This window comes from Adiantum capillus-veneris, chromosome 23 (genome assembly GCF_014529385.1).
Source record: "Adiantum capillus-veneris isolate H3 chromosome 23, ASM1452938v2, whole genome shotgun sequence".
NCBI lineage: Eukaryota > Viridiplantae > Streptophyta > Polypodiopsida > Polypodiales > Pteridaceae > Adiantum > Adiantum capillus-veneris.
The window spans coordinates 18,852,498-18,996,676 of NC_140953.1; the positions used below are offsets into that span (position 1 = coordinate 18,852,498).

At 44.3% G+C, this 144,179-nt stretch overlaps 1 protein-coding gene across 3 annotated transcripts; it reads right to left on the bottom strand.

Annotated features, from left to right (window-relative positions):
- Positions 1-24,038: 24,038 nt before the first annotated feature.
- LOC147427482 (immunoglobulin) lies at positions 24,039-110,727 on the bottom strand. Of its 3 annotated transcripts, none has more exons than XM_086497710.1 (11): positions 109,969-110,727; positions 74,446-74,523; positions 60,815-60,975; positions 60,650-60,734; positions 60,157-60,224; positions 26,107-26,362; positions 25,847-26,023; positions 25,654-25,757; positions 25,411-25,464; positions 25,248-25,331; positions 24,039-24,537 (listed from the first exon to the last, which is right to left on the bottom strand). In XM_086497710.1, exons 1-11 carry the CDS (start codon positions 110,282-110,284, stop codon positions 24,124-24,126), a joined length of 1,797 nt encoding a protein of 598 aa, XP_086353836.1. In that variant the 5' UTR covers positions 110,285-110,727; the 3' UTR covers positions 24,039-24,123. The 3 variants fall into 3 exon arrangements, with proteins under 3 accessions (XP_086353836.1, XP_086353837.1, XP_086353838.1); XM_086497711.1 differs by having other exon boundaries at positions 25,847-25,972; positions 109,969-110,725; XM_086497712.1 differs by having other exon boundaries at positions 60,815-61,000; positions 109,969-110,107.
- Positions 110,728-144,179: the final 33,452 nt, after the last annotated feature.

Consider the following 144,179-nt stretch of genomic DNA (forward strand, 5'->3'; position numbering starts at 1 on the left):
GTTTTAGAAGAGATATTACAATCACTTAAGATTACAATTGGAATTACAAGGATGATGAAGTGAACTGTGAAGTAAATTGGAATCCTTGTTGGAATCTTCCAACACTTGGTTTCCAATATTCTTTGGAATCACCTCTAAGCCCTCTTTCTCTCTCAAAAGCTTCTCTCTCCTAGTCTGTGATGCTCTTTGTGCAGGTTCTTCAGTGATAATTGGTGGTGGAGTCTCCAAGATTCTTTCTCCTACCTTCTCATTTCCTTTGATGGCTTTATGTATTTCTTCCTCAATTCCATATCAAGAGTACTCTCATCAGAGGATTGGTCTTCTTCAAGATCCTTCATTGGGCCTTCATTGCTTTCATTGTCTTCATCTTCATATGGTTGAACCAGCTTCCTCTTTGATCTTCTTGTGATGAGGGGTACTACATCTTGCTCCTCCTCCTTTTCCTCTTCATTTTTTATGTCGTCTATCAACCATGTACTTTGGTCAGGAGAAAGTGGTAAGTTGTCCGCCATCCCCACTACATGATAGGCTATTCTTGTCAGGACTTTTGGGGCTCTCAAATAGCTGAGACCACTAGAGTTCTTTGTGGTCTTTAGGGTGTTCATCACATAGGTGGCATGGTCTATAGGCATTGAAATTTTTTTCTTCAGATCCACGATAAATGCCGATGCTACTAAATGGTTCGGGAAAGAGTAGTGAGGTGGTCTCTTTGAAGAGAAATGGAAATGTTGGTAGAAGAGGTGGGTGGAGTCTTCAACTAGCTTGTGGATCATATCCTAAAATTTTACAACTATGATGTTTCAAGTAAAAATCCCCGTCCTCTTCTTCTCCTTGGACCTCATTGATTTTCCTTTTGTAGGAAAATCCAAAGCTTCTGCCACCATTTCTTTAGTGATGCTCACCTTTGTGGCTTGACTTGTTAAATCTAAGATTCTGGTCATTCAATCTTCCTAAATTGAGCTCAACAACTTATAGGCCCTCTACAGGTCTAATCCGCATGGCTCCATTTGATAAAATAGTAATAAGTCAAGCTTGCGGTGTGATTCTTGGACTTCTAGATATTGTTCTACATCATAGAGCACGCAGACATGGGGATTTCAAAATACCTTGATCAAATAGGGTGTCGTTTGCTTAATTTCCTCGTCCGAGCAATGAAACAACTCTCTATATTACGTAATTAATGGGAGGCAGGTTTTCATCAATCACGAGGTTAAGAAATCACGATTAAGGAGCAACTGCAGCTCTTTTTAAAGAAGATGGCTTGCAACTCTTTTTAAAGGAAGGGTAAATCTTGAAAGGCTACTTCCAAGATAAAGTTGGAAGGATAACATCTACAACTCCATTGCTTGGTTATATGCACTCTTGAAATGGCCATGGAATATGGCCACATGACGCCTCTCGAGTAGTGCCAGTAAAAGTCTTCTTAGCCTCCCGTATATCAACTCCTCTTCAAGCTTATATGCTAGTAGTTCTTGGAGCTTTTGCTTTATTGTCTTTTTCTTTGGTGTTGATGGCAAACTTTGCATTGATCCTAGAGTCAATATGCATGAAATTTTCATCAGGTACACTTCAAAATTAGGATTCCTTGTGAAGCCCCCTTTGCATTGATCCTAGAGTCAATATACAAGGATTTGTCATTAGGTAAACTTTAGAGTTGGAATTCCTTGTGAGGCCCCCTTTGAGATGTGATAGAACAAATTCAACTTTGAAGCCAAATAATTAGTACTACGAGCCATAAAAGCAAAATGTAATCACCAAAATACCATTTTGGCTAAAAATTTACATCTGAGATAATAAGCATGCTTATCATCTTGGGCATGATTTGGCATCAAATTTGGACTTTGACTGTGCACATGGGCTATAGGCATTGAAAATACGCGGGATTTGGCTCTGGGACATTTTGGATGCATTACTGCCAGGTTAGACTCATTTTCTCATTGGAGATCATCTGAAAATGACTAAGTGCTGGTGCAAATTCTTGGGATGTCAAAGTTGTCCTAGAATTTATGTGTAGCCTTATATAACGACATGATGTGATTGATGGTGACAAAATTTTGTAAAGTTGGGCTCATTCTAGCATCAAAGATAATAAGCGTGCTTATTACCTATGGTACCTTTTTCGCAACTTTTTTCTTTGTGGGGTGGTTGACCATCATGTCCCAAAGCTCTGATTGTGATTTTGCAAATTTTTGGGTTTGTGAGTGCTCCTTGGGCTAATTTTTGAAATATGGAAGCACATGTATTTTTTGATGGTGGTAACAAAGTGAAAGTTATTTTTGTGCTTTTTCTGTGTTAAGGGATGTGATGCAACATGTAAAAGAAATCTGTGATGAAAAACTGCAAATTGGGGTGAAATCTGGGCCTGGAGATAATAAGCATGTTTACTATCCACCCCTACAAATATTTGACCAAATTGACATTCAATGATACATACTTGTCCTACAGGCCTAGTAAGTAACTTTTAGCCCCTTTTTGATTTATTTTGACCCCCTTAAGTTGTTCTCGTGATGTGGTCCTCTAACTCCAACGGTTTTGTCATGGACACTTGGTGGTGATCATTTCTTCAATTCACACTTATGAATATGTCCCATAGGTTGTTGGGAGTTTCCCTATCAAGTTTTGTCTTTATCTGAGTAGATTTGTGGCCATGGATAAAAAATGACAATGTGTAGCTCTCTAAGCCAATTTCTAATGCCATATGTCCCAAATGGTATTTTCTTTGGTGTAATGCCTAAGGTGGATAGACCAACAAAGCATTCATCATAGTGAGAGCTTCATAACAATGCAAATATATGAGAGAATGTGCTCAATGAAAATGGAAGTGGACTTGCTCGATTGATTAGGATAAGACAGAAAATTTACAAGTTAAGCATGATGGCCTTATATAGGCTCAAAATGGAAGGTGGCATTAAATACTAAAAAATGATATGCATCACATCTGGAAAAAGGTAAGTAGCATGTGGGCTACACCAAATAGCATGTGACTTTAATTGTGTATCATGTGTGCATAAGAAAGAATCATATGTTAGGGAAATCTATGTAGTAGGATGCATGCATGCACATAAGGGTGCATGCTTAGTAGGCTTGGCTTTAGGGGTTGGTCACGTATTGAGAGTAAGCTAAAGGCTTACTCCAACAGACACCCCCATAAGTTGAAGCTTGTACAAAATTCATGGACTCTAATCAAGGAGTCTAATATGGGTTACTTAGGATAATTGCACATGGCTCATAAGATAAATATAATGCTACAGGGTAGGTCTTACTACCAAACTTTGGGTTTGGGGCATTTTCTAAATCTATTATAGTACATCCTCATAATAGATAGTGTTGACATCCCCTTTCTTCTTCTTCTTTGTCAACAATATGTAATTTTCCATTGAAATATCTAAGATTCTTTTGGTTCTTAGCATTATCTTTGAAGAAACACTGATTGGATGCATGTCCCTTCTTGTTGCAATGAGGGCACACCTTAATGCGGAAGCAATCTTGTGATTTGTGGTTACTTTTGCCACAATGTAAGTAACCTTTATCGTTTACAAAAAATGCATTATTTTGAGGCCTTGTATATGCGTCAATTTGTTTTTCTTCCTCTAGAAATGAATTGATTATATCTTCAAATTTAGGGATGGGATCTTTCTTTTTTAGCACAATTACAATGTTATCAAAACTGCTTGGTAGGGATTTGATAAGGATGCCTTTTTTATCCTCATTTGACTTGTTCCTTGGCATAAAGCTGGGTCAAGATGCTCTTAAGTTTGTTGACAAAGCTAGCAACATCATCTTGCTCTTGCATGGTGAGACCACACAGTTTAATTTTGAGGCTCATTTTGGAATGCTTGCCTCAAGCACACAAAATATGCTCTAGGGTTTTCCAAGTGTGAAGCGAGGATATAGCATCATCAATGTGATAGATAAAGTCATTTTTAACAACCATGACGATGATTTCAAGTGATTTCTCATCTTTGGCTTGTTTTTTAGCAACAAGGTTCGTGTTGAGGATTCCCCCAAACTAGATGGCAGTTTTACAATCCTCCAAAGAATTTTCTTCATGAGCATTGTATTGACTTTTGTCTACTAGGTGTGAAATTTGATGTCGTTGAACTCGTCAATGTTTTTGGTGGACATTGTGTGTAGGGTGGTCTCACAGCTCAAGAAAGTGTATTAAAAAGCATTGGTTTGACTTCTTTGACACCTTTTCAAAGGGTACACACACATGTTCAAATGGCACGCACGCGTGCACACACACACACACACACACACACACACACACACACACACACATACACACAAACACACTTAATGAGCACAATGAGCAAAGAATGGGTGCCTAGGATCTTCAATTGTTGACAAACTTAATCAAGCCATTTCTTTCTCATGCATAATCCAAACATGGCATAGGAGGACTAGATTAAAAGCTCTTGTGATGGGCTACACAAGAATTTGTGTGTAGATTGAGAAGCTGCAATGAATCCAAAGCTGCAAGTTCAACAAAGTTATCCCAAAAACAAGAGGATTGTTGGAGCAATCTTCAAGCTGCAATCAAGCAAGTCAAGGTGATTGTGTGTAAACACACATTTATTGAACCTAAGAAATTGGCACATAATCTAGTGCTCAATCCTAATTATCTCTAATCATTTGGTTAGGGAAGTGGCCATGTAGACGTACACATTTATTGAACCTGAGAAATTGGCACATAATCTAGTGCTCAATCCTAATTATCTCTAATCATTTGGTTAGGGAAGTGGCCATGTAGACGTACCCAAATACAAGGAGAGAGATAATTAGGATTGAGCTTATTTAGCCTACTCCTAAAGAGTTATGAATTGATGTAGTGCTGAGAGAGAGAGAGAGAGAGAGAGAGAGAGAGCACTAATTAGCCTAATCCTAAAGAGCTATGAATTGATTGAGTGCTTAGAGAGAGAGAGAGCACTAAATCTAGCGTATGGATCTAACTAATGTAATCAAGACATACTAATTACTTACAAGCTCTAATACCACATGTAATGCCTAAGATGGATGCATTCATCATAGTGAGATCTTAAATTAGGAGAAAATAGATTAGAGAGAATGTACTCAATGAAAATGGAAATGGAGTTTCTTGATTGATTATGATAAGAGAGAAAAATTACAAGTTAAGCATGATGGTCTTAGGTGGCATTAAATGTTGAAAAGTGATATACATCACATATGGAAAAAGGTCAAGTAGCATGTGGGCTACACCAAATAGTATGTGACTATGATTGTGTAGCATGTGGGCTACACCAAATAGCATGTGACTATAATTTTGTAGCATGTGTGCATAGTAAAGAAGCATGTGTTAGAAAAATCTATGTAGTAGGATGAATGCATGCACATAAGGGTGCATTCTTAGTATGCTTGGCTTTAGGGGTGGAATGAGCTGAATGGACGCTTATTCCAAGTTGGTAGGTAGAGTTAGTTCAATTCCAATTGAAAGACTTGAGATCAAACTTCAGAATACTGAAAAATAAAATTGGAATTGGAAATATGAAAGTCACTCGAAACGACAACTCGAACTGGAATTGTATTACTCAGATTAGACAAGTGCACAATTGGAATCAGTATTGAATGAGTGTTCAACTAAATGAGAGTACGAAGTACATTAGCCAATGGCTCAAGATACAAATATGGGGCTTGGGGTTACGGATTGGATCTCACATTAAAGAAAACTATTGTTGCGGGGAGGAGAAGATAAGTTCTTTGAATTTTCCAATCAGCATCAATGATGACAACAAAGATATCAAAAAAGAAGGGAATATAAACTAGAAAAGAATGCAAGACGTGCCAAAAATTGAGGGCAAGATGCAAATTTTTGATGATGGTTGACGTAGAGGATTGTATTAAAGACAAAATCACTAGTAGATATCCCATCTCAAAAAAGGGAAAGATCACAAAATGACAAATCAAATGAAATGGAAATCACAAAAATTCAAGAAAACAAAAAAAAGAGAACCATTGATGACAAAAATGGAGCAAAAAGACAAATACAAGTAACTAAAAAGAACCTTGAAAGAGGTATGGACCACTGATGAAATGGAGTCCAACAATGGAAAACAAGGGGCTATCAGTGTTGCATCACACTACAAAAAGTATACTCTGCAAAAATGAAGGATCATTGTAGAGCAACCCATAAGACAACCTAGAGAATCGAGGAAATCCTACGAAGGTCCAAAAAATTCCAAAAAGATTGACCTAGCATGTCCTAGGAAGAATCAAAACTAGCTTACAAGTGACACATTTGTCTCTAAAAGAGGAGGAAATCCTCATCAAAACTTTAAAGAAATATAGGGATTTTTTTTCATGGTCTTATAAAGATCTCAAGGGAGTAGATCTTGAAATTTGTCAGCATTCTATCCCTATGAGAGATGATGAAAAACCAAGCAAACAAAGATCCTATACCTATGATGAGACATTTGTCAAAAAGATCAAGGAGGAGATTAAAAAAATCCAAGAAAATAAACATTCAAGAAAAGGTTCTTGTATGTAATTGGCTTCGTTTACATCCTAATCCAAGATGCAATATTCGTCATAAACTATCGTTCTTTGAAGACTGAAGTCCCAACACATCCAGATAAGAGTGTCTTTGCTCAACCATTATGATAATTTAGTTTCAGTTGATGCATTGTAAATCAAGCTCTTGGCTAGGTGTTTTTAGGACGTCCTTATAAGAGTGATCTTTCAGGTTCATATGTGTAATTGATCCAATTTGTTTCAAGTATAGATAATTTTTTCCCCAATCTTGAATCAATTGTATCTGTCTCATAAAAGGTTGTCCCAAAATTATCTCGTAGTTCAATTGTTTCCCAAAATCTCCAATGGCAAATGTATATTGGTAGTCAATTCCACATGAACTGACTATCACATTTTCTAATAATCCCATTGGTCAGTCGATGTGCCCATCCGCCAATTGCAATTTCATTCTTGTTTGTCTAATTGCTGGTCTACCCCTGGATTTCTAGTACAACCATGGTTTTCACATCATTATACTCTACTGAAAGAGTTTAGTCTCCTTGATCGCCCTCACAGTAATCTCTCACTTTGCTCATTGGAATGGATTGAAAAAGTTTATTGTGGGATTCTTCTAAGTGCAACTCTTTAACTTTATCTTTTGTTAATATTTTTATTCCCACTGACGCTCTAGAGTGCTTTTTAGATCTTTCCATAGATGTGGTTTGATATTCAACAACTCACCCAATGCTATTGGTGCATTAAATAGGTGTTGAAATGATTGATTACACGTTATCCACATCTAATTTTTGCTTTGCTTGATTTAGTTTCATGGTCTAGTATATCAATGGTGTTTCCTTGTTATCTCCCAAGTTCGAGGGTAAAGTGTTTCTAAGCTTTTGAAAAGCTTGACCACTCTGATCCCCAATCTCCATATAGAGACTGTCCATCTAGCTCCATGGGTGGTTGGTCTAGCCAAAGTTCTTTGATTGGAGCTGATTTCAAAGCTACGCTTCCATCATTTACCACTAGAACTCAATCCCACAAGTGATCCGATTAATCTGCATCCACTAAGGTGATTCCTTCTAGCCCATCCTCATTGTGTAGGTTGTGATTTTTTTCCTAAAGAATCCCTCAGTTCTTTAATGTCTTTGGTTTCCACTAGTTCTGGTTTTGTTTCATCCTTTTCTAGATTCCCAATGGTTTTCATTTTTTGTTTGTGTGCTTTCAGCAGCATCAACTACGTGATTTGCACTAGAATTTTGTAAGCTTCTAGCTTTGCTACTTCCATATCAGGTGTTGGGTAGTTTTTCCATTTTGTCTCCATTGTCTAAACCACTTTCAAGCCTGCTGGAGAAGCTTCTAGGGCTGCATTGATGGGTTCATAGATTTTCTCTACCAACATTGATCCTCTTGAATTTGGTTTTGGTTCTTTGAACTCTGCCGACATTGACTTCATTCTTTCCTCAAACATCTTTTGGGATTTCTCTTCAATGTCCCTTCATTGTTGTTGTCTTCTAAGCTTGTGGCATTGGTATCTCTCTTTCTTGGAGTCTTTAGAAGACTTCTTACTGCTATCAAACTCACTAGCACTATTTTGTTTATTTTTATTTGCATGTGTCCTTGTCACTACCTTGACTGGAACCATAGGTTTGTTGTCTGAGGAGCTGGATTGGCATAAAGCCTCATTTATAGGGCGTGATGAGTACTATGGCCTGGTCTTCCACTTGTCCTTTAGGATTAATGTACTTGATTGGCATAGCTTTGTTTCTTGGCAGAGGTGGTTACTGACCTAGAATTGGTTGTGGTCTCCCCATAGCCATGGGTGGCTTTTGCACTTGTCCCATGTCAGGTGGATACCTATACATAGGTTGTCCCTGTTGTCTCGTAGGTACATATTGAACATTTCCATCGTATTTTGGTCAATAATAGCACTCATTGGTCTCATGGTTTGTCCATTTACTCTTAATGGCACATCATTTAGATAGACTTGCTTGTCCCATGGGTTACCCTTGTGGTGGACCTTGTCATGGTCCCCTCCCTAGCATCCTCTTCATATTTCTCATCATGTCATTCACGCGTTTGATCATATCCTCTATGGCATTCATTGGAGTTTTCATAGTGGGTCCGACTTGTGCTAGCATAGTAGATGTGGTTCACTCACTCTATGTATCTTTAATAGTGCTCTCTTTACTAAAGATTTTTTAGTTGTCCCCCAAGTCTATAGCCTCTAAGTTGCATGCCTCTAGGATATGTTTCTTTCTATACAAAATAGTGCACAACTCTTTGTTGCGTAAGCCTTCTAAGAATAATGAGACGAACCTCTCCTTGATTGGAATTTCCAACTCTAGACATCTATCAATCTACGGCCTCATTCTACTCTCACGGTCTCTCATAGACTCCCCTTGTTTTTGTTTGAAGCTATAGAATTGAGCTATTGTTCTATGCTTGATTCCTATCTTTGAACAAGTAGCAACAAGTATTTTTGTCAATGTCTGCAGATTTGTGATAGACCCAGGAGGTATGATCTGTAACCATGTCAAACCCTTACCTTCAAGGGTCATTCCAAATCCTCTTATATAATTTTCACCTTTGAAAGAACTTTATCAAATGATCAATATGATTCCCTCTTAGTGAAGAATGAACACAAAAGTCATCCATGAGCGCATAAGTCATCCATGTATACTTTCAAGAATATTCATAAATACTCTTTGAATGCATGACTAATTAGTCTTTGAAAGTTTGTTGGAGCATTGGTCAATCCAAAATGCATGACTTTGTAAGGAAATATGCACCATTTTATAGAAAAGACTGTTTTATGTTGATACTTAGGGTGTATAGCTAGTTGATTGTACCCAAAAATCCATCCAAGAAGTTGTATGCATATTTGCCTATTACCCTTTTTAAGACATGTTTTGTGATTGAAAGAGGATAGTCATCTCTTATAGTAGCTGCATTTACTTTTTTGAGATTTTCACAAAATCTCAAAAATCTATTTTCTTGGGTGCTATCACAATTGGAGACACAAATCAATGTGCTTGATCTCATAGATAAACTCATCTTATGTAAGTTTTTCTATCTCCTCCTTAATCTTCTTTGAAAAGTTATCACTATATGCATACGACTTTTATCGCATAGTCTAACATCATCCCTCATAGTAATCATACATTGAAAAATATTTGAATTTACACCTTTCAAGTCCTTGTGGGACCAAGTGAACACAACTCTATATTCATTTGGGGTTCTGATCAAAATCTCTTCCTCTTTAGCGAGACAAGCATGTGGCAAAGTATGCAAGTTTTGGATCTTCACTTGGTAATGTGAGATCTATCTTCTTTGCATCTTCTAGTCTATCATAACACTTTCATGATTTGTTGTACCACTATTTTCCTATCCTAAAGTATATACTTCTTATAATGGGATGGATGCCTTAAAGCATCACTTTGTCCACACCCGGGTTCAACTCCATTTCAGTATTCCAAACTTTTACAAAAATTTCCTTTATCATTATTTGCTTCTTGTTCAGTCTTCATTTGTTTTGATCATTTCTCAAGCTCATGTCTCTTGGTTTATTGAACTATGTTTTTGTGATTTTTCTCTTCCATTGCTGAGATCCTTTTACTTGTGACAAATAACACCCTGTTATTTTGTCTTTGACACAATCTTGTGCATTTTTTAGCATAACATAATCGGTGACCTGCTGAATCCGGCTCTACCCAGCCCTTTCTTGTTTTCCATTCAGATGCACCCAAGGGCAAATTTCCAAATCCGCTTTTCCCACAAGGCCCCCAAAGAGCACAATTCTAGCATTTTTGGCACCTAGTGCCAGTTTCAGCCAAGCAGTCTTTCACACCTAAACTCCCATAGTAATGCACAGGGTGAGACAAAGCATGAAGCAAAGCCAATGTGTGATCCCAATATATGAAATTTATGTATCTCCTGTAGAGATGATTTTTTATATTTACATCAACGGTATAGACACTGCCATGTTGGTAAGACCCTCTTGCACAAGAGAATCATATGTATGAGATCTATGATCTCACATGAAATGTATGTTATGTTGTTTAAGCATTTGCACAAAGCTACACACATAAAAACACCTCAAGTTCCTTGGCACTTTGAGCAAGGAGAGGCATCAACAAGCATCAAAAAACATTGATGATAAATCCAATCAAAGAAAGAGATAACACAACGACCAACACAAAGTTTTTTGTTGACATGAAGTCAAAGCAAAAATTTGATGACAACATACACAAGCAATCTGCAAATTTGAAGATGGCATCAACAACAATTTGACCTTTGACATCAAAGGAACTCTTTTGAAAGCACCATTTTGACCTACCACCTAGTTGACTACTACCCTCTAGGGGAGGTGTTTTGTTTAGTCTACTCCTATTGTTAAATTCTCTAGGAGAGACGTTTGATTCCTACCCTACTGTTAAATTCTCTAGGAGAGACGTTTGATTCCTACACCCTACTGTTAAATTCTCTAGGGGAGGACACTTTTTATTTGGGTGCTACATATGACACCCAAAGGGAAGCTTTTTAGGGTGTGTGAAATATTATGCACTACTTGTTGGGGTATAGGCGCCTGTGCCTTGCCCGGCCGCCCAGAGTCTGGGCGCCCACTGCCTTGTATACCTTATACATAGCATAAGTGTATAGGGGGTTGCTCACTCTTTTGGAGTCTCCCCACCCATATCTGTGTGTCCCGTGTCTCCTTCTCTCTCTCACTCTCCGTCTGTGGTGCTCCCCGAATCCCTTCAATTGGTATCAGAGCCTGGCAGTAGAGCTTGGCGACCTCGAATCGGGCGATTCGACGTGGTGGCGTTGCGGTGGAGTTCGATCGCGGAGTTTCACGGAGAGCGATTTTAGCTTGAGGCAGATTGTCTTTGGAGCTTAGGAGCTTGGTGTGGTCAAGCTTGGTCGAGGAGGCGGTTGCGGCTTCCTTGGTGAGAGGAGCTTTGAGCTCAGTGGAGCTCGATAGAGAAGTGCTCGGCGGAGGAGAGCTTGACATTCGAGTGGTTGGATGCTGTTGTGGCAGAGCTCTTGCATTGGAGCTTGCATTGAGAGGACATTGCATCATGCAGAGTGGAGCAGGAGCAGGTTCAAGACTGTGTGCAGCTCGTTTTTTGCCATTTTCAGGCTCTAAAACGCAGTTTTTTGCATAGCTCCGTCATACAGAATCAGATCTACATGATCCAAGAGTCTAGGTCAGGGTTTTGGCATGCTCCGGACGTGATGGCGATGTCTATTTGCTGAAATTCTGCTTTGAATTACAGCAGGTTTGTTTGTGCACTTTCGGGTCCCAAAAACACTGTTTTTGGTATATCTCACACACACGGAGTATTTTCTGCGGCAACCAGCAGATTCATAGGTGTACACAAGTTTTTGGATATGCATTTGTCCAGAGAGCCACTCATGTGAGAGTGAGCTATGTTGCCATGGTCTTGGTGGTTTATGTATGCCATATATGGATTTGTGTATTTGTTTATGGCTGCAATTATTTGAGATTTGTCTCAATTTATAGAAGAAACTCTGTTGGATTTTATCCAAGTTCTCACCATAGCCTCTACGTATCCGCAGGTTGCTCTTTGATAGTTTAGTGGTTGAGTTTACTCCCACTTTGACAAGTAATTTTCAGCCATCATTTGGTTGGAGTTTGGAGTCACTTGTGTATGCCCTTGTGTGCCGTATTTCGCATTGCGCATAGCGAAAGATCTTGCAAGGTTTTGTGAAATGTTTCTATAGTTATCTGGCAGACATTTGGTCATCGATTGAAAGGTATTTTGGCAGCAATCATCACTCACATGTATGTCATTTGAGGTGCCGTTCAGTGGTACTCCGGCAAGAGTGGTACTCCGACAAGAGCGGGTATGCTCATATGTATGACTTTGTAAGGTGATTCCGGTCGAGTTTATTTCCGGATTGGCCATTGTGGCATATATTATTCTCTATTTGAGGTTTACTGTTGAGATTTTGCTCCAGTTCCAAAGGAGACTCTGCCAAAATTTTGTCAGATATTTATGCGCGATTGAGTCATATTGACTTGTGATTTTGTGCAAGGTTTTGCACGGTTATTGGTGCAATTTTGCATTAGGTTTTGAAACATATTTGCAGACTTTTGTTGATGCGATTCGAGCCAGTTTAGGGCTGATTTGGTTGACATTTTCTACTCATTGTTGGTTGCTCTTTTGCGAGCATTATGGCTGATTTTTCATTTGACTTCTAGCGTTATAATCTCCATAGTTTGATGGTGCAGATTTTGTTGCTTGGAAGGAGCATATGCTTGTTGCATTAGCGGATTTGGGGCAGGGTAAACCCTTGCGTGGTTTATCGGCGAAGCCCAAGTCTATGTGTGATGATGATTGGCAGGATCTGATGAGTTAGCAATGTCTACGATTCGTTTGCATCTGGTTGAGTCTGTTTACTGGCAGGTCTCGAGGGAGACTACAACTCATGCTTTATGGCAGAGTTTACATGCTATGTACGCGACATCCATGTCTACAGGGGAGTCTAGTCCCACTTCTATGTCCATGGGAGAGATTGGTCCCACACGCAAGTCTCGACGGCATAGAGACTTGACATGTTGGCATTGTAGACATAGTGGGCACATTAGGCGTCGATGTTTCAGGCGTTTGAGACAACGAAGGCGACAGATGCGTGATGCAGATTTGGGCATGACATATGCTAGTGAGATCAGTACGGTGGTTACTGAGTATGCTTGTGACGGCGATGTCACATTTACATCTAGCTTGTCTTCAGACGATCTTATGTCTACGGATTGCATATCGGATTGCACATTGTCTTCACATTGGTTACTAGATTCAGCTGCTACTTTCCATGTCACGTTGCATCGTGAGTGGTTTAGCACGTATTCTAGTGGGAGACCTGGTTGTGTGCACATGGTTGATGGTGTTGTGTATGACATTGAGGGTGCAGGAGATGTATGTTTGTCCTTGCCCAGTGGTATGAGATTTACCCTGCGTCATGTGCGTTATGTGCCAGATCTGAGACGGGATTTGATCTTAGTCAGACAGTTACGAGATTGTGGATGCCATGTATGCTTGGAGAACAGTCATTTCGTATGCATTGGGGATCGCTAGTGATTGAGAGAGGTGCCAGGTGTGGCATTCTTTGTCCCTTGCATGTAGATCACGTGAGAGATGGTCGAGTCTCAATCTTGTTACAGCCATGCAGAGAGCGAGAGACCCGGACATTCTCTTTTGCTCATGGGTTGCAGGGTGCTTTGCATGGAGTGCAGAGTAGTGAGCTTGTTGTGCACACAGTTGGGGCACGACTTGAGCAGTCACACAGAGAGGTGACAGAGTCAGACATGCATGATTTGCTAGTGACTGAGCAAAGCAGAGAGTCAGTTGTGCGAGATACTCCTAAGCAGGATAGACAGGTAGAGCGGTCTTACTCTAGTGAGTCACGACAGGAGGACGTTGTGCAAGAGTCTATGCATAAGGAGTTAGAGCATGAGAGCTCTAGTGAGTCACCGCCATAGATTGAGTGGTCATGTTTACAGTGGATGATTGCAGAGGAGGCTGAGATGTCATCGATTATGTAGTCATTCCTTTCTATGCTCGACAGTGAGCATGGGGATATAGTTGTGCAGGATATGTCTTCCAGCAGACACCTAGAGTAGCTGGTTTGCTCTGAGGTTGCACGACAGGTTGATGCGTCTTTTGCGGACAGTCAGGAGATGCATGTGGCTGACACGCCTTGTCAGTCAGAGATGCCTATTTCTAGGGATATATATGTTGATGCATGCTCCGTAGAGCTAGCAAGGCCCGCTAGCATTGCATCGGCATTCGGTGGTCTCATGTATGAGATGCTGATCTTGAGACCGGATATCGCAGCTGCACTGGGAGCATTTGTAGTTGGGGTTGTCAGTCGTTTGTTGACTGATGATGGCATAGTGAACGAAGGAGATATGCAGGTATTGCGTACATACTTGCAGTACGTGTGCGGTACGTCTAGTGGTGTATGGACTTACACGGGAGCAAGACAGCCGGATGCACACGATCATAGCCAGCCAGTGGGCATCGGTTGAGAGCGATTTTCTCTCGCCTTTTGTAGTCTTTAGACTAGGTTCCCTTGCTTAAAGGCACAGTCGCCTTTAAGTGGGAGGTTGTTGGGGTATAGGCGTCGGTGCCTTGCCCGACTGCCCAGAGTCTGGGCGCCCACTGCCTTGTATACCTTATACATGGCATAAGTGTATAGGGGGCTGCTCACTCTTTTGGAGTCTCCCCACCCATATCTATGTGTCGTGTGTCTCCTTCTCTATCTCACTCTCCGTCTGTGGTGCTCCCCGAACCCCTTCACTACTTATGGAGCCCTTCCCTAGTAGTTATGCATACCCTATCCATAGAAGTTTCTAGGCCTAGTACACTTAAATATGAGTCCATTTGGAGGGTCAAAACAACCCCTAAGAAGGCGTATACGAGTTTTGCCCATAACTCTCTCCTTTGGGCTAATTTGAAGAACCTCTCACACCTCAAAGATGATGTAAGCAAGATACCTCCTCCTTCTCCTATATAAGGAGCTCATTTGTACTCATTTGATGATGAATTAAGAACCTACATTATGCACATTTTCAACTATAAATGGCTCTTTTTTTTTTTGCCATAACTCTACAGGACATCATTTGGATTGGGGATTATATCGTGTCCTTCTTTGCTGCAAGACTTAGTTGGAATTGACTCATTTACACATACATCCATCATTTCCAACATTTGAGTCCATTCAAAAGGTTCAAATAATTGCTCTAGAATGACTCATGAACGTACACTTTGTCCTCTACATCTCTTTCCAAGATGCAATTTTCTATTTGCAAACTTCCACTTTTTAAAGCTCCACGCATCCAAAGATGTTTTTTGTATTCAACCATGATGGAAATCTTGTACCAGCTCTAGATATTGATTCAAAATCTTCTATTGGGGTTTTCAACACATCTTGGTAATAATGGCCGTCCAAATTAATCCTTGTGATTGATCCAACTTGTCTGCGGTATAAGTAAATAAAGCCCCAGTCTTGAATCATCTACAATTGCCTCATAAAATTTCTTTCCAATACAATTTTATAGTTGAACCTCTTTCCAGACTCTACTATTGCAAATTATGTTGGCAATCAATACCATAAGTTTTGACCATTATTGCTTCAAGCAATCCCATTGGTCTTTCAACATGCCCATCAACAAGTTGAAGCTTCATTTTGTCTTTCATATTGTTGGTTTACCCTAGGACGCCCATAATTTTTCGGAGGCAATGGTATTTCTCATTCCACTATTTAGTATAGCTACAAATTTAATTCCAGCATACTTTACATGAAAAGTCATATTTTCCACTATAACAACTTTTACAGTTTTCACCAAAGAATGTTCTTGTTTCATCCCATCGTTATTCTCTTGCATTAAGTCTTTGATCCCCATTTTCTCTAATCTCTTTTATATATCATTCCATAGATTAGGTCTAAGCTTTAGCAATTCTCCCATCGTTGACGTGCATCTACTCGGTGTGGACATTATAGAGTGCAAATTGCCAACATCCAAGGGTTCTTTTGTTTTAGTCATGTTTGTATCTTACAACTAATGGTTGTTCCTCATGTTCACTCCAATGATGAAGCACGGGTTTTCAATGTATCAACTTTTGAGTCCTGGGATATTTCTAGTCTCCAATCTCCGTATAACAACTAGATATCCACCTCGAGCATCCAAAGGTGATTCTAGGCTAGTCTTCAAAAACAAGAAAAAATTTGTCGAAACCATCTGTTGTACTCGACAATAAAGAGATGGTTCTATTGTCGGTTCTGGGTCTTTTTAAATTTGTTTGCCCACGTTTTCACTTATGTTCAATTTCTTTTTCTTTTCCAACCAACATTGTTGGCCCTAGTTTCATTTTGAGAAGCTATTACAAATCTTCACTAGTTTCCAATATGCTTCAAGTTTTACAATTTCTAGCTTAGGTTCTCGGTAATGTTTCCATTTCTTCTCTACCTTTTTACCAGCTTGTAATTATACTTTATATGCTTTCAAGGTAGCATTTATTGGGTTCAATACTTTATCTACCAAGATAGATCCTCTTGACTTCACTAATGATGATTCTAGAGCAGCATGACTACCATGTAATGGAGGGTTTTGACATACAACTAGCTGAGGCCTTTCCAATCCCATTGCTAGCTTTGGAATTTGAGCCACATTAGGTGGATACCTATACATAGGTTATCCTTGTAGTCTCAATGTCACATATTGCACATTTTTGTCATACTTTGGCCTATAATCGCTCTCATGGGACTCATGATTTGTCCACTTTCCCTCAATATCACACCATTTTGGTTGTGTAGGCTTTAACATTGGTTGCCCTGTAGGTGGTCATTGTCCAACTACTCTCAATGGCATCTGAGTCTCTCTAGACTCATAATCATTGAATTCATCCTTTTTAGCATATCTTTATAATTTGTTATAAGAGGTGTTACTATAGGACCAACTTGTGTAGGTGTTGCAACTACCTTTGTATCAATTTTTCATTATTCTAAGTCTCTTCCTTGCTATAGATTTTGTAGTTATCACCCAAATCAATCACATCAAGTATACATGATTCCAGTGTTATGTATTTCATGTTATACAAACTCACTTGTAGTTTCTTGTTTAAATACCCTTCCAAACACCTTTGGGGTTTCTTGTTTAGAACATCTCACAACATATTGTACTATGAAACTAGTATAGTCTCTCATTGTCTTGCCCTGATTTTTCTTAAAACGGTAGAATAGTCCCATAATATTGTGCTAAATTTTAGACATTGAGAAGGTTGTTGCAAATCTTCTAGAGAGTCTGACAATCCGTGATATTTCCTACCCCTAGATTATGAGTTCAAGTTAGAGACTTACCCTCAAGGGTTAAATCCTTTGTATTGTGTATGGAAAACATAAACTTGTTCAAATCACAACACTTGGTTGAAGCTAACCAAATAATCATATGGATCTTTGTTTCTATTGGAAATCCATTGGCCTTACTCTCTTTGAGTGATCCACTGTTGATCTTCTAGGAATTACTCATCTTGGTCCCTAGTCTTGGAGTAAAATTTTATGCAATCGTGACTCTCTTGACCCTTTTTTGGCCAATTGTTACCTATTTTACTCAAATTGGAGTTTTTATTACCCCCGTTTATCGAGTCTTTTGAGGGTAAAATCCCCGTTCTTGTCCAATCTTCTTTGGTGTTGAGTAGATTCTTGCTCATTCTTCATACTACTAAATGATTGTTGACTTGGTTAAGGATCCATTTTGTGTTTGTTTGGCACCTAGTGTCTCACAGAAAAGCCCACATAGGTTGTATGTACAGTTTTTACCTTGGACATCATCTAGAACATGTTGTTGTACTTGTCTTGGAACCTATAATGAGACATTATGTTTGACTCATCCTATCTGAAGGAATAGATTATCTTATTGTCCTAGAATGTAAAACAGTTTAGCATTGTTAGTCCAATCGAATCTTCATTTTCCCAATAGTACATTTCTAGGTTATGATTATCAAACATGGTCCATGCTCCCAATTGTAATTGAGTTGACAAGGAAGCCGTATCTAAGCTAGAGTCTAAATAAGTGTTTGCAAATTTGTCAAGAATAGTGGAATCAGTCTCCTTGGTTTACATTCTCTTCCATAGATTCTTTAATCTCTCATTGATCCCCAACTTCCTAGCACTTATCCTGATCTCAGGTGTGTGCCAACAAGTGCACAACACAGCTCAGAAATGTATTTCAAAGGTGTAGAGTAGTGCTAAATAATGAAGAAGAAGGAAAAGGGCTAAATGGAATATTGAAGGTCCAAGGATAGCCACCAATTTTGCAATATTTCCCATGCAAGCCACCAAGTAGTTGTACATAGTATATTCCCATTTATTGAAGCCCCTTGTAATTTTAGATATGGGAAAACCCCCAATTATTGGTATCGAAACTCTTAGGAGTTGATTCTCCAAAAGCTTGGTGGTTTTTATTGTAATTACTTGATGCACAAATCCCAAAAGAGGTGGTTGCATGTCTACATCAGCTAGGGATTTCCCTAGAGAGAGAGTTTTTTTGCAAGAAGTAGGACTACATCACAAAAACAATTTTTTTCCTTCTTTTTTGCATTCTCAAATCCCAAAAGAGGTGGTTGAATGTCTACATCAACACTAGGGATTAGAAAGAAAGTATTTTTTGCAAAAAGTAGGACTACATCACAAAAATAACATTGTCTCTTACATTGTTTATGGGTCCTCTAATTATTTTGGATCCTCAATGAATTTTAGCACTATAAAAAATATAATTCAAGTTCAGGCCTCACAACCTTAGATACCATACTCGGGGTGGTATACTAGTTTTTCAGAGGGAAGGAAAGGAGGAAGGGCCAATTCTTTGTTTTTAAATAATTATCACCTATAGCTCAACCCCAACACCCTCAATGTAGAGCCCAACCACCTCCATATCCACTCAAACCATGGGATCTAAGGGGAGGATTTGAGTGGGAACCATAGGGAAAGAAGGGCCAGAAATCAAGACCATGTGTTGTTTGCTCTAATCCCACCAATTCTAGTACTGAATCCCATGGATTATCAACCCACTATGGGGGATACAAGTGAAATTTTCCATAAGCCATACATGTTCAAAGATAATCTAGATGTAGCTTATGCTAGGATGTGGGTCCGAGGAGGTACTGCAAAAGCTATGCAAATGCTATAACAAACCCATCGATCATCACGATCATGTAGTGCAATTTTTCCAAGTGATCCTCGCAAGGAAATTTCACTGCTATTCACACCATGGTCTAGTGATTCAGTCTTACTTTTGAAGGAAAATCTCTAGCCTAGTTCTAGAATCTACAAGTGTCCACTTTCTACAATTGTGAAGTTATAGTTAAGACATTTTTACACACAAGCACGAAAATCGAAATCAGGCACAATAGAGTAACTCAAATTCTAATTTTTAGGAAAGATCCTAAGGAGACCAGCAAGATGCAATCAATCTATTGAAGTGGTATATCTCACGGTGCCTTACTTGGGAAAGCCTTCGAAAGAATGACCTATTTCCTACCTCTTAAAATGGCTCAAGGAGGAGACCTTATAAAAAACACCTATTTGGTAAGCATCACTCCACTTTAAATGAATTTCATAGAGATGATTTATTATATGCAAATAATTGCAACTTAGAGGGAGTTGTAGAACTCCTATAGAAGTTGTTGACAATATCTCGAAAGTCTCTACTACTATCTCTTGCCACATTAACTTAGAAGCCACAATGGATGAAGTGCAATAGTTGATGTAGCAAGAAACTACACGACCAAGCTATTACATGTGGAACCAACCATCATACATGAGAGCCTATGTATGCGGAATTTGTGTAGGTAACCACCCCACAAGGAGTTTCCAAAAAGGTACGAACATAGCTCAATAGCTAGTGGAATGCTATGGTGTAATGTTTGCAAAAAAGGGCAATCATGACATGCAAGTTTTATTTTTAAGAGTGCATGCATTGAATAACCTTAGGAGAAGACAAGATCCACCACCTACCCAAGGGCAATGAGAACAGTCAATAGGGGGAAGCTTGACACATCCCACCCCGGATCATTGCTTCTGTGGAGCTACAGCTCTTAAGGTATGTGGATGTACTTTTTGATGAAAAGGTAGCAAACCTAGGGACCTAGTTCCATGGAAAATTTATTGTGAGGGGACTACTAGCCTAGGGATTATAGGGAGACTAGTAGCTACTATGAGTACTCCAACGATGGGCCTTTACCTCTCATGACTATGAGCCCCATGAGGGTTGGACCACATGCTCAAGAGACCCGAGCCTCTAGAGAAAGCAATGCCTATTTCTCAAGTGTGGGGGTACCCGCTGGAATAGATTTTACCCCTACAACAAGGAAAATGTCAAGTCCATTTTCAAAGCGAGGAATGTCATGTCCCTCATTTGAGCCAAAATTGTTAGCTAAATCCAAAGGATGAAAATCATCCCAAGGCTATCTTAAATTTGGTACAAGCTCTAGGTTCACCATCCTCCCCAAAAGTGGAAGAGAAGATATGGTCCCTCTAAGGGTATTAATGAGATCTCATACTAGTTCCCATTCCTCTAAAAAGAAAAGAACAAGGAAGATTTGTAGATCCAAAGCACCCATTACTCAATCACAAAATCCTCAAGGGGATTAACCGACTAGAAACAAAGTGAACCGCAAAGGGAATGCATAGAGAAAATCCAAGGAAGTGTTTAAATTTTGGAATGTTCTCTTAGGTAGTTTTTCCGTAATAGACAAGCTAGATGATGGCCTCAATGTTGTCCAAATTGCCATGGAGTCTTGAGTGGTGTTCACCAAGGATTTTCCAATCAAATTCATAGAGTAGCCCTATGATCTAGAGGAGGTTGTGCGTTTTTCTTGCAATAAAAAACATAAAGAGCTAACCCAAGATACTTTGGAGCCATTCCCAAAACCCTACTATAAGCTACCACAAATTGCAAAGAACATAGAAAAAAAATCCTCATAATGAGGCAAGCTGCTAACTTTGTGAGGCCTAGGGATTCCAAATTCTAAAGGACTTCAATTTAAAAAATAACACTCTAAAACCTTTCTAGAAACAAAAGAACCTAATGAGTAGTTGATCTTCCAACTCTGGGACAAAGTCCGTGAGAGGTGTCATGGAGAGGAAAAGGTCCCCCTTACTCTCTCAACTACATCACCTCCTAATGAGCAGGTGAGCTTTCAATTATGGGACAAATTCCGCAAGAAGTGTCATGGAGATGTAAAGTTCCCCTCTCCTCTCTCTCAACCATAGTACCTCCCAAGGAATGGGAAGAAGATTAAAAAATGGGAGCTTCCGCAAGGGAGTTATGGGAAAAACTCAATAATGAGCCCAATAGCCAAATAATTATCAGAACTTTGCATATCTATACATGGTAATTTGAGACCATATCAAAATTCATGCCTATCCCAACCTTGGCCTCACCTTCTCATCCCAATCTGAACTATGAGAAGGAACCTAACAATCTTCAAGCCATTATGTTGGCTCCCATCCCTTGCATAATTTCCTTGAGAGATTCACTTAAAATCCATCCTTTGTTGTGGAAGCACAAACAATTCCAGTGACATAGACTATTGTATGAAGCATAGGCTGGACAAAGAATTCCTTTAACCTACACGCCAAAAATACAAAAACCAGTGCATCCATAAAATCTCCTACAAAGGTGAAGAGGTAATATCACTCTGCCCATGGAGTAGAAAGGCCATGAATATTTTTAGTATTTTGGATATAGGGGCAAGAGTGAGTGTAGCTATTGAAACCACATGGGAAAAATGGGGGAGATTAGGTCTTAGGAAGATGAGGATGGTCTGCGAGCTAGCACTTGAAAGGATAGAAATATCAAAAGTCATGCCTATCAAACCTTGGCATCACCTTCTCATCCCAATTTGAACTATGAGAAGGAACCTAACAATCTCCAAGCCATTATGTTGGCTCCCATCCCTTGCATAATTTCCTTGAGAGATTCACTTAAAATCCATCCTTTGTTGTGGAAGCACAAAAAATTCCAATGACATAGACTATTGTATGAAGCATAGGCTGGACAAAGAATTCCTTAAACCTACACGCCAAAAAAACAAAAACCGGTGCATCCATAAAATCTCCTACAAAGGTGAAGAGGTAATATCACTCTGCCCATGGAGTAGAAAGGCCATAAACTTTTGAGTATTTTGGATATAGGGGCAAGAGTGAGTGTAGCTACTGAAACCACATGGGAAAAATGGGGGAGATTAGCTCTTAGGAAGATGAGGATGGTCTGCCAGCTAGCACTTGAAAGGCTAGAAATACCTATGGGACTGCTAGAAAACATCTAAGTCACGATTTACATGGTGCAATGCATGCATACCAAAACCCACTTTTGTGGCTACCATACAGTCCCAATAAGGATGGTGTCGTTTATAAAGGCCCTTGCAGAAATAGAAATGCAAGAGCACCAAAAACGTGAGTGAGAATATCCAAACTAGACAAAAGGAAAATGTCTTATAGTGGGTTTGAAAGCTCATCATACCTAGACAACTCTAACAAGGAGAGTAACACTGAGAGTGAAGTTGACCAAATGAAACACCTCTTTACTAAGGGTATCATACCAAATGAAGATAAATGCGTCAAGGAACGACGAACTTGCACATAGAAATGCATGCTCTCAAAAAGCAGTCAAATGACCAAGGGAGTTTTGAAACAAAAGGAAATAGCTTCTTCACATGGAAGCATACAACTACATAAAAAAGGAGACCCAATGGAAACAAGGGATGGGCTTCAAGACTACAATCTGGGAAGAATTGGCTCAGAGAACCACAAGTGAAGGAGAATAAAATCGTGATCTACCTGCTCATTTCAAGTGATATACTATGCAAGGTAGGAAACTTGTCATAGAGAAACCTAAACGAGAGCCGGTTAGTGGGGGAATCTTACAAAAGAGCGTGAAAATGCCAAACAGGAATCTAACAGGACTACAAGAACCACCAAAAATGGTATGGATAGCTATTGACCTAACTTTATGGTTTTTTTAATCTACAACCAGGTGAGAATAGCCCCACAAGACCAACACAAGATGGCATTTTTGACTGAGTGGGAAATCTTTGCTTATCGAGTCATGCCCTTTGAATTGACCAATGCTCCTACCACTTCTTAGCACAACTACCTTTAGGAAATACCTTTGGGATTTCTTGGAAGTGTTTATAAAAAATCTCTAAGCGCACTCCCAAGTGCAAAAGGAGCACAACAACCATCTGATATTGGTCTTATTCAATGTTACATCTATACAAACTGCGAGAAATGCAAGTTTATGGTATGACATAGCAGATTTCTCTGCCACATCATGTCAAAACCCTGGTTAAAACATGGAACTGCCATGTTGCCCTCAATATAATCTCTATCATTGTCAACTTGCACAAGCCCGCTAGCATATAGGATGTTGAAGTCTTCATGGGCCATTCCAACTATTATTAGAGAGAAGGTCCATTTGTAGCACGAAAGAGTGCCAACTCATGTGAATGTATTACCTGAGCTTTCAGCTTACTATGAGGGGGAGGGGATTCCAATGTATTACCTGAGCTTTCAGCTTACTATGAGGTGGGAGGGGATTCCATGGGAGGGGATTTCAGCTTACTATGAGGGGGAGGGGATTCAACTCATGTGAATGTATTACCTGAGCTTTCAGCTTACTATTCTGTGGAATGATAGATAAACTCAAGGAGACCTCTAAAGCTTGATAGCATAGGTTGTAGTCCCAATATTGCCACAGCTTTGCATGAAAAGGAGCCTTGCAAGCCTACTTTCTGGCTCAAAAGCATGTGCTTGTTGTGAATGACTGGACTGATATGCATGGCAAACTATCCTTCTCCAATGGACTTGGAAAATTAGGCCTATGCATGCATTATCATATTGCTCTTGTTGCATTACACAAAATCTGAGCTGTCCTATTTTTCAAGCACTTTCCCTTCACAATTCCCCCCCCCCCCCCCCCCCAAACACACACACACACGCGCGCGCACGCCGGGGGGGGGGGGGGGGGGTTAATACTATGCAGTGCGAAGGCAAAGCTGCTGCCATCATTTCTTTCTCTGAAAAATATCGTACAATTAGGTTTTTACAAGAATGAGTGACCACAGACTATATCGAATCAAAAGAGCTAGAAGCCAGTTGCTCTCTACATAATAGCTTATCATTCGAAGGGGGTAATGAAAGAGGCGGGATTTTACCAGCCACACCCGCTGCCTCACCCCATGAATCCCTCCTAGGAGATGATGGTCTCTCTCTTCTCACTTTGGCTTTCTGAGTCTTTGGCAAGGGAGCATGGACAAGAATGGGTATTGACCACTCACCTTTATCACGGTCGTCAATGAGTAATGGATGCTCATATTGTGACCAATCGATATCGCGAGCCGTGGTAACAAATTCAAACCTCAAAACCCACTGCAAGGAGACTTGAGATGTCGTGAAAGACGGAGGGCCATCGAATGGAATGGAGAAGACAAAATGTGTTTGAAGCATGTCCGCTACAGCTTCATGGAACTCTGCTTGAACCTACAATTCAAAAAAGAGCGCTACGGAGGATGACTTGCAAATATTCATTAAATGAAACCAGAAAACTATATACAAGTCCAAATTAGAACGAATGTTAAGACGCAACAGAAATATAGTATTTCAATTGAGGTGCTCTTCTTCACTATCTAATAAGCTTAGCTACCCTCTACCTTCTGTTCACTTCGTCATTTTTGTGTGCTTTCAACCCTTTTCTACTACACTATTATATAACCCTTAATACTGTCAGAATGATATGAACCTTCGCTCTAATGGAAAAGTCAGAGAAAGGCTAGAAGACTTCCACAAATTAAGATTTTAAGGGGAAAAGTCGCTGGTGCCAGTTGATTTAAATGTGCGTCACATTTTAATAAAAACTAAAAAAAAAAACTAAAATGCAACACGAGAAATGTATAAAATATATTAAAAAGGCTCCCTACAAGGAAATTGCTCTATTTTTATCCCCAAATTGTAAAAATTAACTTTTAGATCATCAACACCGAGGACATGAGACAAATTTCGAAGTCTCGATTCCTAAATTTCTAGCAAAGTTTCAACTTCTTGATTTCTAGAATAAAGGATCGACTAAATGGAGATACGTCGAACAAACTGAACTACGATACTCACGTCCATCACCTTGTTGTGCATGGCTTGGACAATAGCTACAGCTCTACGACATGCTTTGAACCATGCAGCAAAATAAGAAATGTTACCTTCGTTATTACTGGAGAATTTTTGCGAGAGGGATGAATGAAAGAAGGATTCAGCATTTCACGTGTCTCAAGCACCGCTGAGATCTGCAGCACATGGCTCATTACATACTTACAAGATATTGTGCTCAAAACATTATGATCATGCTGTCAAAACGTTCCACACCTCTAAGCACCGCCTAGAGCCTTCGTCGTGGAAAAAACTCAAAACTCCACCAACCTGCAAAACCATAGAAAAGGTCAATTAGCTAATGTAATTGAATTTTCAAAGAGCAGTGCAACCTTACAACCTGAAATAATGTCCGACTCATCAGCCTAAACTACAGACTAGAAAACGGTTTCACAGACAAAGTCTCCATAAATCTCAAAAAGTGGTTGTCAAAACAAGGCTTGAAAGCTTAAAGTTTACCACATCTCCAAAGTAATATGTTGAATCAGGATTTCTCGGAGAAAAACGTGCTAAGACTTGATCATCGAATCTAATATTGTAGGACCTGCCTCGTGCATAAGTTCCTGGGAGCATAAGGAGTACCCAAGGCCATCATGTTCTGCCATTCTAAGTATGAAATGAAGATGATTCACAAATTAAGAAGTTTATATACCAGATGGTGATCGGGGCAATGGGCCATTGAACTCATGCTCATGGTTTCTGTTAACATAATGGTCATGGGCATCATTCTCGGCCAGCCTGTGGTTGCTTCTTGGCAATTCATCCGAAAAACCCTTTCCTGTGCATGAGGCTCTATCATCAGAACTGACGCAATCGTGAGATAGGAAACCTGCTAATAGCAAGCATTTCTTGAAGGAGCCACCATGCATCTCTAATAATTGCACTCAACCTTAACGAACAAGAGTAATGTACCTTCTGCTCCATCTGCCGATGCAAATGAAGACACCCTCAGCATTGCCGGCTTCCTTGAAAAGCCAGATCCAGGAACAGCAGTCCGAAACGAAGAATCTTTGAAGACTGCTCGTGGAGTTGCTGCAGGTGATTGAAGCTGGATGCCCTTCTCAAAGGACATCATCAAGGTCCCTTTGTCTGGACTCTGGAACAAACTCTCCGTGCTCTGACTGGCATCCTCATCTTCAATTTCAGAAAGCACATCAGAAGCTCTTGCCTGCACAAGCACAGACTGCCATCAACTCTTTTACGCATAAAACCAAAATTTTATATTGGCTTTGCTGATACAATTAGGAAATGGCTTAATGTTGCATTGCATTTAACTGTATGATATTTTGAAACTTTGTTTATGCAGCCTCTAGGAAGCCTTCTTATTCTATTGCTCAGCAAACAACAGGGCTTTTCTAACAAACTTGAACCACCGTTCTACTGTCCAACACAACCTTAGACACAGACCAGCACTTGGGTCAAAGAAAGACAATCACATTTCCCTTCCCTGGTTCAAAAGACAGACTCAAAGGCACTCTGAGTAGAAGTAGAGAAAAGAGGAGTGCAGAGCAGCCAGAATCAATCACATCTTTGGAAACAAATTGCTACAAGAGAGCATGCAACCATTATGAGTGAGCCACGTTCACAGAAAAGATGGCTAATAAAGATAAACACCTAGCATTCATGACCTAAAGAAAGGAGACAATCCCAGATAGAATATACCTAGGTGAATCCAGGAAAAGCCCAAACTCCTTTCGAGGAAAATGTAAGTAAGAGACTTACAGAAATAGCACAACGAGAGAATGAAGCTTGACCTTAGACCTCTCACTGTGCACAGGCCTGTCAATGCTGTCAGAATGTTCAATAAAAAGATGAAGACACTGGCACAGGTAAGAAGACGAAGCACAAGACCATCTTCTCTATTAAGCAACGTTATACTTGGCAGCTGTTATGTCCCCATCACAGGGGATGGGTGTCCAATGTCTAGGACGTAGTGTGCACCCGGCCAGTTGGGCCAGTCACTTTTATAAAAGGAGGCCAAGGCCTCATATGTAGGGGACGACAACCAGTGGTAGAGTGCCAACGGTTAGCCGGAGAGCTAGGAGCGCGAGATCACCTCGAGGAGGCGAGGTCAAGTGGTAAGGGACTCTCGGTCTTACAAGCGCACACCTACGTCCTCAAGACACTGGCCTCTGCTAGGGGTTTCTGCCGGATGGTGGCTATAGTCAGATGGTTTGTCGGTCCAGGTAACCAGGAGATCCTCTTCTATTCGTTTCATGGTATCATAGCCAGCTTGGCTACACAGTGGACTTGGAGTCGAACAATGTTAATTTTCATGTACCTATTGATGAAAATAACTTCTTTAATGATTTTTCTTCTCATAAGTAATTGTGCGGGTGATAAATCTTGGATTTTTTTCTGAAATTCTGATGAAAATCAGATTTTTATCAAACGAAGAATTTCCAGTTGATGTGTTTCTTATTTTACAGAAACACCAAAAATTCTGTGAATCTCTCTGTTGATTTCCACCAAAATCCATAAATATAACATTCTTTTACTGATTCTTTACAGAAAATCGAAGAATTCTAATTTGCTTCTAGGGTTTAGGCCCCTCGTTCGGAATCTGCAGGTTGGCTGGCAGAAGAAGAAGAGTAAGTTTCTCACCAACTTAGAGATCCTCGCAGAGTGGCCCAGTAATCAAAAGTCTTCCAAACTTATGGTACCCCATCCGACCGGGCCTAAAGTAAAGCACACAAACCCACAAAATAGGGATTGTGCAAGCAGCTGATGACATGGCAGGCTGTACAAACTGTTTGCAGTTCGTGTTGGCGTGCTAACATGACAGTGAACGGACGACCGTAAGTTGCGCTGACAGGGTGCTGATGTGGCAGGTGTACAGATTTTCATATTTTGCGCTGGCTGTTTTTCAACGCCAGCTTTTGGAGACCAGATGCTTTTAGATTCCATGCTTTTCATGTGTACTACTTTTGATGGGCCTAGGGCCTTTATATATGAACTGTGAGCTCTCTCTTTGGCATTCTAGCAAGAGCAAATGCAGAGCAGAGCCACGGCCGGTCCTGTGTTGAAGCAATATAAAGAAATACCGAAAGGGGCACAACGGTTTGGGGCCAGTGCTCTCTTGGGGGTGGAACTCCGCCAATCGGTGTCTTGTGTGCCGTGCATCTCTTTCAGCTCAGTTGTTTTGAAGCGTCTTAAGTGCTCAATCTGTTCTTTGCCATTGGCACGTGGTGCCCTCCCGTTACAGTGGTATCGGAGCCTCGGTCGTGTGCTTCTTTGAAAGCATACCGGTCCTACCAAGAACAGACATAGCAAAATGGCGTTCTTGGATTCTATGGAGTATCTGCACTTTCTTCTTGAGAGCTTCGCGACATACTTTTGTAGCATCCTCAGCAGAATCTCCCGATGCCGCAAAGTTTTCAACAATTCCTAAACTACATGTTGCCCCCTATGATGCCCCAGGTGGTACCACCTCCTCCGGCACCAGAAAGTACAAGAGCTTTCAACCAACAATCTACTCACCCTTTTGTTCCACTTGGGGGAGTTTTCCTGAACATGGTACAGCCGTCTGACCTTGATCCAGCGCAACCGCCATTGCCACCACCACCGCCACCTGGATACAATGGCTGGAGCCCATACGGATATCCCTACTATCCACATCTAGGGTTTGACTTAATCAACAAAAGGATTTGATGGCGGGCCGGCAGTAGAAATTTTCACTTTTCTTGGAGTGAAAGATCGGAAGAAAGCCTTGCAGTTCCTCCAACAATTCGACAACATCCATGCTTTGGGAAATTATACAGAAGAATAAAAGATTTCTCGAGCCAAGGGATTTCTCAAGATAATGTTATGCAATGGTGGAGTTCAATTGCGACCCAACCGCATGCCCCGAGGACTTGGCAAGCTTTTGAGACTATTTTTACACGAAGTTATATGACCTCCTTGTTCGAAGTCCAAATTTTGTCCGAATGGGGAAACTTGAAAATGCTTGCCACGGAGACCATGGAAGACTACAACCAAAGGTTTCTCGACGTCTACCTTTCGATGTCTTTCTTCAAGTCAAGGACCAATGCAAGTGATATACTATTGGACTACCACAGGAATACTGTCTTTCTATACAAGTATCCACAATGCAAGAGCTTATGGACCATGTTGCGGTCGACTACAAGCTTATGAAAGGGACGCTAGAATTTACTACAGACGAAACTCCGGCAAGCAATTAGAACTCTCCGCAACAACGAAAAAACCCCTGGGACTCACGTGAAAATCAACCTCGAAGGCCTCGTTTAACACAGTGTCGACGAGAAACCCTATTATAAGAAGGCCGATGCTTTGAATTATTTCAGACAGAGCATACTTACAATTCATGTCCTCAAAGAACAGATACATCCTCAGAGCAATCTCCCGCTCCAAGAGCAGATAGACCCGCAGAACCCCTCCCGATAAGAAAGCTATACTTGCCATGGACTTGTGTCGAATATTTATGGCGTTAATCTCAAAAGTCCTAATGAATTATGCAGAGCTTATGGACAAATTAACAGGTTGAAGGCCCTAATCTTCTTTGACCCGAAAGCTACCGAAAATTTCATCCATCCCGACTTCCTCAAGCAGATGGATTTTGACTATGATTCTATGATTCACATGGTGGAGAACTTAAGGCCAAGCTAGCCACTGGGCAAACTCAAAAGGTGGTACCGCTCATTGGTGCTCTCGCGGTGACCATCCAGGGATACCAAGGAAAACCACATATTCACATCATGAAGTTGGGCAATTGCGACACTCTCTTGGGCATGCCTTGGCACGATAAGAATGATGCAACACTCCACATCCAGAACCAAACGATCACCTTGACACAGAAGGACGAGCCGATCGTCCTCAAAGTTTCACTGTCCGAACAACCCTGAATGAATTTTATAATTGCTTTGTATTTAGATATTTTTTGAACTTTGTTTGAGAAAGCACTATTTGGAATTTGTTTGAAATGGATTGTATCTATTCTAAACCTATCTTGGTGCCGACTTGACAAATGTCTGATTCTGGTTTTGATGCCGGTTTCAATGATTTGTAGTCCTGGGAGGAGTGTTTTTGATTGATGGAAAACCTCTGAACGACGCAGACTGGGTGTCTAGGGAGCGTTAGTTGTATGCTGGAAAACCTCTCAATGATGTAGACCGGGTGTCTAGCGAACATTCAGTTGTATGCTCGGAACCTCCACGCAATGCAGGCTGCAGCCTGGGGAGCGTTTGGTTGTATCAATCCACTAAGCTCATGGCTCGGACCTTTTCATGTTATATGTCGAGGGAGTAAGGAGGTAATCGTTGAGTAGCTTCATGCCTAAGACCATTTGTCTGAAGGGAGTGCTCAGCGGCGCTATTTGTTGTGTCTTGTAACATGCATATGTGAGCATTTGTGTTGCATTGTGATGTGTCAACCACTGAACATTTCTAATTGGGTGAGATTGCCCGGGTATATAATTTAAGTGCAACTGAACACCCGTTACAGATAAGTGCGGTGTTACAAGCTTGGACACTCCAAGCGCGAAATCAATAGCAACACGAACAAAAACTGCAAAATCACTAAACTTTAAGAGAGAGAGAGAGAGAGAGAGAGAGAGAGAGAGAGAGAGCACGGCAGAGTTCCGCGCCCACAAAGCACTGGCCTCAAAGATTGGCGCCCCTTTCGGTATTTCTTTATTATTGCTCATTACAAAGTACAACTCCCGAGGGTCCTCTGCTCTCATACTCTGCGGCCAGATACTCTGTAGAGTGAGGCCCCATGGGCTCTTATAAACATTATAAGGGATGCCCAAAAGCAGAGCCTCAAAAGTACTTTCCTCAAAAGCATTAACACCCAAAAGCTAGCGCTAAAGCTGCCAATGCGTTTTGCGGAAGTCCGTACGACCTGCCACATCAGTAGCATAAAACGCGGGTGTCCATACAATTGCCACGTCATCAACGCGATTCGCGAGCGTCCGTAAAGCTGCCACGCCATCAGCCTTCACACAAGTTCATTATATTCCTTGTGTCCCTTAGGCCCCATCAGATAGGGTCCCATAAGTTCATAGAAAACAGTATGTCCCTCAGAATGACTCTTGGATATTTTTGTGCAAACTTGAGTTGTTTTGTAGATACAATGTAATCGCAGATGATTACTCTTCTTTCAAGAAGGGGGGATGACACAAATTGCTAACGTGTCAAGCCACTGAAGACCTAATGGGTCCGGGCTCCAAGGAGCCCTAACCCTAGCCAACCTGCAGATTCCGACCGAAGGGCCTAAACCCTAGAAACAGCAGAAGGAGAGTAAGTTTCTCACCAACTTATAGATCCTCACCGAGTGGCCAGTAATTAAAAGTCTTCCAAACTTATGGTACCCCATCCAACGGGGCCTAAAGTAAAGCGCACACACCCATAAAATAGGAATTGTGTAGCGTGCTGATGATGTGGCAAGCCGTACGGACCTTCAATTCGCATTGACATGCTTACGTGGCAGTGTGCAGACGCCGGTAAATTGCGCTAACAAGGTGCTGACGTGGCAGATGTACTGATTTCCTTATTTTGCACTCGTTGATTTTCAACGCCAACTTTTGGAGACCAGATGCTTTTAGATTCAATGCTTCTCATGTGTATTCCTTTTGATGGGCCTAGGGCCTTTCTATATGAATTGTGGGCTCTCTCTTCGAGCATTCTAACGAGAGCAGATGCAGAGTAGAGACACAGCCGTTGTACTTGAACAAAGCATGAGGCCTTTTGAGTGCAGGTGATGGAGGCACGAGTTGCGCGCGCACGCGCGCGCGCACACACACACACAGAGAATGATGCGCAGGTTTTTGCGTGTGCTATTTGGCACACTTCTCAATGTTACGTTTTATTATTGTGAGGGTACAAATATAAGGGTCACTTAAGTGACCCTGGGGGTGGTTCACACCCAAAGAATAAGAATGTATAAAATATACAATAAAGGTGGCCATAGGACCTTTAGACCCAACAACCTCCCACTTAGACCCAATGTGGTACCTTTAAAGTTTAAGTAACTCCCACTAAGTGTAAGCAATGCTGATGTTGTTTCTTAGCAAGACACTTAGTGAGAACATCTGCAGGGTTATCATGTGTTCTGACCTTTGTCAGTGTGACAAGGCCATCATCCAATACCTGTCGTATCAAATGGTACCGCACATATATGTGTTGGGTACGAGAATGGAACATGGCATTCTTAGCCAGACATACAGCACTCTGATTATCACAACCAAGCACTAGAGCATGTACTAGAAAACCAAAAATCCTCACAAGACGGCCAAGCCAAATGGCTTCTTTGGAAGCCTCTGTGACTGAAATATATTCAGCCTTTGTAGTGCTCAATGCAACAACCTTCTGCAATCTTGAACACCAAGAAATAGCTCCCCCAGCCAATGTAAAGACATAACCACTGGTAGACTTCCAAGTGTCAAGATCTCCTGCCATGTCTAAATCACAAAATCCCCGCACTGAAAATGTATCCTTTCCGTAACATATGCATGTACCCTATGTACCTTTCAAGTACCTAAAAAAGCTCTTCACTGCTTCCCAATGTGGTTTGCCATGATTAAACACAAACCTGCTAACAACTCCCACTGCATAAGCAATGTCCGGTTGTGTAGCAACCATGGCATACATCAAAGGACCACAGTCTGATGCATAAGGAATACCTTTCATAGCATTGGCAACTGCATCATCTTTTGGGCAATCATGCTTGCTAAGATTTGTGTGTATGGTGGTAAAGGCACACCAAGAGGCTTAGCAGCAACCATAATAAATTTCTCAAGCACTTTCTTGATGTACTTGTCTTGGGAAAGGAATAAAAGACGCTTCTTTCTATCCCTTGCAATGCCCATACCCAACTTATGTTCAGCTGCACCCAAATCTTTTATAAAGAAAGCTGAATTTAGCTCCTTTTTCAAAGCATTCAAAGTTTCCTAATGCTTGCCTGCAATCAACATATCATCCATATATAGAACAAGCACAATAAGACTACCATCAGAGCCTTTTTAGTATAAAGGCAGTGATCAGCATGACTACGTTTGAACCCATGGTTAAGCATAAAAGTATCAAGCCTCTTGTACCACTGTTTAGGGACTTGTTTTAGCTTATACAAGCATCAACATATCATCCGTATATAGAACAAGCACAATAAGACTACCATCAGGAGCCTTTTTAGTATAAAGGCAGTGATCTGCATGACTACGTTTGAACCCATGGTTAAGCATAAAAGTATCAAGCCTCTTGTACCACTGTTTAGGGACTTGTTTTAGCTTATACAAGCTGCGTTTCAATGTGCATACCAAATGCTCTTTCCCTGAAATGACAAAGCCCTCAAGCTGCTGCATGTACAGCTCCTCATCCAAGTCACCATGTAAGAAAGCAGTGATTACATCCATTTGATCCAACTCCAAATCCAAGAGAGCACATAAAACAAACAAAATACGGAGCGTAGTCATCTCCACCACAAGTGACAAGATCTCTTGGAAGTCTACACCTTCCTTCTGTGCATAACCCTTCGCAACCAAACGCGCTTTGTACTTGGGTTTGTCATCTACACATTTCACCTTATAAACCCACTTATTAGAAATAGCTTTCCTACCTTTGGGCAAAGGCACAAGCTCCCATGTATTCTTTGCATACAGTGATTGCATCTCAGATTTCATAGCAAGCTCCCACTTACTTTTGTCTTCACAAGACTGGGCCTCTTTGAATGTAAGAGGCTCCCTCTCATCTGTCAACAAAATGCAATCCATAGATGGCTGGAACCTCTCTGGTTGCCTTCTAACACGTGTAGACCTTCTCACCCAATGATCTGCATTGACTAGCAATGGATCTACATCGTCTGGAATGTGCACACCATCAATTGGCGGCTGATTTTCAGCATTACCTCGCTGCTGTAATTCATTTTCAGCATGTTGGTCATGTGGTATAATCCCATTTTGCGCCTCTATTTGTTGTCCATTCTCTTCTGGCTATTGCACAATGGGTTGCTGCTCATTTTCAGCATTAAAAGGGATCAAATTTTCAGCCAAAGGTGGCTTTATGGCTGGCTGATTATGCTGAAACTTAACCTTCTTCTTGTCAATGTCTACATGTGCAGCATTTTTCAGCAACTTAACCTCATTAAAAACTACATCTCGGCTGCGTATTATCTTCCTGTACTGAGGTATCCAAACTCGGTAACCCATCTCCCTCATCTCCATATCCCATGAAGATGCCCTTGATAGATTTCATGTCAAGTTTGGTCCTCTGATCAGCAGGTACATGCACAAAAGCCTCGCAACCACAGACTTGCAAATGGTCATATGAAGCCGGTTTGCCAAACCAAACCTCTTCAAGGATGCCATTATCTAACGCACGATTCGGAGAGCGATTGTGTAAGGTGCAACGGAATGAATGTTGTACTTTCTCAAGATGAGTGATCCATATTTGCTCAAGGTTCCTTTTAGTTCTTATGGAAGGGAGAGCCTTCCGTTCTTAATGGAGAGTGCTATGATCACGAACAAGGTGAGTGGACACTGTGCGTGCAAGTGTATGAGACTGAGAGATAGAGAGAAGAGAGATACGACACCAGAGACATTGTAAAACCCTCCTCCGAAGGCCCCACTCTCGTCGGCGAGAGAGGTCTACTTATGATTGCACAAATGGGTACAATGATGATGCATGGACTGATGCAACTCGAGGCTATGTCGGTGACGACGACGGGAATGGCGACACTGACCTACGGGCTGAAATCTGCAAGCTTTTTACGGCCGTTCAAAAACGCTATCTGCTAAAAATTTGGGGCTGTTCGGGACAGCTGAAAAACGCAGATTTGGCTGCGTTTTTTGGGAGGCTGAAATTGCTTGTCAAAATGCTGATGTCTGCAGTGGTTTATGGCTGAAAACGCTGCTGAACTTGATGCTGAAAAACGCTGATTGGTCTGCTGCGAATGAACGCTGGGTAAATGCAGCCTCTGTTGATGATAAAAACGCTGGTTGCGGCAGCCTATAGCGATGGTGAAAAACGCTAGGTGTTGGGGAAGTAACGCGGTCCAGAAGCTTGCTGAAAACGCCAAGCAAGATGGGGGCCTGGCGATGAGCAAAACACCAGGGCTGATGGGGTCGCCAAGGAAAGCTTGGAGAGTCTGCTGCGAGAGGGGAGTACCTGTTGCCAAAGGCCTGTTGTGCTCCTTGCTCATCTGCCAAAGAGTGCTAACTTTGGTTTGCTTATATATTTTCTTACCCAAATTGCCCTACCTTCTTTTGTTGGAAAGTCACTTAAATTAATAAGTGAAAAATGTCAAAAATAGGGAAAATAGGCTAAAATCACTGGAAAAATCCCCTAATTGATTCTAATGGATTCTGATGGAAATACTGATGATCATGCTGTGTGCAACTAGAGGATATGCATCTATACTAAGTGACTGGGCATGCACGGTCTACGAATAGACTCACAAAATAACCAGATCACTTCTAATCTAGACTGACTGGACTTGTTGAACCTTGATCATGTTGTAGCTTGTCCACGGACACATAGGGTTGGATGTGTCACGTGACATCCCCTCCTTTTCAAAGTGAGGTATTGGTACCGAACTGTATGGCGCCGAGGGAGATCGCCAATAGCATCCGAAATCCCTGGAAGGGACTCTTCGCCGGCCCAGTCTAATGTGTGGGTCGTACGGTACTTGAACTTCATAAAGGTCTGCAATGCTTGCTTCTTTGGGCCGCGCCGAAAGCGACAAAGTCTTCTGTGGCTCCTTCGATGCTTCAACTTCGTCTAGAGTCGTGCTTCTTCCTTCTTCAAGAATCTCCATGGCTGAAAACCATTTCCAACACAAAAACATGAACATACCCATTCCATGTAAAGTGAGTGAAAAAATCTCGTCTTCTCTAAAGACTCTGCATGCAATGTAAATGAACCAATAGACGGAATGCCAAACCGTTCACCACTTACACGCAAACAATGAGATCGAATCTCTCTTTTGATCTAAAGCAAGCAACTGTGACAATTCACAACGGAAATGCCCATGCTTGGTGCTCATACTTTCATGTGCTCTTTCTACAAACGTGTCATGCCAAGGAAGAGACATGTAATGTGACGTCCTTGAATGCATACTTTTCAGCTTTTCATGAAAAATCCGCATACATTCGTGCTCATTCATGAGTGAAACATGCTCAACGTACAATATGTCATGCCTAGGAAAAGGGATCACATAAAGACGCTGACTAAAATACAGGAAACCATCACGAATGAAACACTCGAACAATGCGTGCATATCAATCATGCGAACACATAATACTTCCTGTAATGGTTCTTTGGACCTAGGCTCGAGATCCAAGATCGGTTCTTCAGGATCTATCGAATCTTCTTGTGGGGGATCTGTGGACCTCGACTAGAAAGCCAAGATTGATTCTTCGTGATTGATCGAATCTACAACAAGGTTAGCTTCGCTAGAAAAAGCATCCACTAACACATCATCCTTGTGAACAATCACATCATCTTCATGCAACTCATCATGCTTGTGAGAAATCACATCTTGATCAGGCAAATCATCATGCTCGTGAGAAATCACATCTTGATCATGCAAATGATCATGCTTGTCATTGTCATCCAAATCATCATGCTTAGCAATATCATTCAAATCATCATGATTATCTTTGTCATCCAAATCATCATGCTTGTTAGGAAAAAGCAAAGATGCCAAGAACCTGCGCTTGTTGCAGCTGCCCCCCTCGTTGCGCCATCGCTCCCACCCCCCCCCCAACGCTGCTCGCTATCCACACACCCGCTGCCTTGCCCCGCTGCCTCCTGCCCGCCATTGCCTTCCCTGTCCGCTCGCCCGCGTTGACTGCCCGCCGTTGCCGCCCCCGCCATTCCCTCACGCTGCTGCCAGCGCTAATGCTTTAGCGCCCCCCCCCCCCCCCCCCCCCCTCCCCCCGCCCGGTGTGTTTTTTTCTCCGCCAAGTGAGCTCCTTGCAATTTGGCCCCTCCAGCACTGCGTCAGTCATTGGGGCAATGCTTAGTGCGCCTCATTGCAGCATCCTCCCGTCGCCCTCTTCTCACGCCACAGCAGTAGACACAGATGGAGGCTCCAGCTTCGCCACAGAGGGACTCGTCAGAAGCCCCCTTGCCCGACCCCGCTGAGCCCACCATTCGACTTGCTCTCTCGCCGACAGAGCAAGTGAGCCTTGGCGCAAAGGTAGAGCGATTGCAGGCGACTTCGGTCATCTGCAAGATTCTCGGCACCCGACCTAGCAGAGGAGAGCTGTGAGACCTTCTCCAAGCCCACCTTCTCGCAGAGGTGGGCAAGATCTTGGATGTCCAGATTCTCGGACGGGGTTACTATCAGATCGAGTTTGAGACCTCCAAGATGGCGCCCAAGGTCATAGCTATGAGTCCACTGGCCATCCGAGCATCACGCGCCCACTTTCGACAATGGCGACATGGTTTTGACCCGGCTTCGGATGTTCTAGTAGAGGAGGCAGACATCCCCATCTCAGTCTGCTTTCCGGGTTTACGGAGAGAGTACTTACCACTTCTTTCTAGGATTGGCTCCGCCATTGGGACTGTCCTGGAGACACCTCGTACGGTAGCATCAGTAGCTGCCAAGGTGGCAGGCATCCCCTCAGTTCGAGTTTTGGTCAGAGATACCCACACGCTCCCGAAGGTTATCCTTCTGCCTCAGGTGAGTGGGGGTTGGTTTAGACAGAGTATGGAGTACTCGGGCCTCCCGAACCAGTGCTTCATCTGCCGACAGATGGGCCATCTAGCGAAGGCCTGTCCGCGGAGGAGGCCGCGACCTGCACCACAGCCTCAGCCCCAGCCTGCCAAGGCTAGCCCGCAACCACAGCCAGCAGCACAGTGCACACATGCAGAGCCACCCTCCGAGCCTGGGGCTCCAACGGAGGAGGGGTGGCAGCAGGCCCGTGGCCGACGACGCCAGGGGCCACAGCGTCAACCTGGCACTCTAGAGTGTCCCTCAGGTGCCTACTCAGCAGCAGTGGGTTCCCACGGGGAACCGCTTTGGTCCTCTTGAGCAGGAGGAGATCCCTGCGCCAGCCCCCCCCCCCCCCCCCCCCCCAGAGTTCCCTCCCTCTTCCTCATCCTCCCCGCCTTCTGCTCCCGTCGCCTCTCCACCTCGCCCCTCTACCTTTGTCGCCCAATCCCGCCCCTCTTCTCCTCCACTCCCCCCAGCTCCTTCTCCCCCCCCTCCTGCTCCAGTTTCACAGGCGACTCAGGAGACAGGTCCCTCTCCGGCGGCTAGGAGATCTCTTGGCAGCGCCTTTGCCACGAGTCGCCCAGCGAGAGAGGGTCAGCCCTTCTTGCGGTCCCCTTTGCAGATTCAGACATCTTCCCTTGCAGCTATCCCTCGTGGACTGACGAGCATTGACATCTGACGCCGCTGGGACTTCTTCGACTACGGGTTCACTCGTTTTCTCGGCGATTCCGCAGCAGACCATGAGGCAGCCTGCTTCAGGGTCCATGTTTTGTTCCTCGCCGCTAGGGGGACAGAGGCCTTGGACTCAGCAGTTGGTTTCTCCTTCCCCCTCTGTGGTAGGGCCGAGACAAAGTGGTCCCTCGACTCAGTGGTGGGATGGTTGCATACACAGGTCCTAGAGTTCTCTCACCACATGGGAGAACTTGGAGTTACAGATATGCTGGAGAATTGGGGCCATTGGCCAAGTTTGCGAATTGATCTCCTTATGCTTCAGCAGCACCATCTGTGTGAGAGCCGCATTCGGTGATGTGGTCAGATTTTGCATGGACGATATAATACCTTTTGGTCAGCTGCTTTTGGACCTGGAGGCATCCAGGGTGGGGTATGTATGACTATTGCGGACTCATTGCAGCAGGCCATTGTGGGCAGAGGGATTATTGTGTCAAGCAGGGCTCAGTGGATTACTATGCAGGTTCAGGGTGGCCTTGTGGGCTTCCTGAACATCTATGCGCCCAATGTGGCGAGTGCTCGTGCAGAGTTTTGGTCACAGATTGTTGAGTCTTTGCCGCAGGCGGATCATTGGTGTATAGGAGGGGACTTCAACATGTTGGAGGACCCTTCTCACAGGATTGGTGGCAGCCATGCTACTGTGCATGGAGTCGAGTTAGCAGCTTGGGAGAGGTTGTGTATGACTTTGAGGGTCTCGGATACATGGCAGCACTCTCGTTTTGTGAGGCCCCCAAACAGTCTTGCCTTCTCTAGATCGGACTGCAGAGTGGGAGGAGTGAATCTATCGCGGATAGATCGCTTCTACACTAGTGACCACTTCAGTGACTTGGGGGGATCAGTGGGCATCCTCGCAGGGACATCCTTCTTGGACCATGCACCAGTGATCCTCATAGTGGCAGACAGACAGAGGAGTGGGAGCACGATGCTTCACTTCCCAGAGAGGGTCTTGTTGGACTCAGCACTCAGAGAGAGGGTAGAGGCTCTCTGGACAGAGGGCATGGACAGTCAGGTTTCACCTGCAGACAGAGTGGCCTCAGGCCTAGCTCAGCTTAGCCACTTTTTTCTCCAGGAGTCTCTGGCTCGCCGGGCTGCAGCGAGAGAGGCGGAGCAGCGTCTCAGACGAGGCATTGCTTCATTCCAGAGGATGCAAGAGCAGCATCCAGACAGTCCATGGTTGGAGGAGCAGTTACAGCAGGTTCGACAGAAGCTTGCTAGCATAGAGGAGAGACGTCATGAGTTTGCCTTTCACCGACAGGCATCTGTCATAATAATCAATATCTAATTCTCCTAAATGATTTTCTCATATTAAACTGATCATTTAATGTGGGGAAGTGCCAGGGGAGAAAAAGCTAGAATATTGGTTAAGCTAGCAGACCGGCCACAGAAGGGATCCAAAGGAGGGAAAATAGGGATCCAAAGGGGGGACCATCTGCAAAAGAGCCATGTGCAACAATGGGCTAAAAAGACCCTAAGGTTCAGCCCATTAAGACTTCCAAAATGCTAAGGTTCCAAAATTCAAAGGTTGTGTCCAAAGGTCAAACCTAGGGGAAATTGGATGCTTTGTGTGTGTAAAAAAAGTCTTTGCATATCCCTACATGGGAGGGGGCGAGCCCTGAAGGTAGGGGATGAGAGAGAAAGTCACACACACACACACACACAGGCTCCCTTTACACAAAGGGAATGAGGGACACATGTCAACTCCCTAGGCCAGATGCCCACAAGGTGTGCCCAGTTTCTATTGGATGACCCTTGAAGTGGACCAATGAGAATTAAGCTAGAGTAAATCTAGTTTAATTAATTAAAAAACATTTAATAAAAGAAACCAATGAGAATTAAGTCTCCTAGAAGACTATTGGATAGTCTCCCAAGGGGTCCAATGAGCATTCAGGAGCCCAATGGCTTGCCTGATTCCTATTGGCCAGGAGGCAAAGGGGTCCAATGAGAGTTTAGTTTAATTATTTAATTACCTAAAGCTCTCACAAAAGGGGAAAGGGGGACACATGTCAGAAGGCTATCACTTATGCTGCTTAATGGTCATTGGCTTGACTTGGGGAGAGCCAATGAGGGCTCAGCAAGAGCAAATAGCAAGAGGGCTCGCCCAAGAGAGAGAGAGGGGGCTGATTTTTGCAAGGCATTAACACACACACACTCACACAATCTCATGTGTGAAGCAAAGAAGACTATCTCTTCCCAAGCTTTAATGGAGAGCTCATCACCTACTCCAAGTTTGTGAGATAGAAGCCTACATCAACACTCTCTTGGCATGTGGATGCAAATCCAACCAAGAGCCAAGCTTCAATGCATGCTCATCTCCTCTACCAAGCTAATTACTAAGCTAAGCTATGCTAATATGAGTGATTATGTGAGGAGATGTACATCTTTCTCGTAAGATACTCCTTCCTCTCAATCTACTCTCATACCCTGCTAGCTCTCACCATCTTCGAAGGTGTGTGAGGTCTTGGGTCTGAGAACGGGGATAATTCAAGTTGTGTTTGCTAAGTGTTTTGCTTAGTGCATGAAGCTTTCATCTTCATTGCACTAGCTAGTCTTGAAGGAACACAAAGAATTGTATTGTACAATGTCTCTCTTGATGGGAGAAACCATAATACAAAGCCTTTTGGAGGGGGGACCGGCTCCATGCAAATCCGGTCCTCAACTGTTGTCATTAGCTTAATTTCTCTCTTTTGAAAGTATTGTCGATGCTATCTAACTAGGTGTTATGCTTTTTGTTGCTCTCTCCACCCAAGCACTCTTGTAATTCTCATTAGGAATCTATTCTAATGAAATGCCCACTATGTTCATGCTCATTTCCGCTACACACAAGTTATTAGGCCATTAAATGTTACACATCTCAGTGGACTCAAGTGGGTGACAGAGTGACTCGTGCCTTTTTTGAGACAATGGGACCTCGGCACTCGCATGCCAAGGTTATTCAGTTGAGGAGGCCCGATGGGTGAGTTGCTTGTGAGCCCGAGGATATGCGTGCAGTTGCTACTGACTTTTACCGTGAGTTACTGTTGGCTGAGCCTCAGTCAGAGCGGCAGGATGCATGCAGGGAGCAGGTTTGGGCACAGATGACATGTCTTGTGACAGAGGAGATGCGCCAGAGGCTAGAGATGCCACTTCAGCTTGAGGAGCTGCACACAGCTCTTAGGGCCCTCCCCCATGGTAGCTGTCCAGGTGAGGATGGGTTGACTCCCAGCTTTTTCTTGGAGTACTGGGACCTGCTTGGCCCAGATCTTTATAGTGCTTTTCAGTACATTTTGCACACAGAAGTGATGCCTAACAGCATGAGTGAGGGCCTGATCTACCTCATTCCCAAGGAGGGTGGCTCCTTGGATGAGATTCGACAATGGCGCCCCATCATCATCCTCAACTCAGCCTACAAAATTCTTGCCAAGGCTCTGAGTTTGAGGATTCAGCCACTTTTAGAGAGCCTTATACATGGGACTCAGACAGGTTTTGTCAAGGAACGCAATATCCTTGACAACATCTTTACTTTCTGGGAGGCTTCTGCCCTGGCACGGCTCCGTGGTGAGGACCTTGTGATTCTTCTTCTCGACTTTGAGAAGGCATACGACCGAGTTGACTGGGACTTTCTAGAGGGCACTCTCCGCAGGATGGGCTTCTCAGATGCTTGGATCAGAGGGGTGTCAGCTTTGTACAGACACGCTCACAGTCGGTGCTTTTGGCAGGAGGGAAAGGTGAGCGCTTCATGCTCACACGCTCGATCAGACAAGGTTGTCCTCTTGCCCCCTTTCTCTTTGTGTTCTATGCGGAGGCGATGAGCAGATTTTTGGTGTCACAGCAGGTTGATCTTCAGGGCTTAGCACTCCCTATTCGGAGAGATGAGCTACTGGACGCTGAGTTTGCCGATGACTCAGCCTTGTACTTAGATGGCCAGGAGGCCAATCTTCACAAATGTGAGCAGGCTTTGGAGGCCTTCTGTTGTGCATCGGGCGCACTGATCAACTGGAGAAAGACAGTGGCTTTCTCGGTTGGTACTGCTCCAATGCCAGATTGGATGCCAGGAGAGGGTTTCAGGTGGATTCCCCCAAGGACTGCAGTTCGGTACTTGGGTTGTCAGGTTGGTTTGGACTTGTCTCCCGAGCAGCAGATTGCTCCTCTTCTCCTGTCCATCAGAAGAAAGCTGTTACATTGAAGCTTAGCACGACTTTCGTTGGCTGGTAGAGTAGTAGTTGCCAACCAGGTACTGTTGGCGACTATGTGGTACATCACTTCCTGCTGGATCTTCTCGAGTTCTTGTATCAGCCAGGTAGAGAGGCTGATCAAGAACTTCCTTTGGTCAGGACGTGACACTCAGATGGCCCGAGCCAAGGTGGCTTGGTCGGTCATCACGCTTCCTTGTTCTCAGGGAGGGCTTGGGATCATTGATCCAGCACACCAAAGCAGAGCCCTTCTTGGGAAGTTCATAGTCAGAGGACTTCTTCCAGGTGAGGAGCCCTAGAAGGAGTTCTTGCTACAGAGGCTTCGTGCCAGGGTGCCTCAATCAGGAGGCCCTTGGCAACCTTCGACTAGATGGATCTTTTCAGAGATGCGCAGAGTTGGCTTGAGCAGGAGACTGGAGGACCGCTTCGCTGTGAGTTTGCTTCGTTCTTGGGAGCTCTTACGGCGTGGACTGGAGCAGAAACAACCGATGTGCACGGAGGAGCGCCTAGGGCAGCCCCTCGTCTGGAACCCCATGGTTAGCACTCAGAGAGGCCACTTGGTTGGTAGTCGGCCTCGTGTTTCCTGGGGTCCCATGGCAGCAGGTCCAGCGCGCTCTCTAGGTGACTGGCTAGAGTTCACAGGTTTGTCAGAGGAGGTGCAGGGTTTCCAGCTACAGGGCATGAGAGGGGTGCAGAGCATGTGTTAGGACATCTCAGAGTCAGTTCCAGCTGAGTGGCTCACGCCTCTTGAGCCAGTAGCACCCCGGTGGATGGGAGCCTTCACACGACTGGAGGTTCTCATTTCAATCAGGGCCTGCTAAGAGACTGTCCCAGCCCTGTTCTTCGAGCTTCAAGGTGGGGGACGATTACAGCGAGTTGCAATAGAGGCCCCGCAGGTAGCAGAGTGCTGTTTCGAGAGGATCCGAGTTGTGGGCATCTGTGGGAGGACTTGCGTCATAGACCCTGACCCAACAGCTCTTGAGACTGGACACTGGAGGCTATGGGCTTGGGAGTGTTGTCCACTGGCACAAGTACAGTGGGATCCTCGTGAGTGGCTATGGAGGGACCCCTTCTCTTCTACAGACCACCCAGGAGTCCCCTTCTTTCAGTACATTGTTCGGCTTGGACGTCATATACTTGCAGCACAGAGAGAGGCTCGCCCCGCTGCAGCACGTCATTGGCAGGAGGAGGGCCTCACAGTCGAGTTCTTGGCAGCCTTTTGGCAGAGGCTGTGGGACTCCAGACAGCCGAGGCGCGTCACTTTGTTTCAGTGGCTGGTTGCACACAGGTACAGCAGTAGGGAGCTGGCTTGTGCATAGTGGTCTCTCGGCCGCATGTGCAGCCTGTGACCAGTTGGTGGAGAGTCAGCGTCATTGTCTTTGGGACTGTCCCTCGGCCCAGCAGGTGTGGCTACGAGTTCTTCGGCTGATGCCTACTCTCTCCACGGCTAGATAGTACACTTGGGGGGCAGCGGCTTGGTCCACTCTCACGGGCCCAACACTTCAGTTTGAGCTATCTTTCACCAGCAGGATGATAGTGATACGGGGGGACGACCTACACTCCAGCCCGCTACAAAGCTTACTCCACAGGAGTGGTGCAGTGAGAGAGAGGAGTGTTGGGAGCTCATCAGTGGCCTGACACTTTGGTTCATCTGGCGGGCCCGCTGTTTCCGCATTTTTGAGGCTCGCTCTATGCCACCAGTAGAGACTGTTCGTGACTTTTGGCTAGAGCTGATCCATACTCTCAGAGGACAGCTTGAGGGACTACAAGGCAGCTCCGACCGCATGCGGGAGCACCGCGAGGCTTTCCTTTGACTCTGGCGCCCTGGGCCTTTCTACACCATTGTCCAGGGTGTGCTCAGATGGCACTACCGACCACCTGTGTGGCTCTTCCCTCCTCCCATCCCTAAATTTGGCCTCATTGTATATATGTTGTTCTTTCATTGGGAGAGTCTCCCCATCATGTTTGTTGTAGCCCTCTCTTGCAGAGGTGGTTGTAGCCCTACGGGCAGCTTTCATTAACTAATAGAAGGATCTTTTTCTCGGAAAAAAAAAAATCATCATGCTTGTCATTCAAATCATCATGCTTATCATCATCATTCAAATCATCATGCTTCTCACAATCATGCATATCCTGTGTGTCATGCTTTGGAGAAGAAGAGACTGAGAGAGTCTCCTTTTCCCGAGTCTCTTGCATTTGTGTCTGAGCTTGAGACACGAGTCGCAAGAACTCTTGCGTGTGTTGATCGCTCATTCCTTTGACGGCAGCTGCAATTCTTTCTTGGTGTCTGCGCTCCATTTCTGCTCTTCTTTCTGCGTGTCTGCGTTCCATTTCTGCCATTCTTTCTGCATGTCTTGATTCGCGTTCTAACTTCCTTTCCAGAAATATATGGTCTAAAGCCTCAATAGGAGTTCGTGCAATCCTTGACGTAGATGGGGTAGGGTGAGGGTTGGAAAAACCTCCTGATGGGGAAAATTATTCTTCGCCTCTCTCATGCTCACCACCTCCAAGCGAAGTATCCATTCCGCTTCGAGTGATGACCATTCTGAAGTCCTGGGTTCTTGTGGGTTCGTGTGGGTTCTTGTGGTCTTGGGTTCTTAAGTTCACGAGGAACTTGGGTTCTTGCGGGTCTTGAGGTTCTTTGAGGTTCTTGAGGTTTTCTTTCGCTTGCAAACTGCGTTTGAGAAGGATCTTCTCTTCACCCGAGTTCTACTCCTTTCCGCGGGCGCACCCCTTGGCGGCCTTGCGCTCACACCAAGGTTGCTTTTTCCCACCTCACGTCGATTGGTCGGCCGCTAAGTGCACGGTCTGCTCTCAATGAGTGAAAAGAGACACAAGGGGAGGCTGGAATCCCTTCTTTCCTGGGATTCCTGTCACTCTTCAAAAACACGATTAGGAATCGACACACCCAAGCGAACTTGGGTTCGTGCGACCTCAACAAGCAAAAAAAGTTATGTGGTTCTTGTGGTTCTTTCCTTGAGTGATACAGAACACTGCCAAAGCTCTGATACCAATGTAAGGTGCAGCGGAATGAATGTTGTACTTTCTCGAGATGAGTGATCCATATTTGCTCAAGGTTCCTTTTAGTTCTTATGGAAGGGAGAGCCTTCCGTTCTTAATGGAGAGTGCTATGATCACAAACAGAGTGAGTGGACACTGTGCGTGCAAGTGTATGAGACTGAGAGATAGAGAGAAAAGAGATACGACACCAAAGACGTTGTAAAACCCTCCTCCGAAGGCCCCACTCTCGTCGGCAAGAGTGGTCTACTTATGATTGCACAAATGGGTACAATGATGATGCATGGACTGATGCAACTCGAGGCTATATCGATGACGACGACGAGAATGGCGACACTAACCTAAGGGCTGAAATCTGCAAGCCTTTTACGGCTGTCCAAAAACGCTATCTGCTGAAAATCTGGGGCTGTTTGGGACTGCTGAAAAACGCAGATTTGGCTGCGTTTTTTGGGAGGCTGAAATTGCTTGTCAAAATGCTGATGTCTGCAGTGGTTTATGGCTGAAAACGCTGCTGAACTTGATGCTGAAAAACGCTGATTGGTCTACTGCGAATGAAGGCTGAAAACACTGGGTAAATGCAGCCTCTGTTGATGATAAAAACGTTGGTTGCTGGCAGCCTGTAGCAATGGTGAAAAACGCTAGGTGTTGGGGAAGCAACGTGATCCAGAAGCTTGCTGAAACCGCCAAGCAAGATGGGCGGCTGGCGATGAGCAAAACGCTAGGGCTGATGGGGTGATGGGGTCGCCAAGGAAAGCTTGGCAAGTCTGCTGAGAGAGGGGAGTACCTGTTGCCAAAGGCCTGTTGTGCTCTTTGCTTATCTGCCAAAGAGTGCGAACTTTGGTTTGCTTATATATTTTCTTACCCAAATTGCCCTACCTACTTTTGTTGGAAAGTCACTTAAATTAATAAGTGAAAAATGTCAAAAATAAGGAAAATAGGCTAAAATCAATGGAAAAATCCCCTAGCTGATTCTAATGGATTCTGATGGAAATACTGATGATCATGCTGTGTGCAACCAGAGGATATTCATCTATACTAAGTGACTGGACATGCATGGTCTACGAATAGACTCACAAAAGTGCCAGATCACTTCTAATCTAGACTGACTGGACTTGCTGAACCCTGATCATGCTGTAGCTTGTCCACGGACACATAGGGTTGGATGTGTCACGTGATAGATTGTGCACATGAACTGTAGTTTTAAGAGTCTCTCCCCAAAACTCTTGTGGGAGAATAGTTGTGGACAACATGCATCTCTCACAAATTGTGCGATTATATCTTTTAGACACACCATTAGATGATGGATTATAAGGGGCTGTCAATTCCCGCTTAATGCCATGCATATCAAAAAAGTTGTTAAACTCACGTGATACATACTCTCCTCCATTATCCGTCCTGATAGCTTTTAGCTTACTCCGCGCACGGCAGCCTCAGTCGCTGCCAAGGCAGCAGGTATACCTACAGTATGCGTTCTGGTTCGAGACACCCCCACTCTCCCAAAGGTAGTCCTACCTAGGGTGAATGGCGGTTGGCTTAGCCAAAATGTGCAGTATTCGTGACTCCTGAACCAGTGGTTCATTTGCAGACAAATGGGCCATCCCCGCAAGAGATCTCGACCCGCGCCACACGGACCACGATCAGCCTCCTAAGGCTGATCAGTCACAGTAGAAAGGTACCAAGGGCACACAGGTTGTGTCTCTTCAGAGCCTGGGGACTAGACAGCAGATGGCTGGCAACAGGTTCACAGCCGCCGCCGACAGGGACGGGCTCGCCACACTACCCCCTGGTGGTCGACCCATCGTGGTCCACCAGTAGTAGGTTCCTACACGGAATCACTTTGACCCCTTACAACAGGATACCCTTGAGGAGCCCTAGTCCACCTCAGCCTCGCGCCGTCCGCACCCCCTTCTCCGCCTCCGCCCATCGACTTTTCTGCTCCGCCCCACCTCCCTCTCCCCCTCTTCTGCCCCTCCCTCCCACCCCCACCCCCCCTCTCCTGACCCTTCTCGTACTGCCCCTTAGGTACAAGGGACTAGACCCTCTTCCGTAGCTAGGCGCTCCCTTGGCTCGAGAGGGATAGCCACACCTACCTGGGGACACCACGGTTGATGCAGACCTCTCCTTTTGTGTCGGTCCCTCACGGGCTGACCAGTTTTGAGTCCTGACATTCGTCGACAATGGGACTTCTTCGACTATGGCTCTACCCGATTCCTCGGTGACCCATCTCCCGATCTCGAGGCAGCTTAATTCAGAGTACACGTTCTCTTTCTATCCGCTAGAGGCACTGAGGCTCTAAACACAGCCCTTGGCTTCTCCTTCCCACTGTGCGGCACAGATCACACGGAGCGGACTCTGCATACAGTCCTCTATTGGCTCTAGGTCCAAGCTCTAGAGTTTTCACATCACACAGGGGGCCTAGGTGTGACAGACTTGATTTAGACTCTTTGGCCGCTAGCCAAGTTCAATGTGACACCACGCTATTCTACAAGATGTAGACACATTGCGATATACTTCTTTGCAGACACACAGAGTGCCCCTTGCTATGTATTTGTACATGTGGACAGAGGATGTAGCCCTACGGACTACACGCTCTTCTTGGGCCTGGGTTGGACAATCACTACAGACATGCCTATCTCAAGGTCGCTCGAATGTGGATTACTCCCCATCCAAGCCGGCCTCGAAGGTTACAAGGTTGAGTGTTGTTGCAACATCATTATTTTCAAAGAGATGCCTTGTGGGTGGTATGATTGATATACTTATGCTTCAGGAGCATCATCTTTGTGAGGGCCGCATTTGGCGTTGTGGTCAGATTCTCTGTGGCCGATATGAGACCTTTTGGTCAACTGCTTTTGGGCCTAGAGGCATCCAAGGAGGTGTATGTATGACTATTGCAGACTCATGGCAGCGGGCCATTGTGGGCAGAGGTATCATTGTGCCAGGTAGGGTTACTATACAGGTTCACGGTAGCCTCATGGGCTTCCTGAACATTGTGGGCAGAGGTATCGTTGTGTAAGGTAGGGCCCAATGGGCTACTATGCACGTTCACGGTAGCCTCATGGGCTTCCTAAACATCTATGCGCCCAACCATGCGAGTGCCCGAGATGCGTTTTGGTCACACATTGTGGAGTCTTTGCCTCATGGAGAGCAATGGTGCATTGGGGGCAACTTCAACACGTCGGAGGACACCACAAACAAGATTGGAGACAGCCATGCTACTCTGCACGAGGCTGAGTTGCCAGGGAGCGTTTATGTATGACCTTGAGGATTTCAGATGTTTGGTAGCATGCAGTCTTTGTGCGACCCTCAGAGAGCCTATCTTTCTCTCGATCTGACCGCAGAGTAGGGGACATGAATCTATCTCGGATAGATCACTTCTACGCCACTGACCACATCTGTGACATGGGAGGATCTGTTCGCATTTTACCAGGGACTACCTTTTCAGATCATGCGCCAGTGATTCTTACTGTGGCAAACATACAGATGAGTGAGAGTGCCATGCTGCGTACTGAGCTTCGTCATTTATTCCACCAAGAGTCTGCACCTCTCTTGGCTGCAACCAAGGAGGAGGAGAAGCGGCTCTGACAAGGCAGTGCTTCTCTACAACGGATGCAGGAGCGCCACTCTGATAATCCTTGGATAAAGGAGCACATGCAGCAAGCTCGACAGGAGTTGATCACCATTGAGGAGTGGAGCCACGAGTTTGCCTTCCATCATCAGGCATCCCAATGGACCCAGGTGGGAGATAGAGTTACTGGTGAGTTCTTTGAGACTGTGAGTCCTTGCCATGCACGCACCACTGTTTGCCAGTTAAGGAGGTATGATGGATCAATTGCTACAGAGCCTAAGGATATGCATGCAGTTGCTACTGACTTTTGCCATGAGTTGTTTTCAGCTGAGTCACAGTAAAAGCGTCAGGATGCATGCAGAGAGCAGGTTTGGGTGTAGATGCATATGCCTAGTTACTGAGGAGAAGGAGATGCGTCAGAGACTAGAGATGCCTCTCCTAGTGGAGGAGCTCCATGAGACCCTCAGGGCACTTCGCCGGGGTAGCTGCCAAGGGGAGGATGGTTTGACTCCCAGCTTCTTCTTAGGTACTGAGAGCTGCTTGGTCGTTATCTTCATAGGGCACATCCTGTTCACTAGAGAGATGCCTGATAGCATGAGTGAGGGTCTGATATACCTTATCTCCAAGGACGGAGGCTCATTGGATGAGATTCGGCAGTGGTGGCCCATCACCATTCTCAACTCAGCCTACAAAATCTTAGCAAAAGCTCCGAGTCTAAGAATTCAACCGCTACTCTCGAGAGCATTATACATGAGACCCAAACAGGTTTTGTCAAGGAGCGCAGTATGCTTAAAATCATCTTCACCTTTTGGGAGGCGTCTGCCCTCGCACGTCTCCGAGGAGAAGATCTTGTGATACTCCTTGATTTTGAGAAGGCGTACGATGGGGTTTTCCGATATATGGATTAGAGGAGTACGCACAACCAGATGCTTTTGGCAGGGGGCAAAGGGGAACGCTTCATGCTCACACGTTCGGTTAGACAGGGCTACCCTCTTGCCCCCTTGCATATAGGCATATGCATTAGGAAAAATATGAACCCCAAAGGGGCCTTGTAAGAGCAACCAATCAGCTTTTAGTCAACATAGGACATAAAAGAGGGGGCCTGAATAGCCCATATCTACGTACCTCAAAACTATATCATGTAACATATCTATGGAAAGAGCTTGGCAATGCTATCCAAATGTACTATTGTCCAAAAAATTTGAAGTTAAAATGCTCAAGTTATGGACATTCAAAAAAATGCAAAAATTGGTGGGACCGTGGCCACAAGCCCATTCTCATTGGTGTGGAGAGTATATTCTATAAGCATCTTTGACCCTAAAGGGCCCTTTTGGGGTTCATATTTTCCTTAATGGAATAATCAATTAAGTCATTTATTAATAAGTGACTTTGACGTGACATTTATTAAAAGTAGGTAGGGCAAATGGCTAAAAGACCTATAAATGAAGCCCCTTGGGCGCTAGAGAAGGCTGAAAAGGCAGAAGAAGAAGTAGTATCGATACCACCACCCTCTTCTCAACGGTACCCAGTAGTACCAGCATTGTGGATCTCAACCCATCAGCGTTTTGGCATCCGGAGCCTCAGCGTTTTCAGCATACAGCCCTAGCCTCGTCGCGGTCGCGGTCTTCGCCGCAACTCCATCAGCGTTTTCAGTTTTCAGCCATCGCCATCCTTGGCGATAGCAGATTTGCCCACAGCCTCGTCGCCATCGCCATCAGTTCCTCCATCGCAGCAAATTTCAGCCTTCAGCCCATTAGCATCACCAGCGTTTCCAGTTTTCAGCCCATCACCATCCCCAGCGATAGCAGATCATCCCACAGCATTGTCGTCGTCGTCGTACCAAGCATCTCTAGCAATACCCATTAGCACCTCAGCAACACTGCGGTACAAGTATCCCTCGCCATCGTCGACGACGTAGTACCCCAGTATCTAGCACCCCTTGCGTTTTGGCTTGGCTCCTTCCTAGCTCAGCGTAGGGATCATCAGGACCTCCGTATCCTTAGCACCCAAGTACCTTCAGTACCAAGTACCCCGTAGTACCAAGCACCAAGTACCCACAGTACCCAGCACCTAGCCTCTCAAGTACCATGTACCCGCAGTACCTAGCACTTAGCCTCTCAAGTACCAAGTACCCGCAGTATCAAGCACTGAACTACTCATCAGTATCTCTGCAGTACCAAGCATCTGCGTCAATACCCATTAGCATCTCAACATTTAGCATCATTGTATCAGCATTTGTGCAAGTAATAAAGCAAGTACTTGCTCTGGCAACAAAGCAAGGAGGCCCTTGAGGGTGGTTGGGACCCAACATGTCACAAAGTGATGACGTGGCGGACAACAAAAACCCTAATTTCTGCCAAAAACCCTAAAAATTTCTGCAAACCCTAATTTCCGGAAATCGCGGAGGTGAAAAAAGGCCAAAAAAAAAAAAAAAAAACTTTATTTTTTTTGGGGATATTTTCGAGTGACGCTTTTGGCCAAAAAGGCATAATTGCTTTTTGTTGCTCTCATTGAGAGAGAGAGAGAGAGAGAGAGAGAGAGAGAGAGAATTTGCTTTTGCTTTCAGAAGCTCTCTGTGAGAGAGGGAAAAGAGCTTTTGCTTTCAAGCTTTTGGGGCTCTGCTTTTCGGCATCCCTTGTAACCTTTAAATAAGTGGTGAGGGTCTCACTTCTCAGAGCATCTGGACGCAGAGTCTGAGAGTGAAACCCTAACCGCTCTCTTGTACTTTGATGATTGATTAATACAAAAAGAAATACCGAAAGGGGCGCCAGTCTTTGGGGCCAATATCTCTAGGCACGGAACTCCGTCGGGCCAGTGTACATCTATTTGTGATCTGTGACTTGTTTTGAAGTGGTTATTTGGTGCTGTCGCGGTTGATTCTTGACTTGGAGTGTCCAAGTCTGTTACAGTGGTATCAGAGCACGGCCGATTTCTCTTCTACGGGAAATCCGATCCCGGATTTTTTTTTTTCCGCGGCACCTATGGCTTCAGGCAATGATCAGTCGACTCCCTCTGCATCTGGAGATGCGGGTTGGGATCACAACGAAGATTCAGACAAAGAGTATGGCCCGCCTAGGCCTACTCAGGCAGAGCAGCAAGAGATGGAGTGTCGTCAATTGATTGGCGATGCAACAAAGATGATGCTCAATTTTGCCAAGGACCCGAAGATGGCAAAAGATATGAACCAGACCTCTTTGCAAGAGGTACAGATGGAGTGGCAAAGAACCACAACACCACTCCCGAAACCCGCTGTCAAGAAACCTTCTGCCTCCAAGAAAATATACGGAGAAGGAACTAGAGAACGTGGTTGATGCACGGATTGCTCAGCTTTTCGACATGCAAAAGAAAGGCAAAAAGAACGGCAAAAAGCAGAAGAAAGGCACTGACTTCCCGGGATATTTGGGTCGTCGGTCGACATTTGACAAGGCAAAGAAACAGAAGAAGCGTGTTCGATTTGAAGGAGTACCCACTTGTTCTTCTTCTTCTTCTTCTGACAGTTCTTCTAGCTCTTCAGATTCGAGCGAAGAAGACAGAAAAGGTAAAAAGCGAAGCAAGAAACAAAGCTTCGGAAAGGGCAAGAAAGAAGGCTACATCTCGCCCAGAGACTGACAGTTCTACTGAGGACTTGTCTAACAGACAGCTCAGATTCTGATCATGGAAACTTTTATGCGAACAAGAAGAATTTTTACAAAGCCAACCAGTACGACTTTCTCGAAGATGAAAGCAAGAAAGTCCGAGAGTTTAAGGAAGGTGGCCACTCGATCAAGTTTGATACTTTTCAGGATACTCAGATGCTTCGAAGGCTTTGTCTTTTATACAACAGTTTGACATCGCTTTCCCGGGAGGACGCTATTCAGAGCACTCCAAGATTCGGAGAGCTACCTCTTACCTTAAGGGGAATGCTCGTACTTGGTGGTCCACGCTTCTTTTAAACAGGAGTGCGCCAGTTAAATGGCTGAAATTTGAAAAGCTTTTTGTTTCTTGTTGGTTGACGCAAGAATATGAACGAGATATACGAGCTGCTTGGAACCATCTTCGAATGACCAAGAAAGACACAATCAATGCTTATTGTGAAAGATTCTGGAGATCTTTTCTACCTGCCTCTTCATTCAAGAAGATCTTGTTCAGAGAACAGATTGAACGGTTTACCTTGGGTCTACCTACAGAGATCCGAGATCACTGCTTGGAATAGAAGTCAGCTTCTATTGAGGAGTTGATGAGTCATGCGAAGCGGGGCTTTGCCATTCACTCTGGCAGTTTGACCTACCCCACAAATAAGGCCATGACACAACGAGCCGAACAGACTTCTGGGAATGAAAGTAGAAAGAAAAAGAGCAACCCAGAGAAAAATGATGCACGACCCAAGCTTACTCCTGAGGAGAGAGCTCGCTTCATCAGAGAGGGGAAGTGCTTTGGATGCGGGGAACATGGACATATCTCCGTGAAGTGCCCTAGAAAGGCACAGAAAGAACAAAATGATAAAGACGACGACAGGCCTAAGAGTTCGAGAGCAGCTGAGGAATGTGGCAGAAAAGGCAGATAGAAAAGCAGAACTGGTACCACATGGCGTGGGACCTGCACCGAATCTAATGAATGAAAGTACAAACTTTGCCGCTTTTGGGGCAAACTGAAGGATCAGGAAGCTCTTTTGAAGGAGCCAAGGCCAACTTCTTTTCACTTGGAATTGGCGGCTCGATTTGGAATTACGCCCGACAGACTGACGCCACAGGCGGAGGTAGTTCGATTGGAACCCGGATGGGATGTTGCCATTACACCGAGCATTGGCAAACTTCGTTTGCAATGACAGGGGTGTTCAGGGCACGCGAGTGACGTTCTACTAAGAATCCTTTGGTACCACAAGAACTACGTCGTGGTTGACTACCGGGCCGAGAAAGCGACTTTGATAAATAAAGGGCTTAGAGATTGTACTTGATGAACTTCAGTTTCTTACTCATTCTTTTGGGAGAGAACTGAACGCTGGATAAAGGTTGAATATGTTTTGACCTGATCAAAAGAACGCCAAGATTTTTCTCCACACTCATGCCGATTGCTTTTCAGAGGGCTGAAGATCAAACCATTGATCTGATACCTGGAAGCACGCCACCGAATCGGCCACCTTACCGTGTGAGCCGAGTACAGAATGAAAAGATTATGAACCCAGTGAGAGACCTCTTGGAAAAGGGTCTTGTCCAGACTAGTACTTCACCGTATTGCTCTCCAGTATTGTTGGTTTTGAAGAAAGACGAATCTTGGAGAATGTGCATCGATTATAGCGCTCTCAACAAAATCACCATCAAGAACAGATTTCCGATTCCTAGGATCGATGATATACTCGACAGGTTACAAGGATCCTCGTGCTTTAGCAGGATTGACTTGAAGAGTGGATATCATCAGATCAGGATAGCGCCAGGAGATGTCTACAAGATAGCTTTTCGGACGACTTTTTGGTTATTTGAGTTTTTGGTGATGCCTTTTGGCTTAACCAATGCTCTTGCGACATTTAACCAAATGATGGACAGGATTTTTCGAGAGTACAGGCTATTTGTTGGCACTTTCTTTGACGACATCATTTTTTTCTCCAAGAATGAGGCAGAACACAGAGATCATCTGCTTCAAGTCTTTCAGGCATTACGAGATCACACGTTAGTGATTAATGCAAAGAAAAGTGAAGTTTTCCTACCAGAGATACACTTGTTGGGACACATTGTGTCAGCAGCAGCAGGAGTGCAAATGGACCCGGCCAAGATAGAGACTATCCGTGATTGGCCCGATTTGAGGAATGTCCATGAAGTTAGAAGCTTCTTGGGACTGTGTTCGTACTACAGGCGGTTCATACGAAAGTTTGCAGAGGTTGCTTCCCCTTTGCATATCTTGACACAGAAAGGAGTACCTTTCTCGTGGGGACCCACAGAGGTGACTGCCTTTCAGACATTGAAAGAGAAATTGACTACAAAACCAGATTTGACTTTGCCGGACTTGCAGAAGTCATTTGAAGTAATAGAGAGATATTTCTTTTGGCGGAGACTCAAGAAGGATGTGGAAGAGTTTGTGCGCAATTGCTTGGTATGCCAGAAGGTCAAGTTTGACAGGCATAAGGCACAGGGATTGTTACAGCCTTTACCCATACCCACCCACCCCTGGGAAAGTATTGCAATGGATTTCATTTTTTGATCTCCCGAGAACACAGAATGATCATGATGATTTTCTGATTACATGGCACGTCTGAGACGATTGTCTCCGATAGAGACCCCAGATTTATGAGTTTGTTTTGGAAGGCAATGTGGGAGAACATTGGCACGCAGTTGCAGTTCTCGTCATCGTTCCACTTGCAGACTGACGGGCAATTTGAGATTGCCAATTCAGTGATTTTAGATTTATTGAAGTCTTGTATCTCGGATCAGAAGACTCAATGGGAAAAGAACTTACTTTGGTGGAATTTGCCTACAATAACACAATACACTCTTCGACGAGGAAGACGCCATGTGAGATTGTTGAAAGTGCTGCGAAGGTTCCATCCTTTCTGAGCACGAAAGATTAGATATTTGAAGCGGATGAATATTCGCGAGATTTGGATACGGCTTTTGCCAAGGTTCGCGAGACTTTGCAGGAGTCTCAAGAACGACAGAAAAAGGCAGTGGATCGCCATCGTCGCGACTTGAAATTGAAGGAGGATGATTGGGTGCTCTTACTTTTGAGAAGGCACGCCTACGAAAGAAAAAGGGAAAGGAGAGGCTTTTTCCAAAGCTTAGTATGCGATACTACGGACCTTCCCAGATCACTGACAAGATAAATGATGTCTCCTTCCGATTGAAACTGCCAGATACTTGGAGGATTCATAATGCATTGCATGTGAGTCTCTTGAACCCTGTTAAGGGTGATGTGCCTGATGATGGGGAGCCTGATGAGCAACCCGAAGTGGAAGAAAACGAGGAGATCCTTGTTCCTGAACAGATTTTGGCACATAACGATACGAAGAAAGGTAAAGTCCGAAGGCAGTTCTTGGTTTAGTTCAAGAACTTTCCTGCATTTGATGCGAAGTGGATGGAGGAGGACCTAGCAGATACTCCTCGGATTGTGAAACTTTACCTCGATGTTTTGGTTTAGCATAGTCTACTCCAAACAGAACCCAGAATTCAGCTTGGCCGGAGATCTGGTGTAGTGGGATGCACAAGAGGGGAGTCACTCCGCTCCCTTGTCAACAGATGCCTCGATTTTGATACTAAAGTCACTGATGTCTCTTTGAGCTTCAGGGATACTGATAGCTGACAGTATTCTGCTGGATGACTTTATGAAATGGAATTCCTGATAATGATACTGATTTGTTCTTGACTTCTTGTGAGTGCGGGAACTGATAGCCGAAATGACTGCAGCATTTTGGTCTGATTGATCTCGAATAGACATGGTTGCAATAGGGGTTAGTCAATCGGACATCGATGAGGTCCCGATTGGACTTAGATGTGATTGCTAGCTACATTGCCGATAAATCATGGTCTAAGATCCGAATGAATGTTGAATGTCATGTGATGTCCTGTGATGTCTGGTGATGTCCTGTGATGTCGTGTGATGTGAGTGTCGATTTTGTACATGTGCTAGATGTGTGTTCCTAGTACGTAGGTACTAACAGTCAGTGTCTGCTAAGACGGTTTATGGCTTTTGTCGGTTTTGCAGGCGTAATCGCGGTCGATTACACTGCTTTCAAGAGGGGGGTATGTCACAAAGTGATGACGTGGCGGACAGCAGAAACCCTAAAAATTCCTGCAAACCCTAATTTCTGCCAAAAACCCTAATTTCCGGAAATCACGGAGGTGAAAAAAGCCAAAAAAAAAAAACTTTATTTTTTTTTGGGGATATTTTCGAGCGACGCTTTTGGCCAAAAAGGCATAATTGCTTTTTGTTGCTCTCATTGAGAGAGAGAGAGAGAGAGAGAGAGAGAGAGAGAGAGAGAGAGAGAGAGAGAGAGAGAGAGAGAGAGAATTTGCTTTTGCTTTCAGAAGCTCCCTGTGAGAGAGGGAAAAGAGCTTTTGCTTTCAAGCTTTTGGGGCTCTGCTTTTCGACATCCCTTGTAACCTTTAAATAAGTGGTGAGGGTCTCACTTCTCAGAGCATCTGGACGTAGAGTCTGAGAGTGAAACCCTAACCGCTCTCTTGTACTTTGATGATTGATTAATACAAAAAGAAATACCGAAAGGGGCGCCAGTCTTTGGGGCCAATATCTCTAGGCACGGAACTCCGCTGGGCCAGTGTACATCTATTGTGATCTGTGACTTGTTTTGAAGTGGTTATTTGGTGTTGTCGAGGTTGATTCTTGACTTGGAGTGTCCAAGTCTGTTACACAACATGCCGTGTCGTCTCTCTTTTCTCTCTCTCTCTCTCTCTACGTCTCTCTCTTTCATTCAGTTCAATTCAGTCCTTTCAAGCGAAGTAAAGTAACCTTGTGTTTGTGCGGAGTACTAGATCCGAGCTAAATCCTTAAACACTTCCGTGCACCTAACATCAGGTGGATCTCCCCAAGGACACCTGTACGCTACTTGGGCTGTCAGGTTGGCTTGGATCTGTCTTCAGAGCAACAGATTGCTCCTCTCCTCCTTACCATTAGGAGGAAACTGCTACGTTGAAGCTCTGCATGGCTCTCTTTGGCTGGCAGGGTTGTAGTGGCCAACCAAGTGCTTTCTACATCATGTCTTGCTAGATCTTCTCGAGCTCCTCCATCAGTCAGCTAGAGAGGCTGATCATGAACTTTTTGTGGTCAATGCGCGACACCCAGTCGGCCCGGGCCAAAGTGTCCTGGCGGGTCATCACTTTACCATGTTCTCAGGGAGGGTTGGGGATTATCGACCCAGCACAGTAGAGCAGAGCCCTTCTTAGGAAGCTTGTGGTCAGAGGACTTCTTCCAGGGGAGGAGCACTGGAAGGAGTTGTTGCTTCACCGGATTCGTGCAGGAGTCCCACATACGGGCAGCCCTTGGAGCCCGTCCATCATGTGGATCTTCATAGAGATGCGCACAGTTGGCCTAAGCAGGAGTTGAGAGGACCGCTTTGCTGCAAGCTTACTTAGGTCCTGGGAGTTGCTGCGGAGTGGCCTTGAGTAGCACCAACCCACATGCATTGAGGAGCGCTTGAGACAGCCTCTTGTTTGGAACCCCATGGTCAGCACACAACGAGGCCACTTGGTTGGTAGCACACCTCATGTTTCTTGGGGTCCCATGGCCAAGGGTCCATCCCGTACTTTTGAGGGCTGGCTGCAGTTTTCAGGCCTTCCCGAGGACATTCAGAGCATCCAACTACGAGGCATGAGGGGGATGCAGAGCATGCGTCAAGATATTACAGAGGCTATACTTGTTGAGTGGCATACCCCTCTTGAGACAGCAGCTCCTAGTTGGATGGGGGCTTTCACGTGATTGGAGATCCTCATTGCAGTTAGGGCTTGCTCAGAGTCAAGAACCTGCATGTTTTTTGAGGTTCAAGGAGAGGGTCCTCTTCCCAGAGTCTCAGTTGAGGCACCACAGATTGCAGAGGGTTGTCTTCAAAGGATCCAAGTTCCGGGCATCTGTGGGAGGACTTGTGTCATAGATCCCGACTCAGCCGCCCCTTGGGACCAGGGAGAGTGGTTCTGGCGAGATCCTTTCTCTTCAATCGATCAACCAGGGACCTCTTTCTTCTAGCACAGCTCGCTTGGGGCGCCACATACTGACAGCATGAAGAGCGGCTTGCCCTGCTGCAACACTTCACTGGCAGGAGGAGGGTCTCAGCAGAGTTCTGGGTAGGGTTCTGAGAGCGCTTGTGGGACAACAGACGGCCAAGGAGAGTTACCATGTTTCAGTGGCTAGTTGCGCTATAGCTACTGCAGTTGGGAGTTGGTTGGTACAGAGCAGCTTTTCCGCAGCATGTGCAGCTTGTGGCCACTGGCGACTCAGCATCACTGTCTGTGAGACTGCCCCATGGCACAACAGGTTTAGCTTCGGATTCTTCGACTGATCCCAGCACTTTCCACAACCCACCAGTACACTTGAGGTGTTGCAGCCTGGTCCACACTCACAGGCCCAGCGCTTCCATCAACAGGAGGGCCGGTCTACACTCCAGCCTGCCACAACGCTCATCCCACGGGAGTGGTGTTGGAAGCTCATCTGTGACCTAATACTTTGGTTAATCTGGCAGGCCCGCTGCTTTTGCATTTTCAAGGCTCGTCCTGTCCCTCTGACAGAGACTGTTCGTGATATCTGGCTGGAGCTGATCCATACACTCCGAGGTCAGTTTGAGAGACCTCAGGGCAGCTCCGACCGCATACGGGAGTGCCGCAAGGTCTTCCTTCGACTCTGGCGCCCTAAGCCCTTCTTCACCATGGTCCATGGCGTGCCTAGATGGCACTACCGGCCACCAATGTGGCTATTTCCTTCTCCCATCTCGTGATTTAGCCCTCAGTGTACATATCTTGTCTTTTCATTGGGAGAGTCTCCCCATGTTTTGATGTAGTGCTATAGGCTGGTTGTAGCCCTTTGGGCAGTATTCTTAACAAATGGAAGGATCTTTTTCTCGGAAAAAAAAAAAGCTTCTTCAACGTATGAAAGAGATGGAGAATTTACTGTCAGATTTTGGCATGCAATTGGTGGTCGCCTCTGGAAGAGGTTTGGTGAAAATGTCAGAATGGTTATCAATTGTAAAACAGTAAACAAGCCGTACCATCACGCGGTAGTAATCTTTCTAAAAGACCGGTCATGGAACAAAGACTATGAAAGGATTCACTAACAGCACACGGAAGAACTCAACACGGCCAAATAATACACACACATCACAAATAAAAAGTGTTCACTTACCCAATCATTCTCATCATTTTTCTCCTTCCAGTAGATTTCAACTTGAACTGCGGATTGAGGAACAATACCTGCAGCCTCACAAAAATTCTATCAATATTAGATTTTCTTCAGTTGTTGCTTATGTAACCTTAAGACCAATTTTACTTTCTATAAAACAAAAAAAACATGAAAAAAACGAGGTCCAGAATCTAAGAAATTATCCTTCATTACATTGGCCTAGGTCTATATCTGATGATTGAGATGGAATGTACTATCTTTGAAAAAATAACTAGCTTGATCAAACCAGATGTGATGATGGAAACTTTGCCTTTTGTGGCAAACATACCATAAATTACAGGAAAAGAATGGTGGAATGCATCCGGCCACATGCTCCAGACAAGAATGTGCAGTCTTACGACAGTCATCATAATATAAAATGTAGAAGCTTATGAAGAAGAAAAGCAACGCACGAATTCGTTACAGGAACAGCCAGTGGCAAGAGTTTATTACCTACCCCAATAATCTTTTATTTGAGGCTCCTCAGCAGTAAGTCCACTACTTGTTGGCAATGTCCAAATGTTTAAAAAGGTTTTAAGTTCCTGAAAAGTCGGAAAAAAAGACTCAATAGCCCACTAAGGGATGTTCAATATTAAATTAGAACCTGTAAAGAATTAGTTACCTTTGGTGACAAGGTAGTTTTGGGCGTAAAATGCTCAATATTTCCATTTTCAATGACAGCAATAGACCACTGTAAGCTCACCACGAAGTAGTAGAGGTATCGAATCACGGTGCCCTTGTAAGTTGGAGGAAGAACCTTGGGAAGTACCGTTCGAACAAGATCTGAGAATAAGAGCACATTGAGTTCCTATTCAAAAGGAGACAAGAAATAAAGCTTAACCAAGTTTACGGTTATAATCTTTTTAGACAAATCAAGGCTTGAATTGAAAAAATATACAAAAAGCAAAAGAACTCATATTGTTACGGACATTATGCAGCGCATGTCTCTTGCCTGTGGTTTTTGTTTCTTCTGTGTGTGCTGTTTGCTGTCTGTATGCTCTGCCTGGATGCATCTGCTGCTTGGTATGTGTGCTCATGGTGGGGGGGTGTGTATGTTTTGCTTGTTTGCCTGTTGTTTGCTGCTCTTGTATTTGGAGCAGCTGCTGCTTTGGGATGGTTGGGATCAGTTGATGGGTTGGGTGAGGGTGTTCCTATCTTATCCATGTCTTGTCCTACTTTGTTGAAGAATACTACACTAACGGTGGGTTCAGACGAGCCCGGCGGCAGGTGAGAGCTCTCTCACCTGCCTCCGCCTTACTAGTTCACAAGAGACGGCGGAAAGGATGAACAAGCAAACTGGCGAAATCTGAAGCAACGAATCACAGTAGCCTAACTGGCGGTGATGTTTCTTTTTCCAGGCTAACCTGTGCTCGATCTGCCCCCCCGGGGGGAGGGGGGGGGTTTCACCCGAAACTTGGTGGGTCCAGAAATGGAGGAGCTATTTTTACACCAATCGGCATGCGCCAACTTGGACGCACACACCTTTCGTTTTCTCTGCCGCCACTCCCTCTGAGCCCGGCCTAAGCTTGGCTTCATGGACTTGTCCCGTTCTTTTGGAGATGTTTTTGCAAGTTGCGTTGACTTCCTCCTTCAGTTGTGCTGGCTTCTCTCTTGGGTGGGCTCAAGATCTTCGGTACAAGCTTCTCTTAATGGTGTCGATGGCAGATTCAGCGTTATGCTCTCTATGGTTTTGCCATAGGTAGTTGGGAAAGCTCAACACGTCGTCGTCGTCTTCAAAGTGCTACATTGCTTGCTGCTAGAGCGATTTCCAAGAAAATTTCTGTGGTTTCCATGTGGATCTTCGACTCCTAAGTCTCAGCCCCATTTACATGTATCTTTCTGATCCTTCAGTTTTACCCCTAGCTTTGTTTCCCTTGTGGATCTTGAGCAATGTTTTCACCTATGGTTGTATTTTGTTATCTTGCCTCAGCTGTGTTTTGTAATTGGCACATTGCCTTCATGTAACTATTAAGACAAAGTACAAGCCCATCATTTCTGTAAAAAAGAAACAAAACGAGAGAGAGAGAGAGAGAGAGAGAGAGAGAGAGAGAGAAATGAAATGTTATATTAACGTCTTCAAAAGGCCAAAAGGACCTATGAGACCAATCTGTTACAAAATGTGAATCTAATACCATGTCTGGGTACAAAAGAACTAGAACAAAGATACTACTACTAGAATCCATCCTCAGCTGCACTCTGGATGTTGAGAGTATGGATCGAGTCCTCTGCCGTAGTCTCTGTTGATGTTGTGTAGCCCCTCTCCTCAATCGTGGCCATCTGGATCTCCGTAGCTCCAGTGCTCAGTCGATGAGAGTGCCGGTAGTGGTCAAATGAGTGTGGGCTGAGCTCTACAGTGATGGCTGCTCCTCTGGCTGCCCCATATCTAGTGAAAAGAAATCTGTAATGTGTCTTTGGGACTCTCTCTATCTCTCCCCAGTAAAGTGTCTCTATATCTGTGTAACTCAAGTAGATATAGCCCAAGACATCTCTAATCCTCATAAGACATGACCCTAGAGAAAGGACCGAAACCCTCTTTGAATAAGCAGTGGAAACGGCCCCGTATCTCATAGTACACTGTGCAACGACATATGTAATGTAGCTCTGTCTCTGGCTCTGTCACAACTCAGTGACGTGGCTGCCCAGTACACACAGACACCCTCTTGCAAGGACTCCCGGCTGGCTTGCTGAAATTGCTGACGTGACACTGCTGTATGGACAGGCCCGCAGAATCCGGTGCGAAATTCGGAAATGCTGACACGTAGCAGGCTGTACAGACATCCGCGATTTACGGCGCTGCTTTTGGGCAGTTTTGCGTGGGCTGCTTTTCTACGCAAAGAGGAGGGGGGGGGGGGGGGGGGGGGGGGGGGGGGGGGGGGGGGGGGAGAGAGAGAGAGAGAGAGAGAGAGAGAGAGAGAGAGAGAGAGAGAGAGAGTTATATTAACGTCTTCAAAAGGCCAGAATGACCTATGAGACCAAACTGATACAAAAGTGGTGAATCTGTTACAATGTCTAGGTACCTTAGTACTGAAGTACTAAGTGTGAAAAGTGTGAAATTTAAATGTGAAACTAAATACAAAGTATAAATAAACTTCTTAGGATCATTCTGGGTGTCTAGCTAGAATGCTTCTAATCCTTTGTTGTAGTCTCCTCCGGTGAAGTGTGCTTCTGCATCTTGGTCGTGGTCGTCTCGATTTCCTAAGCTCAATTGCTCTGTCATTTAGGGTGCCTTTGGTATGAATGTGGGTACTCCTTTGTGTTGGCTGCTGGCCTCTTGCTTCCCCTTCCACTCCTGCTTCTCTCGATCCGAAGAAGTCTGTGATCTGCCTCTGAGGCTGTAGTGCTCTTTGTCTTCTCATTAGATTATCCCTGTGCCGATGTAGTTCCAGTAGGTACAAGCCTAAGCATCTTTGATCTTGGTATTGCATGATTCTATCTAGAGGTCCAAAGCCTTCTTTAAAGAGGCAGTGAAAACGCCCACGTATCTCGTAGTATACTGTGCAGTGGCATATATAGTGTAATTCTGTCTCCGGCTCCATTCCGCATAACTTGCAAATTCTGCTCTCAGGTGGGATTCCCCTAAATCTGCCAAATTCAATTTCCAACTGGTGTGAGGATGTACGAATCTGACCAATAGCACATCTCACCCCATGAGACAGGTGGGTATCCATGTAACTCGGGCGAATCACAAATCCATCTTCAAATAGTTGTAGGAAGTTTTCTTTGTAGTCGGCCATCTTCGTGCCCTATTCTTGTGTAGGGTCTACCCATGTCCTCTTAGTATCCAACTGTATAAGATCCTGTCGGATGATTTTATTAATCTCCTTTCGTGTAATTGCCAGTGATGGAGCCTCGAGAGTATTGGAAGGGGGGCAATCTTTCCATACTGAACCCGTGTCTCTGAAACCACGAGGACACTTGCGCATACCAGCATGATGTATCCCCTTTCATTGCCAATCGTCGAGAGGATTCGAGGGCCAGTCTAGTATATCGGCCATTATTTGTATCCCACAAACCATGTATAAAGGACACTGATCTGGTAAGAGCTTCAATTTCTATCGGAGGGGCCGCTAGTTCCGCTCGGGTAATCGCATGTGGTACGGAGGCCTTGGCTCTAATCATTCGGGAAATCATAGATACCAAAGGTCTCTCCATTGACTTCCAATTATCCTGATCCACAGATGGTCCCCAAATCTGGACCCCATAAAGCATAGCCGAAGCCACCACAGTATCAAAGAGCCAAAGTTTTGTTCGTGGTTCCTGAAACTGCACTTGTGAACACATCCTCTCCAACCCTCCCAGGGCTGCAGAGGCTCTGGATAATCTAGCATCCGCTGCTTTCTTAAGAGTAAACTTCGGTCCTGCAAATACCACCCCAAGGTATGTGTATGCATCTGTGTACTCTACTGTATCCTAGCCATATGCAAATGTAGGTGCCGATCTCCTAACCCACTGCGGTGTGGTGTTAAACACCATAACTTTGGTTTTACCCAAGTTTACCGACAGTCCACTGTCCTCCGCGAATTTATGCAAAGCATCTAGCTTCCTCTGCATTCCATCTGGTGATTCTGCTATCAATACAATATCATCTGCATACAACAGCAACGGGATCCATGACCCTACAAGTTGAGCACCTCTGTCACCTTCTCTATCAATGTAATCTGATACTTCATCTATGTACATACCAAATAAAGTTGGGGACAGTGGGCATCCTTGCTTTACTCCAACGGTGGAGTGAACAATGTCGGAATCCCCTTCTGGAGTACGTACATAACCAGTTACTGATCCGTATAAGGCCATGATCCCCCAAATAATCTCCTTGGGGACCCCTAACTCTTGCATCCTGCGCATCAATCTGGCCCTTGGTACTGTATCAAAAGCTTTCCGAAAATCCACAAAGCAACAATACATTCTTCTCCCATTTGCTCTTCCTTCTTCAATAATGGCTCTGAGCGTAAGAATATGATCTAAAGTGGAATAACCCCTTCTGAATCCAGCTTGTCCCGTTGCCCTTATGCCCTAATTCTCTGCCCATCTACTCAATTTTTGTTCAAGAATGGATGCATACAGTCGGGTCAAAGTGTGACCTACCATAATGGTACGGTAGTTCCCGGGTATCATAGGATCCCCTGACTTGAAAATAGGTACGATAGTAGATCAGTTCCAAGATTCAGGGAATCCTTCACACATGACCCGATTAAACAGACGAGCAAGGACTTCTGAAAGTAGATCCCTAGCATGGATCAGATGTTCTGCTACTAAACCATCATGATTATATGCTCTTCTTGTCTTCATCTTATCAATGGCTTTTCCCACCATTTCCGTAGTAAAGAAAGTACTAGTAGCAGGGCATGGCTCTAGTGGATCTGGTAATGGAGGCTGTCTAGATACCATATATAATGATGTTACATATTGACCCCATATCTCAGGAGAAGTAATCGTCGGAGGCGGTGAGTGCTCGTGAAATAAGCGCCATGCCTCATGTGAGTCCTGACTCAAGAAGAGCTGATATAAATCCTTCTCCAGTTTGGCTAAAAATGCCCTTTTCTTGCGACGTACTATACGCCGAAGAGCAATCCGAGACTGCTTATATGTGATGGTCCCAAGTGTAAGCTCTTTCTGGACCTGGGTTCTCGTCTCTCTGCATTCCTCGTCATACCAGCTGTTTTGAGGCATGTTCCCAGCTCCTCTCTTCTGATCAGGTTGAGTATGTGGGTATGCCTCTTGTGCTGCTCCATGTAGTATCTTTGTTAATTGAGAAGTAATCTCCTCTACAGTATATACTGGCTCGGCTGTCCACATCCTATTATAGATCTTTTCCACATAGACTGAATAAGTTTCTGGCGTGAAAATGTATCTTGTGTGTGTCTTCTTCCTTTGTACTTGAGAGGCATTGTATTGGAAGGAGATTGATAAGGTCAATAGAGCATGATCCACTGCAATCCCAACCGGTCTGGGTCCCACCTTAAATTCCTTGATACTAGAAATAAAGCTTGGTGAAGTCATGACATAATCCACTGTACTGGCCCCATGCCTGTGCGGGAAGCATGTGAATCCCCCCGATAACGGGAAATTCTCTAGACCATTAAGTATGGCCAAACCATGTATAGTTGCCATCTCCATGAGATGTCTCCCATATTCAGTGTGTTCTTTATCCTGTGAGTTTCTAGTAAGCCCCCTCTGTGATAAATCCACTTCTGCAAGCATTTCCTCAGAAGTATCATAGAATACTGCTTGAGAGTTGGCCATTCTGGCATTAAAGTCTCCTAAGAGAACGATGTCTCCATCTCTAGAGAACTCCCATATGTCATTATTCAATATGGAGAAAGGGGATTGTCCTTTAGGTGAGGAGTAGACTGAGGTATTCAGAGGGAAGTAGCATATAGCGATGTATAGAAATCTACCTGTCTCGGCTCTCATTCTCACCCACATATACCTTGCTTGCTCATCTTTCCTGATAATCTGTAGTAGTGGTTTCAGCTCCTCTTTAAATAAGACTGCTACTCCTCCTGAACCCCGGCTACCCTGTAGAGATCTCTTGTCTGGTCGACCAGCTGTTTCCCATAAATAACCCTTCACATGTGGCATACGCTGTCTCGGTATCTAGTGTGTCTCTGAGTAGAAAACTATGTCTCTATCCCTAAAGCTGTCTTCAAAGGCACCTACATCTAGCCTATATGATCCATTACAATTCCACGCCGCTATCTGTAGCGTCGTCCCATAGGTCTCGCACCGTCATGCTGAGCGCTTTTCCAAAACCACTACTTTCCCTCCTCTATAAAAGGCGATTTTTCCCTTTTCTCGTGCAGCCCTGATCTCTGGCATCAACTCTTGCATGTGTGCCACTTGTGCCAATGTAAGGTCATCTCCCAGGAAAATACCGGTTTTCTTAAGAGTTGGCCTCTTCTTTAGAAATTCTTTCCTTATTTCTATATTCGGGAAGCAGAGAATAAGTGCCCTATCCTTTACGTTTCCCTTCTCATCGATTCCTTTCTTGCCCACTCTCCATGCACTCGTGTGAGTGGGCTCTGAGATGCCCATGTGTTGGAGCAGTTCCTTCACTTCTTCATCTACATTCTCTTTGTCTTTGACTCCTGTTACCCGCACATGCAGAGCCCGAGTCTTCCTTTTCTACTCTTCCTCAATTGTCATATTAATAATGGTGGAGGTAGGTGTGGTCTCGGGCATCTGGGTCTGCCCTTTCTTCGCATCCTCAATCCATTTCTCTGCTTCATCAACCTTTTCTTGTGTCTTAAAGAGACGTTCCGCCCATGAAGATGCCGTTTTCGATTTCTGTTCATCTCCTTCCCGTAGAGCTTTCATTTGATCCTTCATGTCCTCAAGCTCCTTGAGCACCGAAGGTTGGTCGTCTCCCTTCTCCTTAGTTGTAGATTTGCAGGCCACAAGTTCTCCTTTTAGCTCCTCGATTATTGCATCTTTTTCCCTCATGTGCTTTTCCATATTTGTTCTCCATGCTTCGAAACTTGCTACTGCCTCATCGAGTTTCTTTTGCATAACGCATTCTGTTACATTTACTTCGGCCCTGATTAGGTTTCGTAATTCTGTTTTCAAGATCTGAATCTCCTCATTTTGTATCCCCCGAGTCTCTCCCCTTAGTTCTCTCATCATGTCTCCATACATGGAGTTCCTGTAGCTCTCCGCGCTCGCGTGCATTTCCTTCCTGATGTCATCTCTCATGTAGTTTAGCTCTGATTTGAGCATCATCTGGACCTTCTCCATCATTAGTTCATCACGTACCTTCGACGTTTTCCCCACTCGTAATGATCCTGGTGATAGTACAGTATCTCTGTTTCTCCGCTTAAATGTGGCTGTTGTTTTTTTTGGGGTGGTGTAGCTATCTACACCCGGCCCTTCCTCTTCGGTAAGCGGATCCATCGAACCCACCCCGCAAATGTGGGGTAGGGTACTAAGGTAAGGGACCGAGAATAAGGCAAACTTTAAAAGTTTATTTTAAAGCTTAAAAGCCTTTGAACTTTAAGAGTTTATTTCAAGGCTTAGAAAACCTTTAAACTTTAACGTAGGAAATGTAAGACCTCCTACGCGTAGGTAAAGGAGGGCTGCCGAGGACCTTCTACGCGTAGGTAAAGGAGAGGTGCCGAGGACATTCTACGCATAGGGAATCACGGAGTACCACGTCTCCTGGGTGAGCCCGCTGCCTCACTGAGAGAGAGAGAGAGAGAGAGAGAGAGTCCTCGCGATGGGACCGCAGCAGCTCCTCGCCATGGGGCTGCCTGCATGGACGTCCTGCTGTATTGCTCCCTCCCCAAACCGCGCGCACTGCCTGCTGTGACTCTACACCAGTGTGCGCTGCTAGGAGGAGGACGACATCAGCCACCTGCACGCTCGTCCCTGCTGTTGTGCCTGCGCGTTCTCTTGCAGTTGCACCTGCTGCTGCTCTAGGCTCCCCCTCTGCTGCGCCTGCACCTGAGAGAGTGAGAGAGAGAGAGAGAGAGAGAGAGAGAGAGAGAGAGAGAGAGAGAGAGAGAGAGAGAGAGAGCTAAAAGCTCTGCTTTATTTACTAGAAAAAGAGAGAGAGCTTGTGAGAGACAGAGAGCTTTTGCTTTATTGGCAAGGCTTTTGATTTTCAGCTTTTGGGGTGTCACGTGCACATCTAACCCTATGTGTAGGGCGGCTGTGAGACTGGAGCAGGAGGAGGTGAGGAAGCAGGGCCAGAAGGGGGGGAGGGGGGGGGAGGGGGGGACCCGTTGAGGATGGAGGGCAAGGTGGAGGGAAAGAGGGAGACGGGGGAGGGGGGGGAGCGGGAGCGAGGGGGAACGAGGGGGGAGGAGGGGGGGGGGTTTGTCGAGGGTGCGGCTGAGGTGGAGGCTGGAGCAGGGACCTCGTCCTGCGGAAGAGGGTCAAATCGGTTCCCCATGGGAAGCCACTGCTGTTGGGCAGGAGCCTGAGGACCACTCTGAGTGCTAGGCTGGCGCGATGGCCCCTGCCTACGTCGACCACGAACCTGTTGCCAACCCTCCTCTGCTTGAGCCCCAAGCTCGAAGGGTGGCTCTGCCTGTGTACTCTGTGGCTGTGCCTGCTGCTGCTGGCCAGCCTTTGAGGGCTAGGGCTGGGCCTGTGGTGCAGGTTGGGGTCTCCTCCGTGGACAGGCCTTCGCGAAATGGCCCATCTGTCGACAAATGAAGCACTGATTCGGGAGGCCCGAATACTCCACGCTCTGTCGGAACCAACCCCCACTCACCCAAGGAAGTAAGATGACCTTTGAGAGAGTCTAGGTGTCCCTAACCAGAACACGTACCGAGGGAATGCCGGCCGCCTTGGCAGCTACGGAGGCTGCCGTGCGAGGTGTCTTCAGGACAGTCTCAATCGCTAAGCCTATCCTGGACAAAAGTGGTAGGTACTCCCTCCTCAAACCAGGAAAGCATGCGGAGATGAGTAGATCTGCCTCCTCTACCAGAACATCTGAAGCTGGGTCAAAACCATGTCTCCACTGTCGAAAGTGGGCTCGAATTGCTCGGATGGTCAAGGGGCTCATGGCGATGACCTTGGACGCCATCTCGGAGGTCTCAAACTCGATCTGATAGTAGCCTCGTCCAAGGAACTGAACGTCCAAGATCTTGTCCACCTCTGCGAGAAGGCAGCGGAAGAGTGCCAGAGATTGAGTCCTCTGCACATATTTAAAGGCCCTTGGCCTATGAAAAGCAGTTACATCAAAAGCTGCAAACTCAAAAGCATTTGGCCCAAAAGCTGGTGCTGAAAATCAGCCGAAATCCGTACAGGTGCCACTTCAGTATGTCAACGTAACTTACGGGATTCCGTACTGTCTACCACGTCATCAGCTGTTACATAATAGTGTGTGTGTGTGTGTGTGTGTGTGTGTGTGTGTGTGTGTGTGTGTGTGTGTGTGTGTGTGTGTGTGTGTGAGATCCTGTAAGCACTTGCGCCCCATCGGAGGGGTCCCATAAGTTGGTGGGAACTTCTTAAAAAATAGGCCACTCGGCAAGACTTTGCAAATTGGTAAAACTTCTTCTGCTGCTTCTAGGGTTTAGGCCCCTCGGCCAAGATTTGCAAGTTGGCTCCGTTCTTCAGTCGCTTGACAGTCAGCAGTTTGTGATAGCATGTGGTGCCCGTGCTCGTGACAGTGGTATCGGAGCTTTAGGCGTGTGCTTTTTTGAAAGCATACCGGTCCTACCAAAGAGGAGACAGAGCAAGGTGGCGCTTCCAAAGTATACTGGAAATTTTATTAAGGAATCTTCGTGGCCCGACGTCGGACTTATTAGCCACTCCCACCCTTACTTCATCGCGCATCGGGGGCACTCCCGTCTTCATCGCTCTATCTTACAAGGCATAAGCCATAAAGGTCACTTGCAAGAGAAGGATCAAGGATTTATTTATTTTTTTCAAGTCGCTGTTTTTCTCAGAGGCAATGCCATGCAGTGGTGGATGTCTATAGCCACCAAGCCACACACTCCAAGGACTTGGCAAGCTTTCAAGAAAAAAATTTGTCCGAACTTATAGGCCTTCAAACATCTTTCTTTAGAGTGCAGCTTCTGGCAGAGTGGGGTATCTTGAAATGCTTGCCACAAAAACCCTAGCAAATTATAACTTGAAATTTCTCGACATCTCTCAGCAGGTGTCTCTTCTCGAGCCGAAAACCTTGGAGATCCAGTGTGATTGGTATATCTTGGGGCTACCATCATTGCCACGAGAACATTGTCTATCGAGGCCTGTTTCGACTTATGGACCATGCTACAATAGGTTACAACCTTATGGAAGAAATATAACCCTAATTTTGGTGCAGGTTTCAGGACGGAAGCCCTATCGACTTTCAAGCTCAACTGATGTCAAGAATGCTTTTTCAATTTGATTTAGCAGTTTTCTGAGTTCTGTTTGAAAACTTGTTTGGTGATCTTGTTTGGAATTTGTTTGAAATGGATGGTATCTGTTTTGAACCTGTCTTGGTGTCGATTTGAACTGTTTGACTATGGTTTTAATATTGGTTTCAATACTTGGTGATTTACTTCCGGGTGGAGTAGTGAGAAATGTTGTTTTGGTATTGTCTGAACCTCGGAACGACGTAGATGGGATGTTTGGGGAGCGTTTCGTTGTATGCTTGAAACCTCGGAACGACGCAAACGGGGTGTCTGGGGAGCGTTTCGTTGTATGCTGGAAAACCTCCGAACGAAGCAGACGGGATGTCTGGGGAGCGTTTGGTTGTATGCTTGAACCTCCAAGCGATGCAGTTGCGGTCTGGGGAGGGTTTGATCGCATCAATCCTCTAAGTTCATGGCCAGGACCTTTTTTAAGTTATTTGCGAGGGGAGTGAGGAGGTAGTCGTTGAGTAGCTTCATACCGCAAACCGTCTATCTCGAGGGAGTGCTTAGCGGCGATGTTCGTTGTGTCTTGTAACATGCATATGTGGAGCATTTGTGTTGCATTGTGATGTGCTAACCACTGAATATTCCTAATTGGATGAAATTGCTTCGGTATGTAACTTTAGTGCATCAAGACACTTGTTAGAGATCAGTGCGGTTTGGGTGTGATAACTAATTTTACTACGCCGAATATCAAGACCTCCGATCTGGAATGAGACTTCTTATTGGATGTGATTTTTCCAGGAAGCCAACGACCCAAGATATCAAGAACTCCAATCTGGAATGAGAAAACTGATTGTCCCTCGGAATGACCCTCGGAAATTTTTTAGCTAACTTGAGTTGTTTTTTAGATATGCTGACGATTACTTTCTTTCAAGAAGGGGGGATGTCACAAACTGCTGATGTGTCAAGCCACTAAAGAACAGAGCCAACCTGCAGATCCCAACCGAAGGGCCCCAACCCTAGAAGCAGCCGAAGAAGTAGAAGCAGAAGATGAAGAAATAGGAGAAGAAGTTTTACCAACTTGCAAAGTCTTGACGAGTGGCCTACTTTTAAAGAAGAGTTCCCATCAACTTATGGGACCCCGTCCGATGGGACCCACGGAACCTAAAGCATAAAATAAAGGCGAAAAAAGTTGACGACGTGGCTGCTATACGGAACCGCTGCAAAACGCACTAGCATGTTGATGCGGCACGCTGTACGGACAATCCCGCGATTCGCGTTAACAGTGCTACGTGACACCTATACTGATTTCTGTAATTTACGCTGGCAGCTTTTTACGCCAGCTTTTGGACCAGTTGCTTTTGAGTTTATACTATATAGCTTTTCATGTAAACTGTTTTTGGGAGGCCAAGGGCCTTAAAATATGAACCAAGGGCTCATTCTCTAGCACTCTTCAAGGAGAAGGTGCACAGTGCAAGTACCGGCATTCTACTGAGTTCAAGCAATATAAAGGAATACCAAAAAGGGTGCCAAGGTTTGGGGCCAGTGCTCTCTCGGGGTGGAACTCCGCCACTCCCCGTCTCGTGTGTCGTGCATCTCTTTCAGTTCAGTGTTATTTGCAGTGCTTAAAGTTGTTCAGTCTGTTCTTTTCCGCTGGCACGTGGTGCCTGTCGGGAGGGGGGGTTCGGGGTTCATTATTCACTGCATAGTAACAAGAATCGTTGTTTCAATTGTCTCAAAACGCAACGCCATTTCTTGACCATGTCGGCCATTACAAAACGGCATATTGAAACTTTTTTTTAAGTAAAAAGGCTAAAATGTGCATCCCTCTTTTGATATGAAAACACATTTCCTTTTGTTAGGCGTGTGGTAATTTTCAAATGTATGTTTCTATGCCTAAACTCTCTCTAACTTCTGGTTTCTGAAGGCATTTGTGTCGTATGTGTGCATCATCACAACATAGTGACAAGAATCACCTTTTCAATCAGCCCGAAGCGCGACGCCATTTCTTGACCGTGTCGGCCATTACAAAACGGCATTTTGGAACTTTTTTTTTTATACAATCGAGGCCACTAGGCCCCAAAACACAGACACGCACACATCCCTTTATAAGATCAGCAAAGCCTGACTTTACGAATTTAAGAAGGGCTAAAACACTTACAAAAGACAAGTGAATGGATAAGAAGTAAGACTACACCATTAAAATTAATTGATTCATTTCAAAAAAAAAAAACAAAACAAAAGAGCGCTCACCTAAAAATGTTTTGAGAAAAAACCTAGGCATAATAAATAGGAGAAGCTTACTTCACTAACACTTTGAACAAGTAAAGAAATCACAACAAGGAAAAGACAGCACAAAGGCTAAATTCCTCCAACTCAAATCCAATACAACACCACAAACAAAAGATAAGAGAGCAAATCCTAGAATCCTGATAAAGCTAAAGACCAAAATGAGAATCTACAACGTATTGGCCTAAAAGAGGCAATACTTGACCAAATTGATACAATGTTGAAAACTTGACAACATGCGATAAGCCAAATAGGGGACGGCATAGGTGGGACACCAGACACAATCAATGCCTCTAGGTGCGAGCACGCGCACACAAACACCACCAAACAGGGGCATCGAGGAGATGCACTCTCTGCTGACGCAGCATCCCTAGGAAGTAGCAGCAATCTTCTCATATGACACCACTGCAACCCTTTCATACCACTCTCGTTTCAGTTGAAAGATTGAAAGTGTAAAGACATTACACGAAACAAAGTGTTTCTCTTGCACGCAAGCCCTCTTTATACAAAGAGGCTGAAGAATCATCACCGAAAGAGCTATGCCCCATTATAGAACCCTGCCCTAGCAGGAATAAAGGTGTCGTGTAATAAGTTACTACCCCCTTTCTCCAACAGGCAAAACCTTTCAAACGTGCTCATTCAATAGATTAACTAACTGAAGAAGGAAAATCTATAAAACAAAGCCGTTTACAAAACTCCTTTAAACATTAAAATATGGAATAAATAAATCATATATCGCAAAAGTGACTTTTGCATAGACATAAGCAGTGGCATGTCCATAGCCGTAAGTGTCAACATTGAAACTGACGTTAATCACATTTCCTCTGTTATTCATATCTATTTCCTGATTGCCCTCTTACTAATTTGTAACCAACGTTTGGTTGCAACCAACGTCGAAATAAGCAGCACTGTTATTGTACTGTACCATGCTGTTTAATTGATTTTGTGGAAAAGAGTTATGTATAAAATCGAAATCCCCTAAAGAACTCAAAGTGTACATGAGAAACACAACAGCATGAGTTGCTCTTGTGCACAGGGTACTCTTCCGTTGAATTGCATAAACTTGTTCAGTTTAAACCACAATCCTTTCCATGTCTTATCAGAAAACAGCCTTAGCAAGGAAAAGATTAAAACATGGTAACAAACAGGCTCTTAACATTGTATTCCTTACATGTTCTTCTTGCACCTTGCTCAAATAGAACATCTGAAACTATTGACGTCGGCGATGACTCCAAGATTATGCGCTCTCCTGAGCAGATACAAATAGACAACCAAGTAATATGAGATGGAACAGTTCCATTTTGTATTACACTAATATCAGTGACTTCACCCATGGGAAAAAGGGAAATTATTTATCTATAGCTCATACAACAAGCAATGCAATGAAGAGCAGAAAGCTATACTTGTCATTCCAGAAGTTACTTCATAAATGTCAAACAACGACTTAAATTTTAAAAAAGCTAAAACTGTCAGAATAGGTGGCGGAAATGCAATGAAGACATGGACTGGCCTCGGATCCAACGGACACCTCGACTCCAATCTGACTCGACTTCAATAAGATCCTCTAATACTAGTGAACACCTGCAATGCCACATACATATACAAGGCAAATGTGGAGAAGAAAGATCACTGACGTAGAAAGAGACAGGACGTCTGAGAATGAGAGAGAGAGAGAGAGGCTCACCATGTTGACAACAAACTGCAAATACAAGTGACCAACATGGGTACAACAATAACATGCTCTGAGAGCATAGATCCGGTGCAACTTGTCACAAGTGAGCTGATGTGGCATGGCCTATTGGGCCCCTGTAAAGTCAAAAGTGAAGGCCGAACAAAAGACTCACGTAAACAAGGCTGCTGACGTGGCTCTGCAAATCGCACCACGTTTCACAGGCTGCAACGTGGCACTCCGTACGAATGCTATGCAGGCAAGTTGGCGCAGCTCTAGAGACTCCTCGTTTTGGCCAGTGAAAAGCTAGCTGGGGTGCCCATGTAAAGTTTATAAGCAAATCAAGGGCCTCACCTCTAGCAAATTAGCTTGGGAGCACTGCCAAGAGAGGACCCTCGGCCATTGTACCTTTTTTATTTTTGCAAAAAAAGATCCTTCGATTAGTTAATAAACTGCCCAAAGGCTACAAAACAACCTTTGCAAGAGAGGGCTACAACGGAAACATGGGGAGACTCCCAATGAGGAAACAAAGTATGTACAGTGAGGGCTAGATCACGAGATGGGAAGAGGAAAGAGGCACACTGGTGGCCGGTAGTGCCATCTAGGCACGCCCTGAACCATGGTGAAGAAAGGCCCTAGGTGCCAAAGTAGCAAAAAAGCCTCTCCACGCTCCCGCATGCGGTCGGAGCTGCTCTGGAGTCTCTCAAATTGACCCCTAAGTGTATGGACCAGCTCCAACCAAATGTCACGAACAGTCTCTACCGGTGGGACAGGGCGAGACTCGAAGATGCGAAAGCAACAGGCACGCCAGATAAACCAAAGTGTCGGTCATTGTACTTTGTGAACCATCAATAAAGAAAGAAATACCGATAGGGGCGTCAAAATTTGGAGCCAATGTATCTACAAGCGGACTCTCTCTCTCTCTCTCTCTCTCTCTCTCTCTCTCTCTCTCTCTCTCTCTCTCTCTCTCTCTCTCTCTCTCTCTTCAAGTTCAGTTGTTGCAATTTATGTTCATATCTTGCTATTGATTTCTTGCTTGGGTGTCCAAGCCTATTCAAAGTGAAGGCCATACAAGAGGCACATGTAAACAAGGTTGTTGATGTGGCTCCACAAATCGCACCACGTTTTACAGGCTTCCATGTGGCAATCCGTACAGACGCTATGCAGGCAAGTTGGCACAGCTTGTCAAGGCTCCGACTTTTGGCCAACGAAAAGCTAACTAAGGCACGGCGCCCAGTTTAGGGGCCCTCATGAATAGTTTATAAGCAAAGCAAGAGCCTCACCTTCGACATTAGCTTGGGAGCACTACCGACAGAGGACCCTCATCCATTATACTTTGTTGAAAGAAAGAAATACCAAAAGGGATGCCAGTCTTTGGGGCTAGTGCATCTGTGTAAGGTGCAGCGGAAGTGAATGTTGAACTTTGCTCAAGATTAATGCTCCGAACTATGCTCAAAGGTTCCTTTTACTTCCGGAAGGGAGAGCCTTCCGTTCCTTTAGTGAGAGAGTGCAATGATCACAAACAAAGTGAATGACTCTGTGAATGAAGGTGCTGAGAGAGAGAGAGAGAGAGAGAGAGAGAGAGAGAGAGAAGAATACGACACCTGAAGGTCTCAAACCCTCCTCCAAGGGACCCTCTCTCTACGGCGAGAGAGGTCTATGCTATTGATTGCACAAATCTGGTACAATGGTGTTGATGCAAAGTTCTTGATACTATGATGCAATGATGGTCTAAGACGATGACAACGGCAACGGCGAAGGCGACGAAGATGCTGACGGCTGATGGCTGAAAACGTTGTCTTCAGAGGCTGAAAACGCTGCTGAATCTGGGCTGAAAACACTATCGTTGCGGGGCAAAACGCTGGACTGCAGGGCTGAAAAACGATAGATTTGCTGGCTGAAAAACGCTGGACTTGCTAGCTGAAAAACGCTGATGCAGGCTGGCTGAAAACGTTGGAGTAGACAACAGATGCACTGGCGCTGAATGCTGAAATCCCTGACGCTAGGGCTGAAGATGCTTATGGAAACGCTGGTCTTGCTGAGGGTCTTGCTGAGGAGAAACACTAGAGGGCCTGCTGCAGAGTCTACCTATGCTCTCTTGGTTTCTTCTGCTTCTACTGAGTGACTACCACGTTTCTTTTATATTAACTTAGAAAATTTGCCCTACCTAGTTTCCCAACAAAGTCACTTATTAATAATAAGTGGAAAATGGATAAAATAGGGAAAATGGGTTCTGTGCACTATAAAATGCTCATGATGGTTACTTACTGTAATGTTGACGATCATGTTGTGTGCAACCAAAGGATATGCAACTACTCTAAGTGCCTGGACATGCACGGCCTGCGCACAGGCTCACAAAGGTGCCAGAACATTTCCTAAGCTGACCTGAACCTTAGACCTGAAGTAGCTTGTCCACATGCACATAGGGTTAGATGTGCACGTGACATCCCCTCCTTTGCAAAGTGAGGTACAGGTACCAAACTGTATGGCGTTGAGGGAGATCGCCAACAATGTCTGGAATCTTGGGAAGGACTCTTCGTCGGCCCACTCTGATGTGTGGGTCGTGCGATACTTGAACTTCATAAAGATCTGCAATGCTTCCTTCTTTGGGCCGCGCCGAAAGCGACACAAAGGGATCTATTGTGGCTTCATGGTCCAAGTTCGGCTATGGTTGTGCATCTACCTTCTTCAAGAATCTCTGAGGAGGAAAATTCCTAAAGCCACATCTTCCGTTATGTATCCTCCTAAAATTTCTTGTGCGGCTTTTCCATATGGGGTGAGCTTTGGTTTAGCAGGTGTGTTAGCTTTACTCTTAGATTCATTTTGAGTGTTCTTTTCCGAAAGACTAAAGGAAGATAGACTAGAAGAGTTACCATTCTTACCGTTCTAAGGAGTCTAAGAGGTATTGTGAGAAGACTTGTTCTACTTAGGCTTTCTCTTGTTGTGCTTCATCTCCTGCGCGAGAGCAATCGCTACCGCCTTGTTGAGATCGACGGGGTCGAAGACTTCGACATCAAACCTGATATAGTCGTCCAACCCGAAAATAAAAGCCTCTTTGAGCTTCGCATAAGATTTGCGTAATTGGGTGCCAAGCTGCAAAACACGGTTAGAAAAGGAAAGGACATGACTGGGGTACCATTTTGCTTGAGATTGTGCCAATCTTCCTTTGATCGCCCTAGGTACTGAGGTGGCAAGAACTGCACCTTGAGCTTGTCTTGGAAGTTGGCCCAATTGAAAGAAAAAGACACGCCTTCCTTGGCTTCCTCTAGGTGCACGGCCAACTGCTCCTCTTGCCACGCTTGATACCAATTAATGGCATCAGCGGCAAGATACATGGCTGCCGTCAAAACTTTGTTATTTCCTGTCTTCTTAGTTGTCGCAAAATAAGCATTAAATTGATGCAACCAAGAATGAATAACATTAGCATCCATCTTACCGTCATACTTATTGCATGTCAACTTCTCAGTGACGGGGTTGTTGGAATCCGCTTCTCGATCTGTACTACCTGATAATTCTTTGAGTGGCTCGGACTTCGAGGTGAGTACCTGTAGGAACAACTCTTGCATGCGTTGGTCTCTCTGCGCCTCACGTTCTGATTCCAAGACCGCTACCAATGCTTTATGAACAACCGTGCTACATCTTGTGCTCTGACTGTGGCCTTACAAGGAATCAACATGCAAAACTTGCTAAAACGATCCACAATTGTCAAACATTGAGTGTTCCTGGAATGCAAACTAGGTGGAAGGTTAGTCACAAAATCCATGGAAATATCCTGAAAAGGTCCATCGGGAATAGGCAACGGAAGCAAGAGGCCTTGCTGCTTACCCCGAGGAGCTTTTACCTTTTGACAAATAGTGCACTGTGTGACATGACGAAACACATTCTTCTGCATTTTAGGCCAATAAAAGATTCTTTCTATTTTTTCCAGAGTGGTGTTCATTCCCATGTGCCCACATGTGAGAGAGTCATGTGCATCGTGCATTATGGTTGTCCTGACATGCAATATGGTTGTCCTGAGAGAGGGCACCACATATAGACGGTGACGAAACCATCACGAATGAGATAGTTGCTAGGCCCTTGGGAAGCAAGAGCCTGCAACCATTGCTTACCAAACTCGAAATCTACGTACTGATTCTTCATGCTGTCGAAAGACACATCCTGAAGAGAAACTGTGGATCTTGACTCGAGAGCCAAGATCTGTCCTTTGCGACTTAACGTATCTGCAACAGGGTTAGCTTTTCCAGGCACATACTCAATCAAACCTCCAAATTGCTCAAAAAATTGTGACCACCGTGCTTGGCGATCACTCCAATGTGCACTAGGCATAGACTGGAGCCACTTGAGAGCTTGGTGATCTCTGCGAACTGTGAACTCTCTACCATACAAAAAATGCTTCCAATGCTTAAGAGAGTGAATGACAGACAACAGTTCTTTATCATAAACTGAATAGTTCTTTTCTGCACTATTCAGCTTTCGACTAAGGAAAGCAACCGGACGACCATGCTACTGAAGCACTGCGCCTATGGCGACATTGCTCGCATTCGTCCATAACTCAAAAGGGTCATCCCAAGAGGCAAGGATACGACACGGCGCTTCTGTCACTGCAACCTTGAGAGCTGCGAAAGCCTCAACGGCTGCTTCGGATAAATCCACGCGCTGTCGGCGAGTCTTTACCCCTTTAAAAACATCATGGGTGCGACAATGCGGGCAAAATTCTCTATGTGCGACTATATGCTTGACATAAACCAAGAAAAGAACACGCATCATAAGCAGTTTTGGGCAAATCCCAATCACGTACCTCTTCCACCTTCGCGGGATTTAGCTTGACGCCTTCTGCAAAAATGATATAACCCAGATAAGTGACTTCAGTGAGAAAAAACTCAGATTTCTTAGCTGCAATGTACCGCTGACACTCATCCAAACGGGTTAATACCCTTTCTACATCCTTTTCATGTTGTTCCCACGATGCAGAAAAAATGAGAATATCATCTAGAAAACTGAACACACATACACCAACCATATCACCAAAATGGCCTACCATGAGACGGTTAAATGTACCCACGGCACCTGTCAATCCAAAAGGCATAACTACATACTCCTATTGCCCTCTCTCTGTGCGAAAAGTGGTCTTGTAGATGTCGCCTTTGAATACCCTTACCTGATGGTATCCACTTTTGAGATCGACCTTACTTAATATCTTTGCCCCATTGGGCCTATCGAGGATATACTCAATGCGAAGCATCGGAAACTTGTTCTTGACGGTCATCTTGTTCAATGCCCTGTAATCAACACACAAACGAGACGAACCATCCTCCTTGCGGACAAACAAAATAGGAGCGGCAATAGGACTTATACTAGAACAAATGAATCCTCTGGCCACCAACTCCGTGAGTTGCCGCTCTAACTCTTCTTCATGTGTCTTGTTCAAACGGTAGGGAGCCTTACTGACCGGCTGTGCCCCCTCCGTAAGCTCGACGCAATAGTCCTCCAGCTGCTCGGGTGGGAGATGGCATGGAAGATCATCGTGCAAAAAGAGATGCTTAAACTTGGTAAACAAAGCAGAATACCTGTCTGGAGCCTGAATACTCTGGGTAACTGGAGAGGCATAGATGAATGCGGCTTGTGCTCCTCGTCATAATTCACATTTCGCCTGCACGTGAGAAATGAGAGGCAAAGAATGCAGACCCTCCTCACCACGAATGATCATGGGAAAGTCACTTTTGGCATTTAAAATGAGAGTATTGTCCGCCCAAAATGAGAGGGTTATGGTCACGAAACCATCTGATGCCCAAAAGCATCACATCCTGAGAGAGGAGAGACAACAAATTTCCCACAGTAGACAGCTTGTTGAACTGTAAACAACACATCAAGGCACTCTTGCGTGATGAGAGTCCATACCGAGAGCGAAGCCCGACACCTCAAGAGGAGATGACTGACTAACCTCTAGGTGGGCTCTCTCTACAAGAGGCACTAATCACATCATGCATACTGTCTGAATCAAACAATATGACAAAACGCTGACCCTTCACATGACCATAACACTTCAAGAGAGACTCATCGATGTGTGTGTCAGAAACATATAAAGATTCAGATTGGTTCATTAGAGAGCTTGTGGTAGCTGCAGGTTCCTTAGGTTCTTTAGGTGGGGTTGTCTTAAGACAAGCCGCTTTAATGTGACCCTTGACGTGACATTGATAACAACGACCTTCCTTAGCATAAATGACTTGTCTTCTACCATTATGTATCCTCCTATAATTCCTTTTGCGGCTTTTTCATCCGGGGTTAGCTTAGGTTTAGCAAGTGTTTTAGCTTTACCCTTAGATTCATTTTGTGAGTTCTTTTCCGAAGAATCAGAGGAAGATTGGCTAGAAGAGTTACCATTCTTACCGTTCTGAGGGTTCTGAGGAGTCTGAGAGGTACTTTGAGAAGACTTGGTCTCCTTAGGCTTCCCCTTATTGTGATTCATCTCCTGTGCGAGAGCAATCGCTACCAACTTGTTGAGATCGATTGGATCGAGTACCTCGACATCATACTTAATATACTCGTCCAATCCAAAAAGGAATGCCTCCTTGCGCTCATCATCCGATTTGCGTAATTGGGTGCCGAGCTGCAAAACACGATTAGAGAAAGACATGATTGGCATACAACTTTACTTGAGGCTGCGTCAATCGTCCTTCAACCGTGCGAGGTACTGGGGTGGCATAAACCGCGCCTTGAGCTTGTCTTGGAGGTCGGCCCAATTGAAAGAAAGAGGCGCGCCTTCCTCGGCTTCCTCTAGGTGCGCAGTCAATTGTGCCTCTTGCTATGCGTGGTACCAATTAATGGCATCACCGGCAAGGTACATAGCTGTCGTCAAAACATTGCTATTTCCTTCCTTCTTAGTTATCGCAAAGAAAGCATAACCAAGAATGAATAATAGTAGCATCCATCTTACCATCATACTTACTGAACATCAACTTCTCAGTGACGGGGTTGTTGGACTCTGGAGTCCGAATCTGTGCTCGTGCTACTTGATGAACTACCAACCTCTTTGACCGGTTCGGACATCAAGGTGAGTACCTGCAGGACCAACTCTTGCATGCGTTGGTCTCTCTGTGCCTCACACTCTAACTCCAAGGCCGCTCTTTTGTCTTCGGCCGCCAAGCGCAAGCAATCGCTCACGCTTCAAGGCTAACCGTCTTTCTTTCCGCTCGCAATCCCTTTCTTTCTTCGCGCTCGCGATCCAAGATTGCTTTTCTTTCCTTAGCCGCATGCGCACTTGCTCACGCTCGCGATCCAAGGCTGCATGTTGCGCTTCTTGTTGTAACATCATGTCCATCATCGTCTTGACCAAAGCCTCCATAGGATTTGGTGTAAACCGTGGCGTAGATGGGGAAGGGGAGGGTCGGAAAAACCTCCTGGTGGGGAAAATTCTTCTTCGCCACCTCCATGCTCATCACCTTCACGAGAAGTATCCATTCCGCTTCGGGTGATGACCATACACTGAGTTCTTGGTACTTAAGTTCACGAGAAACTTGGGTTCTTGAGGTTTTTCTTTAGCTTGCAATCTGTGTTAGAGAAGGATCTTCTCTTATCCGAGCTCTACTCTTCCCTGCGGGGCGCACCCCTTGGCGGCCTTGCGCTCACACCAAGGTTGCTTTTTCCCACCTCACGTCGATTGGCCAGCCGATAAGTGCACGGTCCGCTCTCAATGAGTGAAAAAAGGAACAAGGGGAGACCGGACAAGCCCTTCTTTCTTGGGTTTCCTATCGCTCTTCAAAAACACAACTAGGAAACGACACGCCCAAGAGGATTTGGGTTACGTGCGACAGCAACAAGAAAAAAAAAAAAAAAAAAATCTTGTGGTTTTTTCTTTGAGTGATACAGAACACTGCCAAAGCTCTCATACCAATGTAAGACTCAGCGGAAGTGAATGTTGAGCTTTGCTCAAGATGAGTGCTCTGAACTGTGCTCAAGGGTTTCTTTGACTTACGGAAGGGAGAGCCTTTCGTTCCTTTAGTGAGAGGGTGCAAATGATCACAAACAAAGTGAATGACATTGTGAATGAAGGTGCTGAGACTGAGAGAGAGAGAGAGAGAGAGAGAGAGAGAAGAGAATACGACACCAGAATGTTGTTAAACCCTCCTCCAAGGGCCCCACTCTCGATGGCGAGAGAAGTCTATGCTATTGATTGCACAAATCTGGTATAGAGGTGCTAATGCAAGTTCATGATGCAATGATGACCTAAGTCAAAGGAGACGACGGCGACGACGCTGACGACGGCTGGCTGAAAACGCTAACTTCAGGGACTGAAAACACTGATATGTCTGGCTGAAAACGCTGGATTCCTCCTGCTGAAAACACTGGTTCAATCTGCTTAAAAAACGCTGGTTTCAGTAGGGCTGAAAACGCTGTGATTGGCTGCTGAAAAGCACTGGCTTTGCTGATGTAAAATGCTGGTTTTGCTGATGTAAACGCTGGTTTGCTGATGTCTTGCTGAGGAGGAACTATAAAGGGCTTGCTTGCTATAGGTTGTACCTATGCTCTCTTGGTTTCTTCTGCTTCTCTAGGTGACTGCCAGGTTTCTTTTATATTAACTTAGCAAATTTGCCCTACCCAGTTTCCCAACAAAGTCACTTATTAATAATAAGTGAAAAATGGTAAAAATAGGGAAAATGGGTCCTATGCACCGTAAATTGCTCATGATGGCTACTGATTGTCATGTTGATAATCATGTTGTGTGCAACCACAGGATATGCAACTACTCTAGGTGCCTGGACATGCACAGCCTGCGAACAGACTCACAAAGGTGCCAGAACACTTCGTAAGCTGACCTAAACCCTAGACATGAAGTAGCTTGTCCACATGCACATAGGGTTAGATATGCACGTGACTTCGTGCGCCCGCCTTGTGACAGTGGTATCAGAGCTTCAGGCGTGTGCTTTTTTGAAAGCATACCAATCCCACCAAAGAGCGGACAGAGCAAGGTGGCGCTTCCAAAGTTTACTAGAAATTTTATTAAGAAATCTTCGTGCACCCACCTTGTGACAGTGGTATCAAAGCATGTGCTTTTCTAAAAGCATACCAGTCCCACCAAAGAGCAGACAGAGCAAGGTGGCGCTTCCAAAATTTACTCGAAATTTTATTAAGGAATCTTCGTGCGCCCGCCTTGTGACAATGGTATCAGAGCTTCAGGCGTGTGCTTTTCTGAAAGCATACGGGTCCCACCAAAGAGCAGACAGAGCAAGGTGGCGCTTCCAAAGTTTACTAGAAATTTTATTAAAGAATCTTCGTGCGCCCGCCTTGTGGCTGTGGTATCAAAGCTTCAGGCGTGTGCTTTTTTGAAAGCATACCGGTCCCACCAAAGAGCAGACAAAGCAAGGTGGCACTTCCAAAGTTTGCTGGAAATTTTATTAAAAGATCTTCGTGCGCCCGCCTTGTGACAATGGTATCAGAGCTTCAGGCGTGTGCTTTTTTGAAAGCATAACGGTCCCACCAAAGAGTAGACAGAGCAAGGTGGTGCTTCCAAAGTTTACTGGAAATTTTATTAAGGAATCTTCGTGCCCCGACGCCAGACTTATTAGCCACTACTACCCTTACTTCATCGCACATCGGGCGCGCTTCCGTCTTCATCGCTCTATCTTAAAGATCACTTGCAAGAGAAGGATCAAGATTTGTTTCGAGTTGTTGATTTTCTCAGATGAAGTGATGGATATCTATAGCTACCAAGCCACACACTCCAAGGACTTGGCAAGCTTTCAAGAAATTTTTTTTGCACGAAGTTATATGGTTTATGTCATCTTCCTTCGGAGTGCAACTTCTGGCGGTATCCTGAGATGCTTGCCATGCAAACCCTAGCAGATTATAACTTGAAATTTCTCGACATCTCTCAGTAGATGTCTCTTCACGAGCTGATGACCTTGGAGGTCCAGTGTAATTGCTATCACTTGGGACCATCACCGCTAGAGGAAGACTGTTTGTCCGAGAGCTGATGGACCATGCTGTGGTCGGCTACGACATTATGGAAGGAATCTAACCTGAATTTTTGGTGCAGGTTTGAGGATGGAAAGTCAATCGACTTTTTGAGCTCGACTGATGTTGAGATTGCTTTTTAAGTTTGAATTTTGTTTCAAAATCTGTTTAAGAACTTGTTTGGTGATCCTGTTTGGAATTTGTTTGAAATGGATGGTATCTGTTTTGAACCTATCTTGGTGCCGATTTGAAATGTTTTAATACTAGTTTCAATGATTGGTGATTTTACTCCCGGGTGGAGTACTGAGAAATGCTTTTCTGGTATTGTTTGAACCTCAGAACAACGCATACGGGATGTCTCGGAAGCATTTCGTTGTATGCTTGAAAACCTCGGATTGACGCAGACAGGATGTCTGGGGAGCATTTCATTGTATGCTGGAAAACCTCCGAATGACGCAGACAAGATGTCTAGGGAGCGTTCGATTGTATGCTTGAATCTCCAAGCGATGCAGGCTACGGTCTAGGGAACGTTTGGTTGTACCAATCCTCTGAATTCATGGCCTAAATCTTTTTAGGTTATTTGCAGGGGGAGTGACAAGGTAGTCGTTGAGTAGCTTCATACCGTAGACCGTTTGTTTCGGGGAAGTGCTCAGCGGTGCTGTTCGTTGTGTCTTGTAACATGCATATGTGAGCATTTGTGTTGCATTGTGATGTGCCAACCACTGAATATTCCTTATTGGATGAGATACTTCTGGGAAGTCAACGACCCACGATATCAAGAGTTCCGATCTGGAATGAGACTCCTTATTGGATGAGATTCTTTTGGGAAGTCGACGACCCAGGAAATCAAGAGCTCCGATTTGGATTGAGAAACTGATTGTTCCTCTGATTGTCCCTCGGAATAACCCTCGGAAATTTTTGAGCTAACTTGAGTTGTTTTGCAGATGTGTTGTAATCGCGGACGATTACTTTCTTTCAAGAAGGAGGGATGTCACATACTGCTGACCTGTCAAGCCCTGAAGAACGGAGCCCACTTGCAGATCCCGGCCAGGGGGCCTAAACCCTAAGTGAAGAAGCAAAAGCAGCAAGAGAAGTTTTATTGACTTACAAAGTCTTGCCGAGTGGCCTATTTTTAAAGAGGAGTTCCCGCCAACTTATGGGACCCCGTTCGATGGGGCCCAAGTGACATAAAGGCATTAAAATAAAGCTGGACAGCGCACACACACACACGCAGCCTAATTTGCAAGCGGATGACGTGGCAGTTGCTATCCGGATTTTACGTTAGACTGTTGACGTGGCAGATTGTACGGAATTCTGCATTTTACGATGGCTACTGACGTAGTAGAGCTGTATGGATTTCCGCAAAACGCGCTGGCTGCTTTTTGGGTGCAGCGCTTTTGGACCAGATGCTTTTGAGTTTCAAGCTTTTCATGTAAACTGCTTTTCAAGGCTAAGGGCCTAACATTTGGCGCCGTTAAAAATCTGACGCTCGCTACTGCTGCTCGCCCCCCCCCTTGCTGCGCCATCGCTGCCCTCTCCCCCCCCCCCCCCCCCCCCCACTCGCTGCCCCTGCGCGCTAACCTCTCCCCCCCCCCCCCCCCCCCCCCCACCCACCCGCTGCCCCTGCGCGCTGCTGCCCGCCCGCTGCCCCCCCCCCCCCCCCCCCCGGTTTTCGCGCTGCCCCACAGGCTGCCCGCAACCCTCCTCTCGCGTTGCCATCCCCACCCCTCCTCCCCCGTCCTCTTTGCTCCCGAAGGTCTTCTGCACCTGGCTCGGCAACGCTTTCTCTTCGGACAAGTGCTTGGCGTACTCGTTCGCAGATTTTCTTCATCGCCCGCTTCTCGACTCAGCAGTAGACACAGATGGAGGCTCCAGCTCCACCTCAGAGGGACTCGCCTGAAGCCCCCTCGCCCGACCCCGCTGAGCCCACCATTCGACTTGCTCTTACGCCGGCAGAGCAAGCGAGCCTTGCCACAGAGGTAGAACGCTTGCAGGCGACTTCTGTCATCTGCAAGGTTCTCGGCACTCGTCCCAGCAGAGGAGAGCTGCGAGATCTTCTCCAGGCCCGCCTCCTCGCAGAGGTGGGCAAGATCTTGGATATCCAGATTCTCGGACGGGGGTACTACCAGATTGAGTTCGAGAGTTCCGAGATGGCCTCCAAGGTCATAGCTATGAGTCCATTGGCCATCCGAGCAGCACGCGCCCACTTTCGACAGTGGCGACATGGTTTTGACCCGTCTTCGGATGTGCTAGTAGAGGAGGCGGACATCCCCATATCAGTCTGCTTTCCGGGTTTACGGAGGGAGTACCTTCCACTTCTCTCCAGGATTGGCTCCGCCATCGGAACTGTCCTGGAGACACCTCGTACGGCAGCATCAGTAGCTGCCAAGGCGGCTGACATCCCTTCAGTTCGAGTTTTGGTCAGAGATACCCACACGCTCCCGAAGGTCATCCTTCTGCCTCGGGTGAGTGGGGGTTGGTTTAGACAGAGTGTGGAGTACTCGGGTCTCCCGAACCAGTGTTTCATTTGCAGACAGATGGGCCACCTAGCGAAGGCCTGTCCACGGAGGAGACCACGACCCGCACCGCAACCTCAGCCCCAGCCTGCCAAGGCTGGGCCGCAGCCACAGCCAGCGACGCGAAGCGCAGACCCAGCGCCACCCTCCGAGCCTGGGGCTCCAGCGGAGGAGGGGTTGTCACCAGTGTGTGACTACTATCTATCCTTTTTGTTGATTTCTTTCTTATTATCTATTTACTTTCACTTTTTGGAAACACCCCTCGGGAAATCTAACTGCCCTGCATTGCATAGCTAGTGTGGAACTGTCCAGAGGGAGTCCGGGCCTGAGGGCAAGAGAGCACTAAGGTTGGACAAGGACTATGGTTAGCCAAGTGGGGTCATTGACTAGCCAAAGTGGAATCCTTTGCTACAGAGGCTACATTTCAGTTCTGGATGTGGCCGCAGTGTACAAAGAGGGTCGGATGACCTAGAAAGATACAATGGCAGCATCTCCTAAAATTTAGGGAACTGCTATTTTGGGACCTGAAAATGTCTTCGCGTCATTACGTGCAGTTTGACATGGGGATCATTTTGTTACTCTGTGGCCAAGTCAACAGAGGCTGCAGGTGAGATATTTTTAGACCCGAGGGTCTAAAGCGGGAAAATGCACAAATGAGTGACACTTGGCACTTTGAGGCCAGTTTACTACTTATAGAGAAGGCAAAAACGTGATTTATAGTTGGGAGGCTCATTTTGCAAGTCTCTGTCACAGGTTAAGAGCTATGGAGTGCTTGCTTTCCCTCCTATGTACAGTGCGGTGCCAGGAGTGATGCCCTGCACGCTACGCACTGCCCTCTCTCTCCCCTTTGGCAGTATGTTATGCCCCTCTAGTGGGCTCTTCATTTGACCAATGTACAGTTGTGTGGGTTCATGCGCGATTGCCGAGGCAAGAGCCTCTTGCACAGGTACTGGATTAGCTAGCGGCTAATCCCCCCGCAGGTACAGGTGAATTCGGAGAGGTTTCACGCCAGAAATCTCGTCCGATTCAAAGGGCAAGTAGCCCTACAGGTGCGGGAGCTCGAGGACTTGCTAGGGATGCGACCGGCACACGGAACGGAGCCCGAAACAGTGAATTACAGCCTGCTGTGTATTTTTGCAGGTTTAGGGTTTTGGCCCTAAACGGACCCTAATACCCCCAGGAGGTTCGGGGACGCAAGGGGACCGCTGTACAGGTGATCTGGCGCATTTTCAGGGCTGAAAACAGAGAATTCAGCGTGCTGCAGATTCTCGCCAGGTTTTGCAAAGTGCCCGTATGCGTCGGAACAGTCGGTCAATGCGTGGGAATACTGACCGTGAAGGGTTCTAGTACAGTTATGCTGCCGAAATCGGGCTGGAACAGTGGAAATTCAGCCGAGTTTGTGCGGGGCAGCTTGTAGGAACCACAGCGTTTATTCCCTCTTTTGAATAATAAAGAAATACCGAAAGGGGCGCCTAAGTTAGGGGCCAATCTGGTGTCCGTCTACTCATACAGGTGCAATCTAGCAGCCTGTATCCCTCTCCCCTTTGTTGTGTCTTGAAAGTACAGGTAAAATAGACGACTAATAATGGGTGAAAGCTAAATCAAGGTTTAAAGTAAAGTCTACCGCCCTTTTTGGATTGAACAGGCCGGTTTCATGGTTCCATCGACGGGATTAAATCACTTTTTCCCATAGAAGTGAGCCTTGGTCAGTTTTGGGCTTGAAGACACAGGGGATCATAGACCAGACACAGGGAATTGTAATTATGGCTGACAGACCAGATGATGTGACTGAAGAGGTTTCCTCTTCACAAGGTCAACAGACACATGAAGTGGGTGAGTCCTCAAGACCACCACAGACTGATGATGATATATTCAGGACCCAGTTGGTTACTGCTGTGGCTATGTTCACACAAGTAATGCAGAATCCGAGGTTTTTAGCTTTTCTGCAACCTCCTGTTCCGTCTCAGCAAGTTGGGTCACTGGATCATATTCAAAAGCCTGTTAAGGCTCGAGCACAGGTGATTCATACCGCACAGTCAATGGAAACACCTGTACACTTGACGGAGAATATGCAGTCTCCACAATTTATGCCTAAGGTGCAAGAACAGGTGGCTGAGATGCCAGTTTTTCAAGCTGTACCAATTCAGCCCGCCACCTTTCAACCGCCTATAGCTGGTTCTAATGGGCAGGGAAGCAACTTACAGGCTATGCAACAAGTCTTCCCACCACCTTCAGTACACCCTGGCTATTTTGGAGGTGGATCGGTATTTCAGAGCATGGCTGGTCATGCACCTGGAAATCAGTTTTATACGCCAGGAACAGTGTTTGCGGGTGCTCAAACGATGATGCCTAACCCCATGTACAGTGTCATGGGTATGCAACCAGGGTTTCAAAGCACTCGGGGACAATTTGGGATGCCACAAGCAAATTTTGGTATGGCTGGAATTACAAATCAGCAGCCACATATGGCGTTTCCAAGTCAAGTTAATAGCGGCCAAGGAACACAGATGAACCCTAATAGTGTTCCCATGTTTCAGTCACTTCCATATGACAATTTAACGCCGCTGGAGAGGCCAACTCCGTACAAAGAAGGTGGCAAAGGAGTGTCATTCACGACCTTTACAGGGTTTGATGACAGGAAGAAGGCTCTTTCATTCCTCCAGCAGTTTGACAAGGCCTATGCAGGGGGAAACTTTACAGAGGCTTCAAAGGTCCGCAAGGCAGCCACTTTCTTGACAGGGAATGCGGGACAATGGTGGACAACTTTATTGCTTCAAGGGCAAGCTCCGTCCACATGGATTTACTTCAAGCAGATTTTTGCAGCAGCATGGTTATCTGATGATTTCGAAGCAGATGTCATGACAGAATGGCACCAGCTTAATGCTGCCACTTGCAGAAATCTGGATGATTACAATCGGAAGTTTTGGAAAGCTCTACTTCCAGTAACTTCCTATAGGTTTGTGCCATTGACAGAACAGATTGAAAAATACTGTTGTGGCCTACCCAAAGGATTGAGAAAATACTGCACGAAGACAAAAGTCACTACTTTGACGCAGCTCATCGAGGTAGCAAACACTGGCAATGGTTTGCTCAAGGGAGAAGATTGTGAATTTAACACTGGCGTCAAGGCAGGATCAGGCAAGAAAAATTCAGCCAAGAAGCACGTTCCCAATGAGGCTCCTAAAGGGACTCAGGAGTCGGCCAATGCAGGGAAAGACAAAGCTACGGCTGAATCAGAAAAAAAACCAGCAAAGAAATGGAAAAGACGTTTTCCTCGCAAGTCAGAAGAGCAAAAGAAGGTCCTGAGGACAGAGAACAAATGCTTTATATGTGAGCAGCCTGGCCACATTGCTTACAATTGTCCTACAAAGAAAAGGCCAGCTGATTCTGAAGACAAGGAAGACAAGAAAGGAAAGAAGCCCATGGCTGGTCTAGTGCCAGATATGGTGGGCGACAAGCCAAATTCAGATGCAAGTGAGCTTTGCAGAGCATGGGGAAAGGTTAGGGATCAAACAGTGCTTATCTTCTTTGATCCAGGTGCCAAAGCCAACTTTATTTCCCCAGAATTGGCTTCAAAGTTGGGAATCAGACCTGAAGAGATGGGGTATACAGCAGAGGCAGGTTTGGCATGTCTTGGCCATACAGAGGCTGTGACACCCATCATTGGAAAGTTGCGTCTACATATCCAGTCCTATGTAGATGCTGAAGAATTTTACATCATGCCACTGGACGGATGTGATGTGTTGTTAGGTATTCCTTGGTTGTTTCGTGTACAGGGAATCATGGATGCCTACAACAAAAAGATCACTGTACAGAGCAGGGGAAAGACTCACATTCTGGATGTAAAGCTTAAAGGGGAGTCTATTCCTACTGTATCAGCTTCTGCTATTACTTCTGTAATGAAAAAGCATCTTTCTGCGTACTTGGTTTTTGCACGTGAAGTGTCAGATTGTGATGAATCAAATTTATCTGTGCTAGATAAAGAAAGGTCAATGTTTTTACAACAGTATAGTGACTGTTTTTCCGATTCATTACCGTCTCAATTACCGCCAGAGAGACCCGAGGACCATGCGATAGATTTGGTGCCAGGCAGTAGCCCACCAAATAAGCCTCCGTACAGGGTTAGTGCGGCTCAGCAGAAAGAGATAATGGGCCAAGTACAGGAGCTGTTAGAAAAGGGGCTGATTCAGCCCAGTTCATCTCCATTCTGTTCTCCAGTGTTGTTGGTGCAGAAAAAGGATGGCTCATGGCGTATGTGCATCGACTACCGTGCACTAAACAAGAATACCATCAAGAATAGGTTTCCTATACCTAGAATTGATGATATTATGGACAAATTAGAAGGAGCAGCTATGTTTAGCAGGATAGATCTAAAGAGTGGGTACCATCAGATCCGCATTAGATCAGAGGATGTGCACAAGACTGCTTTTAGAACAACGTTTGGCCTTTACGAATTTTTAGTGATGCCCTTTGGTCTCACAAATGCTCCTGCTACGTTCAATAGGATGATGGACAGAATTTTCCGTCCACACCAGCAGTTTGTTGGTACATTCTTTGATGACATGATAGTCTACTCCAAGAATGAAGAGGAGCATAGGCATCACTTGGCCATTGTGTTCAAAGAGCTACGCAGTCATAGGTTGCTCATCAATGCAAAGAAAAGTGAGTTTTTTCTGGAAGAGATTCACTTTCTGGGACACATTGTCTCAAAGGATGGTGTCAGAATGGATCCTGCAAAAGTCGAAGCGATCAAGTCATGGCCAAATTTGAAGACGGTGCATGATGTCCGAAGCTTTTTGGGACTATGCTCCTATTACAGAAGGTTTATCCGAAATTTCGCTGAGATTGCTTCACCTTTACATGCTCTTCAAAAGAAGGCAGTCACCTTTAGACGGACACAGAAAGAGATTTCAGCTTTTAATCTCTTAAAGGAAAAGATGACTTCAGATCCAGTCATTGTGTTGCCAGATCTTAGGAAGTCATTTGTGGTCCAGTGCGACGCCTGCGGTAGTAGCATTGGTGCTGTGCTAATGCAAGATGGCAGGGTAGTAGCCTATGAGAGCAGAATTTTGCAAGGGCCAGAGATGACCATGCAGGTCTATGAGAAAGAGTTACTGGCTGTGATTCATGCGCTCTTAAGTTGGAAACACTACCTGCTAGGTGCAGACTTTGTTGTCCAAACGGACCATCAGACCTTGCGATACTTCTTGACACAGACAAAGTTATCTGAGAAGCATATGCGATGGGCAAATATCTTGTCCATGTTCCATTTTCAGATTGTGCATGTAGAAGGCAAGAAGAACGTTGTGGCTGATGCCTTGTCAAGGAAGCCACAAATTTCAGCTGTGTCGATTCCTTATCATCTTGAACTTGATGATATGAGAGAACAGTATGCAAATGATGAAGATTTTGCAAGGGTCTTCGAGCAACTAATGGATGGACAACGTCATGAACACTATCTTCTTAAAGACGGGTTCATGATGATGCATGGCAGATTGTGTGTCACAAAGCCATTGCGACGCAAAGTTATGGAAGAGAGTCATGTCCCACCGTATGCAGGGCATCGTGGTATCGATGCTACAGTTAAAGCGGTTGAGACATTCTTCTATTGGCCTACATTGAGAAGGGATGTGGATGCCTTTGTGCGAGAATGCCTAATATGCCAAAAGGTCAAGTTTGACAGGCAAAAGGCACCAGGGTTATTGCAACCACTACCTATTCCAGATAAACCATGGGAAAGTATTGCTATGGATTTTATCTTTGATCTTCCGAAAACGCAGACAGGAAATGATGGTATTTGGACCATTATTTGCAGATTCAGCAAACAGGCTCATTTTATTCCTGTCAGGAAGAAGATAAAGCCAGATCAGATGGCACGCTTGTTTATGAGCAATATTTTCAAGTATCATGGCATGCCACAGTCGATTATTAGCGACCGTGATCCACGCATGACAAGTTTGTTCTGGAGAGGCTTGTTTGAGAATATGGGCACCACGCTCAAATTCTCTTCGTCATTTCATCCTCAAACAGATGGGCAGTCAGAAGAGGCAAATTCTACTGTCCTAGATCTGCTGAAGTGCTATGTGTCAGAGCATAAAGGAAAATGGGAGCAATATTTGCCATTGGTGGAGTATGCATACAATAATACAGTGCATTCATCAACTGGCAAGGCACCTTTTGAGATAGTTGAAGGTGGCAAGAAAGTTCCTCCCATACTGCATACAAAGGACAAGATATTTGAAGCAGATAAGTATGTTCAAGACATGGATGAAATGTACAAGAAGGTCAAAGTGGCCTTAGAAAGGACTCAGGCAAAGCAAAAGAAAGCAGCTGATCGTCACCGTCGTGAAGTGGTATATTCACTTGGTGATTGGGTGCTTTTACGCTTTGAAAAGGCAAGGTTAAAGAAGATGAAGGGCAAGGAAAGACTGTTTCCAAAGCTCAGCATGCGTTACTATGGGCCTTTTCAAGTATGCGACATAATCAGTGATGTTGCATATAGGCTGAAATTGCCTGACAGTTGGAAGATTCACAATGCGTTTCATGTGAGTCTTCTCAGACCCTATGTGGGTGATGTGCCAGAAGATATGCCAGCTGAAGATCAGCCGGAAGTCGAGGAACTTGACGAGATCTTGGTCCCTGAACAGATTTTGGCACACAAAGAAAGGAAAGTGAAAGGCAAGGTTACTAGGCGTTACTTGGTAAAGTTCAGAAACTATCCACCAATGGATGCTAAGTGGATGGAAGACGGTGAACTTGCAGAGTCACCAACTGTGTTATCACTTTACCTGGAAGCCTTCGATTTGCAACCTACCTTGACCCCTTGAGTTTCAAAGCTACATGAATTGTCAGTGTGACAATGGCTTCTGAAACAAATGATGTACATGGTATTTAAAGTGAGCTCAAATCAAATACCTGTTACATGAATGTTAGAGCTGTACAGATTGTCAGTTTGGCAATTGCTCTTATGGAATGTCCAAAAGTTTGGTTAGTGCTATAGAAGTGAGTATTTCTTGTCAGTTTGTCAAGGATACAATGGTTGCTTCTATTCAGGAGTACATGTGTAACTGCATTCTTAAACTGTCGGTTTGGGTATGCTCGAAAGTGTTACGGGATCCAACGTGTACTATAAGACAATGGCAAAATGTGCAGCTACCATTTTGTCATTGGAAAGTTAGTGACTCAAAGCAATGGCAGAGTGTGAAGCTACCACTATGTCATTGGGACAGGGTTCACACGCAGGCAATACATGAGTCGACGAGGTGTTGAATACACCAGGGTTGACAATGAGCATGTATGTGTCGTACATGTGTCGACAGGTGTTGAATACATCAATGTTGACTAGGAGCTTGTACGACATAGATGCAAACGAGGACGTTTGAGATTTCAAGAGGGGGGTATGTCACCAGTGTGTGACTACTATCTATCCTTTTTGTTGATTTCTTTCTTATTATCTATTTACTTTCACTTTTTGGAAACACCCCTCGGGAAATCTAACTGCCCTGCATTGCATAGCTAGTGTGGAACTGTCCAGAGGGAGTCCGGGCCTGAGGGCAAGAGAGCACTAAGGTTGGACAAGGACTATGGTTAGCCAAGTGGGGTCATTGACTAGCCAAAGTGGAATCCTTTGCTACAGAGGCTACATTTCAGTTCTGGATGTGGCCGCAGTGTACAAAGAGGGTCGGATGACCTAGAAAGATACAATGGTAGCATCTCCTAAAATTTAGGGAACTGCTATTTTGGGACCTGAAAATGTCTTCGCGTCATTACGTGCAGTTTGACATGGGGATCATTTTGTTACTCTGTGGCCAAGTCAACAGAGGCTGCAGGTGAGATATTTTTAGACCCGAGGGTCTAAAGCGGGAAAATGCACAAATGAGTGACACTTGGCACTTTGAGGCCAGTTTACTACTTATAGAGAAGGCAAAAACGTGATTTATAGTTGGGAGGCTCATTTTGCAAGTCTCTGTCACAGGTTAAGAGCTATGGAGTGCTTGCTTTCCCTCCTATGTACAGTGCGGTGCCAGGAGTGATGCCCTGCACGCTACGCACTGCCCTCTCTCTCCCCTTTGGCAGTATGTTATGCCCCTCTAGTGGGCTCTTCATTTGACCAATGTACAGTTGTGTGGGTTCATGCGCGATTGCCGAGGCAAGAGCCTCTTGCACAGGTACTAGATTAGCTAGCGGCTAATCCCCCCGCAGGTACAGGTGAATTCGGAGAGGTTTCACGCCAGAAATCTCGTCCGATTCAAAGGGCAAGTAGCCCTACAGGTGCGGGAGCTCGAGGACTTGCTAGGGATGCGACCGGCACACGGAACGGAGCCCGAAACAGTGAATTACAGCCTGCTGTGTATTTTTGCAGGTTTAGGGTTTTGGCCCTAAACGGACCCTAATACCCCCAGGAGGTTCGGGGACGCAAGGGGACCGCTGTACAGGTGATCTGGCGCATTTTCAGGGCTGAAAACAGAGAATTCAGCGTGCTGCAGATTCTCGCCAGGTTTTGCAAAGTGCCCGTATGCGTCGGGAAAGTCGGTCAATGCGTGGGAATACTGACCGTGAAGGGTTCTAGTACAGTTATGCTGCCGAAATCGGGCTGGAACAGTGGAAATTCAGCCGAGTTTGTGCGGGGCAGCTTGTAGGAACCACAGCGTTTATTCCCTCTTTTAAATAATAAAGAAATACCGAAAGGGGCGCCTAAGTTAGGGGCCAATCTGGTGTCCGTCTACTCATACAGGTGCAATCTAGCAGCCTGTATCCCTCTCCCCTTTGTTGTGTCTTGAAAGTACAGGTAAAATAGACGACTAATAATGGGTGAAAGCTAAATCAAGGTTTAAAGTAAAGTCTACCGCCCTTTTTGGATTGAACAGGCCGGTTTCAGGGGTGGCAGCAGGCCCGTGGCCGTCGACGCCAGGGGCCACAGCGACAGCCTAGCACTCAGAGTGGCCCCCAGGTGCCTACTCAGCAGCAGTGGGTTCCCACGGGGAACCGCTTTGGTCCTCTTGAGCAGGAGGAGCCCCCTTCGCCAGCCTCCACCTCCGCTTCACCCTCGCCAGCCGCTCCGCCTTCCGATCTCCCCTCCTCCTCCTCATGCCCTCCCCCGCCCTCTGCTACCGCTCTCTCCCCACCTCGCCCCCCCCATGTCTCTGCCGCCCCACCCCGCTTCTCCTCTCCCCCGAGAAATTTCGGGGACTCGAGTTGGAAAATTTAGGGCTTTTTGCTGATTTTTCAGAGATTTCAGAAAATTGCACAGTAACTTTTGGGGCTTTTGCAAATGTGATGCAATTCTGGACAATTTGTAGCATGTATTACAATTTACGGTCCAATTGAGCAGAGTTTGAGACTTCTTTCACATATTCAGGAAGTTTATGTGATTGAGTCTATGTATTGCTGAAAATACATTTTGCAGCAGCTTTTACCTCAATTGCAGGCTTGAGGTTGTTGCAAATGCACTTTGGTTTTACTGCTGAAGTGGGAGCATTCATGCACATAATGTATGCTTTATGTGTATGCTGAAATTTCAGTATTTATTACTGAAATTTACCTCTTTTATTGTTGTACACTTTGGATAAAGTGTTTATAACACATTGCTACGTTCCCTTGCACTTTTACAGTGTTTTCTTAGCTTGTAAGAGGCTAAAATTACAACTTGCAGCCTGCTGTTATAAAATTACAGCAGTGAATTTTTTGTCTATTTTGCACCGAAATGGCTTCAAATACATCTACCAGTAGCAGTGAGTCAAAATCTTTGATGGAAATCAAAAGATTTGATGGCGCAGGTTTTGATTTGTGGAAGGAAAGAATGCAAGGCATTCTATTCCTTAAAGATTGCGAAGATGCATTGCTCGCAACTAAACCTGAAAGCTTGTCAGATGCAGATTGGGCAAAGCTGAATAAAAAGGCTATTGCATATATCAAAATGGCAGTGTCAGATGATGTGCTTACTGACATTAAGCGTCTTGACACTGCATATGCTATCTGGCAGAAGTTGACTAGTTCGTATGAGAACAAAACTCCTATGAATCAAGTTCATCTCATGCGGAAACTTGTAAACATGGAATTAGATGAGGCAAAGCCTGCATCTGAGCATTTGAATGCGTTTACAGGTGTTTTGAGTCAGCTTCAGGATTCAGGGCTGCAGCCATTTGATGACAAGTTGAAAGCTATCTTTCTTTTGATGACTTTGCCTGACAGTTGGAAAGCGCTTGTTGTGTCATTGTCAAACAATGCTGCCTTAACCTATGATGGTGTAAGAGGCTCCATTCTCAATGAGGAGATTAGGAGGAAAGCAAGTGATGAAGGCAGTGGCACAGCTTATCATGTAAGGAGCACGTCAGAGAAAAAGAACCATGTGGCCAATAGGGGCAAGAGCAGGAGTAAGAGCAAGGGAAAATCTCAAGACATAACTTGCTATCAATGTGGACGCAAAGGGCATAAAAAGCCCGATTGCAGGTTTTACAAGCAAGAGCTTGAGAGGAAGAAGCAGCAGCGGCAGGGTAAGAAGAAGAAGGATGCAAAAGATGCTAAAGGTGATGATGACACCTCTTCTTCTTCTAAGGATGTTGGCAAGGCCAATGTGGCCTCCAATGTGGTCATAGAGGAAATTGCTGACGTAGACGAAGCGCTTGTCGTAGCTTCGAGTACTTTTGATGAGGTTGTGGCTATGGCAAGTGATATGTACATCACAAAGCCAGATCTTATTGACGCTTTGCTTTCAGCACATGATGGGCAGTCTAGTCTTAGATAGTAGACAGTGGTGCCTCATTTCATGTAACTCCCTCTTTGGAGTCTTTTGCCACATACACTGCAGGTAGCCTCGGTAAAGTTTACTTGGGTAACAACTATGCATGTGACATTGAGGGTGTTGGCACCATTCACTTGGCTCTTGAAAATGGCCAAGAACTTGTTTTGCATGATGTTAGGTATGTGCCAGGCATTAAGAAAAGTTTGCTATCAGTTGGGCAGCTTGATGTAAAAGGCTACTTCGCTACTTTTGGTGGTGGCTTTTGGAAAATACAAAAGGGTTCTATGCTGATTGTAAAGGGTAGTAAAAAGGGAACTTTATACTATTTGCATTGCAAGGCCTTCCCTGGCAAGTTTGTTGCTATAGCTGAAGTTCATTGTCCAATGGAACTTTGGCATAAGAGACTTGACCATATGAGTGAGAAAGGACTACAGGTTCTCTCCTCTCTTGGGAGATTTGACGTAAAAGGTCCTCGCCTTGAATTTTGTAAAGATTCTATCTATGGAAAACAAGTGAAGTTCTCTTATTCGCCTAGTGTCTCTAAAAAGTTGCATGCTCTTGATTTAGTACATTCAAATGTTTGCACTATGGCTGTGAGTTCACATGGTGATGCACGTTATTTTGTATCTTTCATTGATCATTTCAGTAGAAAGACCTGGGTGTATGTACTTAAAAACAAGAGTGATGTTCTTGATGCTTTTAAAAGATTTCATGCTTTTGTGACCACACAGAAGGGTCTTAAGTTAAAGGCCGTAAGAACAGATAATGGGGGAGAGTATGTATCACGTGAGTTTAATATTTTTTGTGAGATGCATGGTATTAAAAGGGAATCAACAGCCCCTTTAATCCATCATCTAATGGCGTGGCTGAGAGGTATAACAATTTGTGAGAGGATACGTTGCATGTTGTCTACAGCTAATCTTCCACAAGAATTTTGGGGAGAGGCTTTGAAAATTGCAGTCCATGTATGCAACCGTTCTCCAAATCGTGCTTTGGACAATGGCATCCTTGATGGCAAACCTGCTTCATTAGACCATTTGCGTGTTTTTGGTTGCGAGGCGTTTGTGCATGTGCTTGTAGATCAAAAGACTAAGCTAGACATGAAATCCATCAGAGGCATCTTCATGGGTTATGGAGATGAGGGTGAGATGGGTTATACAGTATGGCTATCTAATTACAGGAAAGTAGTACGCAGCCGAGATGTAGTATTTAATGAGGCTAAATTGCTACAAAATGCTATGTCATTGCTACACATGTAGACCATGACAAAAAGAGGGTCAAATTTCATAATGACCAGCCAGTCATAAAACCATCTTTGGCTGAAAATATGGTGCATATTGATGCTGAAAAATGAGCAACAACCATTTGTGTAACAGCCAAAAGAGAATGGACAACAAATAGATGCACAAAATGGGGTAGAGCACAATGACCAACAGGCTGAAAATGATTTACAGCAGGGTATTAATGCTGAAAATCAGCCGCTAAATGATAACGGAATCATTCCCGATGTAGACCCTTTACCTGCTAATGTAGATCATTGGGTGAGGAGATCTACGCGTCAGAGACGTCAACCAGAGAGGTTTCAGCCATCTTTGGATTGTATTTTGTTGACTGATGAGGGAGAGCCTCTTACATACAAAGAAGCCGAGTCTTGTGAAGACAAAAGTAAGTGGGAGCTTGCTATGAAATCTGAGATGCAATCATTGTATGCAAATAATACATGGGAGCTTGTGCATTAGCCCAAAGGTAGGAAAGCTATTCCTAACAAGTGGGTTTATAAGATCAAATGTGTTGATGATAAACCCAAATACAAAGCGCGTTTAGTTGCTAAGGGTTATGCACAGAAGGAAGGCATTGACTTCCAGGAAATCTTCTCACCTGTAGTAAAGATGTTTACTCTCCGTGTGTTGTTTGCTCTATGTGCTATCTTGGATTTGGAGCTTGATCAAATGGATGTGATCACTGCTTTCTTACATGGTGACTTGGATGAGGAGTTGTATATGCTGCAGCCTAAGGGCTTTGTCATTCCAGGGCGCTTGTGCATTGGCCCAAAGGTAGGAAAGCTCACAAGGCATTGACTTCAAGGAAATCTTCTCGCCTGTAGTAAAGATGTCTACTCTCCGTGTGTTGTTTGCTCTATATGCTATCTTGGATTTGGAGCTTGATCAAATGGATGTGATCACTGCTTTCTTACATGGTGACTTGGATGAGGAGTTGTATATATTGCAGCCTAAGGGCTTTGTCATTCCAGAGAAAGAGCATTTGGTATGCAAACTAAAACGCAGCTTGTATGGGCTGAAACAAGCCCCTAGACAGTGGTACAAGAAGTTTGATACTTTTATGCTCAATCATGGTTTCAAACGCAGTCAAGCAGATCACTGTCTTTACACTTAAAAGGCTCCTAATGGTAGTCTTAATGTGCTAGTCCTATATATGGATGACATGTTGATTGCTGGCAAGCATAAGGAGACTTTGAATGCTTTGAAAAAGGAGCTGAATTCAGCTTTCTCGATGAAAGATTTGGGCACAATTGAACATATTTTGGGTATGCATATTACGAGGGATAGAAAGAAGTGTCTTTTATTCCTTTCTCAAGACAAGTACATCAAAAAAGTGCTTGAGAGATTTAATATGGCTGCTGCTAAGCCTCTTGGTGTGCCTTTACCACCGCACACAAAGCTTAGCAAGCTTGATTGCCCAAAAGATGATGTAGCTGCTCATGCTATGAAAAGCATTCCTTATGCTTCAGCTTGTGGTTCATTGATGTATGCCATGGTTGCTACACAACAGACATTGCTTATGCAGTGGAAGTTGTTAGCAGGTTTATGTCTAATCCTGGCAAACCACATTGGGAAGCAGTGAAGAGCATATTCAGGTACTTAAAAGGTACACTGGACACATGTATATGTTATGGCAAGGGTACACTATCATTGCGGGGATTTTGTGATTCGGACATGGCAAGTGATCTTGACACTAGAAAGTCTACCAGTGGGTATGTATTCACACTTGCTAGAGGTGCTATTTCATGGTGTTCAAGGTTACAGAAGATTGTGGCACTGAGCACTACATATATTCAGCCACAGTGGCTTCTAAGGAAGCTATTTGGCTTGGCAGGTTGGTCAGAGACTTTGGTCTTCCTACATATGCTCCAGTGCTTGGTTGTGCTAGTCAGAGTGATGTATGCCTGGCCAAGAATGCCATGTTCCATGCTTGTACCAAACACATTGATGTGCGGTACCATTTTATTCAACAGGTATTGGATGATGGCCTTGTCACACTGACAAAGGTCAAGACACAGAATAACCCTACAGATGTTCTCACTAAGTGTCTTGCTAAGACACAACATCAGCATTGCTTACACTTAGTGGGAGTTTCTTAAAGGTACCACATCGGGCCTTTAAGTGGAAGGTTGTTGGGTCTAAAGGCCCTTTTGGACACCTCTCATATGTATTTCTTCATTCTTTTATACCTTGGGTGTGAACCACCCCTAGGGTCACTTAAGTGACCCTCAAAATGTACCCACATAAAAAACCCAAGGCTTTTGAGTGTGTGCCTTATCAAGCACACGAAACCAGCAAGAAATCTTCTCTCTCTCTCTCTCTCTCTCTCTCTCTCTCTCTCTCTCTCTCTCTCTCTCTCTCTCTCTCTGTAACAGCGCTCACGCTCTCTCTCTCTCTCTCTGATCGTGGGCTTCTTTGCATCCATCGCCAACCCCTCTCTTCCTTCACTGGAGGTATCCAAGGAGGGTATGTATGACTATTGCGGATTCTTGGCAGTAGGCGATTGTGGGTAGAGGTATTACTGTGCCGGGCAGAGCTCAGTGGATTACTATGCAGATTCAAGATTGTCTCATGGGTTCCTGAACATATATGCGCCCAATGTGGCAAGTGCACTAGCAGACTTTTGGTCTCATGTTGTTGAGTCTTTGCCGAATGCAGATCAATGGTGTGTTGGGGGGGACTTCAACATGTTGGAGGACCCCTCTGACAGGATTGGAGGTGGCCATGCTACAGTGCACGGGGCTGAGTTGGCAGCTTGGGAGTGGCTATGTATGACTATGAGGGTTTCTGATGTTTGGCAACACTCAAGTTTTGTGAGACACCCAGACAGCCTGTCTTTCTCTCGCTCTGACCGCAAGGTAGGTGGAGTGAATCTATCTCGGATAGATCACTTCTACGCTAGTGACCACATTTGTGACATGGGGGGATCTGTCTGCATCCTGGCAAGGACTACTTTTTTCAACCACGCGCCAGTGATCCTCACTGTGACAGACAGACAAAGGAGGAGGGGGTGCGATGCTACGCATCCCCAATAGGATCTTGTTGGATTCAAAGTTTAGAGAGCGAGTGGAGGCACTTTGGACAGAGAGTCTGGACACGCAGGACACCCCTAATGGTAGAGTGGCCTCTGGACTGACAGAGCTTAGTCGCTTCTTCCTTCAAGAGTCTGCAACTCGCTTGGCTACAACCAAGGAGGGGCAGCGTCTTCGACGGGGCATTGTTTCCTTACATAGGATGCCGGAGCAACATCCAGACAGTCCATGGTTGAAGGAGCAGATGCAGCATGCTAGGCAGGAGTTGACTAGCATTGAGGAGCGACGTCATGAGTTTGCCTTCCATCGACAGGCATCTCAATAGACCCATGTGGGTGACAGTTACTGGAGTTTTTTGAGATAGTGGGGACAGTGGCCACGCCATGCGCACACCAGTGTTAGTCAGTTGAGGAGATCTGACGGATCGGTTGCTTCAGAGCCTGAGGATATGCGTGCAGTTGCTACTGACTAATACTTTTTCAAGAGAGAGAGAGTATTAAAGAACACGACAATAGTTGAGGACCGGATTTACTTGGAGCTGGTCCCACCTCCAAAAGGCGTTTGTATTATAGATTCTCCCAAAGAGAGACTTATTACAATACAATCTTTGTGTTCCTTGTGACCTTGGTGATGCTATGAAGATGGAAAGATTCATGCATCATGAGCATAACATAAACTTTGCAAAAATAATTAACTATCCCAAGTCTCAGTCCCAAGGCCTCAAACATCTTCGAAGGTGGAGAGAGCTAGCAGGGAATGAGGGTAGGGAAGAGGAATAAGAATCATCTATAGGAGAAAGAAATAGTTCCTCACTTATCATCACTCTTCTTGGTTAGCATAGCATACTAGCATAGTAATTAAGATGAAGAAGATGGTAAGCTTAAGCATTGATCTATTGTTAGCTGAGCCTCAGTCAAAGCATAGTCACAAGGGATGCATTTCGAGACGGGGAACAGGGAACGGGGGACAGGGCTCAAATGGATTTTTAGTGTAAAAAAGAGGGCGGGACGACAAGTGGGGACAGGAAGCCCGAAAAAGAGCGTCCCCTATGACTATGAGTCAAAGGCCAGGATGCATGCAAAGAGCAGGTTTGGGCACAGATGCCTCGCCTTATTACCGAGGAGATGCGGTAGAGACTTGAGCTTCCTCTCCAACAAGAGGAGCTCTATGAGGCCCTCAGAGCACTCCCCCAAGGTAGTTGTCCAAGGGAGGATGGTTTGACTCCCAGCTTTTTCTTGGAGTATTGGGACTTCCTTGGTTCAGATCTTTGCAGCACATTCCAGTACGTTTTGCACACTGGCGAGATGCCTGACAGCATGAGTGAGGGCTTGATCTACCTAATTCCCAAGGAGGGAGGCTCCTTGGATGAGATTCGACAGTGGCGACCCATTACCACCCTCAACTCATCCTACAAAATTCTAGCAAAAGCTCTGAGCTTGAGGATCCAGCCACTACTAGAGAGTATTATACATGGGACCCAGACAGGTTTGGCAAGGAGCGTAGTACCCTTGACAACAACTTCACTTTTTGGGAGGTGTCTGCCCTCGCGCGTCTCCGAGGAGAGGATTTGATGATGCTCCTTCTCAATTTTGAGAAGGCCAATGACAGAGTTGACTGGGACTTCCTAGAGGGCACTCTACGCAAGATGGTTTTCACAGATGCTTGGATGAGAGGTATGTCAGCTCTATAGGCGTGCACACAGTCAGGTGCTCTTGGCAGGGGGAAGAGGGGAGCGCTTCTTGCTCACGCGTTCAGTCAGACAAGGTTGCCCTCTTGCCCCCTTCCTCTTTCTGTTCTATGTTGGGGTAATGAGCAGATTTTTGACTTCTCAACACGCTGATCTGCGTGGTCTTGAGCTCCCTATTAGGGCAGATGAGCTTCTTGACGCTGAGTTTACCGACGACTCAGCCTTGTACTTGGAGGGCCATGGAGGGCCAAGAGGCCCATGTGCACAGGTGTCAGCAGGCTCTTGAGGTGTTCTATTGTGCATCAGGCGCACTGATCAACTAGAGGGAGATAGTTGCTTTCTAGGTTGGCAATGCTCCTACACCTGATTGGTCACCAGGGGAGGGTTTCAGATGGATTCCCCCAAGGACTGCAGTTTGCTACTTGGGTTGTCAGGTTGGCCTGGACTTGTCCCCTAAGCAGCAGACTGCTACCCTCCTCCTGTCCATCAGGAGAAGTTGCTACATTGGAGTTAGGCACAGCTCTCTTTGGCAGACAGAGTTGCAGTGACCAACCAGGTGTTCTTGGCTATTATGTGGTACATCACACCTTGCTCGATCTTCTCGATCTCTCAAGTCTAGGCTATGTCGACGATGACGACGATGATGACGAAGTCGACCTAAGGGCTGAAATCTGCAATCTTTCTACTGTGTCCAAAAACGCTATGGGCTGAAATCTGCAAATCTTCTATCTGCTGAATTCTGACTCTATGTCGGTGACGATGTCGATGGCGATGATGTGATGACGACGCGCTGAAAACACAGATGCTGAAATCTGTGTTTTCCGGGCTGAAACTGTAAACCTTGCGGAAACTGACCATACGGCGAGGAACTGTTGCGGGAAGGTGAGATTTGCGAGGTTCGGGACTTGATCTGCGGGTACTAACTGCTGAAAACTGAAAACGCTGATGTTCCTTGACTTTCCGTCGCGGTAAAGGTGCAAAACGCCGGGGCTGATCTGCAACCAAAAACGCTAGGGCTGAATTTTGGTCCTTCTGTCGTCGGGATTCTGCAAATGCAAAAACGCGAGGCTGATCTGCTGTGTCTGGCTGTCGCCGGGTTGGTCTGCAATGCAAAACGCTAGGGCTGATCTGCAATGGAGAAAACGCTAGGTTGTCCTTGGCTGAACGCTAAGTCTCCTGCCGGGGAGGGTTTTGCGGAGAAGTTGCCTGTTGAGCATGGAGCTCCTGCTGCCTCTTCTGCCATTGAGTGCTAACTTGGGTTTGCTTATATATTTTCTTAGCAAAATTGCCCTACCTACTTTTGTTGGGAAGTCACTTAAATAATAAGTGGAAAATGTCAAAAATAGGGAAAATAGGCTAAAATCACTAGAAAAATCCCCTAACTGATTCTAATGGATTCTGATGGGATTACTGATGATCATGCTGTGTGAAACCAGAGGATATGCATCTATGCTAAGTGACTGGGCATGCACGGTCTACGAATAGACTCACAAAAAGTGCCAGATCACTTCTAATCTAGACTGACTGGACTGACTGAACCCTGATCATGTTGTAGCTTGTCCACGGACACATAGGGTTGGATGTGTCACGTGACAAGATGTGCATGTGATGACCGCGCCTTGAGCTTGTCTTGGAAGTCGGCCCAACTGAAAGAAAGGGGCACGCCGACCTCGGCTCTCTCTAGGTGCGCAGCCAATTGCTCCTCTTGACATGCTTAATACCAATTAATGGCATCACCAGCAAGATACATGGTTGCCGTCAAAACTTTGCTATTCCCTTTCTTGTCGCAAAATAAGCATTAAATTGATGCAACCAAGAATGAATAACATTAGCATCCATCTTACCATCATACTTACTGAATGTCAATTTCTCGGTGGCGGGGTTGTTGGAGTCCGAATCGCGGCTTGCGCCACTTGATGAACCACCAACATCTTTGGCCGGCTCGGGTTTCGAAGTGAGTACCTGTAGGACCAACTCTTGCATGCGTTGGTCTCTCTGTGCTTCACGCTCTAACTCCAAGGCTGCTCGTCTGTCTTCGACCGCCACTCAATGGGCTTCGCGTGTTTGCTCACGCTCAAGCTCAATAGCTACCTTTCTTTCTTCGGCCGCTTAGCGCGCTTGCTCACGCTCACGCTCCAAGGCTTTCCCTTTTTTCTTCGGCCGCCAAGCGCACTTGCTCACACTCACACTCCAAGTCGGCCTTTCTTTCTGCTTTTCTTTCTTCGCGCTCGTGATCTAATTCTGCTTTTCTTTCTTCACGCTCGCGCTCCAAGGCAGCGCATTGCGCTTCTTGTTGTAACATCATGTCCATCATCGTCTTGACCAAAGCCTCCATAGGATTTGGTGCAATTCTTGGCGTAGATGGGGAGGGGGGAGGGTCAGAAAAACCTCCTGGTGGGGAAAATTCTTCTTCGCCACTTCCATGCTTATCACCTCCATGCGCAGTATCCATTCCGCTTCAAGTGAGGACCATGCACTGAAGTCTTGGGTTCTAAAGTTCACGAGGAACTTGGGTTCTTGTGGTTCTTGGGTTCTTGAGGTTCTTGAGGTTCTTCTTTAGCTTGCAATCTGTGTTAGAGAAGGATCTTCTCTTACCCGAGCTCTTCTCTTTCCCGCGGGCGCACCCCTTGGCGGCCTTGCGCTCACACCAAGGTTGCTTTTTCCCACCTCACGTCGATTAGCCGGCCGCTATGTGCACGGTCCGCTCTCAATGAGTGAAAAGAGAAACAAGGGGAGACTGGACAAGCCCTTTTTTCGTGGGTTTCCTGTCACTCTTCAAAAACACGATTAGGAATCGACACACCCAAGAGAACTTGGGTTACGTGCGACAGCAACAAGCAAAAAAAAAAAAATCTTGTGGTTCTTTCCTTGAGTGATACAGAACACTATCAAAGCTATGAACCCAATGTAAGGTGCAGCGTAAGTGAATGTTGAACTTTGCTCAGAATGAGTGCTCCGAACAGTGCTCAAGGGTTCCTTTTACTTACGGAAGGGAGAGCCTTCCGTTCCTTTAGTGAGAGAGTGCAAGTGATCACAAACAAAGTCGATAAACACTGTGAATGAAGGTACTGAGACTGAGAGATAGAGAGAGAAGAATACGACACCAGAATGTTGTCAAACCCTCCTTCGAGGCCCACTCTCTATGGCGAGAGCGGTCTACTATTGATTGCACAAATCTCTACAATGCAATGGACTGGCCGACGATGTTGACGACGATAAGACGGGCTGAAAACTGAAAACGCTAAGAGTTGAAATCTGCAAATCTTGTATCTGCTGAATTCTGACTCTATGTTGGTGACGACGGCGATGACGACAATGCGATGACGACGCGTTGAAAACGCAGATGCTGAAATCTGTGTATAGCGGGCTGAATCTGCAAACGCTAGCTGATCTGACCGCACGGCGAGGATCTGCTACAGGAAGGTGAGATCTGTGAGGTTTGGGGGCTGTAGTACGGAACCTGACTACTGAAAACTGAAAACGCTGATGCAAATCTCGGATCTGTCGTCAAGGAACTGCAAATGCTAGGGCTGATCTGCAAAAACGCTAGGGAAACTGCTGGAAATCTGCTAATGCCAGGCTGATCTGCAATGCTGAAAAACACTGGGACTGATCTGCATTTGAAAAGGGCAGGCTGGTCTTTCGTGGCTGAAAACGCTGTGTTCTCTTGTCGGTCTTGCTGAGAAGGTGCTCTTCAGATGGTATCTGTTGCCTCTTCTGCCAGAAAGTGCTAGCGCTAGGTTTCTTATATAGTGACTTACCATAATTTCCCTACCCAGTTTCCCAACAAAGTCACTTATTAATAATAAGTGAAAAATGGCTAAAATAGGGAAACTAGGTTTTGTGCACTGTAAAATGCTCCTGATGGAATCTGATGGTAATGTTGATGATCATGCTGTGTGCAACCAGAGGATATGCATCTACTCTAAGTGCCTGGACATGCACGGTTTGGAAACAGACTCACAAAAGTGCCAGAACACTTCCTAAGCTAAGCTAATTGAACCCTTGTCATGAAGTAGCTTGTCCACATGCACATAGGGTTAGATGTGCACGTGACAATATAGTGGCCTTTCGACAGCCTGTGCAGCTTGCGACCATCCTTTGGAGAGTCAGTGTCAGTGTCTGTGGGACTGCCCCATGGCACAGCAGGTTTCGCTTTGGGTTCTTCGGCTGATGCCAGCTCTTTCCCCAGCGTGATAGTACAGTTGGGGTGCTGCTACTTGGTCCACCCTCACGGGCCCTACGCTCCAGTTTGAGCTATCTTCCACCAACAGGATGATAGTGATCCACGAGGGTCGACCTACACTTCAACCTACGACAGAGCTTACCCCCCAGGAGTGGTGTAGTGAGAGAGAGATGTCGTTTGTGGCCTGACACTCTGGTTCATTTGGCGGGGCCGTTGCTTCCGCAACTTCAAGGCTCGTCGCCCTGTCCCACCGGCAAAGACTATTCGTGACTTTTGACTGGAGTTGATCCATACTCTCAGGGGTCAGTTCGAGAGACTTCAGGGCAGTTCTAACCGTATTCGAGAGCACAAAGAGGCTTTCCTGCGACTCTGGCGACGAAGGCCCTTCTACCATGGTCCAGAATGTGCCCAGATGGCACTATCCGCCACATGTGTGGCTCTTTCCTCCTTCCATTTTGTAATTTAGCCTCAGACTTAAGAGTTGGATCAAATGGATGTAATAATGCTTTTCCTCGTGGTGACTTGGATGAGGAGTTGTACATGGAAAGCCAGAAGGTTTTGTCATTCCAAGAAAAGAGCATTTGGTATGCAGACTAAGACGTAGCTTGTATGGGCTAAAACAAGCCCCAAGACACTACAAAAAGTTTGACACCTTTATGCTCAACCATGGATTTAAACGCAGTCATTTTGATCACTACTTGTACATGAAAAAGGTTGATGATGGAAGCCTTATTGTGCTAGTCTTATATGTGGATGATATGCTGATTGCAGGAAAGCATAAGAGTACCGTCAATGCTCTTAAACAGCAGTTGAATTCAGCCTTCTCGACGAAAGACTTGGGGGCAACTGAACACATTTTGGGCATGCGGATTAGAAGGAATAGAGAGAAACGCTTGTTATTTCTCTCTCAAGACAAGTACATTGACAAAGTACTTGAAAGGTTTAATATGGTTGATGCTAAGCCTCTTGGTGTGCCTTTATCGCCACATACAAAGCTTAGCAAAGCTGATTGCCCAAAAGATGATGTAGTTGCAAAGTCTATGAAGGAGATACCTTATGCATTACCTTGTGGATCTTTGATGTATGCCATGATTGCCACATGACCTATGACATTACTCATGCAGTGGGAGTTGTCAGTAGATTTATATCTAATCCTGGCAAACCACATTGGGAAGCAGTGAAATGTATTTTTCGGTACTTAAAAGGTACATAGGAGAAATGTATATGCTATGGAAAACGACGCCTTTCTACCCGTTCATTCTGTAACTTGAAAATACTCTCAACCTCAGGGCTGCCACGTCTTTCTACTTACAACATCGCTTAAGGATACAAGAGAGAAACTAGGGAAGGTAAAGCTCAGACAAAAGGGGCAGCCTTTGACCGTTGTGCACCCACTGAGACCAATACATCCCCCTGCCAGCCATCGCTATTTTCCTACAGTAAAATGGCTATGTAAGAATCTTTCTACTTTAAATTCTGCTCCCTATAGTCCTATCAGTGTCAATGTGCTATTGACACCCCTGTTATGTCACATTTATCTGACCAGCTGTCAACCTTTTGAGATCCTAGATGCATGATGATACATAAAAAAAGTCAAAGTACTGAAAATTGAATGTACAATATATAACTCACCTCGGCGCTCTTTAGAGCCACGAGGAACTTCCGGAGTGAGCAGCCATTGGGGATCAAGCTTCTCAATCCCTTTGACCTGAACAACAAGGCTCTCCAGCAGAAGGAATTCAGCGGGTGAAAGCAAGGGGAGTTCCTTATCGCAAGATACTTCAATAGTGGCAAGCAGGGTATCACCAGGCCTGTATGCAGGCTTATCAGTGCTCAATTTAACAGAAGGAGGTTGAAGAGACGACTCCTCGAGACCTTTCAAGAGAGCTCCTGCCTGCTGCCTCTCCCTCTTCAGGAAGGGAAAGACCTCAGGTATGCTTGCCAACATGCTGCTCTATCTGGGATCAACCCCCATCCTGCTAAGGAAATTTTGTGAGGATCCACGATGCGTGGAAATCAGACTCTAGAACTCGTTCAATATGGGCTGGAGATCCACATTAGACAACGCATGATCTGTACACGCAGATCCACAAGCGTTAACGGCGAGCTTTAATACCAGCCCAATGGGAAGGATCCCCCTCCTCAAACTCAACGAAGAAGAGCCACAAAGCCAACCATGCATATTCTGCTCGCCTTTGACCTAAGAGCAAGAGAATTCATTGCTGGTGCTATGCCACAAGAACACTGCTGCTGTCTCTCTGCACATTTTGATGATCGTCTCCTGTAGGCTAGCTGACATGCAACTTTCGAAGAGGACACACTCTCTCGCTCTCAGGTTGGGTAGTCCACAACAAAAGTGTGAGCAATTTTCCAAGATTTCACAATATGGTCAGTAGAATGTGATCAATCCGTTGTATTCAATACTAGCACAAAAGGCATTGTAGTAGAACTTTAAGGCTAGACCTTCACACTTAGGACACTACCCTTAAGAGCCACTTCACTTGAGGCTTTGGTTTGCAACTAGTTGCGAACAATTTTAAGTCCAATGAAGATTTCCTGGCAAAAAATGCGCAATTGGTGGCGAACCAGCTGCGAGGCTGCTCCTAGTCTTGGAGGTGGAGCAAGCTTGCAACCGCAGAAAACAACGAGACTGTGTTTTGGCATGACGCTCTATTTTCCACGTTTGCACAGGAAAAAATACTCTTAATCTCAACGGCTACACTTCATGTGAGCATAAATATTGTGATTGTCGATTGCGCACAAGTGCGCAACCTTCAGACCATGTGAACTGGCTCTCAGTAGTCATGCTAGATTGCCCTTATCATGGCAATTTATTTATATTTAACTTAAAGATAAAGTATGTCTAGGGGTTCTAGGTCTTCATCCCCTTATAATTATTATGTTACATGGTAAAAGTACTAGTATAAGTATGTCGAAATGGATCGACTAGATCTTGCGTTATGCTTGAAGATTTTTGGCATTTGAGAATGTGAATTGAAGCTTGAGAGCGATTCTTCCAAGAAGAAAAGATACCAGTGTAGGTGATGCTTTGATAAGGAAGCATGACAATGACAAAAATTGTGTTAACAAATATTATGCTCATATGCAAACATCTACTCTATGCAAGGTTGTCCTGTGTGGGTTGATCCCTCTTTATGAGAGTCTCTCCTTAACACAGTGATAATGCACCTCAATGTGTTTTCTACGAGCATGAAAAATTGGGTTCCTCGCAATTGAAAATGCGCTCTGACAGTCAGTGTAGATGATGTTGGTAGTGTCCTGTCCAACAGTGAAATCATCCATAAGGCATGTGAGCCATACACACGCAACCATATTTGTGAAGGCTAGCATGTACTCAACCTCACAAGTGGAAGTGTCCATAGTATCTCGCTGCTTGCTCAACCATAATATGCATCAATTGCCGAGCATGATACAAAAACCTCTTGTGGGCACTCATGTGTCGTAACAACTAGCCCAATTTGAGTTCAAAAAAGCATTCAAATCTAGCGGCAACGACCCTCCCTTAGGATAAAACAACCCAAGATGTAAAGTGCCACTTAAGTAGCGAAAGATCCTTTTAACAATGTGCAAATGCTTAGACCCTTGGCTATGCATAAATATGTTGACCTATGAGATTGCAAATTGAATATCCCACCTCGGTTTGTAGTCCTCAAGTTCAAACTTACATAGTAATGTCTCTATGTATCTTGCTTGACACGAAGCAATACCTCCATCACACTGCTTAAATCGTATGCCCAAGTAACGATGCAAAAGCCCCAAGTCTGTTATCTTGAAAGTGGAATTGAATTCAACCTTAAATATAGCAATGTGTGTCTCATTGAGACTAGTAATCTCAACATATCATCTACATACAAAATGACAATGAGATATACATCACCCTCATGTTTGATGTACAAAGTGCTTTAGTTGGACTATTATGAAAGCCTTGTTTAACCAAATGAGTGTCATATCTCTCATACCAAGTACGTGGAGACTATTTCAACCCATATAAAGCTTTCTTGCATTTGCATACTTTCTTTTCTTGTCATTTCTTGACAAAACCGCGAGGCTACATCACATATACTTCCTCAAATATATCACCATTCAAGAAATCAGTACACTCCGTCCAAAGTAAGATGCCAATGCACATAGAAAATGAACAGTAGTCATACAACAAGAGGGAGCAAAAGTTTCTTCATAGTCGATGTCTTTCTATCGTGAATAACCTTTTGCAATGAGTCTAGCCTTGTAGCAATCAATCTCACCATCCAGATTACTCTTCAACTTGTAGACCCACTTCGTACCAATGGCCTTTTTTCTAGGAGGCAAATCACATAAAGTCCATGTTTCATTTTCTGCTATAAGTGGATCATATTTTGATTGCATTGCAACCATCCATTTTTTTGAATTCTATGATTCCTCGACAAGTATGACTAGACATAGGTGCATCCAATTTATTATCATGTAAAGTATGCACCAGCCATTTTGGCATACTCCTAGTCTCTTCATTCTCAGCCCTTTCCATAGTAAGTACATCATGTACATCTGCATCAGACCCCCAAAGGCATGATGCCTTTTACTTGTTGCAAAATATTGCATGACCGGCATGTTTGCCATATATGTATACCATATGTGGTGCCTTAATGAAGTTGAGGGACCGGTCGACCACCAAGGGATTGGCCGCCCAAGGGAATGGCCAAAAGGCCGCCCAAGGTCATTGCCTAAGGAGGGTGGCCACCCAATAAAAGAGATTTGAATGTGAAAGAAAGGAGGAAGAAAAGGAGATGGCGGGCAGAGCAACGCGTGGGCAGTGACGATGAGGAAGATGGCATCACGCTGAGCACTGTGCTGCTCAGGCGAGCTCGCCGCACAAAGAAAAATTGCGCAGAATCTCCTCGCGCAACTGTTCGGACCCGCTCTCGCCGTCTTTCAAGCGGCTCGGTCCGATGACTGCCATGTCATTGAGTTCCTTCCCACCTAGCAACGACGGCGCCGTCGTTGCTTAGGGGGAAGTGAGGGCTATTATTAGAAGGCATGAGGGGGAGATTATTACATGCGAAAAAAGAGGGCAAGGAGAAGAAGAACGTAAGCAAAGGCAAGAAGAGCAGGCAAGAGGGTTACGAGGGGGGAAGGCTCAGGAAAAACAAAGCTCCCTCTCTCTCGCTCTCATGCTCGGCAAGCAAAAGCTCTCTCTCTGTCTCTCCCCCTCTCATCCTCGACTAACAAAGGAGGAAGGGAGAAGAAGGGGTTTGGAGGGAGCTCGATAAGACAAAGGAAGCAGGAGGAGCTTGCACAAGGGCGTTCTCTCTCTCTCTCTCTCTCTCTCTCTCTCTCTCTCTCTCTCTCTCTCTCTCTCTCTCTCTCTCTCTCTCTCTCTCTCTCTCTCTCTCTCTCTCTCTCTCTCTCTCTCTCTCTCTCTCTCTCGCTTGAACAAAGGGCTCGTTCTTTCTCTCGGCCATAAGCAGGAAGCAGGTTGGAAAAGAAGAAGGAGGAGAGGAGGCCAAGCTAGAGGAAGGAATCACGAGCTCTCTCTCTCTGAGCTTGGTCGAAGCAAGCAAAGCAAGGGCGAGCTTGGTCAAAGCAAGCAAAACAAGGGAGTAAGCTTAAAGCAAGCAAGTTGAGAAGTTGGAGAGGGCATGAAGCATTAGGAGGAGCTCGGCAACATAAGGTGAGCAAGAAAAGAAGGGGATCCAGGGACTTGAAGGGAAGAATGAAGTCCAAAGGGCAAAGGCAAGAAGAGAGTTGGAGCTCGGCAAGGAAAGCTGACTTAAAGCTTGAAAAATCTAACGGAACTTGAAGCAGATAATTCAAAGACAGTTTAAAGCGGCAGAGGAAAAATTCCATCACCATCATCCGTTAGAGATTGAATTAGCATTTTATTAAGTCCGGTGTCATTAACGGCCAGATTAATCCTGTAAACGGGAGCGTAAACTCCTAGTAAGCAGCTGATCCAAGTAACGATGTTGTTAACAGCCCGCCTTGGCGTAAGGACTAAGTTGTATTCAAGCGTTAATCAATTAATTGATGATTACGGTGATTTCCAAATTCAGTTACATCTGTTGTTCTTGTTCTCTCTCTTTCACACCTCCCACAGCCAGAGGCCCGGCACCTGCCCGGCTCACGTAGCGAACACATATCCCCCGACAACGATTTACATTCAATGTGCTTTCTGTTGGACTATTATGAAAGCTTTGTTTGACCAAATGAGTGTCAAGTTTCTCATACCAAGCACGAGGAGATTGCTTCAACCCATGCAAAGCCTTTTCACATCTGCACAATTTGTCCTCTTGTCCTTTCTTGACAAAACCGCGAGGTTGCGTTACATAAACTTCCTCAAATATGTCACCATTCAAGAAAGCAGTAACAATGTCTGATTGATGTACCAACCAAAATGAGCTGCCAATGCACATATAAAACGCACAGTAGTCATACGACAAGTGGGAGCAAAATTCTCTTAATACTCTATGCCACAAGAGGTGTTCCCATTGGCAGATGCCACTTAACCCGGGCTTGGATACCTAACTGGAAACCTAACATTATCATCCAATTTTCTGCGTTGTGTTTGTGGCACCAAAGCATATGCCAAACAACCAAAAACACGCATGTGCTCAATAGAAGGCTTTCTATCATGCCATGCTTCATATGGAGTAATAGACTGCAAAGCTTTCGTAGGATACCTGTTTAGTACATAAGTGGCACACATGATGGCCTCAAGCCAAAAAGAATGCGGCAAAGCTTGACTTTTGACCATACATCGTGCCATTTCCGTAAGTGACCTGTTTTTCCTCTTAGCAACACCATTTTGCTGAGGTGTATAAGGCACTGTACATTGGTGTTTTATTCCACGACTAGCATTGAATTCATGAGACAATCGGAACGGAGGGTGCCCATAGTACATTTCGAGACATTTTCAGTCATAGCTAGAAATTGTTTGAAGCACATAAAAACTTCGAACTTCGCTTTAAGCGGAAATACCCATGATGCCTTGAGTAATCATCAATGAAAGTCACGAAGTAAAGGTAATTGCCCAAGGATGGAGCTTGCATGGGCCCACAAACATCACTATGCACAAGTTGCAACCTGCATGTGGCCCGAACTGAACCATCCTTTGGAAACTTAGAATGCTGCATCTTACCCAAAATACAGCCTTTACAAACATGTTTGACAGGTGCTTCAAGAGGCAGTAAAGAAGCAACCATATCAGATTTCTGCAAACGCAACAAACTGGCAAAATTCAGATGACCAAAACGTGCATGCCAAAGTTTTGCATCTGAAATAGCCCTTGAATCTGCAACAACATTTGCAAAATTTTTTCCACACTTGTCATACAAAGTGAGCTTATACAGCCCACGGCACAAAAGGCCAGATGCAACAATTTCATCACCAAAACTGAGATCATGAACTGTACATCTATCATCCACAAATTTGACTACAGTTCCAAGTCTAGCAAGTGCGGATACAGACAAGAGATTCTTCTTGATCCCATGTACATAAAGTGCAACAACAACTATGAAAGAACTACCATTTGCAACAGTAAGCACAATCTTTCCAACTCCCTGAACCGGATAAGAGGCATTGTTGGCACAAGTGACTGAATTCCCATGAGGGATAGACTCGAGAGAGGTGAACAATTCACTATGTGAGGTAATGTGCTTTGTAGCACCACTGTCGAAATACCACACATGTGAATCTGTAGCAACTGACAAGCATGCATCATGGACAGCAGGATTGTAAGTGCACTCTGTGCTAAAAGCCCATTCTGCATCAACATTAGCAACACAGTCTCCTTTCACAGAAGACTCAACAATGGTTGCATTTGTGGTGGAACCAACATTTGCAGTGGAACCACCCTCTTTCTTCTTAGCCTCTTTGGCCTTCAACTTAGGACATTACTTGATCAAGTGATCATTAGCTTTACAATAATGGCAACGCATTTTCTTTTTGCCCTTATCACCAGAGTTTCCAGCCGAATTGCTGCCAGCAGAAGCATTAGGAAGATAATTTTTGCCACTCGCAGTAGAACCATAAGAAGTGGCTGCATTGCTGTTACCACCCTTTCTTTGAGAAGCAATAAAAGCCCGTTCAATTGCACGCTGCCTAGTCCTGTTTTTTCTGGAAAGTGACTCTTGCAACAACAATGTGCATAATGCATCAAACTTGACAACTTTGGGATATCCTTGGGTCATAAGTCTCCAAGTACTAGCAAAAGTCTGGTATGAATCTGGTAAGACATCAAGAATAGTCTGCATAAGGGAACTATATGACTTCACCTACAGAAATAAGCTGCTCATTAATATCCTTGACACTAGCAAGGAAAGTGTCCATGTCATCTTCCTCATGCATAATCTTCGACTCCAACTCTTTACGCAGCAAAGCAACTTTAGTCTCATTGCGACTTGCATAAAGACCAACCAAAATATCCCAAGACTGTTTTGCAGATTTTATTGAACGGATGTGAGGAACAATGGTGCGCTTCACAAACAATGCAATCAATGCATGAGCCTGCGCATCCTTTACATCCCAACGAGCTTGTTCTGCCGTAGGCAAAACAACTCTAATAGCATCAATCCTTGCAGCAAGACCTGCAACATCCTCAACATCGCCTGCATCCTTAGAACCAGGATGTACATCAATGCCATTCACAATATTCTAGACGCCCTTTGACACAAGAACGTGTTGCATCATATAAGCCCACATAGGGTAATTGTCCCCATCCAACCTGTCCTCAACATCAAACATCTTGAAGACATCTGTGTTGTTGTTAGCCATGGTAAATGATGCACCTGATGTGAAAACTGCCCGAAAATAAGAGAAATGGAGCGAGAACAACACGTGTATATAGCACAAACCGTAGAGTATTGTAAGGCACCTGTTATGCAAAAAACGGCACTGACAAAAATTCAGCACAAAATGACGAAATTGCCGGTGCAGACCTGCCTGTAGTGGAAACAGAGGCCGAAATGAGCCCGAATCAAAAATCTGAGCAGACTGAGCTCATCGAGCTTTCCCAAAATATTGGTCAACGTGCGAACAATCGCCAAACCTCACTGTAATCGGAGAAAGTGAGCAGGCCTGTGTTGGAGCAGCGGGCAACTAAGCCCAGGAGGACGTAACCTGCTTTGATACCAATTGTTGGAATTAGGATTGCAGAGAAAGGAACACAGCTTGGAGAAGATGAAGGAAGCTCAAGGTACACATCAGAGAGTGTGTTACTTAGTGTGCAATAGAAAAATAGATAGCCCTAGAGTGATGGGCGTATATACAATGCATGGGGGAAAAAACGTCCTAAAGAGGGAAAAAATGCCCCGGCGGTCCTAGTGTGTTCACGCACATCACTACCACATGTATATGGTAACAAAACAAAGTAGAATTAACATGTTCTATATAGCATTACCCAAAAAGGATTGTAAGAGACCTGTTCTATGGAAAATTGTGTTGACATAAATTCTACACAAAAGGACAAAATTGCTTGCACAGTATTGTCTTCAGTGGAAACCAAGTCCGAAATGAGCCCGCATGAAAAATCCAAGCTCACTGAGATCTACGAGCGTACCCAAAGTATTAGTCAACCTATTGATGCTCTCCATCGAAGAACTTCAGCAAAGGACTGTTGGTGGACAGTATCGAGAGGGCGTGACATGTTTCGATACAATGTTGGAATTAGGGTTGCAAGAATGCACACATAGCTTGGAGAAAACGAAGAGGAACAAGGCACACAAAAGAGAAGTGTGTTGCTTAATAGTGTGAAATATAAAGATAAGTCAGCCCTAGAGTGATCTCCTAGTGAGGGAAAAAGTACCTCGGTGATCCTAAGTGTATTCACTACATATATGGTAACACACATCACTACCACAAATCCTAAGTGTATTCACACACATCACTACCACATATATGGTAACACCTTCATGATTTGTACTTTAGTTTTGAGCATCCTCATTGAACATGGAAGCTTTGGTTGTCTTGTATGACAATAATGAAAATTGTGTTCTTATCAAGAGATTTTGCAAGTTGCTTGACCAATTTTATTGGATTCACTAGACTTAATGGATTTTGTAGTTTGGTATTAGACTACTTTCTTCTTTCAAGTCATTTTGATCCAATTGGGTGGGTGACATAGTGGCGACCTATATTGTAACATTTAATGCACTAGTAACTTGTGTGTAGCGGAAAATGATAACATAGTGAGTATTTCATTAAGAACAAGTTCCTAATGAGCATATAGAGAGTACTTAATGTGAGAAACCAACATAGCAATTTACACCTAGCTAGTTTGGCATAGACAATACTTGAAAAGAGAGAGAAATAGAACAATTGACAACAGTTGAGAACCGGATTTACATGGAGCTGGTCCCCCCTCCCAAAACGGCTTTGTATTGTAACTTCTCCCATCAAAGGAGACTTTTGTACAATAAAATCTTTGTGTTCCTTGACAAAACTTGTTGGTGCAATGAAAATGGAAGCTTCATACACCAAATTATGCTCGAAAAACACACCTAGTGTCCCTAGCCTCAATCCCAAGACCTCACACACCTTCAAGAATGGTGAGAGCTAGCAAGGAATGAAGAAAGATTGAGAGGAAGAAGATGTATCTTACAAGAAAGAAGTATTATCCTCACATAATCACTCTAATAGATGAGCATGCCATTGAAGCTTGGCTCTTGGTTGGATTTGCATTCCATAGTCAAGAGTTGTTGGTGTAGGCGTTTACTTCTCAATGCTTGGAGAAGGAGATGGAGTTCTTGCTCAGCACATGAGTTGTGTGTGTGTGTAGCAAAGTGAGTTAGTGTAAAAATGCCAACCTCTCTCTCTCTCTTGGTCGACCCCTCTTCCAAAAAGCTCTTGCTGGCTTACCATTGGTTCTTGCAAAGCTTAGCCAATAGGAATTAGGAAGCATAATTGATAGCCTTGTGACATGTGTCCCCCTTTCCCCTTTTGTAAGAGCTTAAGGTAATTAAATAATTTATTTAAACTCTCATGGGACATTTTAGTGTTCTGGCCAATAGGAATCAAGCAAGCCATTGGGCTGCTGGATGCTCATTGGACCCCTTGGTAGACTGTCCAATAGTCTTCTAGGGAGCTTAATTTCTATTGGTTCTTTTATCAAACATTTTTTAATTGATTATACTAATTTTACTCTAGCCTAATTCTCATTGGTCCACCTCTATGGCCATCCAATAGGATTTGAGGGGAAATGGGGGGCAACTGGGCTAGGAGCTTGCCATGTGTTCATTCTTCCCTTTGGGGAGAGCTTGGGAGAGTGTGTGTGTGTGCGTGTGTGTTTCTCTCTCTTCCCCTACCATTAGGGCTTGCCCCCTCCTTCCTACGGATGTGGGAAGACTTTTTAGTCTTCCCATAACCATCCAATTTTGCCACCTTTGGCCATTGGACTTTTTAGTTAATTTTTGGAACCTTAGCCTATGGAAGTCTTAATGGAGCTGAACCTTAGGTCTTTTAAGCTCCATTGATGCACATTGCTCTTTTGCAGACTGCCCCCCTTTGGATCCCTATTTTCTCTCCTTTGGATCCCTGTTGAAACCGGTCTGGCAGCCTTACCAATATTCTAGCTTTTACTCCCCTGGTACCTCCCCATATTAAATGATTAGTGCAACAAGTACCCAACTCCAACATTGGGAGTAGTCAACTTGAACGCGATAGTACATGGATGTTCATGTCCTTGTCAATTTGTATGCTTACCAAATGAACACATGAATGAGACAATGATTCTTGGAATTCCCTAGATGTGAACATACAAAGCAGTACCAGATTGGGATACAAATCAGCTAAAGCTATCACCTAAAGGAGGGCAAATCATAGTTCCAATTGCACCAAGCAATGATATTACCTCTCTCTTGAAATCATAGTCGTCCTCGACTACGAGGTAGAGAAAATAAAGCCTAGTCATTAGTCCGTTTTCTAGCGGGTAGAGGATCCCTATTTTACTCTACGACATCGTTCCAAAATGGATGACTAGTCCATTTGGTGCTTGAGAGCCTTAGGTGCCGCAAGCATGTCTGCACATTAGTATGTATCAATCTTCCATAGTAGAGTGACAAGCTCTACTTGGTGTTCAAGAGACGTCGTCTCCACAAACATGATCCTAAGCATGCATACTTATTAACATTTGTGCACAATAAAGAAAAAAAGATTCTTATAAGACAAAACTTTGTTCATTTATATATATTTACATTTGCATACTCTAGAGAATCATTGTAAGCATTGACAAGGTTTAGGTTATCCTTTAATTGTATGCCTTGCATCCATCTAGCATCTTCAAAAGGATAATTTTTAAACTTGATAAGATATCGTCGGACAGTCTTACCGCCTCTTAATACCTTGTCTTCATGTCGGAGAATGGACTCGGGCTGCAACACCTCTTCTTGGTCCTTGATCTTCGGTGGGTCTTCAATGGTTGTTTCTTGAGGTGGCTCTCCTTTGTAAGATTTTAGTAGGGTCACGTGGAAAGCATTGTGTATGAGCCAATGGTTGGGCAACTTGAGTTGATAGGTCATCTCATTGATTGGCCTAAGAATACGAAAGGGGCCATAATACCTATTTGCTAACTTAGCATAGTACTTTTGGTGTCCCGTAGGATTCTTGCCCGTCGTGTGCCTTCGAGACTTGGGAAACTTAAGCAAGACCCAATCATTTTGTTTAAAGGCTAGAGCTCTTTTGTGCTTATCAGCAACAACCTTTTGCCTTTGCTGAGAGATGGATATAGCATCTTTAATCTTTTGGAAAGATTCGTACAGGTCTCAGCTATATTCATCTTCATCAAAGATCTTCCCATGTACCTTGAGTAGCAGGGGACTTTTTGATCTTCCCTCTATCACCTCAAAAGGTGCTTTTCTCGTGAAAGTATGTACTGTGTTATTGTAAGCATACTCCATTAAAGGTAAGTACTTCTCCCATCGGGACTTTTGATCTACTTCTGTGACGTAAGCTTTTAGTAGATCAAGAATTGTTAGGCTAGCTATTTCACTTTGACCATCCGTTTGCGGGTGATAGGCCGAAGAGAAGTTTAGCCTTGTACCTAAATTCTCAACGAGACCCTTCCATAAATTATTGGTCATTCTAGGATCTCTATCTGACACTATAGACATTGTCAAGCCATGGTACTTGAAGATTTGTGATATAAAGAGGGTTGCCATTTGATGGGCCTTGATAGTCTTTTCGACAGGTATGAAATGTGCTTGTTTGCTAAACCTGTCTACTATCGTCCATATTCTTGTATTCCCATGGAAAGACTTGCGCAAAGATAAAATCCATGGATATGATCTCCCATGGTGAATTAAGGATTGGCAAAGGTTGAAGCAATCCAGGTTGCTTCCCTCTATCAAACTTGTCTTTTGGCATACCACACATTTTGAAACATAATCTTGTATGTTTGCTGTCATGGCAGGCCAATAGAAGTATATTTCTATCCCTTTTAGGGTAGAATGAATCCCTCTATGCCCCGCATAAGGAGGAGCATGGGATTCATACATTACTTTCTCATGTAGTGAGTTAGTAACACATAGTTTGTTGCCATAGAGAAGATAACCATCTTGTAAGGTAAATGGTTCTTCCTTCTTCCCTACTGCAAGGGCTTAAATCACATCTTTAAAATCGGGATCGATAGCGTACTCATCTATCATAGACGATAGATCATTGTGAGTTGCTATGGATATTGCGTTTACTCTCAGTCGTCTTGAGAGTGCATTGGCCACTTGATTATGCTTGCCAGCAATGTGAGCAATATGAAAAGGAAATTGCAAAAGGAAATTTTCCCACCTCATTTGTTTCTCGAAGAGCTTGGTCTGCATCATGAAGTACTTAAGGCTTTGGTGATCCGTTCGCAAAATGAAAGGAGTCCCCAATAAATAGTGCTTCCACGAGTCTAGAGCATGTAGAATTACTAAGAATTCCTTCTCATATATACCTAGAGCTTGCTCAACAGGGTTGAGCCTTCGAATTTCATAAGCTATGGCGTGCCCTTCTTAGAGAAAAACAGCTCCAGGCAATCACCACAGGCGTCGCATTGGACCTCAAATGGCTTTGAGGGATTCGGCAACATAAGCACAGGTTGAGAGATAAGCTTCTCTTTAAGATTTTCCAAAGCATTGTTCTCCTTGGTGGACCATATATACCTAACATTTTTTCTTTGTTAGGTAATGTAATGGTCCCGCGATTTGTGAGAACTTTTCTATGAAGCGTCTATAGTATGCACACATACCTATAAAGCTTCTTACTTCATGCATATGCCTTGGATTAGGCCATCATTTGATTACCTATAACTTTGATGGATCCATTCGGATGCCATCTTGAGAGATAATGTGACCTAAATACCGAATCTCTTGTAAGAAAAATTCACTTTTCTTTCCACTAAAATAAAGTTTATTCTCTCATAAAACTTGAAATGTTACCTAGAGGTGTTGCTTGTGTTCGTCTAATGAATTAGAGTAAATGATTATATCATCAATGAACACTCCATTAAAGATTTGGTGAGGCTTGAATAGCTTCTCCATCAAGCGGCTAAATGTGGCTGGTGCATTGGTCAAGCCAAAAGGCATGACAATGTACTCGTAAAGACCAAACATAGTGCAGAATGCGGTCTTTAAATGTCTTGATCAACTATCCTTATTTGATGGTAGCCACTTTTTAGGTCAATCCTACTGAAGTAAGTCGACCCTTGTAGCTTATCAAGTAGGTTTTCTACCCATGGAATGGGAAACCTATTCTTGATAGTGATCCTATTTAGTGCTCTATAGTCGACACACATACGATAAGTGTCATCTTTCTTTTGCACTAATAACACTGGTGAACAAAATGGAGATGAGCTAGGCCTAACCATGCCTTTCTCAACCAACTCATGCACTTGCCGCATAATCTCCTCTTATTGAGCTTGAGAAACTTGATAAGGAGGTTTATTGGGCGGTGAGCTTCTTGGAAGAAGTTCAATTGCATGGTCGTCATCCCCTCATTTGGGAGGTAGCTCACAAGGGATGTCGTCAATAAAAACATCTTGGAATCCCTTGAGGACATTGGATAACACTAATTCCCTTTGATTGCTTATATCTTCTTTTGCTAAAACATTAATTTCATTTTGAGAATCTTTAACAAAAATCATGTACACGGAAATAGAGCTCTATATTGCCTTATTGAAAGCTTGCTTATGTACAATGGGCATGGTGCTACCCAACTCCTTAGCATCTATGTACATATCTTTTTCCTTGTACCTAAAATAGATTTTTCTTTCAAGGAATTTAACATTGGAAGCCATGCGATCAAACCATGGTGCCCCTAGGATTACATCCTCATGTTTGAGAGGAGAGATGAAGAAATCCTCTTTGTCCATATAGCTTTGGACATGGAGCCTCAATTTCCCAATTAAGGGAGTGACTGAGGCTTCTTGTCCCTTCACCATCGACAGGTAGGACATCTCCCATCTCACTGGCTTGGATGCCGAGTTTGGTGTGGATATGAAATTGTGAGTAGAGCCAGGGTCAAAGAGAATGAAAGCATCATGTTCTCTTACCTTTCGCTAAGCATGACATAGAGGAGATCCTTTGTCATGAGCACCCTCTTCTTGAATTTTGACCAAGGTAGCTCTAGGAGGCTCATTATGTGTATTCTTGTGGGGGCAAGTACGATAGGCATTCCCTTGCTCGCTGCACTTGAAACAACGGTTATCTTGTCAATAATTCTCTAGCTCTTCAGGAGAGAGTTTATTTTTGACTTTATAAACTCCCTTCTCCTTAGCTGCTTTGTTGTTGGAATTGCCTTTGGGAGACTTTTGGACGTTGTCCTTCCCCTTAGGCTCACTACTGTCCTTGTTTTCCATGAGCTTAAGATTTCTTTTAGCCCCTTGTTTGAAGTTGATTCTTGAAGCCACCATGGTATGGTGTATGACCGCAGATATGGTGCGAGGCCTTTGGGAGTTAACATACTCCGCCATATCCTTAAATACACCCGCACAAAATTGTTGTTTTTGCTCTCCAAAATCCAACTTTTTGTAGACAATGGCTTTGAGATGTAAATCCCAAAACTTGTCTACATATTTGTGAATAGATTCATAGGGAGAGAGCTTCAAGATTCACCATTCAATGAGTACTTTGTCTTTGGCATTGCTAGCCAAAAATTGCTTCATGATGGAAGCTCTTAAAGCTTTCCATGTTCGTGGAGCTTCACCATTTGCTCGTAGGATAGAGCACCATTGCATGGTGGACTTTTGAAAATGCATAGCTACATGATAGCTTAGAGGACTCAGTGAAGCCCTCATCTTCAAATGCCATATCAAATTGTTGGATAAAGGCCAAGACTTTTTCCGCAGCACCAAAGGTGCCATCAAAGGTAAGGAAAGAAATTTTCTTTCCTCCCTCTTTGAACTTTTTGAGCTTGGACGACCTTTTCCAGACGGCATAGGATTTCCTATGGCCTCTTCTCTTGGGCAGTTCGAAAGTTGCACCATCACTTTCTTTAGAAGAGGAAGATGATGAGGAGGATGGAGAAGATGGTGGCCCCTTTCTCGCCTTTTTCTTCCTTTGTTCCTCCTTTTCTGCACCATCACTTTCTTCAGAAGAGGAAGAGGATGAGGAAGATGGAGAAGAGGGTGACCTCTTTCTCGCCTTTTTCTTCTCTTGTTTTCTCTCTTCTCTCTTTGAATTATGGTGAAGAGAAGTATACGATGATCTTCTCTGTTTAGGGGGTGTTGGAGAGCGTTTTGCCCATTGTCTTTGTGGAGCCATCTCTGTCGAGGTGGCAGGAGATTCGTGTTTTTCTCGTTCTTTCGGTGGGGGCTCTACGGTTGAAACTTGGGTTCTCCTTTGAGAGGGAGATGCCTCATGAAATAGTAAGTCTTTGAGCCCTTCGTACGGATCCTCCTCTTCTTCCCTTATCGGAGAGAGTCCTCTTTTGGAAGTCTCACCAGGAGCTTTCCTAGGTACTCTCTCTACTTGGTGGGGAGTTTGGAGAATACCATGGGTGCGTAATTACTATAGCACTTCACATTGGCGGGATGGCTTGCCCAGGGCTTGTTGAAGCCTAGAAACAAGATAGTTTACAAGCATAGGGGCATCATTATTTGCTCTTTCAATAGAAAAATCAAAGCTATCAACATTCATTTCAATATCTTTTCCTTTGTCAGTCATACTAGCAAATTTTAGATGTAAATCCCTGAAAGGCAAATCTACTTTAGGTTAAGGGAAAAAGATATGTACATAGATGCCAAAGAGTTGGGTAACACCATAGCAATTGTACATACACAAGATTTCAATAAGTCAATAAAGAGCTCTATTTCTGTGTACATGATTTTTGTTAAAGATTCTCAAAATGAACCTAATGATTTAGCAAAAGAAAATATAAACAATCATAAGGAATTAGAGTTATCCAATTTTCTCAAGGGATTTCAAGATGTGTTTATTGACGACATCCCTTGTGAACTACCTCCTAAACGAGGCAATGATGACCATGCAATTGAACTTTTTCCAGGAAGTTCACCACCTAATAAACCTCCTTATAGAGTTTCTCAAGCTCAACAAGAGGAGATTCTGCGGCAAGTGCATGAGTTAGTTGAGAAGGGCATGGTTAGGCCTAGCTCATCTCCATTTTGCTCACCCTTGTTATTAGTGCAAAAGAAAGATGGAACATTTCGTATGTGTGTCGACTATAGAGCACTAAATAGGATCACTATCAAGAATAGGTTTCTTGTTCCACGGGTAGAAGACCTATTTGATAAGCTACAAGGGTTGACCTACTTCAGTAGGATTGACCTAAAAAGTGGTTACCATCAAATAAGGATAGTTGATCAAGACATTGTAAAGACCGCATTTCTCACTATGTTTGATCTTTACGAATACATTGTCATGCCTTTTGGCTTGACCAATGCACCAGCCACATTTAACCGCTTTAGGCCTCACCGAACCTTTAGTGGAGTGTTCTTTGATGATATAAACATCTACTCTAACTCACTAGACGAACACAAGCAACACCTCCAGGTAATATTTCAAGTCTTACAAAAGAATAAACTTTATATTAATAAAAAGAAAAGTGAGTTTTTCTTACAAGAGATTCAGTATTTAGGTCACATTATCTCTCAAGATGGCATCCAAATGGATCCATCAAAGCTAGAGATAATAAAAGGATGGCCTAATCCAAGGAATCTACATGAATTAAGAATCTTTATAGGTATGTGTGCATACTATAGACGCTTCATAGATAGTTTTCACAAATTGCGGGACCATTACATGACCTAACAAAGAAAAACATTAGGTATACATGGTCTGCCAAGGAGAACAATTCTTTTGAAAAGCTTATCTCTCAACCTGTGCTTACATTGCCGAATCTCTCAAAGCCATTTGAGGTCCAATGTGACACTTGTGGTGATTGCCTTGGATTTGTTTTTCTCCAAGAAGGGCACACCATAGCCTATGAAAGTCGAAGGCTCGACCCTGTTGAGCAAGCTCTAGGCATATATGAAAAGGAACTCCTTGCCGTTCTACATGCCTTAGACTCGTGGAAACACTATTGGGGACTCCTTTCATTCTGCGAGCGGATCACCAAAGCCTTAAGTACTTCATGACACAGACCAAGCTCTCCGACAAACAAATGAGGTGGGAAAATTTCTTTTCGCAATTTCATTTTCATACTGCTCACATTGATGGCAAGCATAATCAAGTAGCCAATGCACTCTCAAGGCGGCTGAGAGTGAATGCGGTTTCCATTGCAACTCACAATGATATATCTTCTATGATAGATGAGTACGTTATTGATCCTGATTTTAGAGATGTCATTTCAGCCCTTGCCCTAGGGAAGAAAGAGGAACCATTTACTCTACAAGATGGTTATCTTCTCTATGGCAATAGACTATGTGTTACTAACTCACTATGTGAGAAAGTAATGTATGAATCTCATGCTCCTCCTTATGCGGGGCATAGAGGAATTCAGTCTACCCTAAAAGGGATTAAAACATATTTCTATTGGCCTGCCATGAAAGCAAACATACAAGAGTACGTTTCTAAATGTGTGGCATATCAAAAGACGAAGTTTGATAGAGGGAAGCAAGCTAGATTGCTTCAACCTTTACCAATCCCTAATTCACCATGGGAGAGCATATCCATGGATTTTATCTTTAGATTTACTAAGTCTATCCATGGAAATATGGGAATATGGATGATAGTAGACATTTTCAGCAAACAAGCTCATTTTATACCTATTAAAAAGACTATCAAAGCCCATCAAATGGCAGCCCTCTTCATATACCAAATCTTCAAGTACCATGGCTTGCTAATGTCCATAGTGCCGGATAGAGATCCTAGAATGACTAGTAATTTCTGGAAGTGTCTCTTTGAGAATTTAGGGATAAGGCTAAACTTCCCTTCGGCCTATCACCCGTAAATGGATGGCCAAAGTGAAATAGCTAACCTAACAATTGTTGATCTACTAAAAGCCTACGTAACGGAAGTAGATCAAAAGTCCCAATGAGAGAAGTACTTACCTTTAGTGGAATATGCCTACAATAATACTGTACATACCTCCACGGGAAAAGCACCTTTCGAGGTAATTGAGGGAAGATCCAAAAGTTCCCTGCTACTTAAGGTACACCGGAATATCTTCGCTGCAGATGAGTATAGCCGAGACCTACAAGAATCTTTCCAAAAGATTAAGAATGCTATCTCTATCTCACAACAAAGACAAAAGGTTGCTTTTGATAAGCATAGAAGAGCCCAAGCCTTTAAAGAAAATGATTGGGTCTTGCTTAAATTTCCCAAGGCTTGATTAAGGCACATGACGGGCAAGAATCCTACGGGACACCAAAAGTACTATGCTAAGTTAGCAAAAAGGTACTATGGTCCCTTCCAGATTCTTAGACCAATCAATGAGATGGCCTATCAACTCAAGTTGCCCAGTCGTTGGCTCATACACAATGCTTTCCATGTCAGCCTACTAAAGCCTTACAAAGGAGAGCCACCTCAAGAACCAACTATTGAAGACCCACCAGAGATCGAGGACTAAGAAGAGGTGCTGCAGTCCTAGTCCATTCTCCGACATGAAGACAAGGTATTGAGAGGCAGTAAGATTATCACGGTAAGATTATCGACGGTATCTTATTAAGTTTACGAACTATCCTTTTGAAGATGCTAGATGGACGCAATGCATACAATTAAAGCATAACCTAAACCTTGTCAATGCTTGCAATGCTTCCCTAGAGTAAGCAAATGTAAAACTTTAAAAAATGAACAAAGTTTTTTTCTTATAAGACTCTCTTTTTCTTTATTGTGCACAAATGTTAAGAAGTATGCATGCTTAGGATCAAGTTTGCGGAGGCGACGTCTTCCAAACACCAAGTACAACTTGTCGCTCTACTATGGAAGATTCATAGGACTAATGCACAGACATGCTTGCAGCATCTTAGGCTCTCAAGCGCCAAATGGATTAGTCATCCATTCTGGAATGATGTCGTAGGGTAAGATAGGGATCCTCTACTCACTAGAAAAAGGACTAAGGAATAGGCCTTATTTTCTCTACCCATAGTCGAGGACGACTATGATTTCAAGAGAGAGGTAATGTTATAATAACTAATATCTAATTCTCCTAAATGACTTATGTTAAACTGATCATTTAATATGGGGAAGTAACAAGGGAGAAAAAGCTAGAATATTAGTTAAGTTGGCAGACCGGTCATAGTAGGGTTCGGGGGGGAGCCATTTGCAAAAGAGCAATGTGCAACAATGGGCTTCAAAGACCCTAAGGTTAAGCCCATTAAGACTTCCAAAATGCTAAGGTTCCAAAATTCAAAGGTTATGTTCAATGGTCAAACTCTAGGTAAATTGGATGCTTGTGGGAAGACTCAAAAGTCTTCCCACATCCCTATCTTGGAGGGGGAAAGCCCTTTTAGTAGGGGACAAGAGAGAAACACACACACTCTAGCAAGCTCCCTTTACACAAAGGGAATAGGGGACACATGTCAGCTCCCTAGCCCAGTTGCCCCCAAGGTGCATTCAAATCCTATTGGATGGCCATATAGGTGGACCAATGAGAATTAGACTAGAGTACATTTAGTTTAATTCATTTAAAAACACTTGATAAAAGAACCAATAGAAATTAAGCTCTCTAGAAGACTATTGGACAGTCTCCCAAGGGGTCCAATGAGCATTCAACAGCCCAATGGCTTGCTTGATTCCTATTCGCCAGAAGACTAAGGGGTCCAATGAGAGTTTAATTGCCTTAATTAAATACCTAAAGCTCTCACAAAAGGGGAAAGGGGGACACATGACACAAGGCTATCACTTATACTTCTTAATTATCATGGGCTAAGCTTTGCAGGGTCCAATAGGATGTCGGCATGAGTAAAAAGCAAGAGGGGTCGACCAAGAGAGAGAGAGGGGGCTGATTTTGGCAAGGCATTATCACACACACACTCACACAATCTCATGTGTGGAGTAAAGAAGACTATCTCCTTCTCAAGCTTTAATGGAAAGCTCATCATCTACTCTAAGCTTGTGAGAATGGAGGCCTACACCAACAACTCTTGGCTTTGTGATGCAAATCCAACCAGGAACCAAGCTCCAATGCATGTTCACCTCCTCTGCCATGCTAATTACTAAGCTATGCTACGCTATTATGAGTGATTATGTGAGGAGACATACTTCTTTCTCGTAAGAATACTCCTTTTTCCTCTCGATCTACTCTCATACCCCGCTAGCTCTCACCACCTTTGAAGGTGTGTGAGGTCTTGGGTCTAAGACCGTGAGGGAATTGATGTTGTGTTTTACAAGTGTGAGCTTGGTGCTTGAAGCTTCCATCTTCATTGCACCAGCAAGTTATTGAAGGATCACAAAGTATTGTATTATAAAATGTCTCCCTTCATGGGGTAACCCATAATACAAAGCCTTTTGGAGGGGGGACCGACTCCATGTAAATTCGATCCTCAAATGTTGTCAATAGCTTAATTTCTCTCTCTTTTTGAAGTATTGTTCATACCTATCTAACTAGGTGTTATGCTTTTTGTTTCTCTCTCCATCCAAGCACTCTTGCTATGCTCATTAGGAATCTATTCTAATGAAATGCTCACTATTTCTATGCTATTTTCCACTACACACAAGTTACTAGACCATTAAAAGTTACAATTGTGGTATCAAAGATTTTTGTTTCTTCTCTACAACATCCTTAGCATGGGATAGACCATTGGTGCCATATCCAAGCATCCCATGCCATATTCTAGCACCAGTACCTCAAGGGGAATCCTCTCTTGTGTGGATGATAGGGCAACCTTGAACTCACCAATCCGGTTAAAGATGGCACCACATGTGGTCACCCAAGGAAGTTGAGCAACTTCTGCTTCTATGGCTTGGCTCGAACACGGTTTCTACTTAAAGGTGTCACCAAGAGGAGGTTAGGTTTCACATTTTCAAATTGGGCACCCAATTTAGGCCTACCCTCACTATTTAGCAATAGTGCCCACAATTTGAGGCTCCAATCTTTGATTTGACACCTAGTTTGCCAATGTAACATTACTTGGTTTAAGCTTGTTGTTGCAAAGTGTTTCATGAGCAGCTCAAGTCCATCCAAGTCAAGGCACATTGATTGCCAGTTGTGTTGTGCATAAAAATTCTTACTATATCTTATATTCAAAGTCAAGTTATTGGGTTCTAATCCAATCAAAGACTCTAAATTATTGTATAAGGAACATAGGAAAAGCAGACTACACTAGAGCTAAGAAGGACAAGGTTCAATTGGATTATACTTTTATATATTATTTATTCCTTAATCAAGGAGGATCTAGTGGATTCAAGGATAATTCTATTGTACTTGATACAATGCTACATGATAATGTTTACAACTAGGTATTGGCTTTCAATTTTTGGACAACAAAATCATATATTTCCTTTTCAAGCAAGGTCTAGATGCTGGGAAAAAGTTTAGATGGGACAAATTTTGAACAAGGACATGAAGAATACTCTATGACATCTATGAGGATGTGTAAGTAATTTGATATCTAGTTTGCATCCATGTATTTCCAATGACCCAAATTCAATATATGCTCTTATCGACAATTTATGGGCAATGTGTTTTAGTTTTCAACATGTTTTGGTTAGTATGACTCACCATTATGTACCTATTCTTGACCCATGTTCATAGTCTATACGTCTACAAGCCATCACTATGCAATGCTTGCTCTAGAGAGACATTCCCTTATGGTTGTTGTAGACAAAAATTCATTATGGTTTGATTGGGATGTGAATTTTCCCAGGAGTTCCACTCGAAAGTTTCACATATCAAGATATTGAAAATATTGGACTAAGAAAGTTCAGATTATAGCTATCAAATTGGGATGTGGTTTTTCCTAAGAGTTCCACTAGGAAGTTTCACATATCAAGACATTTTTATGACAATACAGACCAAGGTAGTGCAGATTATAGATATCGAATCCTCAAGAATGGGCTTGATTGATCATCCATTTATGCATTTTTTGTGTCTTGAGCCACCACAAATGTTTTAACTAGTTGGATTTGAAACCAATTGCCTATACCAATTCTATCAAAAGATGTATTTGACACATCATTTCTCTAGAAGATTTTACATGTACCTCTACGAGGAAGTATAATCAAACTAATGATTGTAATTCCTTGGTCAAAAGTTATACAAAGATATATTCTCACTACATCTAGACACTACAAGTGTGTCATTTGAGTTAGCCCTGATCTTATGTAGGATCACATTTTGACTACTCAAATCTAACGGATTGTGCACTCATAAGGGTAACAATTTTTCAAGTATAGGAATATAGGTTTAGATCTTTTGAAGGCATGGTTGAGGGTGTTTATCACCCATCAGATGGTGGAGTTAATACTTTTTGGGACTTCATGAAGTTCAGATCCATTACTCCACATAGGTTGTTCTTCTTTTAGGAGGACATCACCACTTTTTGAGATTTACTCTACTTGTGTAGAGTAAATGTACCCATGGACTTAGACACAGGGTGCCAATTTTTTATATGTGTCATATATAAGTCCAATTGCCAATCATTGGCATGATTGATGTGCATGAGTTCATAAGGATTCTAGTTTCTAGAGTAGGAGCAATGAGTTTTGCTTAGTTTGAGGATCTGATTTGAGGTAGGCTCTTCTACACAACACACTGGGCTTCTCCTTGCCACTATGAGGGACAAAGCCTATACACAATCCAAAAAAGGGCCCCTTATAGGGGAGTTTTACGTTTTAAGTTCGTTCTCTCACACCAGACACATGTGTAACTTCTTTTAATAGTATTGCTCTTTTCTTGGGAGGGTGGTGAGGCCCTTCGCTAACTTTCCTTACTCTCTCATGGACTTCACCCCTTCCCCTCAAGCAATAGCAAGGTTGCTATTTGGGGGGGGGGGATGTTAGAAAATAAGACTTAGCTAAATAGATTTTTGAGTAGATTACTTAATGGAGAGAGATAGATTTCACACACAAGAGATTATAGAGTAGAGAGAGAGAGAGAGAGTACACACGATATACGTGGTTCACCCAATGTGGGCTACGTCCACGGGAAAGCAGCCACTCAATGGCTTTAGCACTTCAAAAGAAGAAGTAGTTTACAAAGGGATTAAACCCTTGATAGAGCTCCCGCCTTGCTTCACTCTCACCACCTCACACTCACCTTGTTGCATCAACTTCACACTATGAAATGTGTGTAGAAATGGCCTCCTTTTATAGGCCAAAAGGGCTGCCCTCTCTAATGAGAGACAGCCATGTGTAGCCGCCCTTGTGAGAATAAGTCCAAATCTGACCCTCCAATCCGCCCATGTGTGGCCGCCCTTGAGAAGACAAGTCCGCTTTTGAATTCAGCCACCGGCCATTGAATTCGGCCACCGGCCACCGGCCATTGACTTCTGACCACAGGCCACCGGCCATTGACTTCCGACCACCGGCCATCGGCCATTGACTACCGGCCACCGACCAACCGACCGGTTGTTTTCTGACCACTTTCCGGCCGCCGTCCGGCCATAATATTCCGGCGAAAAAAAATCTCGGGGAGCTCCGCCCCCGAGGCCTCTAAAGTTGCCCCTAATTCTTGTCCGTGAAAATTTTGGTTTCCGATGTGTGATTTTCCTTCACACACGATGGCTTCTCCTCATAATAGGGGCCTTACAAATGTGCGCTTTTACCACAGAAAATTATAAGGGTAAATCAGGCTCCATACTTAATAATCTCCCACTTGGAGACTGATCTCCAAACCAAACCTGTGACTGCTTTCCATTCTGGCTTCTTATCCTTGAATGCCGATTGAAGATGAGCAAAAGCTCAACTTCTCCTTGTTGACCACCTTTGTAAACATGTCTGCAGGATTTTCACTTGTATGCACCTTTCCTAGCTTTAGCTGTCCCTCTTCCAAAAGAGTGCGTATGAAGTGATATCTCACCTCAATGTGCTTTGTCCTTGAATGAAAGGCTGAGTTCTTCACAAGATGGATAGCGCTTTGGCTATCACTGTACAAGACACAATTGTCTTGTTTGAATCCAAGCTCTTCTAAGAATGTGTGAAGCCACATAATTTCTTTGCTTGCCTCCGTCATTGCTACATACTCTGCTTCCGTGGTAGAAAGTGAAACCACTTTCTGCAGCTTTGAAGCCCAGCTTACTGCTGTGCCTCCAACCGTGAACACATAGCCAGTAGTGCTCCTTCGAGTATCTTTGTCACCTGCCATATCTGCATCAGCATACCCTTCTAGAAAAATATCAGTTCCTCCAAAATACAAAGCATTTGTTGTTGTCCCTTTTAGATACCTAAGTATCCACTTCACTGCCTGCCAATGCTCTTTACCTGGGTTGTCCATGAACCTACTCACAACTCCCACTGCATGTGCAATGTCTGGCCTTGTCCAGACCATAGCATACATTAGAGAACCTACCGCTGCAGCATATGGAACTTTAGACATATAGCCTATTTTCTCTTGTGTCTTCGGACACATATCCTTCGTTAGTTTAAAATGACCATCCAAAGGTGTAGAAACTGGTTTTGCATTTTGCATTGCAAACCTTTCTAGTACCTTCTTGATGTAATCTTCTTGAGATAGCTTTATTGTCTTCTTCGTCCTGTCCCTCGATATTTTCATACCAAGTATCCTCTTTGCAGCACCTAAATCTTTCATTGAAAAAGATTTGGACAGCTCCTCTTTTAGGTCTTTGATGTCCTGCATGTTAGCACTTGCAATCAACATGTCATCAACATACAACATTAGGATGATGAATTTCCCATCTCCCAAATTCTTCGTGTAGACGCAGTGATCCGAGTTGCATCTTGTGAATCCATGATCCAACATCCATCGATCAAACTTCAAGTACCATTGTCTTGATTCTTGCTTTAAACCATACAAGCTCTTCTTTAATCTGCAAACCATTTTCTCCTTACCTTTTACTTCATACCCCTTTGGTTGAAGCATGTAGATTTCCTCCTCTAAGTCACCGTGAGGGAATGTCGTATTTACATCCATTTGCTCGAGATTTAGATCATGAGCAGCCACAAGGCTTAAGACAAGCCTAATTGAGTTCATTTTTACAACAGGAGAAAATATTTCATTGAAGTCAATACCTTTCTTTTGAGAAAAACCTTTTACCACAAGCCTAGACTTGTACCTTTTCTTCCCACCTTCTTCTTCCTTCAGCTTGTACACCCATTTGTTTTGAAGTGCCCGCTTACCTTTAGGCAACTCAACCAACTCCCATGTTTGGTTGCGATGTAGTGAGTCCATCTCCACTTGCATGCTCTTCGTCCATTGTTCTTTGGATTCATGTTGCATAGCTTCTTCGTATGATTCCGGCTCTCCAGAATCTGAGATCAAGAGATGGTTGAAGGAAGGAACAAACCTTTCTGGAGGTCTACTTGCTCTTGTAGATCTTTGGGGAATAGGTTGAGGCTCCTCATTTGGTTGACGTTGTTGCACATTGTCACCGTTTGCAGTCCTTGAGTCTTCACCGTCCTCAAGCTCCATGTACTCATCACCTGTTTCTTTTGTTTATTTTCTTTCCAAGTAATCTTTGTACATATTTTGTTCGTTAAAAATTACATCCCTACTCCTTAAGATTTTACCATCTTTAGGATTCCATAGGCGATACCCAAAGTCTCCTTCTCCGTAGCCAATGAAGCAACACTTTTTGGACTTTGCATCTAGCTTTGATCTTAGGCTTCTATCTATGTGCATGAAAGCCTCACACCCAAACACTTTGAGAAATGCATAATTCACCGGTTTACCTGTCCATGCCTCTTCTGGAACTCCCCCATCCAATGCCGTTGAGGGTGACCGATTGATTAAGTACACAGACGTACTTACAGCTTCCGCCCAAAGCTCAAGCGGTAGGCCTGCATGTAGCCGCATGCTTCGTGCTCATTCCATGATTGTTCTGTTCATCCTTTCCAAAATCCCATTTTGTTGAAGTGTCCTTGGGGTTGTCCTTTGCCTCTGAATGCCATTGGTAGCACAAAAGCTTTCAAAAGCTTGGCTGCAATATTCGCCTCCATTGTCGGATCTGAGGAATTAACAACCTTGGTACCTGTTTCATTTTCCACAAAGGCTTTCCACCTTTGAAATATGGAAAATACATCGGATTTATTCTTCATGACATAAACCCATGTTTTTCTACTCGCATCGTCTATGAATGTTACATAGTACAACGAGCCACCAAGTGATGGTGTACTTGCAGGACCCCAAACATCAGAATGAACCAACTCAAGTTTTTTATTTTTTCTTTCATTTCCTGATTTTTGAAATTTTACCCTCTTTTGTTTACCATAAACACAATCTTCACAGAACTCTAAGTCCACTTCTTTCAAACCTGGTAGAAGCTTCTTTGTTTGAAGGATTTGCATTCCTTTGGCACTCATATGCCCAAGTCAGTAGTGCCACACCGCACTGTCAACTTCTATAGTTGCTGCACAAGCTGAAGGTTGCGTGCTAACAGTACACAAGTAAAGTGTACCGACTTTTTCTCCCTTGGCAACCACCAAAGATCCCTTTGAGATCTTCCACCGTTTGTTTCCGAATGCAATGTTGTGACCTTCATCGTCCAATTGTCCTGTAGAGATCAAATTTTTGCGAAGAGAAGGAACATGCCTAACATCTTTAAGCTTCCATTCATTTCCGTTAGCAGTTTTGACAAAAACTGTACCTTTGCCGACAATCTCACAAGCTTCATCATCTCCCAAGTATACATACCCAAAATTACCTTTGGTGTAGTCTTGGAAATGTTGCTTGTGTGGTGTTGCATGGAATGAAGCCCCGGAATCTACTATCCAGGAATTAGACACATTGTCTAATGAGAGAATTAGAGCATCTTGCTCTACTTTACCTGCCACATTGGCCTCCGATGTTGGCTTGTTGTCTTGAGACTCTGTCTCCTTCTTCTTCTTGGACCAGCAATCCTTCTTGACGTGGCCCTTCTTGCCGCAGTTCCAACATTCAAGAACTGACTTTGTGCGTGACTTGCTCCGCCTTGAGCGATCACGACCCTTTTGGTTTTTGAACCTCTCCTTAGGCCTTCCTCTTGTTTCCATTAATAGTGCAGCACTTGATGATTCTCATGTGCTTCTCCTTCGCATTTCCTTGCTTAGGAGAACACCCACAACATCATCAAACTTAAGAGTATTTGTGCCAGAGATAGAATTACTTACAACCATCACAAGGCTGTCCCAACTATCCGGTAGAGATGATAGTATAAGGAGAGCTCGCACTTCGTCATCGAAATTGATTTTCACTGATCGAAGTTGACTTATGTTTGTGTTAAAGTCATTTAGGTGTTCTGCAACTGAACCATTCTCTGCCATCTTTAGATTGAACAAGCGCTTCATAAGAAATACCTTATTGGATGCCGATGGTTTCTCGTAGAAGTCGTCAAGTGACTTCATCAAGTCCTCCGTGGTCTTCATCTCCGAAACATTGAAGTCCACCGTTGACACCAAGCTTAACCAGATTGTTCCCAGTGCCTTTCGATCAAGGACAATCCATGCTTCATCTGCCATTGTTGCGGGCTTCTTCGCAAGACCGCCTAGTGGCAAATAGAGGTCCTTTTGGTAGAGATAGTCTTCAATCTGTATCTTCCAATGTTGGTAGTTTTTGCCGTTGAACTTCTCAATCTTGAGCTTCCCTTCCTTCGCCATAACTCCCACTCAATTCAAGGAATCCTTTCCTTGAGATAATTTAGCTACGAGCAAACCTTGCTCTGATACCAGTTGTTAGAAAATAAGACTTAGCTAAATAGATTTTTGAGTAGATTACTTAATGGAGAGAGATAGATTTCACACACAAGAGATTATAGAGTAGAGAGAGAGAGAGAGAGAGAGTACACACGATATACGTGGTTCACCCAATGTGGGCTACGTCCACGGGAAAGCAGCCACTCAATGGCTTTAGCACTTCAAAAGAAGAAGTAGTTTACAAAGGGATTAAACCCTTGATAGAGCTCCCGCCTTGCTTCACTCTCACCACCTCACACTCACCTTGTTGCATCAACTTCACACTATGAAATGTGTGTAGAAATGGCCTCCTTTTATAGGCCAAAAGGGCTGCCCTCTCTAATGAGAGACAGCCATGTGTAGCCGCCCTTGTGAGAATAAGTCCAAATCGGACCCTCCAATCCGCCCATGTGTGGCCGCCCTTGAGAAGACAAGTCCGCTTTTGAATTCGGCCACCGGCCACCGGCCATTGACTTCCGACCACAGGCCACCGGCCATTGACTTCCGACCATCGGCCATCGGTCATTGACTACCGGCCACCGGCCAACCGATCGGTTGTTTTTCGACCACTTTCCGGCCGCCGTCTGGCCATAATATTCCGGCGAAAAAAAGTCTCGGGGGCCTCCGCCCCCGAGGCCTCTAAAGTTGCCCCTGATTCTTGTTCGTGAAAATTTTGGTTTCCAGTGAGTGATTTTCCTTCACGCACGATGGCTTCTCCTCATAATGGGGGCCTTACAAATGTGCGCTTTTACCACAGAAAATTACAAGGGTAAATCAGGCTCCATACTTAACAGGGGGGGGATCTTTTTCTTGCTCATCAAAAGGAGAGGGCCTTATGCCCCCCCCCCCCCCCCCCCCCCCCCCCCCCAACCACCACATGAATACTGACCTGTTGGGCACCAATGCAGTCAATCACCACCACCACCACCACCACCACCACCACCACCACCAAGAGGCACCAGCACCGGCCAAATCCACCAACATACAACAGTGTAGCTGCACACGCGTAGCACCCCACGGGCAAGGAGGGGGAGGGGGCCATAGCTCCCCTCTGTCATTTTTTGATACCACACATAAGGCCTCCCTCCTGTATATATAGCCCAATCGAATAGCTACTACTCCCACATGTGGGATTTCTTCAATTGGCACATGGCAACCCTTTATGAACTGCACCATAAGGGCCATAAAAAAACAATGGAACCCAATGAAAAAACCCTTTTTCAATGCTATTTTGAATTGCCCCCATTTTCTACCCCAATGTCAGATGACCGATATAAAAAGCCCCATTAAAAGTCCAAGTTTTTTCCTTTGAACCACAAGAACCTTGCCACATTTTGGCAACCGACGGATGCAAACAATGGGCCCCAGAAACCCATTTGCAATCACCTCCTCGTTGCCAACTGCCAACTTCCAGCTTTAATATCTTCATGTCTGTAGCTCCATTTGATGAACCGTTTCTTCTAGCTAGTTTCAAAAGATTCATAATCCCCTTGTAAATCCTCGCAAAATGAAAAAAAATTCGATAGCATGTTTACCGAGGCGGTCAAAACAATGCAAACTAGCCCGTGTTAAAACTTCAATTTTCCATATCTTGACAATTTAGGATCAATTTGTTTGCTAATCCAAAAAGACCGGGCTCCATAAATTGAACTCTTCAATCCTATCCGCTCAAATATACCTTGATCATCTTGCTACACCCATCCAATCTGGTGAGGATCTACAAAGCACTATTTTCTTCAACCTGCCATACCTTGAGCTATACACCTCCAATTAACGGGCTGTTTGGACCAACTTGTAGAGCACATTGAAAACCACCTTCTACACTTCTATTTGTGCACTTTAGAGTCTTCAAGTAATCACCTTTGAGAAGCCCCATAGCACAACCCTTTGGTCAAAACAACCTACTACAACGAGGTAATTCCACCTAAGTCAGGTTTATAAAAAAAGCATTAATGTGCATAGGAATTTTTTTTTGATGTTTTTTAGGTACAAAAACTCTCCTTGAAGGGATAGCAGTGTCAAGACTAGGGTTCCAACATTTATGATTAGGAGACTATGGGAATTGTGGCTAAGGAGTTGTTATTCAAGGAGGCACACTATATTTAGGGGTTTCCTAAGATGAGACTAGAAACTCTATAAGAGGAAGTGGTTGGTTGTAGTGACATTGTCCTAACATTTTGCAAGCATGGTGAGAAACCAAAAATTGGATAGCATTTGTGCAAATTTTCCAAGTTGGTACGGTTAAAGGCTTGATGTGTGTAGCACCAGATGTGTTCAAGAACAATCATTCTAATGATTTATACATAAAAACAATGTTAAAGGACTACGCTTTGATTTGAGGATCAAATTGGATCTTTTTGAGCTCCAATCACGTCCAAAACGGGCCCAAAACGGATAACTTTGGTCCACTTATGGAGGTTTAATGAGTTTCAAGGAACTAAAGATGCATGATAGTTTGATGTAAGGATTGGGAAATTTGGGGTTTTGCAAACCAAATCTAGTGCTTGGGTTGTGGATGACAAGTTTGAGAAATTGTTGGGCTTTCCTACTCTCAAATTGGATTCACGAGCCCTAAAAAGGGCTAAAATACCATTTTTATGGAAAGCTTTGTATGGGTTTCTCGTAGGTTCAAGGGGGAGTAATGTGAGTTTTTGCCACGTGCCCAACATGCATTTTGAAGCCAAGGAATTTTGCACCATATATGTTGAAACGTGGCCTCATAAGCATCACCAAGAGAGGTGTGCTCCTTAAAGCTTTGTGTCTATGGTAGTTGCCACAACCTTGCACATGGGGGAATGCACCAACCCTGCATCCGTGAAGTGGAGGCGGTTCTGTTACCATGAGCGATGGTGCCTGGAGACCCGTTGGTAGATACCATTGCATGTTGAAGGTGTGTGTTTAGACAAAGGCACCAATCATGCATGGTCTTTACCAGTGATTTAATACTTACGTAATTACCATAAATTTTGTGTGATCACAAGGTCTTATTGACACATTTACATAATCACACTTAGCATGATCACAAAGAAGCCGGTTAAGAGTAACCTGGAAACCCACAAAAAGCCCACTGAGAATTTTTGTTTTCCCTGTGGGCCCACCAAGTTTTTAAGTTTCCCTTGTGGGCCTACCGAGAAAACCAAGAAGCCCGGCGGGGCCGCAAAATAATATATATAGGATCTCGATCGACGGGCCCGCTGTGTGTTATTCCTTGAGCCATCTTTTGAGAGAGAGAGAGAGAGAGAGAGAGAGAGAGAGAGAGAGAGAGAGAGAGAGAGAGAGAGAGAGAGAGAGAGAGAGAGATGACCGACTTCACAAGTACGTCGAGAGGAGAGAGGGGGTTGTGTGGGAGCATGCTTTGCATTGCAGTGCGCGGCAATAGCGGAGTACCTGACCACATGACCCGGGTATGTGTTGTGTGTATACGTTGTGTGGTAGCGTGCCTTTTCTCGTATTGTGCATCAGTTATAAGGTACCTTACCACACAATGGGAGTGTGTATGTAAGCTATTCTACGGAATAGTGGTCACCACGGGGCATCACCTCGGTGACGCGGGGAAGATGGTGTCCTTGTGGTAAGTATTGGCTTACTGTTTGGGTACTACGTTGGTAATGCGGCCATTCTAGTATCCTTATGGTGAGTCAACTTCTCTTCCCCTTTCCAAAAAAACATATGGACATCGGTCGGTAACGCGGCTATATGATGCTCGTATGCAACCCATTATTTCTCCTTAGATTCGGGCAACACTCGATCGGTGATGCGACTAATTAAGTGTCGTTTGTTAGAAGCATCTGTTTTTGCATAAATGTGGCGTTCAGGTCATTAACCCGGTCGTATGAACACCATATAATTTGTATGTGCATGTGCAGTTCATTTTCTCAAGTATTAAGTATATGAAATACTTGGTCGATAATGCGACCATGAAGAGTATTTCATATACAAATGTTTGAGTTGTTTGATATTGTTGTTTTTAAGTGTTCTTTTGAAAATATAAACTACCTAACCCTATTCAAAAGAATGCTTTATTCATCAATCATCATCGCTATTTTAAATGCTACATTTACATAAATTCTATGTAAAAAAGTATATGCACACAATTTGCATGCTAAATGTTCATTTTTATCTTTTTAAAGAGCAAGACATTCTTTGCACTTTCCTAGCCCGGTTTGTTTACTTTCAATGTTTTAAATGAGCTAAAATAAAATTGACAATATGTACAATCGTGATGCATGTATCTTCCAAGAGGCTTTATTTTTTAAGCGAATCGTGATAATGTGCAAAATATAAACTCAAGTATTTTGTTCTATCGAAAATCTTTGAATTGTTTTGGGCTTTTAACATGTTCTGTTAGATCTAGACAATTCTATTAGGAGTGACTTATTTTTATTGCATTTTACACGAGTAAACATACCATTTTAAAGTCAAAATGATTATCAACCTGAATAAATATAACCTTGCACAATTTTTTGAAGTTTTTAAATCAGTGTATGCTTTGTTTGAACTAGTGTGAGAGTGCACGGTGAAAAATATAAGTTAAAAATTCACAATATGTTGAAATGTTTCAGATTTTTAACATGAAATGTTTGATATGGATGAAGTTCTTATAAACTACTTATTTGCTCTGCATTTTACACGTGCAAACATTGCATTTTAAAGTGAAAATTGCTTCCAATGTTTATTAATATATTTGTGCACATTTCTTGAAGTCTTCAAGTCATGGTTATGGTTTGTCTAAACTAGTGTGAGAGTGTTAGTGCAGTGTGCAACCCTGAATTTGTATTTGATATATTGTGTTTTATTGTCTACTGCTAAAATGACGTCAGATCAAAAGAAAATTATTATGTGTGCCATTAAAAAAGAATGTAATTTGGCAATATCATCATGTGTAGATGGTCGCATATAGCAGATTAGTGAAAGCGATGTTGTCATGCAATTTTGGGATGAGCATAAAGTTAGTAAGTCGTGCCAAAAAGCTTGCCCACTAGCCTCATGTATATATGTGTACATAGCCCTGCAAGTTTTGGAAGTGGCCTTGTAGAAATCCATGTACAAAGGTGTGATTTTTCCTTTTTGGGTTGTTCAAGTCCCCAAAATCTTGTTTTTGATAAGTATTTTCAGCCATGCTTTATAGCTCATGAATCGGACTTGTACATCATGAGTTATGAGCATCCGAAGTGGGCAGTCTCAATTTAGAAGGTGATTGCAACAAGGGCAACTGGGCCAACTTGGGAGTCTAAGATTAGAAATGCTGAAGTTTTACATTTTTGGAGATAGCCGAGGTGATGGGCTTCGAGCCGTGTGTTACGATCGTCATTCGTTGACCGGAGCAACAAGTTATGCCTCGGGAAAAATTGTTCGAGAAGTCCTGCTGCTTAGGGGAGAAGCTGAGACCTAATGGGAAGTTGGGAAGCTTGAGCAGATTGCCATGTGTCATGGGGATTATCCTACATGAGAAGAGAAAAAGGGAAAGTGGGGGTTATATAGGGCACATTGGGTGCCCACTATAGGGAATCAAAGGTGAGAGGAGCTCTCTCAAGGCTTGGCTATGGGGCTCGTGGGCTCATGGGGAGATAGATGGTGCATTTTTCCTCTTCACACTACTTGGACAGGCTCCTGGTCACTTTTTTTGGTCCCCGGCCACTTGCCCCCACCCATTCCATGTAGGCTAAAAATTTGCCTCAAGTGGACTCACATTTGTATTCCCAGTATTGAAAAGAGGCAACAAGGCATCAAAATGTCATGTGAACTTAGAACTATCTCTTTAGTACATGACAACAAGGGTTGTACTACATCTTCCATAAAAACAACATCTCAAGAAGTCAAGATAGGTTTTGACTACAGATGATATAAACTTTAAACCTTGCTCTTAGCATTGTAACCAACAAAGATGAATTTGATAACCTTATCATTCAATTTTCTACGTTGTTGTTGCAGCACTAGAGCTTAAGCCAAGTGACATTATACATATGTAAGTGACCAATATATGGCTTCTTATCATGCCATACCTGATATGGACTTGTGGACTACAAAGCTTTTGTGGACACCTCTTAAGTACGTAGGCAACACACATGACAACATCTAGCCAAAAAGCATATGAAAAAGCTTAAATTTTGACCATACATCATGCCATCTCCATAAGTGACATGGTTTTCCTTTTAGCAACACCATTTTGCTAAGGTATAGAAGGCACTGTACATTGGTGTTATGTCCCATGACCAACCAAAAAAGCATGAAATTCTTTTGACACATACTACAAAGGTGAGGGTACCCACAATAATACATTTACAATCAACAACAAAAATTGTTGGAAGCACACAAACATTTTAGAATTAGCCTAAGTGGATATACCCATGCATTCTACAAGCAATCATCAATGAAAGTCATGAAACACACGTGATTACCACATAAAGTAGTGTACATTGGGCCACAAACATCACTGTTAAACAAGCTGCAACTTACAAGTAGCCCGCATAAACCATCTTTCAAAAACTTAGAACACTGCATTTTTCCCAAAATAAAGACTTCACAAACATGCTTAGATGGTGCCTCCAAAGAGGCAATGAGACAACCATATCAAAATTTTGCAAATGCATCAAATTGACAAAATTCAGATGCCCAAAACATGCATGCCATGGTTTAGCATTTGAAATAGCTTTAGAA

What these genes read in the sequence shown, in the direction of transcription:
- LOC147427482 (XM_086497710.1), bottom strand. Translation starts at nt 110,284, where the DNA reads ATGTTGGCAAGCATACCTGAGGTCTTTCCCTTCCTGAAGAGGGAGAGG. An exon ending in ATTGCCCCGATCACCATCTG is followed by an intron (nt 25,758 to 25,846) that starts GTATATAAACTT and finishes TTATGCTCCCAG; the next exon opens with GAACTTATGCACGAGGCAGG. An exon ending in GCTCTAGGCGGTGCTTAGAG is followed by an intron (nt 25,332 to 25,410) that starts GTGTGGAACGTT and finishes CATGTGCTGCAG; the next exon opens with ATCTCAGCGGTGCTTGAGAC.